This window comes from Thalia democratica, chromosome 1, assembly GCF_965202585.1.
Source record: "Thalia democratica chromosome 1, ktThaDemo2.hap1.1, whole genome shotgun sequence".
Lineage (NCBI taxonomy): Eukaryota > Metazoa > Chordata > Thaliacea > Salpida > Salpidae > Thalia > Thalia democratica.
Genome location: NC_139165.1, coordinates 68,612,511 through 68,740,534, shown reverse-complemented (window position 1 = coordinate 68,740,534; position 128,024 = coordinate 68,612,511). Strand labels below are relative to the sequence as shown.

The 128,024-nt window shown below is 26.8% G+C and overlaps 5 protein-coding genes across 6 annotated transcripts; 2 read left to right on the top strand and 3 right to left on the bottom strand.

Moving 5' to 3' along the window:
• Positions 1–23,737: 23,737 nt before the first annotated feature.
• LOC145849180 (lysosomal-trafficking regulator-like) lies at positions 23,738–57,706 on the bottom strand. 2 transcript variants are annotated; one of them, XM_082954279.1, is made up of 54 exons: positions 57,628–57,706; positions 57,053–57,138; positions 56,855–56,963; positions 54,928–55,003; positions 51,292–51,399; positions 51,036–51,166; positions 50,452–50,734; positions 50,170–50,342; positions 49,281–50,050; positions 49,123–49,212; positions 47,666–49,040; positions 47,185–47,500; positions 46,914–47,045; positions 46,427–46,630; positions 45,608–45,717; positions 44,554–44,725; positions 44,330–44,419; positions 44,141–44,246; positions 43,006–43,141; positions 42,667–42,836; positions 42,276–42,432; positions 41,859–42,074; positions 40,274–40,482; positions 39,945–40,155; positions 39,579–39,695; positions 39,425–39,521; positions 39,001–39,132; positions 38,480–38,632; positions 38,065–38,166; positions 37,839–37,922; positions 37,506–37,678; positions 37,160–37,365; positions 36,412–36,715; positions 36,111–36,236; positions 35,761–35,841; positions 35,471–35,590; positions 35,274–35,332; positions 34,696–34,761; positions 34,498–34,635; positions 34,061–34,237; positions 33,748–33,795; positions 33,438–33,618; positions 31,526–31,855; positions 30,917–31,134; positions 30,512–30,622; positions 28,732–29,227; positions 27,904–28,148; positions 27,293–27,568; positions 26,903–27,092; positions 26,124–26,725; positions 25,843–26,014; positions 25,107–25,344; positions 24,787–25,015; positions 23,738–24,540 (listed from the first exon to the last, which is right to left on the bottom strand). In XM_082954279.1, exons 2-54 carry the CDS (start codon positions 57,133–57,135, stop codon positions 24,402–24,404), a joined length of 11,037 nt encoding a protein of 3,678 aa, XP_082810405.1. In that variant the 5' UTR covers positions 57,136–57,138; positions 57,628–57,706; the 3' UTR covers positions 23,738–24,401. The 2 variants fall into 2 exon arrangements, with proteins under 2 accessions (XP_082810405.1, XP_082810406.1); XM_082954280.1 differs by having other exon boundaries at positions 34,696–34,731.
• A 7,240-nt stretch (positions 57,707–64,946) lies between these two features.
• LOC145838335 (cationic amino acid transporter 2-like) lies at positions 64,947–69,989 on the top strand. The gene is made up of 11 exons (XM_082945912.1): positions 64,947–65,055; positions 65,412–65,531; positions 65,875–66,003; positions 66,590–66,688; positions 67,233–67,409; positions 67,522–67,747; positions 67,907–68,043; positions 68,217–68,348; positions 68,868–69,028; positions 69,382–69,490; positions 69,904–69,989. The coding sequence occupies exons 1-11, from the start codon at positions 64,947–64,949 to the stop codon at positions 69,987–69,989; spliced, it is 1,485 nt and encodes a 494-aa protein (XP_082802038.1).
• A 1,111-nt stretch (positions 69,990–71,100) lies between these two features.
• Positions 71,101–72,536, bottom strand: LOC145838327 (uncharacterized). The gene is made up of 4 exons (XM_082945901.1): positions 72,407–72,536; positions 71,875–72,038; positions 71,526–71,636; positions 71,101–71,163 (listed from the first exon to the last, which is right to left on the bottom strand). The coding sequence occupies exons 1-4, from the start codon at positions 72,534–72,536 to the stop codon at positions 71,101–71,103; spliced, it is 468 nt and encodes a 155-aa protein (XP_082802027.1).
• An 8,471-nt stretch (positions 72,537–81,007) lies between these two features.
• On the top strand, positions 81,008–90,341 carry LOC145845351 (ribosomal RNA small subunit methyltransferase NEP1-like). The gene is made up of 5 exons (XM_082952696.1): positions 81,008–81,180; positions 85,160–85,312; positions 85,946–86,101; positions 89,247–89,405; positions 89,665–90,341. Exons 1-5 carry the CDS (start codon positions 81,034–81,036, stop codon positions 89,776–89,778), a joined length of 729 nt encoding a protein of 242 aa, XP_082808822.1. The 5' UTR covers positions 81,008–81,033; the 3' UTR covers positions 89,779–90,341.
• A 16,487-nt stretch (positions 90,342–106,828) lies between these two features.
• Positions 106,829–111,583, bottom strand: LOC145834698 (deoxyribose-phosphate aldolase-like). Its single transcript, XM_082942232.1, has 6 exons — positions 111,504–111,583; positions 109,601–109,799; positions 108,533–108,761; positions 108,227–108,440; positions 107,610–107,688; positions 106,829–107,258 (listed from the first exon to the last, which is right to left on the bottom strand). The coding sequence occupies exons 1-6, from the start codon at positions 111,555–111,557 to the stop codon at positions 107,074–107,076; spliced, it is 960 nt and encodes a 319-aa protein (XP_082798358.1). The 5' UTR covers positions 111,558–111,583; the 3' UTR covers positions 106,829–107,073.
• Positions 111,584–128,024: the final 16,441 nt, after the last annotated feature.

Below are 128,024 nucleotides of genomic sequence, written 5' to 3'. Positions count from 1 at the left end.
CTAAAACATTAGTCAGGTGAAATAAATTAGTGTATTCTTTATTTAGTTATATCTTTTTCTGTCAATATGTTAATGTATGCTAGTGTATACAATTTTTTAACCGGTTTTAGAAAAATTTTATTCTTAGTTTTACTAAGTAATTGTTTTACCAGAAATAAAGTTTTTACATTATCAAAAAACTGTAAAGACGTGAACGTAAGATGTAAATTGATTCTTCACATTTAAATTCTCACATCTGACTCCGTAAACATATGGCAAAATTTTTTGATTAAAAAATATATACCACATTTAAATTACTGGTAATTAGGTAACTTGATATCTTGAGTCAAGAAAATCTTCAAAATAAACTAGGTGTTTATTAGCAAAATAGTTGGTTAACATGTTTTTTTATATTAAACATATTTTTTTTATTATAGAATATTTGTTATGTCACCATTTAATTTTAAGGTATGTTAATCTTTTGAAAAGTTAGTAAAAATTAGTTTATATATCGAATTTTATATAACAAAGTTCTGGGTTTAGGTGTAATTATTACGGGTAATGATTAAGTTGTACGACTTTAACTGACATTTTACATAGTTAAAAAAAAAAAAAGAGCCAAGGTATATTAGTTTTTAAATTTTGGTCTTGTGTTATTTAAACATTGAATAGCTCTAATTGAAAATAAAATGTTATATTTTACATTGGGTTTAAACTGAAAAAAAAAACAGATACACTTTTTAATGAAGTGTACTTCTCATGGTTGATTAAGACAGTTTTATTGCTATGAGTATATTATATTTTAATAATAAACGAGTTGTTCTATGCTAGTTCATTTGATAGGACTCTAAAGAAGAAGTAACTTTTGAAAATAATTTCAGTAGCAGAAACTAATACTAGATTAAAAACAGATTATAATATTTTTGTCTTATAATTTAATCTATATTTAGTTAGTATCAAGACAACTTTTGAACGGAAAAAATGTTAATCTTCTATTTCAAAGTTTCTTGTACATGTATAATATAACAAAAAACACGTTTTATCTAATAATTATAAGGTTTATTAATAAAGTTAGCTTACCATATATATTTTTCTTAAACAATAGTTTTGTAAAGCGTTTACTTTATTTTTCAGTTGGATCTAATGAATGCAGAAGAATCATGATTTAAAATTTTTTCATCTTAATTCTTTTGCTAAACATCGATCTCTTCAGAAAAAGACATGATGGTGTTATGATTTGTTTACTTTGAAATTTTTTTAGTAATTAAAAAAGTATAAGTAAATAATTGACAAAAATGTATTAAAATAAAATAAATACCTCTACTTTTTATAAATATGAGGTCAACTTTAATAAAAAATAATTCCTGTTCTATAACACTTTTTTAAATTTAAAACAAAAATACTACCTTAATTTTCAATAAAATATATTGCAATTTTTGATTAGTTTATTTCAAAAATTTTGTTCCCAGTTTACTTTAAATAAGTAATTTGTCTATTAAAAAAAGTTTAAAAAAAGAATGATTATATATCGACAATAAACCACTCTAAACTTTAAAAGCATGTTCAAAGATCTTTTTTAAAGAAAGTATTCAAATTTTATCAAAAGAATGTCTGAAAAACAAATGTTAGCTTAGACTGTTTAAAAGTAATCATATTGTTTTTACTGTCTTAACATTTTTATTTTTAGTCAATGTAGTGTTATAGCTTAAAAATAGTTTCTTTAAAAGGAGCAACTAACTATTTTACAGATGTTTTTTATACCAATAAAACAACTTTAACGTCTATAGAACAAAATTAGTAAAAGAGTTTAGTTCAAAAAACTGTAAATTAAAAAACGTTTATATGATACTTGTATTCTTCGCAGAATTATAAAAATCTAAGACGTATCACAAATACAGCATACTCGTTTTGGAAAAATTGCTTTAAAAAAACTCTACAATTTAAAAGATTATAAACTTAAAACTGTATAAGTTTCTAAAAAAAAGCTCTTAATTGTTAATCTTTAATCCAATGTTTTTGCACTGGATATTCTGGTATATATTTAGAAATATATATGCAAAGATTGAAAAATAAGTTCAAAAAGTTAATTATAATTTCATCAAAGTAGACCAAATAATTTAAGTTTCTAAATCTTACGCAATTATTTTTTTAAACACCAAAAAGATATTTTATTAATGAAAGAATTTTAGTAAACAAAAAAAAGGTATTTATTTCTTTTGTTCATTGATTTATGTGAAATTTGTGGCAAATATAAAACATTTTCACTAGAAAATTCATTAGTAACTCATAAAAATAAAGCTTATTTTACTAGGTTTTTGACACTAAAAATAGCTTTATATTACTTGTTCAAAAAAGTAAAAGGTTTGTATGTTGTGTATCTTGTGTTAGTATTATTTATAGTTGAATAACTCAAATGCACAACCTTTATATGGATTCTTATATTTGTTATAAGTTCCGGGAAAATGCGATCTAGCTCACTAAAAAAAAAATACAAAACTTTCTTTAGCGCCAAAACGATTTTGTAGTTCTTATTTTTTTAGTACCTACTTAAAGCTATAATAAAAAAATAAAAAAGTTACAAATTAAAATCGTTTTAACTTAGACCAGGGTTTCCTAAAGTGGGCGATATCGCACCCCTGGGGGCGATTTTAGTAAGTTGGGGGGCGATAATAAGTAATTGGGCGAAAGGGTGGGCGATAACTAGTAAGGGGGCGATTTTAAAATTTTGGGCTGTCATAAAATTTTTACTTTTTTTCTTGCTATAAATATTTGACCCGGAGATAAAACTTAAACAAAAAAATTAATTTTCTTTATGTAAAATATAGAGAAAAAAATCAAGTACTTATGACTCCTACTTTCAACTAAATTACATATTTTCATTTATATGTTTTCTAATTTGACAATACATAGATCATAGACGATCGGAATCCCTCACACCACTTTATAACCTGACATATATGTTATTTTGGATCAAAATGGTTTGTAAAAATCTTTGTTATCTATTATCAACTATCACCTCATGATATTTCGATTTGTTTATTGAAAAGTCACTAAGTTAGACTAAGAAATTAAACTATACAGGGTTGTCAATTTACCTAGAAACCTGGAAAAACCTGGAATTTGACAATTTAGGCAAAATAAAACCTGAAAAATCTGGAATTTTTAACAATTTCAATTTATTTTATAGTAAAATTTTGATTTGACACAAAAAAGCTATCATATAGATAAAAATATGGATCCCTCCGAGGCAGATCTTTTTGAAGTAAACGACTTACAGGAAACCAGGAGACCTTTAACTTAAAGTAAATTTTTCCAAAGAACGATATGAAAGCTTTTGGACTTAACAAAAAATAAGCCAAAAGTGTCCAATCATTTGAGAGGAATTTAGATTGTTGTTTATAGTTTTTCCTTCTAGCTATGTTGTTGAAAAAAACTTCAATTCATTATCAACATCTTGAGCAAAAATCTAATCTAGATATTTGTAAAGGAGGCTTTATTTTACTGATTAAGAATCAGATTAGAAAAACTTGCAAGCAGTCATGAACCTTATCCTTAACATTATATTAGACTTCAGTAGCAGACATTATTTTATGAAAGTTTTTTATTTTATTTGATCTTTTAAAATACTTCTTATTTAACCTGGTTTGTGTTGTGTTTAAGTAGTCTTTTTATAATAAAAAAATTATAAAGTTATTTATTCTACAACAGGTTTGCATAAAGCCTAATAAGTACTAATTACGATAGATTTCCTCTTGAGTTCGCACTTTTTACCCAAAAAAAAAAATGCAAATTTATATTTTCTTCAATTTAACTTATATAAAGTCTATTACTAACTTAGTATTAATAAAACAAAAAATACATAATATTTAATATCTTATATAGATCTATTTTTTTTAATGAATGTTTGTTTTTTGTTTTAGTTGATTTCATGTTTATTCATAACGTTATTGCATATATTATATTTAAATTTATCATTGTGTAAAAATAAATGGTAATAATTTTAGAGTTTGCACTTTTGATTTTGTTCAAAGTGCGATTTCAAGCGGAAGTCTGCTGTATTTATTAAATGCTTTATGTTTTAAATCTGTAAATAGTTTTATTTTGATCTGGTTAATTTTGTAGTTTATATTTGTCGTTTTACATTACATAAAAAGTTTTTATAGCATAGTGATTAAAATATTTGTTTAAAAAATATTTATTTGACAGATTTTTGTTACTTGTTTAATCTGTATAAATAAAAAAATCTTAATAACCATTAAGAATTTTATTTCAAAATTTTTTTTTGGTTTTAAAAGAGTATAGATTTGAATTCTCTATTTGAAATGACTTCAAGTTTTTCATTTAAAAGATTCTTAAACTCAATTTTATTTTCTAACTTGTTTTATTACTGTTAAATAATCTATATATTAAGGATTTTTAAAATATTAATACAACTGTTCTTTTTTATCTTAATTTTTAATATATTAGCAATTAGAATGTGTTGTTTATTTTAGCAGTTCAACACTAGCTTTTGGTTTTTCACTACTTCTAGTAAATTATTATAGACTTATAACTAAAAGCTTAATTAAGTTACTTAGTTTTAAATTCTTAATGTCCGAAATTCATTAAATGAGAGATTAGTAAAATGTCAGGTTTCAGTTAAGATTTCAGATGGATAAAGTACGGTTAAGATCAGGGTTGCCACACACTCAGGGAACTCAGGGAATTTTCAAACTGTAGAAAATCTCAGTGAAACTCAGGGAGTCTCAGGGAAACTCAGGGAATTTTGGCATTTTTCTTTTAACTCAGGGAAACTCAGGGAAGTTTTGATTTTTTCTCTAAATTTCAGGGAAGTTTTTGAAAATCTCAGGGAAATTTTTTTCTAGATCTAGAATGAGGTTTAGTTAATCCAGTTTCAATATTTTGTTCAAAAGTAGTAATTTTTATTATTTAAGTGGTTATTTAGAATTTTTTTAGCCTTGCGGCTAGTTCTTCAATATTCTTAGTATTAACACTGTAGTTTTTTTTTAAGTTTTAAATTTATATTTACTTAAGTAAAATCAAACAGTTTAGAGAAATGAAAGTTGTTGTTAACTATTCATTGAAAAGTTCTAATAAACTTTTTGTTTTTAGTTACATATGTAGTTTAAAAAACACTATGTTGTACTATTAGTTCTTATTTTTTAAATAATAAAGTTATTTGTTATTTGTTTACAACTACTTGTTTTCAGTAAAAAAAATAAAATGAATACAGACTAGTGTTGTATTACTTTTGTTAAAAAAATAGAGGTTAAATTTTTGTTTATAAATAATAATTTCAAAAGTAGTAGCAGTAATGGTAATTAATTTTTTAGTGTGAATGTTTTAAATTAGTGATGTACCGGACTCACTATCCGGGTCCGGGTCCGGCCGGATATTGCCATTTTTGTCTGGTATCCGGATCCGGCCGGACTCTAATTTGAAAAAAAAGTCCGGATCCGGTTCCGGCCGGATTCTAATTTGAAAAAAAAAGTCCGGATCCGGGTCCGGCCGGATCCTAACAAAGATCCGGCCGGACCCGGATCTAGTTAGTAAAAAAGAGCATACTGAAAAGTATTTTTTCAAAAACAAATCCTGTGTAAATTATAAAAAGTCATTTTCGTCAGTTAAAATTAAACACCTACCGTGATTGGCTCATTTTGTACACGTGACTAATTTACATTTGTTTACATTTAAACTATGAAATAAAACTTTCAGAAATGCAACTCTTTACATATGTTGTAAAATTGAAAACTTTGGAATGAATACTTGCCATTATTTATTGTTTAAAGTTGAGCTCAGAGAATATTTAGAGTTAATACGGTTGAATGTACGCGCCAATGAGAATCATATGACAAAATGTTTCAAACTAAATACTGATGCAACAAAACATCAGAACATGACAGGCAGTTTATATGTAAGCAGTTAGTTAGTTTGGTGTGCAGCTTGAAGCAACAAAATATCTTGAACTTTTTTGTGAAATTTTGTGATAAGTGAATATTTCAACTGGTGTTTATTTTTTTTTTATTTAAGCCAGGTTTATAGTTTAATAGTTTATTTAAAATTTTACAGTTTCTTGTTTACTAAAAGTTTTATTTAATTTTTAGTTTATTGTTTAAGTCTTTTGATATAGATTTAAATAGCTTCCAGTTTTTAAAGTGTTACCAAAGTAATTAATAATTTTGTATATGCTAGTATTTCTTGTTGTGTTTTATATAAAAGATTTATCACTCAAAACTGTCGTGTCTGATTATAGAAAGTAGTCTCAGTTTGAATTTAGTATTTGTTAGATATTAATTAAATAAGGTAGGATTTAATTACGATGGGTAGTACTAATAAGTTAAGTGTACCACAATCAGTCCACAACTTTACTACCAAATTGTCAACCTTTGCTAGCTGTTCTACTGATTATTAAATTAAAGTAGTTTTTTCAGTTTTTAAAAACCTCATTCTGACTCGATCTTGTTTATACTCACTCTAGCTAGTTTTATTAACTTAAACAGTGGCAACCCTGCTAGTTTGAAAAATTTTGGGAATGTTAGAAAATCTTGGACTGCCTCAGGCTAGTTTAATTTTTTATAAAAGCTCAGGCTAGTTTTCTTTTAAATTTTGAATGAGTTTGAGCTGATCCAGTTTTCAATATTTAGTAATTTTCTAGTGTATTTGGTTCAAGAATTTGATTTCAGATTTTTAATTGTAAATAAAACCTAAATTTGTAAACCTTGTGGCTAGCTGTTCTACTTATTATTAGATTAAAGTTCCTTTTTTTTTAGTTTTTAAAAACCTCATTCTGACTCAGGCTAGTTTATACTAGTGATGTACCGGACTCACTATACGGGTCCGGCCGGATATTGCCATTTTTGTCTGATATCCGGATCCGGCCGGATTCTAATTTGAAAAAAAAGTCCGGGTCCGGTTCCGGCCGGATTCTAATTTGGAAAAAAAGTCCGGGTCCGGTTCCGGCCGGATTCTAATTTGAAAAAAAAGTCCGGGTCCGGTTCCGGCCGGATTCTAACTTGAAAAAAAAGTCCGGATCCGGGTCCGGCCGGACCCAAAATTGTGTGTCCGGTACATCACTAGTTTTAATATACTTTACAACTTTTTTGCAGATTTAATTTAAAAGCTTTTTTAAGTATTATGAGTAAAGTACAGTTTAAAACCTTGTTTAAAAAAAGTTGGCTTAACCATGAAGACTTCAAAGATTGGTTACTTGAGGATGTAGACAAAGAGAAGTTTAAATGTAAGTGGTGTGGTGATGATACACCAATGGCATTTATTAGAAATTATTATTATAGTATAATTAAATTTTGTCAATTAAAATGTCAAACAAATTAAACTTCATTCTTTTATGTAGAAAGTTAACTAACAAGTTTACACAAAGTTGTGCAAAAATTTAGTTTTTAATTTTTAATTGGTTTAAACCTTTTAAGATTGAGTTTTTGAAAACAGTTTTTTTTCATAAATTTAATGCAGAAGCATACACATACAACCTTCCTTTTATTATAAAAGAAGAAAAATGAGAATGAGGTATTAATAATTTGTGTTAGAAGAGAAATTTTTTTTTTTAAGATTTGAAAAATACTCAGGGAAACTCAGGATAATTTAAGGTTACTCAGGGAAATTTTTGGTCACTCAGGGAAGATTTTTTGGCTCAAAGAGTGGCAACCCTGTAAGATCCATTCAAATTTCGAATCGCTAAATAACTTGAAAACTACTTGTGCAAAATAAACAAAATTTTGTTTTTTGATACTTAATCTTTTATAATACACTTTCAATTTGGTTTTCAGTTCACAATAGTATTTCCTAGATCACAATAATACTGAATTATTTTATTACAACTTTGCTCGAGTTTTTTGATTTTCTTATATGTTATTTTATTAAATTATGCAGCCCGCAATTACATTTTTTTACCGATTTGAAACTAGAAAAGATTTTTAGTAAATATAATTGCTGATAGTTTTAAAACCCTTGTTTTCTTCAAATGCTTATAAATTTATTGATTGTCGAATTTTTTTAAGTTTTGTAATTTATCTACAGAAAAAACCTTTATGGTTCACTTTAAGGGAGCGGGTCAGAATGACACAGCGACAAAATGACACGGTCGTCAAATAGACACGGTGCGTCACTTTGGCACAGCGACAAAATGACACGGTGCGTCACCTTGGCACGGTGCGTCACTTTGGCACAGAGGGTCACTTTGGCACGGCGACAAAACAACACGGTGCGTCTATTTGGCACAGCGACAAAATGACACGGTTAGTCACTCTGGCACGGTGCGTCACTTTGGCACGGCGACAAAATGACACGGTGCGTCACTTTGGCACAGAGGGTCACTTTGGCACAGCGACAAAATCACACGGTGCGTCACTTTGGCACAGAGGGTCACTTTGGCACAGCGACAAAACGACACGGTGCGTCACTTTGGCATAGAGGGTCACTTTGGCACAGCGACAAAACGACACAGTGCGTCACTTTGGCACGGAGGGTCACTTTGGCACAGCGACAAAACGACACAGTGCGTCACTTTGGCACGGAGGGTCACTTTGGCACAGCGACAAAACGACACGGTCCGTCACTTTGGCCCGGAGGGTCACTTTAGCACAGCGACAAAATGACACGGTCCGTCACTTTGGCCCGGAGGGTCACTTTAGCACAGCGACAAAATGACACGATGGTTAATAAGGGAGGGAACGATTTGTTGTGAAACTTCAATCTTCATTGGTTGGGCAACGATCTTATTTTTCTAGGAAACTTTTTGGTTTCCTGTCTTCTAACCGGTTTTGTAGAATCAGCAACAATCACGTTGATTAACTTTAAAAACAAAGACCGCAGGAATTTTAGATTGTGACTTCATAAAATAAAGTGAAACACGTAATGTTTATACCTTCTATGGTCCATCGTCGTACTTATAAACAACATACTCATTTTAAAGCAGTAGCAAGGTGTAAGGTGTGCTTAAAAGCTGTGCTTAAGAAACGACAAATAATTATTTGTAACAAACAACGTTCACAAAGATGCAAAAGCAGCAACTTTTTTAACAAAATACTACTGCCAAAATTAAAGGGAATTTATTTTTGATTTCTTTCGAATGAAAAAACTTAAAAACAGTTTTGTACTAGAACTTGAAACGAGTAAAAAAAATTAGAAAATGACTTGCCATTTTACGAATAGAAAGATAAAAACTCATATAAACATATTTTTTAAACTTCAGAAACATTCTAATTTGAAAAATACAATCTACATTTTAGATCAATCATTCAGCACATCAAAACAATAAAGTAGTAGATGTAAACAAAGAGGAAAACTTGTTTTATAAACTAAACTCAAACGTTATCGAAAAACGTGTCGTTTTGTCGCTTTGCCAAAGAGACCCTCCGTGCCAAAGTGACGCATCGTGCCAAGGTGAAGCACCGTGTCATCTTATCGCTGTGCCAAAGTGACGCACCGTGTCATTTTGTCGCCGTGCCAAAGTGACCCTCTGTGCCAAAGTGACGCACCGTGCCAAAGTGACGCACCGTGTCATTTTGTCGCTGTGCCAAAGTGACGCACCGTGTCATTTTGTCGCCGTGCCAAAGTGACCCTCCGTGTCAAAGTGACGCACCGTGCCAAAGTGACGCACCGTGTCATTTTGTCGCTGTGTCATTCTGACACCCACCAATTTCAGTGTTTTAATGTTTAAAGTTACATCAAACAAATATTTTTTATATAAGTTATGCACCGGAAAAAATTTGGTTTGAAAAATGTTTCGAAAAATTACAATTACACATTATGTATGTGTTTTGAAATAAAACAGTTTAAAAGCTTTTTGATGTAATTCCGAATAGTTAAATTACAGAAGTTAAACACATATTTATAAAACTTTAAAAATCTTTAAATTTCATTCATACATAAACTTTAAAAAAGTATCTATGAAACTATAGATTTAATTAACCTATACAAACTTAGGTGTTTTAGTTTTTATTATTTTTAGCATTTTTTCCTCTATTATGTTTTATGATTTTTAACCGTGAACTTATTTGATATGTTTAAACAATTTCGCGGAATTTATTGTTGGATGTAGAATAAGTAAGTAAGAAAAAGAAGGTATTTTACTTAGTTTACTTAGTAAAACTAAGAATAATTTATTTATTTAACTACTTTGGTTAAATTGTGTCATAATTTCTTATTTACAATGAATTCGATAAAAAAAAACCGGCGCTACTTGGCATGACTTTTTAAGGACTGTTTAAATTGTAGATTGCTATCATAGAATCTACACATAAATAGTTTTTTTGTAATAAGAATTAAAACATCCTTAATCCAAGCACATTGGAACTAAATATTATTTACAAGCTTGAGCATTTTATCTAATAAATGCTTATTAATAAAGTTCCGTTTATTCTACTAAAATGTATTTATAAAAAAGTTATTCAGTAAGGATACTTATTAAAAATATACAACTTTGGTTTAGGTGTGTGGGTTTTTATTAAAACGGATCGTAAAACAACAAAAATTAGTTAATTAGCAAAACCGTAACAAAAAACTTGTCAAAAAATAACACAAACTTTGGTTAACAACAAAGGAACAATTTCTTTTTCTTTAAAGTAAATTCTAGAGTTTAACTCAGGATTTTCTCACCATCATCATGATTAGTTAGAAATGAGCTGTAGTTATTAAGCAAAGCATTTGCAGTTCCCAAAACTTGATCATTTTCAGCACTGGATTAGTTTTTCTTCATTTCATCAGTATTAAGCATATTTGCTGAATCTGCATGTATTTCTTCAAGGATTAATAGTTTGTTTGACTTTACGTAAGTTTTTGGGACTAAATCCATTTCGTCAACTTTCTTTTTATCAGATAAATTCACACCTTTGCCGCTTAAATCAGTCAATTCCTCGTTTAGTCCATTAGGATTGGTAATAGTTTCATTTGTCTTGTCAGTAGCACGTTTTGTCATACGGATATACTTTTGCAAACCTACTTCATCCCCATACTTTTTGATACATAAATTCTTGAGGTAATTATCACTAGGACAGTCACCAACATTACCCATCACCTTTGTCATACTGTTGGTTTTTACCTCGTTTTTATGAAATGTTGTTGAACTGTTTTGATTTTTGAACGAGCTTGGTGCAGCTTTGACTTTTTTCTCGACATCGTAGTTTGAACTTTCATTTTGACCTGGGTATCTTGGAGGTAGCAAATGTTCTGGAGTAACAGTTTGTTTTGCAGTCTGGGCATTTTCACCATCACCTTCTAACCACTCGTTTGTACTTTTGGTATTAAATTTTGAATCAATTTGAGACTCTGTTTCAGAATTCATTCTAGCAGGTTTTTTGTCACAGTTCGAAAATATTGTTTTTCTGGCTGTTTGACGCTTAAAATCGAAATTTGCTTTTGATTTTTCATTTGTTACAAATTTATTTAAAGATTTTAACTTTTTTTCATTCACAATATTGTTATCATTGGTAGTCTCATCACTTAATTTCTTCAAAATGTTTGGCTGCTTTCCGCCATTAAAATAAGATTTTGATTTTTGTTCTGCAGTTTTAAGAACTTGTAACTCTTTTCCATTATCATGTGTATCATCATATTCCTTTTTATTACGGAAATTTCTTACTAGATCATCTTCAGCAGTTCCACTTTCTTTTGAAGTATCTAGTTTAGTCAAAATATCAAATTTTTCCAAACCTTTTACAATTCCATACGTTTTGAAACACAAACTCTTTATATAATTATCAGCAGAAAAATCATCTAAGTTATCAACTTTTTTCGTTTTGTTAGTTTCCAACTTGTTCTTATCAAACTTGGTATCACGATTGAGATATTCGCAGCAACTAGTTACAGTTGTGACTTTTTTCTTAGAATTGGAGTTTGAATTATTATCTATGATAACACAGTTTCTACTTGGTTGCGATTTTTCTTGTGTATTAATATTTTTTTTTGCAGTCTGACAATTTATATAATCACCTTTTGTGCAATCAGTTATACTTTTAACATTGAACTTTGAATAAATATGAGGATCTGTTGTAAATTTCATTCTAACAGGTTTTTTGATCGGGTCACAGTTTTGAGTAGCTGAATTTTTATCTGACTTTGCATTTGGCATAACTGTTCCACGATCAAAAAGCAATTTGTTACTTTTTGACTGTTTTACAGTATTTATGGCTGTTTCGCGTTCAAATTTGTAATCTCGTTTTGACTTTACAGCTACATCAACTTTGTCAGCACTGTTAGTCTCGACATAGGATACCTCAACAATTTCTGGTTGAGTTTCATTACCAACATTAAACTTGGAATTCTTTTCTGCAGTTTTAAAACTTGGTATTTGTTTTCCAACAGAATATGTATCATTGAATTTTTCTTTAAAAACATTTTTAGTTTGGAGATTTTCATTAAAACTTCCGCTTTCTTGTTTGCTTGATTTTGCAAAAAAATTCGGGAATAAAAAATCTTTTTTGATTACTTTCTTTTTCTTTGACAATTGTTTAACTTTTTCGTTAAAATCAGTCAATTTCTCTCTCGATAGTTTAGTATGAAACTTAACAATTTCAGGTATTTCTTCATTTGTATTAGTGAGAGTTTTTCTGTCAGCAACATATTTTTTCATACTGTTTTTATTTAGTTTCATTTTTTCTTCAGCAACAACAGTTTTCCTTGCAGGACTTTTGAAACCTTCTACGCACTCGTTTGTACTTATGATGTTAAATTTTGAATAGATTTCTGGCTCAGCAGCAAAATTCATTTTAACAAACCGTTTTCTAGCTGTTTGACGCTCGAATTTGAAACCTCCTTTTGACTTTTCATTTGCATAAATTTTGTCAGCACTGTAATTATCATCATAAGGCTTCATAACAGTTTTAGTCTGTTTTTCATTACCATTATCATACTTTGTTTTCTTTTCTGCAGTTTTAATAACTTGTATTTCTTTTTCAACATAACTTGTACCAACATATGGCTTTTTACAACTAAGATTCTTGGTTGGTTCATTATCTTTTTTATGTGTTTCGCTTTCTTGTTGGCTTAATTTTGCAAAAATTTTCGGGAGTACTACTTTTTTGTCTACTTTCTTTGAGTAAGAATTTTTTGCAATTTTCTCGCCTAAGCCTTCAAGTTCAGCATAATACGAATTTGTTTCTAGATTTTCTTCAATTGATTTAGTACCACTTACTTTGTAAGCGACACACTTTTTCATACTGTTAAACTTTTGTAAACCTACTTCAACTCCATACTTTTTGATTAACGAGCTTTTGATATAACTGTCATTAGAACACTCATCAACATTAACCATCACTTTCATCAACCTGTTGTTTTCGACATTGTTTTTTTCAATTACCTGGACACGATTTAGTTGTTCGTACCAATCAGGTGCAGTTATTTTTTCGTTTTTAAAACTGTATTTTAATTTTTTATCTCTTACAGAAGGATATCTAGGAGATAGCAACTTTTCTTCTATATCAACAATTTCCCTTACAGGACTTTTACTATCACCTTTTATGCACTCATTTTTACTTATTATATTAAACTTCGAATAAATTTGGGGCTCAGCAGTGAAGTTCATTCTAATAAATCTTTTGTTTAACATCATATCACATTTTTTCTCAATCTGGTTTTGTTCGGCAGGAAGTTTATCTGATTGTGTGTTTGACATATTTTTTTCAAGATTAATTAACGATTTATCATATAGTGACGGTTCAACAGATTTTCTAGCTGTTTGACGTATACAGGAGTCAATTTTTGATTGAGAACTAACATTGTTATCAACACAAGGATTTTCATTAGTTTTAAGTTCATTTTTGTTATCGCAAGCATGTTTAGTATTTTGTTTTAAACTTTTAACAACTTGAAATTCTTTTTCTGCACTATGTGTACCAAGTTGCAATTTATTTCTTGTTTGGTAAGTTTCAGTAGCTCTGCTTTCTTCACCATCATCAAGTTTGGTCAAATCAATATACTTTTGCACAACTTCAGCTCCATTCTTTTTAGTACACAACTTTTGAGCAGTATCATCTACTTCATCCTCTAATAATTTGGTCTTTGCCATGTTCTTAGTTGCTGAACAAATATTTTCATCTGTAGGTAATACTTTCGTTACAAAGTTTGTGATTCCAAAATCTTCATCTTTCTTCAACTGATAGTTACTGACATTGACAATTTTCCTAGCAATTGTTCGGTTTCTTTTCGTTCGTTTTCCAACCAAGTTTTTGGGTGAACAGGCAGGTAGTTCTTTCACATTTCCAAATTTTCCAACATCTTCATAATCAAATTTATCTAAACAGCTTTGTATTTTTTGAACTTGGAAAAAAGGATCTATGGGCAAAGTTGGTAGCAACTTGTTGGCTTTAAGAATAGTGGAATTGTTTGAATCGCAAGAAGGCTTTAGTTCAGTAGAATTATTGAGAAACTTAGAACACAAGTTCCCTTCCTTCAAGGAAGCTGCAATATCTGGTCCACTGAACATTAATTAGCCAACAAACTAAAATAAAGAATTCTTTTTTGAAGGTTTAAAAAACAAAAACTATAACAATCAACTTTATGATTTATATTTCAATTGTGTTTTAACTTAGTTTTGCTTTGTTTATTTAAATTAATACTTAGTTACTTACGGTTATGAATATACAGCTATTCAAAATACTTTAAAAATTGACTCTTTGATCAAAAGTTTTTTTGAGTATTTAACTAACTTGCTTATTTTTTTCATTGCTAACTAATTAAAACCGGACTTAGCCTTTTAAAATCAAGTTATCAATTAAAAAACAAACAGTTACAAAAGTTGAAAACTAATTTTAATCTAACATAGAATTGTGTACTTTAAAGAAATAAATATTGAATCTGACATATTATACAATAAAAATTGTTGTACTCTTAAAAAAGTTTCCTTATAAATTTCTCAAGAAAACCATAATATATGATAACGATCAGTTAAACAACTTAGTCTAACTTGTAGCAAAGTTGAAGTTTCATTTATAAAATGTTTAGCAAGTTGATTGCAAGAGATAGCAAAAGCTCAACACTTCAATTCTAATTTAGAAACTTTCAAAAATGTATATGCATGATTAATAGTTTGTAAACAGTAAACCTTTAGTTAAAAAGACTTTTTACAAGTATGGTTTGTATTCGTTAAAGAAACAATTTACTTTACAGTCGCAATAGAAGCGAAATAAGTTGATCTGCAAAATAAATTTAAACTGTAATAGCAATAAAAAAACTGCTCGTACTATTTTTTTCACGTTATATACATTATTATTATACTTAAATAATAGCAATAGAAATTTGATTTGTTTCTCTTGCATTAAAGTTGAGAACTTCGATTGTTGATTTTAAGTTAAGCTATTAGTATTCAAATAATTTTACAATTTGTTATATGAATATTAATTTTGATTAGTGATCATTAAACGCCAATATGTACAAATTTAAATTAAATACCTAGTTTTTGCTTGTAAACGAATACAATAAATTAATTACTCCACCAACGAAAGACTATATTTTAATAAAAAATAAATACGAGTGAACAAAGTAGTAGCTGTTGCAAAAACGAAACAATTGTACTATACAACAATTCATAAAAAATCTCCTAACATATTTTAGCGTCCTACTTTTCACAGCTTTTGAGAAATTTAAGAATGACCGGTATGGTGAAAATTAGTCATTTGTAAAAAAACTTTAAGTTTATCTAAACAAAATATTACAATTTTTAAAGACTGAAGGAAATAATTTTTTAATAAACTTTAAAAGTTTTATTCCCTTTGTAAACATTTATTGAAGACTAGTAATACAGTGGAGTGGACCAAGGACGTAGCAAGCTCAAAAATTTACAAAGCTGCAAAAAAGCATCAGGGACGACCCGTGATGGCGTCATAAGGGTAAAATTACAATTTAAATTACCTCTAATATTATTTTATTTTTTTTTTAGTATGCAGTTATGTTTATACTTGAAAAAAATATATGAAAGACAACTGTGTACAATTTATGTTGCTTTCCACTCCTATGACTTCTCACGTTTTGACACTTATGTACTGTAAACCAATTGAGATTTTAAATTTAAGTTAGTAAGAAAAACTTATAACTTTATTTTCAAAATAAGTAAGTTTGGTTTAAATAAAACAGTTTAGATAAAACTCTAAACGTTTCTTGAATATTCGGTAAAATTTCTGCTTTTTTCAGACAAAACGATAAATTTTGATTTATTAGAAAATTATAGAAGTATGCAGTACTAAAGTTCAACGTAATTAATAATTTTTTAAAACTTATGACATTTAGATAAAAACTTAAGAGATTTTTAGAAAATAAGGCTTTAAAAAGGTACAATTATTGTATTTTTATCAAGCATTACATAGTAAAAAACACGAAAAGTAGATATTGTCTTGTAAAGTTTTTTTTTCTAGTACTTTTGCTACATGAAAAACTAAACTAACTAAAAAATTATTTTTAAAAAAGAATAGAAACTGGTTTTTCTAAAAGTATTTACACAATTAAAGTTATTTCTATAACACATTAAAAAGGAGAGACAAAAAAATAAAATTGAAAACGTTTAATGAAACGTCTTTAAATTATTTTAAGAAAGAAATTATAAGCTTAAGTAAAGTTTTTTAAATATTTTTTTTGTAAATAAGTTATAAAAATTTTAGACAAATAAAGTTTTCTTTAAATGAATTTTATTTTCAAAACATCTTGTACAGTCAGAAAATAAGTGAAATTTCATAATTGACAATTAATGTGTTGTACCCTAATTTTTCATTTTAAAGTTTCAAGGCATCTAGTAAACGCCAAATTTAATTTTCAAATCGTCTAGCCAATATTTAGATTTGTCAATAGTAAAACAAATTTTCTCATTTTGTAATTTTTTATACTTTTTATTCTCCCATTTAATAAATTCGTTAGATCTTGTAAATTTTTTTAAAGATTTTATTTATTTTCTTAAGCTTATAAGATGCATATATACTTTACATCAATAAATTTTAGATTAGTCTTACTCGTTTACACGTTATACAATAAAAGTGCTTAAGAGTGTGTAAACCTATTTAGAAAAAAATTGCAGTGCTTAGTTAAGTATAAATGCACACTAAAATTAAGAAAACAGAGTTTTTCTTCATTTCTTTGCAGCAATGTACCAAGCTACGTGTCAGCAGTGAACTAACTAAAAGACAATAAGCTTTTTTGAACAAAATTCTACTGTAATGTTTTAGACTTTACTTGAGTATGCTTAAAGTTATAGCTTTTTTTGTTGCAGAACAGGTCGTCCTATACTGTCTCATTGACTAAACTAAAACTTACGATCTAGTAAGTAAGGAAGAACTATTTGCAATATCATTTGAAATTAGCCATCCTCAAAGCAAGTTGACATTTTCAAATGGTAACTTTTCAATATGACGGTAATACTTCATTTATGATAAAAATTGTTGTTAGGAAAAGTTATTTTCTGGCATCCATTGTTTTTTTTGTTTACTACAAAAGCCTGTTTTTTTGCTAATCAACTATCGGACGTCTAAGATTTCGGGAGTCTAACCAACCCTACTGTACACCATAAGTTATTGCAGGTTTGACTACGAAAATCTTTAGTTTAAATAAATTTATAGTTAAGATAAAACTGTTTTAGTTAATTTTTAACTATATTTATAGTTATCAAAATCTATAGTAACTGATACTATAAAATTTATATCCTGGCAAAATTTAGTGAAATAGTAGTATGAAAAAAAGGAAAAAATGGTTTAGTTATTTAGTTTTTATATGAGTTCATAAAATTTTCTTCGTAAGTGCTTTAAACCCAATATTTTTATAAATGTGTTATGCTATACCATGGGTCGGCAGGCAATTGGTTCTCGCGGGCCGTATTTCAAGTTTCAAAATTTTCCGCGGGCCGCAGTTTTAGTTTTAGTTAGTTTTTATTTCAATCGGTTTTAGTTACACTTAGCTACTTATGGGGTCTGGTCTAGCCTATTTTAAATGTATTTATATTTTAGATTCTAAAATTAATATTTTTTATAATACTTATGTGTTCATATTATTTTTATTATTATTTATAAATTTATTTAGATAAAATAACATTTTTGTTCTTTTTATTACCACCTAACTCATTAACAATGGAATAAGCAATCTATCTGACGTTTTGTGTTTGAAAAAAGTTTATACGGTACACAACAATAAAAGATCAACAAACTACAAACACAGTGATGCAATAAACAATTAGTAAAATATGATATCCATTTCCTTTTCTAGTTCGGTTTCATAAAAAGTTGATTTTTTTCTCTTTCTTCCAGTCTTTTGCATTTTGTAGATAGCCATTTCACGTAGTCATTTACAAGCAACTCTCACTGACATCTGTAAAAAAATAAGCTCAAAAAAACAGATGTGGATCACTTTAAACACTTTTTATATAATCAACTTCTATTTATTTAGTTAATATTTTATTTTAAGTTGGTGAAAATAATATTTATACATTCAATACATGGCACAGCACAAATTTAAAGTTTCAGTTATTTTGTTAAGTTAACTAAAATATAAACAAATCTTATACTATCAATTTCATTTTAAACAGCGCAAGTTTTTCTTTTAGAACCCTTAAATACTTAAATAATCGATTTAAAATTTTCTTGGTTGCAACTTTTTGAAACAAAAAAATTACAATCATTTACATCAAACCAGTCAGTGTTTTTATAAGATAAAAAAATGTAAAAAAACCAAGATTGAAAAACTTAGTCATTTTAACAAAATAATATACAAATTAAATAAATTGTTTTAGTTTTAGTAAATAGTTATTAATTTCTTTTAAATGTTTCTTTGCAAATTTCAATATAGTGATTAAATAATTATAAAAGAAATACTTTTATTATCACATGTCAAAGCAAAGACCTAAACTATAAAGAATTGACATGTTAGTAAAACACTGTAATGTTTGTACACATAAAAACCTTTATACCAGGGTTTCCCAAACTCATTTACTAAATCGCCCCCTTTTCAGTAATTTGAAAAAAATCGCCCCCCTCCTGATTTTACAAAGTAGTTTTTCTTTTGAGTACAAACTTTTGAGCTAAAAAAGTTGTGTTCGAAATGAAATTTAGTCTGGTACTTCTTATGCACGCACTTTTGTGTTCAAAGTAGTTTACAGGGCTTGAGAAAATAATTTACAGTTATTTTCTTAGAAGCCCAGTAAAGTGTTTTAAAATACTTAATGATTAAAAAGCCTTGTGTTATCTGTAATCAATCCTGTTTAAATATGAACTGTTTTGAAACTAATGAAACTTTTAGGTCAGTGGTGGACAATTTTTGTAGTCAGCTATTCATATTTACTAAAAAATCTTTTCTAGTTTCAACTCGTTAAAAAAATGTAATTGCGGGCTGCATGATTTAAAAAAAATAAAAAATAAGAAAATTAAAAAACTCGAGCAAAATTGTAATAAACTCATGTACTATTATTGTGATCTAGGAAATATTATTGTGAACTGAAAACGAAATGAAAGCGTATTTCAAAATATAAAGTATCAAAAAACTAAATTTTATTTATTATGCACAAGTAGTTTTCAGTTTACTTAGCGGGTCGAAATTCGACTGGATCTGCGACTGGATATGAGCCTTACGTTACCTATCTGAAACCTTAACTGAAACCTGAAATTATAATAATATCTCGTATAACAAATTTCGGACATTTAGAAGTTAATACTGAGTAACTTATTTAAGCCGCACAAAATACTTAAATTATTCTATAAATAGGCATATTCTAAAATAACTATACCAGAGATTAAAAAAACTAAAAAAATGAACAGTTTATCATACACATAATAAAATAAAAATTAAAAATTAATTCTGATATAGTTTGAGGAAGTTTGACCGACTGGTTTATTTTCTCACATGAAAAGTGGTTTCATCAACAGCTTCAGTTAATGCAGTAAAATTATTAATTTCAATACTAAGATATATTGTAAGCAAGTTAGTTGTAAAAATTAAAAATTTAATTTTAAACTTTTTAAAATATTTGTTTCGTAGTAGAATACCATGAAATAGTACTTGACTTGGAATAATCTTTAGGGAACTAAACCTTAATTCTAACAATTTTTTTTCTTTATTTAAATTCAAAAAAAAATCCAATGTTGTACACTTAATTCTGTGAACAGAAAGTAATCAATTTAAAAAAAACTTTTAACTAGGATAAAATTTTGTTTTGTAACTGTAGCAGTCTTTTTGATGGCTTATTTAATTCTGTTTAAATTTTTTTTTTCTAGCTATTAGCCCATAATAATTTAACAGAGGAAAATAGTGAAAAACTAAAAGCTAGTGTTGAAGTATTAAAATAAACTAAGTATATTCTAATTGCTAATATTATTGAATTAAGAAAAAACCAAAAACAGTTGTATTAATAGTCTAAAACTCCTTATATCATAATCATTTTTCAACAATAATAAATCAAGTTAGAAAATAAAATTGAGTTTAAGAAACTTTTAAATGAAAGAGTAGAAGTCATTTAAAATAGAGACCTCAAATTTATATTCTTTTAAAACCAAAAAATTCATATTAGATTTTAAAACATTAATAGTTATCAAAATTTACAATCAGATAATAGGTATATAGTTAAATAAGTTATATAAAGATTAAACAAGTAATAACAAAAACCTGTCAAATAAAGGTTTTTCAAACAAATATTTTAATTTTATCACTATGCTATAAAAACTTATAGAATGAAATGTAAAACGACGAATATAAACTACAACATTAACCAGGTCAAAATAAAACTGTTAACAAATTTAAAACATAAACCATTTAATAAACATAGTAGACTTCCGCTGAAGTTCGCACTTTGAAAAAAAACTAAAAAGTGCAAACTAAAAGAATTATTACCATATTTTTTTTTACAAAATGACAAATTTCAATATGTTATATGCAATAATGTTATGAATAAACATGAAATCCACTAAAACATAAAACAAACTTTCATTAAAGTAAAACAGATCTATATAAGCTAACAAATACTATATACACTTTGTTTTGTTAATATTTGGTTAGTAATAGACTTTACTTTAGTTATACATAAGAAAATATAAATTTGTTTTTTTTATTTGGGTAAAAAGTGCGAACTCAAGAGGAAGTCCACCGTAATTAATATTTATTAGGCATAATGCAAACCTGTTGTAGAATAAATAGCTTAATAAAGTTGTTATTATAAAAATAACTACTTAAATACAATACAAACCAGGTTAAATAAGACGTTTTCAAAAGATCAAATAAAATTAAAAAACTTTCATAAAATAATGTCTGCTACTGAAGTCTAATATAATGTGAAGGATGAGGTTCGTGACTGCTTGCAAAGTTTTCTAATCTGATTCTTAATCAGTAAAATAGAGCCTTAAGTCACCTCCTTTATAAATATCTAGATTAGATCTTTTGCTCAAGATGTTGATAACTGAACTGAAAGCTTTTTCAACAACATAGCTAGAAGGAAAAACTATAAACAACAATCTAAATTCCTTTTAAATGATTGTATACTTTTGCCTTAGTTTTTGTTGAGTCCAAAAGCTTTCATATCGTTGTTTGGAAGAATTTACTTGAAGTTTAAGGTCAGTTTGTAAGTCTGAGAAGGTTTCCTGTATGTCGTTTATTTCAAAAGTATCTGCCTCGAAGGGATCCATATTTTTATCTATATGATAGCTTTTTTTGTGTCAGATCTAAATTTACTACTTAATATGTTAAAATCGTTAAAAATTCCAGATTTTTTCCAGGTTTTTTTTTGCCGAACTTGTCAAGTTCCAGGTTTTTCAAGGCTTCTAGGTAAACTGGCAACCCTGTATAGTTTTATTTCTTAGTCTAACTTGGTGACTTTTCGAAAAACAACTGGAAATATCATGAGGTGATAGTTAATAAAAGATAACATAGATTTTTACAAACCATTTATGGTCCCAAATAACATATGTCTCAGGTTATAAAATAGTTAGAGGAATTTTAATCATCTATGATATATGTAATTGTTAAACAAGGAAATATATGAATGAAAATATAGTATTTACTTGAAAGTAGGAGTCATAATTACTTGATTTTTTTTCTTTTTTTTTTCATAAATAAAATAAACTTTTTTGTTTAAGTTTTACCTCAGGGTCATACAATTTAGAGCAAGCTAAAATTAGTAAAATAGCAAGAAAAAAAGTAAAAATCTCATGACAGCCAAAAATTTTAAAATCGCCCCCTTTTCGCCCCCTTACTAGTTATCGCCCACCCTTTCGCCCCCTTACTAATTATCGCCCCCCAAATTACTAAAATCGCCCCCAGGGGGGCGATATCGCCCACTTTGGGAAACCCTGCTTTATACTAAATAAAATTACTTATTGCATTGTCAACTTACTGAATCTAAGAAATTTTCCAATCCAAGTACATAAGCTTTTGTATACACTCCAAGATGTTGTTGCTTAAAAGGAAAATCTAAACTTTAAAGCAAAGCTGCTAGAAACTCTATATGTGTCTTTTTTCACATCTTTAAGCTTAAGTAGTGAAAATAATAAATGGTTTTTAAACTATATCTAGGAACTTAAAAAAAACTAATAAAAATACTGTTTTTATTTTTCGAAAAAGTTAATTTAAAATATAGTTTTGCTAGCGGGTCAAGTTAACATGCTCGCGGGCCGCAGATTTACACTTCGAGCATTTGCCGACCTCTGTGCTATACGGTAGGGCCATTGCCTCATAGCTATGCAAAGGGTGACTGTATACTGTACAAATTGGCAGAGAGGATTCCTTTTACGGTAAATACAATTTTTTACAGTCCTCATTTTAAACTACATTTTATTTCATAAAAATATTGTAACGCAAAACTACTTTGGACAATTTTTATGAAAAATAGATTTATTAAAAATTCAAACTGATAGAAACAGCAATTGGTCATGTAAATTGCACGGTATTCATTATCTTAATTTTTTTACCACTTTAGATAAATACTAGAACTTTGAATGAGCTTTAATATTTATAAATTATGCAAATATAAATTAGTAACTTAAGTAAAACAACTAACTGAGAAACTTCGATATAATTTTAACCATTATAAAATAGGTTTAAAGTATATTATTAAGCTTATTGTTATTTTAGAATCAAATTATTTTACAGTTAAAAGTTGTGGTGTGAAATAAAACTAAAATCAATGTGAATTAGAAACTTTAGCTTTTCTTTAAACTTTTGATACTGATTTTTTTATTTATTTTTGTCTAAGGTTTTATAGATTAGCTACTGAACGAAATCTTTGAACGATTTTATAACTTGTTCAAAAAACTTAGACAGTGTATGATGTCAAAAACGTATTTGATAGTAAACTAAACATTTCATTATAACAATTACGTGTAAGCTCGATCTCAGTCTTGTAGAAAAGTTTTAAACGTAAATATATATATATATATATATGTTCTATTTTATTAACATTTCTAGTGCTTTGTACAAGGTTGCCACAGATCAAGCTAAAAAAAAAATTTTTTTTTAATCAAATTTTAAATAAAATCGGTGGAAAAATATATAACCAAAGACTTAAAGGTTTTAAATTATTCCAAAAATTCAATTAGGCCCTGAAAAAAGATAAATTGAAAAATCAAAAAAAAAAAAAACAATAGCAAAATGCACACGATTTAATGATGATAAAATTTCTTATTACGAGCATGATAATATCAAATTTTCTGACTTTTTCAAAACCCCCCACTTTTCCCGACTTTTGTCATTTTTTTCGTTTTTCCTGACTTTTTTGATTTTACTGTCTGTTCTAACTTTGTGGCAACCCTGAATATATGTAAAAATTCAAACTTCGAAGCATAATATAAAAGTTTATTTTTTTCATGTAAAATATTTAAATTTTTTAAATAATCTTCAGGCGTTAAAATCTAAAACAGTTTATAGAATTAGAAAAAAATAAAAAACAAAATAACTAAACTAAGCAATTTTCTAATACTTATGAGTAAAAATGTTATACAGCAATGTGTAATAAAAAAGTTCACCAGAAATTAAAACTAAAAGAATAAAAAACCAGGCTTATAAAGAATAAATAATACATTTAAATTTCTGTTTAATAGGAAGTAAAAAAAGATCATGATTATATTTTAAAAAAGAATAAAATGTAGTGAAAGAGAAAACTACACTAATATAATCAGTTAAAAACCTTAATAAAAGCTTTGTAAAATAATTTAAATCTAAGTGTATTTAACTTTTTAAATCCATAGAATGTGCAAAACAAGGGCTTTTTATTACAATTTGAGAAACTAAGTTAGTTTTTTGTAATGCAGTAAATCAAAAATGTTGTAACATTAAAAACAAAATCACCAAGTCAAGTAAAAAATAATAAAAACTGACAAGTTAAAGAATTGCATCAATGTTTATTGTAATTTTTATAAGGCATCAAAATAAAGCAAAGGCAAGTAGGAGTTTTATTGCACTTGAGAAACAGTCTTTACAAAACTTGACAGCTAGCGAGCCGATTGAGCTTAAATCACAATTCAGGAGTTTTTGTTGGTTTCAAGGAAAGTGATGAGGAGGGGTTGTTTTTCTTTCTCCTTGTCCTGCCGGCACCAACCCAGCAAAAATCCATTCTGCGTGGCTGCATACATGACCATGCCGTTGTTAGTGAATGACAGACTAAAAATAAATTTGTAATTAATTACTATTATTTTAAATTATGTGATTTAAAAAAAATTCTTAAGTTATTATTTTTTTAGAAAGCCGAGTTTTTTAAAGTAACTTAATGCAATAAATTGTTAATTTTTTAATGTATTATAAACTAGAAAAAAACTCTAAAAGTAAAAATATCCATTTATAAACTTATAACTTAATGGTCACATTTGCATTCACTCTACAAAACTTGACTAAAAATTTCAAACTGACCACACAATTGGTTGACGGACACTGTTAGTTGTGATGTCCCTGACCACGGACAAGTCCCACGTGGACCACAACCTGACCGTGCCATTTTCGAGACCGCCCGCCACCACGTTGATGGACGTCCCTTCGTCCATGTTGCTGAAAGTGACGCACCTAATTGCCACCCTGCAGTCCTGAGCCGCAACCAGGCTGCCGTTTATCGTCCACAACCTAATATGGTGCCCAGAAGAACCTAAAAACGTCAGATTTATTTTTCACAAATCACTATTTTTTTATTTATGAATCTTTTTTTTTTTGAAAACATTTGCTACAAAATTACTGACCAGCGTCGCAAACAGTGCAAATGTCCCCGGACGTTTTGCTGACCGCCAACGAGGACACCCCGCTGGCGTGACCCGTCAGCGACCTGACGTACGCAAGGGTGTCAACGTCCCAGATGGCTGCCGTGCCGTCCTGGGAGGCGGACACGAAGAAGCGGAAGGTGTCGCAAACGGCGATGCTGGTCACTTGCGCGGAGTGACAGTACAATGAAGTAGGTGGAAGAATTTCCAAGTCGCATTTCTGATTAAAAATTACATTCATTTAATTACAAGTTATCATAACATTATTTTCAAAACAACAGTAACAAAATATTTGAACTCTTTTGAATAATTTACAAATGAGGTTTTAAATTCAATATTTTTAAATATTACATATCTATTAAATTTTTACGTAACTTTAGGGTCTAATTCTAGTAACTAGCAAGTCGATATAAGCAATATAAATTTTTGTTTGCAACATTTTTTAATATTAGATAAGAAATAGTACATATTTTTACTACATTATATTAATAGTGAACACTAAATTGAAGAATAAAAACTAACATACTGGAATATATTTTTGTTAAAATTTCTGCTAAAAATGTTCTTGTAAAACTTTAAACATAATTTATGAAGTATTTTATGCTTTCATAAACCTGTTTTATCTTTAAAAATGATTAAACTTATCAGTTTAAGCAAAATATTACAACTAAAACAGCTTTTTTAAGAAAGTTATATTACAAATGATGATTCATGCTACCTTGCTGCTCATGACATTGCAGCGATGAACCTGCATTCTGCCGCACTTCGTTCCGAGGATGATCGTTCCGCAGTCGCTCGTCGTCCCGCAACACGTCACGTGATCGTCATCTCCACTCAACCGCATCAAGTTTATCCCGGGAGAATTGTGCTTCAGTTTCAACCGGATGATCCTACGAAGGAACGAAAAGTAAAATGGTGCCGTTAGCATAGAGAAATATTTAAATATCGAATAAAACAGCTTTTAAATAAATTCTAATCTTAAAATAAACAGCCAAAAACCCGTCAGGCTTGTCGAAAGTGAGAAGGGCGGACCAAGTTATGTCCTTGGTCACTTCAACCCGGCCCCCTTTCACTTTGGTGCGGGCGTAAGCCACCAGGAGGTGCATGTCCGGGGCGAGGGCGCAAACGTCGTTGGTGAGCAGCGGGGTGAGCGACCCGACGCTGGACGCGACCGTCTTGTGCAGAAATATCGAGGGTTCGCCCACTTCTGGCGCTACGGAGCCAACGTAGCTGCCCCATTTCAAACCTTTCACGCTCGATATTGGGCGAAGAGTTGCTTTCTTTGCGGTTTTAGCGTCCGGGGCTCCCCTGAGAGTGTTCAACAGTGACGTCAGATCTCCGGAAGGGGCGGGTGACGTGACCGTTCTGGCCGGATGCGGCTGAGTAAACAGCATCTTGGGCGTCTGGCCGTAAGTCTTCACCATGGTTTCCAGAGCCTGCCGCTTGAGGGGGTCCTCGACGGTGGCGGGGTTCATCCCAAAGTAAGTTGCCGGGTGAAAAACGTTGACGGCGTCCAAGGCCGGCTGTCCGGTCTGTTTGTAGCCAAAGACCAGGTCGATCCACTTGTGCAGGTTGGCCGTTACATGGTCGCTTTCAAGAGCCTGTTGGTAGATAAATTGATTTAAAAAAAAATTACCGAATTATTTAACAATAAAAATTAATAAAAAAATAATCAGTAAAGCTTAGGTTAATTTAATCAGTAGTTTCTAAAAACAACTGAGTAACCTGTTAACGTACACTTAATGGTTTATTTCAAGTAAACTTTTAATCAAATAAACCTGTCGGTGTATAAGAACAAACAATCTTGGATCTTCCCTGCACCAGAGCGGCAATGTCACGTGATGAACTCTCACACCGTTCTGACGATGCCCAAAGTCGAACCCTTCCAAATTGCACAGGAACTCCGGCATGAAGAAGAATTCGGGGATGAGCTCCTTCACATCCGTCGTTGATGCGTAAGAAGATAACCTTTAATGTTTATGGCTTTCATCATATTTATAACAACTAAACAAAAATGTTTCCTTCAAAAAATATCAAGATTTCATAGCTTTCAAACACTCAATAAAGGCGAGAACTAATCTAGTCAAACTAAAACTACTAATTTTTTACTTAAGAAATTCATTTGTATATGCATATCTTTCAAATAACATCAATAACACGATTCGTACCGGTAAGTGGTTTCCATCGAGTGAAAGGTCCTGTCGGGAATATCAAACTGCGAGTCCTGGTACTCGAGGAAAGACTGCGTGAAGGGAAGGAGCCTCACTAGGAAATGGAGGACGGTGCCGGAGTTGGAGTAGTGGGATCCGTAGTGGAAGGGAGGAGTGCGGAGTTGCTTCTCGTCAGGGTCGCAATTGTTGTAGTCGTCGGAAAGGAACTTGTATCTGTCCTTGAAGTGCTTCTCTCTGCCCGGGTGCTGAACTGAGATCGGTTTGGCCAAAACTCTATTTTTTTAATAATATTTAAACTTTAATTTCCAACTCAAATGGCAAAAATAAACTTTACTTCGTTTGGAATTTTCATCATTAATATGATTGAAATTTAGTTGTGAGAGCTAAAATTTAGTTCACCCACCAGTTTAATAGGCGTTGATTATAACTGGATTTAGTTTTAGAATTACTTTAAGAACATATACACTTAATGTTTTCAACAATTTAAAAATATTAGATTTCAACTAAACAACATCTTAAATAGAACAGAAAAATTTAACATCAATAAATAAAATATTAATCTTAAAAATGTTTAAAAAAGACTTTAAGTAAAGATAACCGTAAGAAACCTGTAGATGGAAGGGTTTTCAAGATCTATGATTTGACTGGTGTAGTCGGAAAGAATGAAGGGAGCGACGGGATACTGCATGAGATCGTTGAAACTCCTGCCAGCAGCCTTGTTGAGCATGGTGAGGTAGTGGAAGTTGCCGATCTTTCCGCTGCACCACTGCTTCGTGAGCGCTTGTACTTCATCGCCTGCTGCCACGTTGCACAAGTTCAATTTCTTCAGCTCGCTCACCACATCGTCCCGGTCCTGATTTGAAAGTTTAGTTTTTGTAAAACACTATTAGATAATTTGATTTAGTATAAAAGATTTCCGCGCTCTAATTGAAATTGGTTTCATTTCGGTATTAATTTTTTTAATAATAATTAATTCAAAAGACCTAATTATATAACACTTTAATATATTAGAACTAGGATCTAGATGTGTTTATATATCTTCAAATACAATAAATTAATTAATACAATTTCAGGAAAAAAGTTTTTATTCAAGGAAATTACAAAGAAAAAACAAATGATTTCAGTTCTAGTCGTATTAAAAACCCGTTAAACAATAAAACAACGTTAGATTTTATCATCAATTTGGTTGATAAAATATCTTCAATCAAAATAAATTGATCGTTTTTTAGTAAACATATACGTATAAAAATTAAATGAGTTTAAAAAAAAATCGAATATATAATAGAAAATAACACACTTACAAGTATGCGGGAATCTGTTTTGATATAACAAGATAATGAAATATGGAGTACTATTTGGAGAGTTTTCGGAGATTTAGAATTACAGCAATTTAAAACTATTCTACGAGACATAAACTTTATAAAAAAAAAACTAACTTCAGTTGAACTGAAAGCCAGCAAGTAAGTTCTGCCGTTGACAAGAAAAACTTCCAATGCCGTGTCTCGAAGCTGCCACCACCGCAGACACACTTCTGTTACGTCACAATGGCGCCATGACAGCGAGTGCACCTCGCGCTCCCCGAAAATCGTCTGTGTCAGCGACGGGTCCAAGATGGGCTGGTCGCCGACAAAGTGGGAGTGGTCGTCGCCTAGCAACAGCTCGCCCCTCGTCTCACAAGCGGAAGTGACGTTGGTGCACGCGTACACGCTTCTGATGCGCTCGTTGCCATGCAGACGGTTGCGGATGCTCTCGCTAGAGTGCGCTAACGACTCGGAAAATATATAGGCAAGGGGCTGCTTGAAACGGGGCGTGGCTCGCTTGAAACTGACCCCCTTCTTCTTGCCGGGCGATGGGTGGTTTGGGGTGGGCGATGAGACCATCATGAACCTGTCGTCTATGTCCTGGTTGCAACGCTGCAACCTTCTCCGCTCCCTAGTGATATTGTAAATTATGAAACGTTTTAATAATTATGAGACAATTACGTTTGTAAATATAATTGAATAAAAAAGATGAGAAACGTAATTTCACCAAGCATAAAGGAAATTGAGGACAAAATGTCTAATTAAACCAAAATAAGTTTCTTTTTTTTTTAAATAACAATATTGACAATGAATCTAATTCATACAGTAAAACTCTTTTACATACGTTTTATAGACAACTTTACAAAACATTCATATAGTTAAAGCTTTACACTTGATCTATTCTATACAGCTATTAAAACGTTACAAGACTTGGACCTTAAGCATTAAGGGTTTTTTTTTTCAAAACATACTTCTCGAGAAATGGTTTTTAACTATGTTTAGTTCTTATAATATCAAATAAGTACTATGTACAAATAGTATTTTTTTAAGTTCAGAAATAATAGTTTTATTTTTACTTAAAAAGCTTAGAATGTTTAAAAAAAGTAAAAAACATTGCTCAGTGTAAAAATTCTAAAACCGACCCGAACATTGTTATCATAAAATATAGTTGTTGTACTAACACTTTAAACTCCCTTGATTATTAAACTAAGATAAAAAATACGTTAGATGACTGCAAAAAACACTAACGTATAGACTTTATCAAACCTTTTAGTTTTATACCAGAAAACTACCCTAACAGACCTGTTTTGTAACAATATTATAATATTTAAGTTTCTTAAATCGTCTTTTAGGTATGTCAATTCCGCCTTACAATTTTTTTGTTTGTCTTTATCTGAATTACTAAATATTTGAAATTACTATATTTGAAAAAATCAACAAAGCTTTTATTTTCCACTAACTACCTTGTACTTATCACTTGAATAAAAACATTAGAACAAGTTGTTTACAACATAAGTTATAACCAGCTTGCTTACTGACGAAGTATTTGAAAGTACTTCAAGCAATAATATTGGGTGTAAAATGAAAGCTTTGTTGATTTTTTTGAAGTATAATATTTTTTATATAAAGCAAACCTGTTCTGTAAAATGTTTGTCTTAAATTAGTTAGTACAACCCAAATATATTAATTTATAAAAGTCTAACTAAATTCGATCTATAACCAAAAACACGTTTAACAGTTCTTTGATTCACAAAATCACTGTAGTTTTAGCCAAACATTACTACTGGTATGGTGGTAGGTTTACCTGGAAATAGCATGATAAAACCTGATAAAAATATCATAACGTTGGCTTTTTTACTTGCATCTTAAAAATCTGTTTCAGTATTCTTACTTAGCAAACAAAAATCATGGATACCTGCAAGGACCCTCAGTAGAGTCGAGTTGCCAACATTGTGGGTATTGATCTGCATTGTACCAAATCGCTCTCTCATGTGCAAGTTGCTCAAGTAAACAAATCCAACGTTTTCTGTACATTAAAAAATCAATAACTTGCATTGTTAAAGATTGAAAATAAAAATCATATTAAAATTGTTGTTGTTTTCAACGGAAACTCTAAACTTTTATTACTAGTTTTTATTTACATTTAAATACTGTACTATATTTATACGTAACTTAAAGGAAAAGTGCAAACTTAGTTTTTTACTTCAATTAAATTGAGCGCTCTATTATAGAAGGTTGCAAAAGTTCTTAGGTATATGTGTAAATATAAATACAAACTTTTTCGAAAGCAGTTGTAGATAAAAAGTAATAAGAAACCAACCTCACACAGAGATCATTGCTGATGTGTTCCTTCATTCTCAGATGGGCCGACTTTCGTTGCGCGTTTTGTTGCGCCGCAGCGTCTCTAGTGGCGTGCATTGCGCTGTTGCTAACCTGTTCGCCTAGCAACCGAGTCTTGCTCCATATGAGTTGGTATTGTTGACGCATATCTTTCATCCATGCGATGGCATCAGAATTAGTTTCAAGCTCGTATTTGTACTGAAAATAAGGAAAATAACTTGAAACGTAGTAAAACATTTTTTTGAAAGTTTCATGAAGATGATTTGCTTAAAGTAGTCACACTTATTTTTTTTTTTCATTCTAATAAATTTTTCAGAAACAAATCTCGATAAATAAATAAAGTATGTTATTGTTTTAACATATATTCAGTAACAACTGCTCTCTTTTAAGAAAAAAAAAACCTTTAAAACTAACTTTGTAAAAACCAGCACTGAATATAATTTGAATTATAACCTAACATTCCGGTAATTTAAAACCTTTTTACCAATCTCTCAAAAACAAAAATTTTCCACACAAAACAGAAACTTAAAATCTATATTTTCATATAAAACAAAAAAAAAATTTGATCAGAATTAAAATATTAACTCACGTTGAAATCGTAACTGGCATCGAAACCGTCGTCGTTGTTGACCAGCATCATCCGCAAGTGGGCGCTGGTGCGGTGGCCAAGCTTGTTCACCAGTTTGCTCATCCGTTTGAAACCGGCGCGCTGCTCGCTCGACAGCGACGCCTTGTGGCAGTGGAGGAGCTCGTGGAGGTGGGTGGCCATCTTTTCACCGCACGATGTCGCAAGCGAGTGGTGGGAGAGGGCGGAGGCGAGCAGCGAGTCGAAGTTGTCGAGTTTGAGGAGGAGGAAGGGAAAGAGGCGATCGGGGAATTCCCGTGTCGGCGACAGGAAGAAGGTAAGCATTCGCGCCACCTACAGGTTGAATAAGTAATTTTAAATAAACTATACATTTAGTAACCAAGCTTTTTTAGGTTTTTTTTTACTTTATTCGTATCAAAAAACATACGTTCACTATTAATCGCAATTTACTTAATTATTATTATTGATATAAGTGCTGAAACTTTGTGATTGTTGTTAATGTTTACTAAAATAACTTTACATCAAATACAACTTGTTCGCATCATATAAAACTGCAACAAAATAAATAAAAACTTTAGTTTTAACTGCAAGAAACTTCGTATAGTTTTTTTTAAATTGCAAATTTAACAATTTAGTTAAATAAAAGTTAGTGTATCAACTAAAAACATTAGAAAAAAAACAGGAACAAGTAAGTACTGTATCTTTTAAGAAGAAACAGCTGTTCTGCTACTTAATTTTACTTAAAAATTTGGTACACAAAAACTTTAAAATAGTTAAGTTACTTAACTAAGTTTTACAATTATGTTAGCGGTTTAAATGGGAGGATATAATATAGCTAACCTCATTATAATTTTTAAGTTGAATGGATGTTATATTACTTTATAATCTACATTTTTATTAATACAGCGGCGAGAAAAAGATATTTTATCAAATTTGTTAAAAACTTAATGAAAAAATTTATCATGCCGTAATTGAAACCAAGAACAAAGTTGTTTAATTCAAAAAAAAAATTTATTAAAAATTACAAAATTAAACGGTTATTTATCGTGAAGAATAACAAAAATGTATATAATTGTATCAAAATCAAGTAAAAGTTATATTATTCATTTTAAATGAAAAAAAAGTGTGCAAGTAAAGTATTTAGTTTTTGTTTTCGAATAAAAGCGATACGATTATTAAAAGTTTTTAGATGCATTAAAAATATTAAGCAGTTTTAGAACTTTTCATAATGAACTACCTCATATTAAAAACTACTAACACCCAAATATACTATACATGAAAATGTACACAATTAACTTTTTTCAATACTAAGATATGTCATTTAATTAAACCACAAATTTGATCTTTTAGCCAAACTGTATGTTGTATAACAATGCTGTTACAACTGTTTTAATAAACTGTTACGAAACTTTATTAAATATCTTAATTTAAGTTTTTCAGTGATAAATAAGTTTTCATAACCAAACGACAAAAATTTAAAATTATAATATATAATTTTTTTACTGTATATATGCTATGTATATATTTGTTTTTATTTATATTCCAGTGAAGTTACTTTACTAGGATCTTTTGTTAGCAAACAATTAAAACTATATTTTGAACAGTTATTTGTATTTATGTATTTTAATAGTAAAGCTTTAACTATTAAACTATCCTTAATAAGTTCGTTAATATACAGTTTTTTGATAAAAATTTAATATTTACTTTTACAAACAATAAACTTTAAAATCCACTGCTACTTTAGTAGATAATAATAATAGCTTTTGTGTTCTAAGTTTTCTACATATTTATAATAACTTTCTTATTTGTTATACTGTTATATTGTTATGAAACAAACTCAATAGTTAAGTTGATAAAAAATTAATAAATTCACTTTTCTTTATTATACAAAGATTTTGATTTTCAACAGACTAACTTGCTTGGCAATACCACTCTTCGCTATTTTCAAAGTTCTTTCCCACGCATTTGTTTGTGACGTCATGCTGCTCATAGACAGAGACGACGTCATTGCTTTACGTAGTTTCCCGCCAACAACGTGACTGGTGGCAGTGGTCAGCCAATCGATCATCATGTTGAATATCACATGACTAAACTCACTAGAGCATGTAAAAGTTTGACTAAAATAATTGAAATACTTAAAAAACTATTATATCAGAAAGAGAAACATTTTAAAATTGGTTAGAATAAATTACAACATGCATTATGGAACAAACTATGAAACTGACCATTTTTTGTCACCAACTTCTGACTTCTTACTGTTATCACTGTGAGATCTGATGATTTAATGTGTGTTTTAAAAGTAGCATAACAAAATAAAATGGAGTTTATTATTTTACTAAAAGTTTTTGCAAAAAACCTCACCAGTACTTGAATTTAATTTAGTTTGTGCAGCTGTAATTGATAAAAACAAACATAGTGATTTTTTGATATATCTATTTTGAGTCTTTAATGGAATAAGAATTTTGTTATTATATATAAAAAAAAATTATATAAAAAGCAGTAAAATTTGTACTTCAAAATGATATTAATAAAAATAACTTTGCAGTGTTCTGAAATTCAGCGTGCTGATAATACAAAATCCTGTCTACAGCCATTTTTAGTAGGTGTTGAACACGTGATGCACTTTCTGCTTCATTGATTTTGCGTCGCTGGTTACCACGATACGAAGACCTTGAAAACTTGACGGTGCCACCTTGTGAGCGATTTCTAGACAGCCTGGTTTGAAAATTTTGTAAAGAATAAGACGAATTGTTGTACACCATAACATAATCATAAAACTTAGTAATTAATTAGAGCTTAAAATGAAGTAACTTAATAAGCCTTGTTTTTATCTGAATATTGAAAACAAAATTCTAAACAAATAAATAGCTAAATGCTACAAAAAAGTTTAAACTAAACTTAAAAGGTTTCGAAAATCAAAAATTAATCCCATATGTGTTTTGGTCAAACAAATTATTCAAAAAATTTCAACTCACGATGAAAAATCAAAAGAAGGAGTTCTTCTTGACTTCAACAACTTGGAAGTGGAACGCCGCGTCTTTGTATTGTTTTTGAACAAATCCAAAGATCCTAAGCTCGAATTTCTTCTGTGATCCAATTTTTTGGCTTTAAACCTAAAAATTAGCTTGAGACTAATATTGAACACGTAAGTAATTTTTGTATATTAAACTAACTCTGGTAAAGCAGATGTTGTCTCTGAACTTCTTTCGCTGAAAACATTTGGTGATAATTCATTTATGCTGTCATGTTTAAAAATGTTAATATTATACATTAAAATTAAAAAACTTTTCTTGAAATTATACTACGGCTTTAAATAATATATAAATGTTAAGAAATAAAACAGTTTCTTTTTCTTTTTAAATAAAGCTTTACAGCTCTTTATAGTTTATAAGAAAGGAAATATTTTTTTAGTTAGTTAATATGATTTAAACAAGTTATTTGAAGATAAAACTACTAATAGTAATGACTTTAGGGCATGAATTTATTAACAAAAACGAACCTCTTAATTTTTATCTGTACAGACATGAAAACTATGATTTAAACTAGTTTTATGTATAGACTTAAACTCTTTAAATTTTGATGTGTTTATAATAATTAATGTACAAAAGATTTTTAGATTTCAAATACAATCTTACACCATTAATAAAGCATAACTAATACAAGTTGTTGTTATACTTTTAAACTTACTAGAAAATGTGAATTAAATAAAGAATTTTTAGTATGAATTTATATAAAACAATTGATATCTCACTTTGATATTGTTGTAGCTTTCTGAGTAGAACCTCCACTAAAAGCCATGTCGTCGAAAACCTTAGTTTTGAGTTTAACATAATTATAATTTCCGTTACAAGATTCTAACTTTTTTTCATACAAACTTTAACTGTTAATAAACACATAAGTATAAAAAACAAAAATAATTTAACAATTTGCTTATACTTATTGGCTAACATTATAGAACAGATTTTCAGTTATTTTCCTAATAACACTGGAACTTCTAAATTTGCTTTCTTCACCTAGTATGAATTCATGCTCGTAAGAACATAACAGCACGATCAAATCTTCAAACACCTATTTTGTAAAAAAAAACTAACATTTTACATAAAAATCTATAATAAAAAATCACTTAAAGCAAAGCTTATCTTTATAGTTTTTTTCTGAAACTTATCATCTAAAGAGAAAATAAATTACTGATATTAATGAGTAACTTTCCTATAACATATTAAACAAAAATTTCAAACTTGAAAATGCGCTGATCCTGAAATAGAGCAGGATTTTTTTGAAACTGTGGTTAGTATTTGTTCAATCAACAGGAACAGTTCCTGTTATTTTACTTATATTATATAAGATGAATTAAATTGTTTACTGTGTGTTTATATTTACATATAGTAATGTTTTTAATTAAGAACTAAAGCACTATACTAGATTAACTTCAAAGTATTTTTTAAGGACTATCATAAAAAGTTTATATAAAAATGTAGCTTTTAAGTTAAATGTTGACAAATTTTTAATAAGTAAAAAATCGTTTTTACTTAATTATAGACAACTTAAAACTTCTATCATGAACTATGATGCCTTCTCAGTCACGTACCTGTTTAGATTGCTCATCAACATTGCTAATACTACCAACAACATTAATCATCTTGCAAAGAGCAATGGTAAGTCCATTATCAAGCATAACATCTGCAATGGGACCGACGTTTTGAAATACTTCGATCTAAAACAAAAGCTTGAAAAATGATGCATTTGGGATACTTTTACAATACGATACATATTTATTTTGTTCATGACAAAACAAAACTAAAAGCAGAAGTTAACCTAAGAAATATAATAAAAACATAAGGTAATTTACAGATATGTTTTTGTTTTATCCATCTTTATTTAATCATTACCAGTTGGTTGAGTAGATTAGTGCAAAGCTCTAAGTCAAACTCGTTTTTACACGAAACAGTCTTTTCCAGAATAGCCAGCAACAAGACAGCTCCGTTGCTATGCAGCGTATTTTGGTTGGAGTTTTCAATAGAAGAAGTTTCCAGCTCAATACTGAACGGCTTGTCGAAAGAAATGTAGCGCCCAGTTAGCATAAAGAAGCAAGACTCAATGACGCTTCTAGTGGTGAGTCTCTGATGCAACTGGTTCGCCACAAGGTGGAAACCTTTCTTCATCAAAAAGTGATTTTGTTGCTCTTGGGTGCATCTAATTTTTATATTTTATTATTTTAGTCTTTCATACATAACATACTTAAAGAAACTTGTGATAAATTTAAGCAAAAAACATACTTTTAAATTTTTCTATACCAAACTTTATGTTTAAAATTATTCAAAGAACTATATACTAAATAAATTTATTCATTTTAACATACCATTCAATATGGAAAACAAAAAAGGCATGCTTTAAAATTCAAATTTATAAAGTTATAAACTTGATTTGTTTAGAACTAGAAAAACTAAATTTATATCTAAAAAGGTCTCATAGCATGTAGAATTTTGAAGAAACTCATAACACTTTACTATTTTTACAAATTATAAAAGTAGTGTAATAATGTCGAGTATATAACCGTTAAAATCTAAAAACATACAGTTCACAACTTAACCGTACTTTTAAAACAGTACATACTACTTTATTTTGAATTTGATTTACCTAACAAGGTAGATATGCAGCAGTGCGACAGTCGAAGCGCGAACTTGAGGATCGAAATGATGGCAGAGAACGAGCAACAGTTCGTCGTTAAGAGCGCCACCTATCAGCTTGTTGAATGACACGTGGTCGGTTGTTGAATCGAAGGCGAAGCTCAGCAGGTTTATCAACTCGCTAGCCAGCAAACACATGTTGCTCTCCCTCATGTACTGAATAAATAAACTGTATGAACTAAATAGTTTTTTTTTTGAACATATTAAACTCAATAAATGCTTTCATATTATTGAAAAAAATGGTGTTTAAACTTTCTGACAAAAGTAAAAACTTTTTGAAAAAAAGTATATATTACTTGGTAGAGAGGGTGTTCTTTTACAGCTTCAGATTCAGATGGTTGCTCTTCTTCATTTTGTTCTTGAGTAGTTTTTTTCGCACTAGAAACGAGTATATCGGTGAATGTTGGCTGCTGCAAATCTTCCCCACAAACAATCAGACTCTTGTCATCACAATCGACCGGTGACTTATCTGGTTTGCAAATTTAAAGTAAGAATTTCATCTGAGTTATAAAGATTTATTAAAAAAAAATTTTACAAACAGTGTAGAAACTATTTAAACTAATAAATGTTAGTACATACTAACAAAAAAAAAACTTTAGTGATATAACCAGCATTTAAAAAAAAGTCACTTTTATTTTTGTCTATGTTTTCTTCAGAAGAAGATATTGCTGTGACAATTTGTGTTTGATTATCCTCATACATTTCTAGCTGTTCTGTTTTACATTAGAAAAATATTAAGTAAACTCTATTAAACTGGAAAGTTGTTTTTTGCCTAGTATAACTTAAAAAATCAAAGGTATACATTTTTAAAGCTAACCAATATGATAAGTTATACTGTAGTTAAGATAGACTAACTCTTTTGCAATGAAGTTTTGGAAGTGAGTGTCTTCAATTTTTTTACCGAAGCTTTTTTCAAGCTGAAGTAAAAATTTTCTCTGGAATGGCACACAAAAGTATCTGTTTAGTTAGTTTAAGTTTGTTGTTTTAAATATTATTAAAATATTTATAACTAACTTTTTTTTTTGGTTTTATAAAAACTTTATATGATAACTTTAATAACTTAAGTAGTTTAAAAAACAGTTTCAAGCAAAATAAACCATGTGTTTGTATATTTAGTAATAGATACTAGTTTTAAAATTTGAACATTAATTTTTAACATTTTTAATCTTAATAAACTCTTTTTTCATGTATTCGAAATAACAATAATAATAGTTTAAATTAGTACATTTAGACTCTGTTAAAAAAATACATTTAATATATAAAAACTAACCTTCAGGGCAATTTATAGCAATCAAAAAGTCAGAAACTGAACTCAAAATAGTGCAAAAATGAAGAGAGTTTAACAAATTTCTCAGCAGTTGAATAACACACTCCACCAAAGTAATAGTAAAATGCTTTCTTTCTTCAATGATATCTTGAATACCTTTAAATATAACTATTTAAATACAAAAGTAAAAATTAACAATTAACAATTATTTTAGCTTATACATCCACTTGATATAATTAAAATTTCCTAAAAGTATTAAAAAAATAACAAACTGTATATAAATAGTATATACTAACATAATTTTAAAACTTTACAAGTTAAATAGGTTGAAGTTGAAACTTAATTAAACAAAAATTTGAAATCATGATCATAACTTTAATCTACCTAACACGTTAGTTAAGAACGTTGTATTAGTAATTACACTAATTAAAAATTACAAAAGGTATTTTACGTTAATTCTTAGCTATTTACATTACAAATAGTATATTTCGTAAAGCTTATAAAAATCAGTTCAAAGTTTAAACCGTTTAATATTCTTTCAACAGCATTGCAACTGATCAGTGTTTTAATGTTAAATGTCTGATAAGGATGGTAATCATTTGTAAGATTAATAAGACCTTCTAACAGTAGAGCCCACACTGTAAAGTCTTCAACACCTTTTATATTAAAATTTATTAATTAGCTGTAAGAGTTTATAATGTTCTTAGTGTATTTACTTTTGGTCAAATAATATTTTCAAAAAGCTCGTTAACGACAAAAGTCTTAAAAAGGCTTTTATAATTTAAAAGGAAAAATTTAAATTAAACTAAAAACAAATTTAGATTTAATAATTTAAGCCTAACTTTATTGTTGAGTTAAACTAAAAGTAAAAATAAACAGGATTGAAAAAATGTATAATGTTATTTATTTTTTATTAAAACATTTTTAATTATGCATAGAGTAATTAACCTGATAAGTTTTTAGACTTGTGCCAAATTCTCCAATCTAGTATAAAACTTTCGAGCAAAATGACGTCGTGAATAACAGCAGCATTGTTCTTATTAATCTGTAATTTTAGTTACTTTTTAAAATATTTTAAGCTATTAAAAATCATAATAATTACTTCATAGATAACGACATCTTCAAAATAGCTGGATGTTACGACTTCATCAGAACACATGTTGTTCAATAACAGCTGCAAAGTTTGAAACCCAACAATGCAATCAGACCTGGTCATAACCTAATAAAAAGATGATTAAAAGTTTTATAATTTCAAAAACATAAAACATTGTTTTAAATTATACATATTTTTAGTCAAAACAAAGTTGATTTAACTATAACTTTTCATTTAAAAAAAAATTAAGTCTAATTTACTTCTTTTAAATCCAAAAAAAACATAAAAAAGCATAAAATTTTTATATATTTCTATATTCTTTCTACCTATACATTTTCAGCAAAAATTCAACTTGAAATATTCGAAACAACAAACTTTATGCAGCAGTGGAGCAATGTTTTCCTCGTAAAACTCGTTGCGACGCTTGGTGTCACGTGACCTGAGCAACAAGAGAGTCTGAAGCGGTTTCGATTGGACGCTTTCCAAGTGGTCGGACGGTGATTTGTTGGATCTGGACGAAGTTATCTCGACCACTTTCGCATACAGCATAACAAGAACCTGTATTCCGCCCGCCTGATTCAAAGACCTGTCATGAATCGGTTTAAGTGATAATTTTAATCTACATAATAACCATATAACTTTGTTACTCAAAAACAAGTTTGCTTTTAGTACTTTCTGGTAATGCAAACACGTAATAGAATTACCTGTTGAATGTAAAAAATTCTACGGTCTTCGGCTTGGACGTGAACACAGTCTGGTGTTTGGAACCACTCTGCGTGAGGCTGTCGAAATCAGAGGAATGAATGTCGTAGCTTCTACGAAACAACATTCTTCTTTTGCTACTTGAAGCAGGTACTCCGTATAAGTAGTAAAAATCGTTTTCACTAGGACTGTATGTCAAAACTAGCGACTCCTTTAACAAAAATACGTATTCAATCAAAGCGATACTATCTTTTGAACTTATTGACTAGCTAGACCGTTATTTGAAATACTCGATAAATTAAACTTTAAAAAGAGGTCGGGAAACTACGGCCAACGGGGGCAAGTTCTAGTCTGCCAAGCAGAAATTACTAGCCGAATACGTACATTTCAAATTGAAAACAACGTGTCTAAAACAAGTAGTTATCAGAATTTGTGTTTGGATTTAATTAGTGTATTTGATCAAAAAATATAAAAATTAAGTATACAGCATTAAAAAAATTGAAGTTATAAAAAAATAACGTTTATCTAATAGTTCAAATACAAGTCAACTATTAGTCAACTATTAGTCAACTTGATATTTTAAATTGCAAGGTTATTAAAAGAATTTTCAATTTTTGAACTAAAGACAAATAAACAATCCAAACAGTGAAGATTTCTACACTTAAATTTTTTTACAGAAAAATATAAACTTCTTTTTCTCGAAGATTTATGTCAGACCAAATAATACACTTCTGATTGGAGTGCAGAAAAACAATAAAATGAATCTGCAATTTTTATAGTTACTACAGATTTGCTTCTGAAAATTTGAAAACGTTTTACTGAGTGATTTCATGACAAAATTTTCAAGATGATAAATTCAGTAGATTGACGTCAAAAATAAAAAGAAAATAAAGTAATTGTATTAATTCGTAGAAGTTTTTATTTTATTGTAAAGTTTTTGTTCTATTTTCTTATATGTACTCTAATTGTAAACCCTTATCTTAGCTCTTACACTAAACCTTTTTTTTTTGAAAGTTTGTAAATATTTATAGCTTGCCACGTCTCTTTACGAGTATTAATTTTTGTTTTAAATAAAACCTCCTAAGTTAACCATGGCTTGAGTGTAAAGTTAATTTTACACGTTTTGACTGAACTAAATAACAAAAAATTATAACTGTATGTACATACGAGATTTAACTCTATATAAGTATATTTTTAGTTATCGTAATTAGTCTAGCCTGGGTTTTCACAAAATCTAAAAATATATTTTGATATTTTCTTAGTTTTACTACTTTTTTAAATCTAGCATGAACAGTCTTAGTGGTTGTGTATCTAAGAAAGTAAAAACATTAACTGTTAATAATATTTTGTCACTTATTTATTAAAAAACTGAAAAATACATACATTATTACATTCACTTTTAACTCTTTTTTATTTAAAGTCTCTGCAAATAAAATACTTAAAGTATTAGTTCAGCTATAGTTTATTTTTTATAGTTTACAACAACACCGAAAAAAAAAGTAAAAAAACAAAAAAAAAACATTAAACTTCATCAACTAGTAAATGTTAGATAATTGTATAACATTATTAATACTGTTAAGTAGCAACCTGCAAAAGCTTCATGTCCGTTGTAAAATCGGCTCCAACAACTTCGTCGAAAAAAACATCGGGTGAATTTGATTGGTTGAGCAGTTGAAAGAGGAAAGGGGGAGGGGAAAATCCCCCGTTTAAAGGCAATATGCAACTGTCCAATGAGGTTGCTGGAAGGAAAGACGATGACCAATCACGTCGAAACTTGATTCGGTAGTCTTTGTTTGGATTGTTCTACAAAAAATTAGCTTTGGTTTAATTGTTGGATAGAAGTACTACTTAGTAATAAATTTTTCATATACATATATTAAGGTTTTGTCTTATCGTTCTTACCTTCTATTACTATTTTTTTATAAATAAAACTCATACATGACATATACGGCAGTATAATTTTTTTAATAATGTGAAATTCGTACTAAATAACAAAATTTTAACCGTAGTTGAGTCCGCAAGACATTCTAGCATGCAGTTAAGTTTAGGTCCAAGTCGTAGCAGACAATACAAAGATCTCAAGTTCAGATTAGGTTGTGAAAACACAAGCAAGTTTCCCATTAAAGCTTCGTTAATGCTTGGTATATCCACATCTTCTAAACTATTTTCAAAGTTCGTAATATTTTTTACATCAAGATTTATATGCATAACCGGTATAAATTATAAAATTAAAGAAGCTTAATTCTATAATTTTATTAGCACTTTATAAGAAAGCTAATTTTGCAAACTATACTAACAATTTCATACTTTATTTATTAAAATGGTTTTGAATTTTTTTATAAAAAATTACTAAAAATTTACTAATTTTTTTTAAATAAGTATAAAACAAACTTACTCATTTTGGTTGTTTTTGTGAGCAACAAACAGTGTAGTATTAGATTCAAGATTAGAATTATGACGCCATAAACCGCTAGATTTACTGTTCCCAGGAAGCGAGTCGAACTTCAGCACAACATCGTTTTCCAATAAACAATTGATCACTAAATGAACTTTACCGACTAATGACTGAAATTATATTAGGGACACTTTTTTTTTGGTTTAAACAGTAAGATTTTAAATTTATTTAAGTCAAACTACAAACGAAGAGTAATACAAACTCAATTAATACAACACTGTATTACAATTTTAACATGTCAATATTAAATTCAATAGTGTTGAATTTGACTTAACAAACTTTGTCAGGCATTTTAGTTTGGCTGTAAGATACTACGACGTGTTGCCACTCATTGTCACGTAACAAGCTGCCAGTTCTAGCTTGTGCCAGCAACTTGTAACTATGGGCTGACTGCTTTTCATGATCTATACAGATTCTGTTAAAATTTGTTAAAATTATTTCATGTTCGGAATTAATCTTTAATTAATCACGACTTTATCTGATTTAACAAGAAATATTGTATGATTTTCAAGTATTGAGTTGGTTTATTTTTTGGAAAATAAAAAATTAAAAAAAATAGTTGTTTTATATCTAAATGTTTCAAAATGTATTGTTTGAGTTATGCAATATTAAAATTAGTTATAAGGGCATGGGTGTCCAAGATATTTTTTTCCAAAAATTAACATTGGCTTTTATTTCATAACTTAGAGTTCTTACTATGAGGATCTTTTTGTAAAACAACAAAAAGTTTATTAACTTTTGAGATTTAACCAATTTCGTGGAAAAAAATGCTATACAACCGTATTTAATAAAAACTTTCATGGCAGATTTTCGCAGATTTTTGAAAAGTTCACTAAAATGTATTTCCTCCTTCACTTTTAACGCAATTCACATAAAATTTTTAACTATTATCTTTTTAATATTACAAACATCTTGTAGAAGGCGAAAGTAAAATAAATATTTATAACCGAAACTAAAAAAAAAAATTCAATAAAGAAAATATTTAAAATATGTTTTCGATAGGTTGTTGAAATGTTTTCAAAGATTAGACTTAAAAAATTTTATAACAATTTCTCGAAAACTAAAGGAGAATAAATATTTTGAGTGAATAGTCTATTTCTTCTTTTAAGTTTGGTCCTCCCATAAAGAACCTATTGAACACTCTGAACTTGATTACTCATATCTCATAAGTTACTTTAATTTTTTTATAATGGTATAAAACAACTAGTAACTTGGTTTTTAAAGTAAAAAATAAGATTAACTCTAGGAAAAATTGATTTACCCCCCCCCTTCTTAATTTACACAAAACTTAAAACATTTTTAGTGTTCACAATGTAAAAATAGTTTTGTCATCTTACTTAAAACTTAAATACATATCCGAGAAAAATAAAATTTTAAGAATATATCCAAACAAAATTTTAAAAATATAACAAACCTAAAAACAAACGTAGTGTTTTCTAACCACACTTGAAGCGAGCTCTCTTTGTTCCCAATCGAAACTAGATGCAACTTTTTTCTCGGTTCTCCCAAATAGCGAAATTCTGCAAAGTTTTAAAATTAATGTGCTTTAACAGTTAAATTTTTAACTTACTTTAACATTTAGAAAAATGTTCAAGTTACTAACCAAAGCCTTGCGTTCTGGTCGACGAAAGTCTAATCCAGAAAGAAAATGTGACACCATTGGAGTTATTAATTGGCCAACCAATTCGATTTTCTGTTCGAAAGTTAACGTAGAATCAAAAGTATTTATTTGTTTTATAGTTAAAGTTTATCGTTAAAAAATACACATTTTTTTGATTTGGATATCAAAAACTGTTTGTGTAACAACATTAGCAAGGCTTATAGTACCTAAGTTTAAACGAAGTATAGAACTATTCCAAACACTAGAACTGTTTTCAACAGTTTTTACTTCATTCATATTTTCACAATCTTGATCAGGTTTAGTGGAAAAATGAAGGCAACTATTCGGTCCGAACTCATCGCTACTTGCAAGCTCGTCTATGTAGTTTACAAGTTCCAACTGTAGTAGTTTTAGAATATGGTATATGCTATCAGTAATCAAAACTGTAGATAGTAGATAGAAATATATCAAAAATAATGAAACTACTAATATAACTAACTAGCAAAAGTTGAATTAATTGATTTGAAAAATACGTAATAAATTGTACAAATGTTTTAGGCAGAAAACATAAGATAAACAAATAAATTTTATTTCTTAATATTAGAGAGTTTACACTAAATTGATGTTTTTGTATAAAACTTTTAGAGAATTTTACAAAATTTATTTTACTTATTCTAATTGTTCATTATATTTAAGTAATTTTTCAATCATGTTTTATAGTACATAATAAACTTTTAATCCGAAAATCCTTGTTAGATTGTAAAGTCTAAAAATACTTTAAGTAATATAACTTGTAACTATGTAACTTTTGTGCATGCAATCACAGAAAGAATATATTTATGACTTTCACAGTGTTTTACTTTATACATTAACTTCAAGTAAACATTACACTTTTAAATAAATTCGTACTTTACATATTTTTAACAAAAGTTCTTGTTAAAAACTCCTTTATAAATATATACCATTTAAGTCAAATCAAAGTATTTTTGATAATAAATTTATAATTAAAAGTAAAGTATTAAAACATTTTGTAAAAACCATAAATTTTATAAATTATTTTAAAGTAAAAGTAAACAAGCTTATCTTAATAAAAAACTTTGTTCTACCAAATTTTACTAACAATGTTTATTACTATTGAAAAAAAATAAACACAAAAACCATGAACAAGCAAAATAAAGTAACTCCAAGATATCAAAGCTCTTATATTTATAAAAATGACTAAGCTGTACGTTTTACTATTCTATTCGGTAGTAAAGTTAGCAATTTAGATAGCACACTAACAATGTTTGATTCATTTTCATTGAAAAGTGACAAAACTGCTCTTAAGTGTTTTGAAGTCATGAACTTTTTGTTGCATGCCATACATAATGATAACAACATATCACGCGTTCCTACAAAATATAAATTTACAGTATTAACTAAAACAGCTAGAGTTTTTTAAGGGTTTAAATAAAGTATTTTCTTTTAATAATTTTTGATGAAATTTACTATAAGCAACATAAATTATTACGAACCCTGAGAATGTAAAACATTTTGAATTGCACAAATAATAATGAGCTTAGTATCTTTTTAATTTACATTAAAGTAGAGTAACCAATTTTTATCTAATACTTATATTTAAAACAGGTAAACAGCACTTTTTTTGATAATTTTAGTTAATTAAATAACTTGTTGTATATTTAATACTTAAAACATGTTTTTAATTTGCACTGAAACTTATTGAAACATACATCAAAATTTCTTTTATTTGTTTTCTCTAAAATAAAATCAGTTGATTACGATCCGAAATTTTAAATTTTAACTAAAAAAATCTCTTTAACTTTTTTTTCATATATAACTTAATCGAATGTATGGTCACATAAAAACTTTCCTTTGTGTTTAAATGTAAAAATAAGGATGCACAGTAAGAAAAATACACAAAATATTTCTTAAAACAATAAAAAATATGTTTAAAAATCTGTTACGTTTATCTTTTAAACATACAATTCCGAAAGATATATAGAAGTTTTTGTACATGTTTGTAATGTGACAAAATATAGCTAAAATAACTTTACACTTTTATACAAGTCTATGTTAAGACATTAGAAAAATATATATCACCTTTACTTATCCATATGTTTGACTTCATACTTATTATATCCTGCAGCTCTGTAAAACAAGTCAATGAAAAATCAACTTCAGTGCATAACATGTTGATGTTAGCTTCATTTTTGATGAGTTTTGAAATAAAATTAAGCAACTTTACTATAAGTTCAGACCGTAGTTTTGAGTTTTCTTTGAAAGCCTTTTCTTTTTTAGTAAATTCTGTTCGCCGAAATTATATGTAGTTTAATTCAAGGCAATTTTACATTTATTCTATAAAAGCTTACAGATATACAATATCAATTTAATCATTATTAAAGCATTTTAAATAAAGTTTATGACGATATACTAATGTATAAAAAGGAGTTTTTAATTTTAACGTTTTTCCATAATAAAATATCTTTTTTTAAAATTTAATGTGTTAAAATGGAGAAATAAAACATTTTTTTTATTTGTTAACTCTTTTACTTTAAATATATTTATAACGTAAATGACATCAACTAACTATTTTGCGAAACACCGAGTAAGTCAACAACAAGTGTTAACAAACGAGGATACAACAATTCACGTGAATTGCTTCCCTCATCACTTTTTTCAGACGCATCATCACATGCCTTTGAACCAGATGAAAAGTGAGCTTCATAAAGTTTAAGTGCTCAATTTTCAAAAAAAAAAGGTCTATCTAAAAGTTTAGCAACACTTACACTTAAATTTTCTAAGTAACTTTTCATTGAAAAATGTTAATTAAGTTAAACAAATGAAAACATTTTTGTTACCTTCTTCAATGACGTCATCGTCGTCATCAAGTGAATCGGAGTCTCCTTCGTATCCACCAAATGAGTCTTCCCCAACGGATACGCTCGCAACACCTTGTTTTTGACACTGTGACTTTATTACGGCCTGCAGCTCTTCCAAAATTTTGTGCTTGCTTGCGGTGTCCTTCTCAACTTTTTCCGAGTTATCGGATTTGACGCACGATGCGAGAAACGTGTCAAAGAGCTTTTTAATGACGATCTCGTTCGAGTTTATCTTGAGCTTTCCTCGCATGGCTGGCTTCACCACCGATGATATGTCGTCGTATGAGATTATTGCCTATTATTAAAATATGGACAAAAATTTAATAATTCTCCTCCTCCTAAACAGCTTATCACTTCATTTAGTTTTTAACTGCTTTTTAAATATAATTAACAAAAAGTATTTACAACTATTGTATACCTTGTAGCTGCAGCTCTTTAATATACTAAACTAAAACCTTACCTTGTTTAATTTTTTTGAGAGATGTGAAGAAATTTGTAAACATATTGAAAGCAGCTTCAACATTGAATCAAATACTGCTGGCAACTTTTTATCATCTCTGTTAATTGTTGTTATTTTTTTAAGTAAACTTCCGATTAGCTTCAAAATTAAAACAAGGCCTTTATACTCAACGAAGATCTTTGCAACCAGCTCTGAGCTGCATACGGCGGAGCTTATAGCAGTCCAACGATGCACAATTTTAAGCCAGTCTTCTGCATTTTCACTGCGAGGCAAGTTAAAAGATTCGATTCTTTTTTCCTGACGGTTTGTCTCCTGTAACGAAGACGTTCTGAAAAAAAATTTTTCACTTTTGACAAAGACATCCGGTGTGCTCAATCTTGGTCTCTGACTTTTTGCGAGCTCCTCATTCGCTGATTCTTCACTGTCAGTTTTGAAGGTGAAACGAGAAATTTTAGCAGCCCAAGCCCCGCCTTTTATTTTTTCAAATGTAGACGACCTGTTTCCTGCAGCGTCGTCATTCATTTCGTTGAAATTCATCGATAAAGACGCTTGAATAAATTTTTTCGCTTCTTTTTCAAAACAGGCGCACTCGTCAACATACTTTTTCTGCTTGCTGAAAACTGAAAACTGAGAAGTGTTAGCCGAAGATTCTTCACTTTCCTCAGAATTGCAGCTGCTTTCATCTACTTGCTTTTCATTCGACCAAGAAAACGAGAACCCCCGGAAAAAGGAAATTGCTCCCGTTGAAAACTGTGAGTCTACGCTGCTTTGAGCGCTCAAAGGTTTTTTACTTGCGTTCGAAGAAAACGAGCTCACGTTCGATCGGGGACCGAGTGGTGGTGACGAAAAAGGCTTCAAAACGTTAAATGAAACTTTCTTTTCAAACTTTAAATTTCTAGACAGCAAAAGGGACATAAGGTCGAGAGAAAGTAAACACATTTGTAAATCAAAACTATCAAAACTTAGACTGCACTTGTCTGAAAACAAAAAAGTATTCAAGTACCGCATACCAATATTAGAAACGAAGAGACGCTTTAAAGCATCTTTTTGATCAAACTTGAACGATAAGTTTACTAGTTTCAAGCAGCTCACTAAAATATCTTTATTGTATGTAAAATCAGTGGTTTTGTTTTGACCCTCAAAAGACTTTATAATTGGCAAGAGCACGTTAACAAGAATACTTACACTTGCTTGTATATTGCAATGTGGTATCGAGTGACTTAGACACTGCAACACCAGGGCAGTGAGCTTGTTGTTTTCAGACAAGAGCAAAATTCTGCACAACGAGAGAGAAAGATAAGTATCACTTTTGTTGTAAAGTTCAAAAAATTCACTCATTTCGAAAAGAACTTTAGTTGTATTATCTGTAGAAAACCTGCAATTTAAAAGAAAATTTAATTTCAGTTTTAATGAATATTGTTCATTAAAAAAGACAACTTATAACATATATAACAAACTTTGTCTCATTTTTTCCTGCGTTTTTCTTGTAATTAAGCATAACATCAATCCACTGACTTGGGAAATTACTAATTAGTAACGTCTTATTCCTGTTTTCAAAAAATAGGGGTTTAATAAACTTTTAAACTACAAAAAAAAAAATATAAACAATGCTTACTTTGGCCTAGCAGATGAAACTTCACAGAAATGATAAACAATCAATTTTGTAACGAACGAAAGCACTTTTGTCTGATTCGGTTTGCTCCATCTGGGCAGAAAGCACAGCAACGGCACCAGCCAGTCGCATGTGGGCTGGCAATTGCACAAGCAAACTTTGTCCAAAGTCACCACGACCTGGTCGACCACTGTGCTGCTCGGGCTGACCTTAATCAGAAGGCTTATCAAAAAACGAATTGCCACGGCGGTCACGCATGTCTCCCTGTCCTTTTGTGACGTCACGCTTACGTCACTGCCCATTATGTCGCAATGCACGGGGACGAGGGCGGTTACGGCGGGGCCGCACGAGCGGTGGTTGCGCCTCGAACACTTGGTGGCGTGCATGACGACCGCTTTGCAGTTGACTACTGAAGACAGCAAGTTGAAGTAGGACTGGAGCAACTTGGAAAAAACTTCGGAGGTTTCGTACTGACCACTCAGACGCACCATCAGGTCGGTGAAGACGCGGTAGCCGCCGCACCAGTCGAACTCATGCAGCAGCTTGATGGCCGTTTCCATTTCGTAGAAAGTTCGAAAGTTTTTGCTGAAAGTGGAAGTTAGAAAAAGGAGGATGCTTCCCATCGTTTCGCTTGCAAACAGCAAACTAGTCGAAAGATCGCTAGCTTGATCTACGCTTTGCAATGTGTCATGTTCTTTCGTTTCATTTGATTTGACCAGCATTCCAGAAGATAGGCTTATCAATGAAGTGACTACTTCTTTCCATTCTATTTGCTGTTATTATTTTATTAACTTGTTCTTAAATCATAAAATGTTTTTAATTTTATGTAACTATTAATTTTTTGATCATAATACGGTTATCTCTGACTTAAAACCTTCACTAACAAACTGACTTTGAAATTTTTGTTGTTTACAGCTGCTTTGCACAGTTCGATCACTGTTCTGAGTATCAACCTTCTGAGGTGAGTGACTGACTGTCGCGACCATCTGGTTTCCTTGTGGCTGATCCCGCTCATCAGCTCGTCGTTAGTCACTTCTTCATTTATTTCATCTTCAACGCTATTTTCTGTTATGAATATACGTTTTATAAAAAGTACTTGTGTTTATTTTTGTTAATTGCTAAATCATTTCTATTGTTAAAACATTAATTAAACAAACATTTAAACATACAAAACCTGAAGACTGTCGGATAACTGTAATTGCAGTGACCAGCTGAACTGCAAGGGCCATCGGAGAATAACTCAACGAAGCTGTCGACTGCTGCATGACTTCCTCACTGAACGACGTCAGCAACATTTTCAGCAAGACTTGCGCCAGCTCGCAAGGACTTTTGAACTTGGAGAAGTTCGTATTCAGCTTAGTCAGACTCTCATCAATTTTTTGTTTGTAAAACAAGCTTGATTCGGGTGACACGTTGGTTGAAGTTTCTTTACTTGCTTTCAGCATTCGAAATTTGTGCTAAAAAATAATAAATTATATTTTCATGTTAGTAGATTATGGTGTCACTAGTTATGTACTTTTGAATTACACATTATTTTTAAATATTCAATTTATATAGTATTAGTTATATGTTATAAATATTTATTTCAAATACAAAAGTTTAAAATAAACTAAAAACAACTACCTGTAATATTGCAAATAACTAAATGTAAATTCTTTAAACAGTAAGCGACGAAGAAATATTTTTTATTTATAGAGTGAAATAAGACAACGCATTTGTTAATTTATAACCAGTTTAAAGTATTCGAAAATGACTAACTATATGTTGTGGACTATTTTCATCAGTGCAATCTGAAGATGAAGATTTATCATTTTCTATTGATCTTACTTGAAGTATCTTTATTCTTTTTTCCCTATCTTTTTTTCTATTGCTTTTGTTTATTCTGGAATCTATAAGTAGTTTTGTTTAAAAAAACTAAGCCAAAATAAATATACACCACTTGTTAGAAACTTTTATATTTTTTTTTCACATAAAAACTTTTTATTAAAATGAAAAGTAAGTTTTAACTACTAACAATTTTTCAAGTAACAAAATTCACAGTAGTTTTTCAAATAATCTGTCGACATTGCCTTCTCTTTTGACACTTCGTTCAAATAATCATCAGTAGAAAATACACAGTTTTCTGCTCGAAATATATAGTAAAAACAACCTTGTAAAACGACTACTCAAGACTCTAACAAAACACCACGAAAATAAAACAAAAAACAAAGTGCGAATGGTGATGGTGAGGTCACTTCCTCTGCCAACAGTAGTGCATGCGCTTAAACACTATATTTTACAATAAACTGATCGCAAATCGACATCGATGACTCATCATTGATTTTATTTGATTAACTTTTAATAAATGCTTTGAATTTAAGTTAGAGTGGGTAGCTCTATCGGCTTCCGGTAGCTAAACTTGAGTAAACAATAGTAAGTTATAACTAAATTATAAAAATATAATATAAGTTTGATTTTTTTTTAAGTTTTAGGTTCAGAAATCCTGATTTTTAAGCAAACAAAATTAGAAAATGTGTACAAATTTTTTTTAGCTCAAAGTTAGTTTTACTAATTCATACGTATTTTCAATAAAAAGTAATATTTATGTTAAATTGAATGTACTCTGATAAAGCTAATAGTAAATTATAAAGACTTTAAAAGCATTAATTACCTAAAAACAGTTGACATATTTATATACCTCGATTAATTTGACAAGCAAAATATATACTTTCGAATTAAAAAATACAACTGTTTTGAGTTTTACTCATTAAAAAATATAGCAACATTTTTTGATAAATTTTATCTATCAGCGTAAAACAAAAAAGTAATTATTGTTTAAAATCTAGATGATATAACTCTGTCTTTAATTTCACTTTTTTTTTTCTTTTTATTTGTGTTGTATTCACTTATTTACAAACTCAACTTTAATACAATTTACAGCGCAGTATAGCGGATAAAATAAATGATTACAAAATAAAGTTATTTCAAATTATATTAGCTTTGGATACACACAAATTATTGAAAAGAATTTATAGATTGAAAAGAGCTTTATTTGTTGTTAAAAAAGACTTTTCGTTATGTCTTAAGTATTGGCAAGTGTATATATTGTTCAATTCATCTAAAACAGATAACTTTTTGTGAAGTTTTTATAGCAAAAATTCGAACATTTTAGAAATGTAACCGTAGCTAATAAAACTTTTTTTTTAATTTTCTTCCAAAGACTAAATAGTACTTAAGACGTGAAAATTTACTTTCTAAGATAAAATAAGATAAAAAAACAGATATCATACTAAAAATAATCGAAATTAAAATTAACTGATAAAAAAAAAATTTTGTAATAATTTATTTTAATAAGATAAACATTTTATTATTTAAGTTTTGTCAATATAAAATTTAGTCTGTATATTTTTCAATACATTGCTAATGTTTTTTTTTGACAACAAATATTTAGAAAAACAAATGAAATAAAAAATATTCAAAACAATTTAAAAAAAAAGTCTGAAAATAGCTTATTAAATAGTAATTTAAAACTAACTTAATATAAAATAGTACGTAAATACATAGATTTAACTTTAATAAGTTACATAATTGTGTAAATATATTATTTTACTTTATATAGACAATATTAAATGACCGTTAAAAACAGTTTAAACTAAAACTACTTTTTTCTTTGTAAACATTGAAAATGCTAATCAAGCACGAATAAGGGTTGATTATCAAAAGAAAGTTATGCAAAAACATATGTAATTAGAATAAAAACAAATATTAGTATATATGCAAATTAAACATTAGTTATTTATTTAAGCTAGAATTTACATAACTTAACAATTGAGTTCGGTTGTTTAACTACACTTTGACACATATTAATTTTAAATGTACTTTTGATCTTTTTTTTTTAATTTTTAATTAATTTTCTTAAACTTCATAAACATCAGTGGCAATTTTATTCATTAAATCTCAAAAATTATGAAAGAACCGTACAACATAAAAAAATATTTTTTATTTTATTCTACAATTAAAATAACTTTAAGACAGTATTATGAGCAAAAAATCATAAAATGTTTTTGTTTGTTATGTAAAAATAAAATTTTTATATAACAAAATAAAAAAAAATTATATAACTTATTTGCATACAAACTGCGGTCTGCAGGAACATTTTTTGTATATTTTATAGATTAAAACTTTGATAATTTAGATGTTGCTTAAATCCTACAAAAATGATAAAATATTTTTAGAATATAAGAGAACTTTGGTTGTGATTAAATTGAAATTAGTACTGCTTTGTAGAGGTGGGTATCACTTTTGCACAAGGGGACACTTTTGTACGCAGGGTTACTTATGCACCGCAACATTTTTGCACTTCGAAACTTTTGCACGGCTTCACTTATTGCACGACGTTACATTTGCATGGCGACATTTTTGCAAAGCGCCACTTTTGCACCGCGTTATATTTTCACAGAAATATTTATGCACTGCAAAAATTTTAAACAATCTGTCAACTTTGACCGGAGCTTCACTTTTGCACGCTACTAATATTTAATTTCTGAAATAAAAAGTCAAATAAATTAATTACAAAATTTTATTTTAATCGACTTAAATAAAATTCACTTTTAAACGCTAATTATTTTAGAAGAAAATGTGATGATTTTTTAATGGAATTTTAACGTAAAGTTTTTATTAAGAAATTTTACCTCGAACAATATATCAATGTACTGCAAATCGTAAATTACGTAAATTTTAATTTTTTTTTTTTTTTTGTTACAGATTTGGTACTTAGCTAGATATATGCAAAAGTGATGTTCTGTGCAAAAAAGTCTGTGAAAAAATATTGCTGTAATAATGTGACGTTGTGCAAAAGTATTGCCGAATAAAAATGCTGCCGTAGAAAATGTCATTGTGCAAAAATGTTGCCGTGAAAAACTGATGCTGTGCACAAGTTACCCTCTGTGCAAAGGTGACGCTTGTGCAAAAGTGACCCTTTGTGCAAAAGTGACGCTTGTAAAAAAATTACCCGTTCCGTTTTGTAGGTTTACAAATAAATAATAGAAAAAGAATCAAGTTACAAAAAAAATTGGATTTATACAAATACTTGAAGCACTGGCTTGTTCAACAAGAGCTTGCTCTAACAATAAATAATGAGACAAATTAAATATTAATATATAAAAACTTTAAAATCAAGTTTATGACTAGTAAGGACGTTTTAAGACGTGTATTTCTAAAACTGCTTTAGCGTTGTCATTTTGTTACTAAAATTAACTTTTAATTTAAGTAGTATGTATTAAAGTATTAATATTTGTGTTGATTAGTAGCTTCTAAACTAAAGTAGCAATTAATGGTCAATACTACAAATATTAAAACTAAAAATATTAATAATAAAAATTAAATAAACTTTATTAATGTCAATTCATTTGTCTATAACTAAAACAAAACACTTGATAAACATAGAATGTTATATCTTTTGTTCTAACTTCTTATTGTAAAATAATATTGAAGTCATTTACTTTTTCAACATTTACTTTTATTATAAATATTTTCTTTGACCAGACTTAAATTAAACTATTTTTAACTAAACATTTGTTTAATAATAAATAAAATCTAATTTTTGATTAGAAATTTTTAGGCTTATGTTTAACTGTATAGCATATCACTTAATTATAAATATTCTACGTACTTATGCAATTTGTAGGATAGTAAAGCAGTGCTTGTATTCCAAGGAAGCATATGTCTGGTAAGAAGTCTCCTTTATTCTAAAATTATAAAGAATGTAACGACAACTGAAAGATAAACCGACGTATTCATTTATATAATTTATATTTGTTGAAAACTAAATGATGGTTATTTAATGTAGAAATATTTGATATTTTAAAACTTAATAATCTAAAATGTGCTAATTCAAATATTTTATTTATGACTGGTTTGACAAGGTCAGATTTTTTTCTCATCAAAACAAGTCAAAAATAAAATATCACATTTATTATTACTATTATCTTAACAAGCTCTTTACTCAGTAGATTGAGCAATATTTTATAGTCAATACAAATTTTTATATAACTTAATAATAAAAACTGTTAGTTTGCATATCAGATGTATATTTATTAAATTTTATTTACTTAGATTTTTACAAATAGTTTTTTTCTAGTTTAATAACACATTAATATTTTTACGAATACTCTTTAATTGAAATTAATTGCTTTCTTTTGGAAAAACTGACCATATACAAAACAATTTTACATTCAAATTACAAAATCATATTATATTTTAATCTAAAAAACTTTTAATTGATCTAAATCATATTTACTTGTCTTAGAGAAGTTTTTTTATGAGCTTTCTCATTTTACAGCTTGCAGTCTTTGTTTAATTCAAAAAAATCATTATTAACTTTAACTATAAAAAACTATTTAGAAGTCTTTGAAGTGCTGCAAACATGCAAAAATTTACAATAGCTAAAGTTAAGAAATTGTCAATAAATTTTTTGTTGAACTGCTTTTATATATATGAAACTATTTATTAAAAGAAAATAATAATAATCAACTTTACTTTACTTTTATACAAATGTTATATTTTTTTTATATAAACAATTTTGTTTCTGCTTGACATTCCAAAAAATAACTTCAACTTACATCTTTAGTGTACACTGTACCGTGAGAAAAGTAAAGGTAAAAAATCTCATGAATACCAGTACTAAATATGATAAGGCAAAACAAGAATAATAATAATAAATAAAAGCTACTAGATTATTTTTTCAAACTATTTTATTTGTAAATAAATAAAGTTTATTTTAAGGAATGCAAATAAACTCCAATAAAAAAACTTAAAATTTTCAAACATATACATTAAACAAAAAGAATACATTTTTTACTTCAAAAATATAAGTAAACTTAAGTAACAACTTTGTAAATACAATAATAAAATATGTTATACCAATATATACAAATCGAAGTTATCTACTTCGAAAGCAAACCTCAAATCTAGAAAACTAAATTAATGAGGTAGCTACAAAAATCAAATAAATTATGTAAGACATTATAATTTCATATACAAATAACAACTATAAACTAATTCTATACCTGCATTGATAGCTTTGGAGTGAAAGCAATAATTAAAATAATTATATGAAAGTTACAATGAGACTTTTAAAGTAACTTGTTGTTTTAATGAATATTTGTGCTTACTAATTTTATAACATTGTTTTAATTAGGGTTTTTAAATATCTTTATTTTTGCTATACTAACTTATAACATACATATAAAAAAAGCTTGATTTCATTCTGGTCATGAAAACAAAACAAAATTTTAACAGTCAAATTTAAGTAAATTGTATTAAAAACTGTTTTTATTTTAGGTAAAACTAATTTAAAAATTATATGCTTTTTAAATTAATGCTAATAGTAACCTTCATAGTTCTTTTCTTAATCGATATAATAACAGTTCTGTTTGAGATTTAAAACTTGAACATTTTTCCTGGCTTGTAGCAACTAATTTTGTATAAAATTAAATAGTTTTGTTCTTTTTTTTTAAGTTATTTAAACCTTTTTTTTTTAAGTTAAATGTATTTTTATTTTGAACTTGTGAAAATAAATTGTGGAAAATTTAACTAACAGCTTTTAAGACATTTTTTTCTAAAAAGTTAATCATCTTGGAAACATCTTGATTCATGAAGAATTGTGATAGTTCCTTTTTTGCTTCATGTTCATCATGGAAGTTTTTTCTATAGTTTTAAATAAGTTTGTCTTAAACTAACCATTTACAATCAACAAAGAACTACACGAATTTTTTAGAAGTGTTCCAAAACTATACCTTCTAATATCTTTTATTTCATTTATAAGAGTTGAACAAACTTTTTGAACTGTTTGCTTGTCTTCAATGTCACTTATATCCATTATCTTAAAATATAAATAATACTTTTTGAAGCACTCGATAAAAATAATACAGAACAAAAAAACTAGTAACAAAAAAAACACCAATTTAATTAAAATATTTATTAACAATAGTTGGAAACTGATGTAAAATAATTTTAAGCAATGAAAATTTAAATAATTTAAATTTATATTCTAGGCCACTATACAAATTTATATATTTTGACAATAAACAAAAAAGATAACTACTTAACATTTATTACTTTGAACTTAAAAAAGCTAATATATTTTTTACTTAATCAAATTGATGCATTTTAAGTAAATAAAAATTTATGAATGAAATAAAACATTGAAGTTATTTGAAACATTTTCATTAACTAGAATAAAAAGCTTGATAGAAATATCAAAAGCATTAGTAGTTAAAACGAACACAGATTAAAAGTTGTTTAATTGTGGACTCAAACTTTAATTAGCTTTTATATTCATAAAAGAAAATTTATATTAAACTATTAATACCTATTTTTTCTTGGTTTTCCATAAAAAAAAATTGCTTCCATTACTTTAAATTAGAATTAGTACTTTTATTTATAGTGCTAGAAAATATAGTATAAGTTTTATTAAGCTGGTTGATCTAAATAAGTTAGAAATATATGTTGATGTATTAAATAAGTATTATGGCTTATAAAACTTACATCTTTACATTAGTTTATAATCTAGTTTTAATAAAACTTACATATTAAGGCCATAAGAGGGGGGTGTATTTTTTGAACAAAATTTACATTGGCCCTATTATGAAAGCTAAAATTGTATACTATTAATTAATAAATATTAATTCATTACTATAAAGTATTTGTAAGAGAATTTAAAAATAATAATTAACTTTTGAGATTTAGTCAGTTGCAAAAAAAATCCAATACAAAGGTATGGAGGACAACTTTTTCATTGCATATTTTCTCAAAATTATGAATACTCTACAAAAATCTATTTTCTCCTTCATATTTAATTAATTTCAAATTTTTAGGAAATATCTCTTGCAATAATAAAAAAAATAATTTTGTAAGGATTCTTCTAACAATTAATTTCAAGAATTTTATTACAAAAAAATAATTTAATCTTATTTTCTATTTTTGCTAAGAAAAAACATATTTTTACTCAAAAATTATAAAAACTCCTACATTAAAATTGTTTGTTATAAGTGAAAAATTTAACTGATTAAGTTTTAGAATGATTGCTTGAAAATAGTAGAAGAATTTTTAACAAAATTTTCTTTTTTTTGTCTTTTTACCTTTATCCTTCCATAAGGTACCTATTGAGCTCTTCAACTTTGTTCCTTCATATCTCAAAACCTAATTAAAAACTTATAAAACCGTAAAAAGCAACTGATAGCTAAGTTTGAAATCTTAAAAATAAAAAAATGCTTTACTCCCCAATGGCTTTAATATAGTTAAAGTTTAAGAGTATAATATACAATACATAAACATTTTTTCATTAGTTATTTTATAATAAAAACAACACAAACTATTCAGAGCTAGTTCTGAGTTAAAACAACTAAAAGAATCAGCTAAAAATTTGAAATAAATCTTTAAAAAAGTGACTAAAATACTATAAAGAGACAAAGCTACTATGATTGTACAAAAACATACTGTTAATAACTCTTTTGTCCTAAAGTAAATATTCAAAAGGGTCAATAAAAAAAAACTCACAATAAACTTAAAGTAAATCATAGATTAGATAATATCAAAAAAAAAACAAATATTAAATATCAATAGAATTAACAATTTAAATTACTTATGTTTGTTAAAAAACTCTATTTTATTTTTATCTACTACAATAAATAAATAAAAATTAATAAACATATTACGATCTACCAAAAAAACATTACTATCAATAAACCTAGAAACAATCATTTTTGTTTACAAAAACTTAATTCAAAATATGCTTTTGCAAAAAAGAGTAATTCCTACTTTTAAACCAATAAATCTAACTAATACCTTATTTTAATAATTTCTTATAATGAAATATTTTTTAGTCATTATATACTTTCACAGTATGTTTCTGCCAACATTTTTACATGAATTGCTTTAGTAGTAAGTTAAATTCATAAGCACCATTTGCTTTACTAAGTAATGCTTTTTCTCAAAAGCACTAAGTTTACAACTAGTAGAATGATCTTCATCCTAGAGTATGAATCATATAAAAAAAGTTGTGATAAAATTTATATGAGTAAAATGTACTATTTAAACCTATAAATTAAATCAAACTGTTTTACTTTTAATGACAGAAATAGTTTATACAAAATAACAACAATGAAATATATATAACTATAGTAATATGACATAAAATAAACACTTAGTTTTGTAATTAAAAACTTAGGACTAAAGTAAAATATAAATAAATTTCAATATAGACAAAACAACATGAATGAAGTATTATTACATTTACTATAAGTTATTTAATCTTAATATACAACAAAGGGCTTTGTACTTCACAATAACTCAAGTTATAGACAGCAATTGCAGACTTTAATAACTAAAAATATTATTATCTCTGTAAGGAGAGTTTTTTTAGTTTGTATAATGTAAATAGTATGTATAAAAAACATATGGCTTTACAATGCTTTGTATTACTGAGAGCATCTAAAACATTAAAATTTTACTGAATTTTAGAGTTTATGTCTAATCTATCAGCCCTGGCTTTACATTAGTTAACTAATTTTAGAAACAAATTTGAATTTTTAAAATAAAAATTTAAAACTAAATTTAATATTGTTTATTGAACGACAAATAAAAGCACTCAAAATGCTTGGTCCTAAGACTTAGTGCACAAAAAAACCTTTTGGTTATCAAGTTGCACACCACTTGGATACCTTTTAACGTCTATAAATAGAATTAAAATGCAAATATATGTTCAAAACTAATTTAAATGTATTAAAGTAGTTCAGGCAGAACTACATAGTAAGTAATACTATGAAAAAATTAAAATGCTTAGTTATTAAATGTTATATTTACACTTTGTTGACCTATTTTTATGATGACTAATAACATTTTAATGAACTTAAAAACATATATTTGATATCAGTATACCAGTCTGTATAAATAAGGAGTTTGTTGGAGTTACAGCAAGTACATAACAAAGATATCTCACAACTCTTTTTTGCATCCAGACAACTGATTTCAAATCATTTAGTCAGCAGCACCACTCTATCATTAGGCCCAATACATAAATCAAGCAACACTTTACTTAGTTTAAAAAATGTATGCAATTATAATGTTTTGTATGCTATCTGTGATGTTAAGAATTTACAGTTTTTAAACCATAATAGAACTGTGATGTCCACGTTGTTTTTGAATGAGAAACTTAAGGTTATAACTTTTCAAGAACTAAAATAAACTGTTTTTTAACTGATTTCTATGACAATATAAAGTAAATCAAGTGTTTACAATTAATCAAATTATGTTTGTTATCTCTAAACTTTGTTTTCATTATTATACAACTATTTTAAAATTCAATAAAGATATATAGTAATGCTTTTTTTTATTTTTTTTATTTAGAAAGCTAAGACATGTTTTGTTTTCGCCTTTTAGCGGCTTCGGGGGTTTACCTAAACTATAAGTAATGGTTTTAGTCCATGTTTTAAGTAAACTTAATAAAAAATGTTTATAATACATACTACTAAAACTAATTGTATGGTAGAAATATCAGTACCACAGAGCTTAGAATTTTTAAATATTAGCTAAATAGATGTTTACAAAAATAAATATAATTTTAAATCTATAATTGTCTAAAAACTAATAAAATCATAGTTGTTAATATTTACTAAGAATTACTAAGAAATTTATTGATCGGAAGTAAGCTGATGACCTGATTTGATACAATAAAAAATGCTAAATTTAAAATTTAGTCATTTTTTTAGTAATAACTTTTATTTTAAATTAATATACTATATTTATGGTTATAATAAATCATCCAAAACAAAACAAAACTTAGTTTTATAATGTTTTGTCAAGCCAAGCATACTTTGAAGCTAAATAATCTATAGTTTTTTAGGAAATTTTCTTGTTTTCGAAAATAAAAAAACTTAAGTATATCTAAGAAAGGTATAACTTAAATATATTTATAAACAAATTTATTACTAAAAACATAAGAAGAAACACATTTAAATTCAAAACAGACAAACATGCACTTATTTTTTTATAAAAATAGCTAGTGCTGGATATGATATTTCATTTACAGATATCAGAAGAAGAGTACACATAATAAAAGAAATTTTATCGTTCTTTAAATTTAATTTACAACCGTAAGGTTGTGAACATTGTTTTCATTTGTCTTTTTTTTTAACTCATAAATCTTACATTAGTTCAGTTTATTTAATTTAAGCAGTACTACAATTTTTCAATTTCTATATTATTATTATTATTATTATGTTGTTTATTGTGCAATGTTGGACTCAGGCATCAAAACCTGAGCCACTTAAACAGGACACACAAAAAGAGAAAAAGAAAATAAACTTATATTCAAAACTTTAAAATAAATTACATATATATATATATATATATATATAAACATAATTTAAATGAAAACACAAAGTTAAACACAATATGATATACAAATGAACTAAATTGAAAATTCAATTTAAAAAATTCAAACTTATATATTACTTAGTACACACAACAAAGAAGCATATAATAGCTTTTTTTTTTCTTTTTTCAAAAGCTGAATCAGTATAGCGTAATACAATTTCTAAATAAAAGTTTGATTCACTTAAATTGTAAACTGCAAACTTTTATTTATAGAATTCTGTTAAGACGGTTTATTCATCTATTTTATCTGTGTTTTTAAAATACTTGAAAATACTGAAACATAAAATATAAAAAAAGTTTAACCTTCTTTTATTAAAACACTAGACATATAGTTTATTGAGCGACAAAAAAGCGCCCAAAACGTTTGATCTAAGGACTTTGTGTATGAAAAAAGCTTTTGGTTAATTAATCGTACACCATATGCTTTTAAATATATTACGATCTAAAAAATATTTTTTCTAATCTAAACATTTAAACCTTTTGAAACTATTAGTTGTTTGGTTTATTACAAAGTAAGTTTAAGAATATATTGAGTTAAATTAATACATAACTTTATCTTTTTTTACTAAGTTAACTTAAAGTTTAGTAATACTTATTTTGTTAAAGTTTTATAAGATGCAGTTATTTGTTACTTAAGTGTTACGACAAACGAATATTTTTTATTAATCAATATATAAACCATTCAATTAATTTGATTAACTAGGTACAAACTTAATAATTCTTATTCTTGTTTGTATATATTTGATTATCAACTAATTTTAAGTTTTTTAAAATTGAACTATAAGTTAATGTAGTAAGATAGAGTTTACAAATAGCTTAAAAGAGTTATAAATTACAATATTCCAAGATATTTTCTATGTTTCTAAAGAAATGATTAAAACAGTAAAATTGAAAAATGAAATTTTTTTTAGTAATTTTAAAATAACAATTAAATATACAAAGCTGTAAAGATTATAAAAAAAATATTTTTTTACGTATGCATGACATCGAAAAGAAACGACTTAACTACAGTTGCAAAATTGTTAGAATTCTGCAAACTAAGGTATTTACGAAAGGTCAGTCCTATCTTGTATTATACTTTTTTTTTTCTTTTTTTCTTAGTGATTTAGTTAAAACAGTCTTGTTTTTTTGAGAACTTAATTATACTGAAAAGAGCTTTTCTAAGAACTTTAACCAAGTAATTTAGCTGTTAATACGTTTTTTTATTAGAATATTTTTTTTTATCTATAATACTTTAAAAAAAAAATTGATATTGCAAGCTTCTCAAGTTCTTTTTTTATTTTGTTATTGTTTGAATAGAAGACAATATTTTAAGTTATTCATAAAATCAATTATAATAAGACGGTAAAAAGTAAAGTTTTGTTAAAGATTAAGCTACAGTTTTGCTGGTTACCATTTTATTTGCTATAATGCATATCTCTGTGTTTAAAACCTTAACTAAAAAAAAATAAAATGTGTTAAACTTTAAGGCTTAAATATAAAAAAGAAAATTATTGCTTTTAAGATTATTAGTTCTATATAACTTCTAAAGTTTTTTGATGCACTGTGAATGATTAATTTATTATCCAAAATTTTTTTTGTTACTATATTAACAATTAGTTTTAACCTACAAACAAATTTCTGAGTTTATACAACTTACTGATTATGTGAAACAACTGCATTGGTTATACTTTAAATTTTTACTTTGAACATCTAAATAATTAAACTAAAAATAAAAATTATAGTCATTATTTTATTTAGTTTTGTTATACTTAAATAATTTTTACATCCTTTAGTAAAATGAAGTTTATGATCTTATTACAATATATGTGTCGCTGAAAAGAATTATTAAAAAGCTTATACTTTAAAAAACTGTTAAGTTTTAGAATTAAGTCGTATGCTTTTAATTCAAACTATCAAATTATTTAGTATACTATTTTTTTAAAGACGAATATTTTGCATGATACACTATTTAAAAAATTAAATTTCGATAAATAACAACATAAAAAAGCGCTAAATTTTTGTGTTGAGTTTAGAGTTTAGATAAAAATTTTAAATAAATAAAAGGTTGTTTAACTTACTCTCAAACATAAGAACCAAAAAAACAAAAGTCTTAAACTATTTTTTATAAGTTATCAAAAAGATAAACAGAAAACCTTGTACAAAAGTATAATTTAAAAGGTTAATTGTCGAGTTTTTGTAATACTAAATAATTGCTTGGTAGTATTTTTTTCAAATTTAGTTACAGTTTAGTATATTTTTTTACAAGTTAAATTATTTGACAAAAGTATTTTTATATAAAACCACGATAATATGTTTTTTAGACCTAATGACGTAAAAGGACGAATGAGATTAGATTAAGATGTCATTAACAAGAAAAATATAAAATAAATACTATCAACTTCAAAAAAAAAAATATTATTTGTTTAAAGCTTAAATATTATTTAAAACTAAAATTAAATTTAAACTTAAAGCAGTACAATATTAACTTACTTTCTTTATTAAAATTTTCGAACAGTTTAAATACATTTCTTTAGAACATTAGTTTTAAGGTTAATACTTAAGAAAAAATCATAGACTCAGTTAAAATATTATTCAAAGTTACTAGAAATATTATTTTGATTTACAATTCATATTTACTAACTAAATAAACGAATTAAAAAATGGTAAAGCTTTTTAAACTTTTACAGTCTTCAACTTTAAAGCTATATAGTAAAGTTTATCTTTGCTTGTTGTGTTCTTCTATAGTTTCTTCTAAAGCAAGGGTCCGCCGGCAGCCTTTAGTAACTCGCGGGCCAATTTTCATAGAAAAAATTGCTCGCGGGCCGCACTATTTAGAAAAAAGTCTTCGAGGGCCGCACTTATTTTGAAACAATTGTAATAATTACTAAAACTATACTGTTTTAAAGCACAAAAATGATAAAATAAGCAATAATAAAGCACTAGTAAAGAGTATTTATCGAACTAAGAGGCTAATTCTAAGTTTTTATTACAAATCCTTTTATTTTTAATGTTTTAAAGGAGTTTTATTTTCTATAAAGTACCTTGAGGGCCGCATTTGGCCCGCAGGCCGCAGTTTGCCGACTCCTGCCTTAAAGCTTTATAAAAAAATACATTTTGTTTTTATTAATTACAAAATACTCTTGAATATATTAACATTATTAAGTTAAATGAAGAAAAGTGAGAATGTTTAAGAGTAAAAATTATGCACTATTTACACTCTATTCGATAAACAGCATATAGAACTACTTTATAAAATATAAATCAAACGCATTTATGACGTCTACATTTATGAACAATCTGTTTAGATTAAAAGCAATAGATTTCAAGGATGATAAAATAGAAAAAACTGATAAGCTGTCGACACTATCTCTTGTTTCAATGGGCTAGTTTATATAAAACTTGATTTATTAATGTAGTATTAGTTTAGTTCCTTAGTTTTTAAATCAGAAGCTTTTTTTCAATAATTACATGTAATTAAACTTAAAATATCTCTTACTTGTCGTTTTTCTTTTAGCTTTTTAACCTTTATTAGTTGTTTTGATTTTTAACGTTATTTAAGTATCTATATGTCAAAACATTAAATTGTATCCAAGTAGTGTACGACTCGATAGCTGAAATATTTTTTCATACACCAGGTCCTACGACCAATTACTTTCAATGCATTATTTTGTCGTTCAATTAACAATATATAAGTAATTATTTTAATGAAATTTTAAACTTAAAGATACAAAAAAATAGGTGTTGGCGGTACTTTAGGAGCAGGAGCTTATATTTTATCTGGCTCTGTAGCAGCAACTTTGTCTGGACCATCAATTATTCTGTCTTTTTTAATTGCTGCAACTTGTTCACTAATTGCTGGTAAGTTTTTAACTTGTTTTAAACTATAATAAGGTTAGTTATATTCTTCTGACCTTTTGAAGTTTATTATAGAAGGGTAACTTATTTTAAAAGCAACCTTTTAAAAACAAATCTTTATTAACACTAAATATAAAACATAAATGTTAGAAACCCGAAACTAAACATGACTGAGACATTCCATAAAAACAACTTATATTAAAAAAATAGTTTAAGCTTTTCAAGTAATTTTTTTTTGTAAATTTTAAGACTTTTAGTTGATTAAAATGTTTCGTATGAACTAGTCTAACAAACTGTTTACAGAAGTTAAATGTTAATTTAAAATAAACTTCATTTATTAATATAGGTCTGTGCTATGCTGAGTTTGCTAACTTGATTCCAAAAGCAGGAGCTGCTTATGTGTACGCGTATGTAACTTATGGTGAATTGATTGCATTTATACTTGGATGGAACCAAGTTATTGAATATATATCAGGTTAAACAAGTTTTTTTTAAATACGCTTAATTATCCTTTATCTTATTTTTTTTATGAGATACATAACAATTCTTTTTAATTTATATTTTTTAATTTTCTGTTGGAAAGTCTTATAAGTTTTTGTAAGAAAATTGTTACAGTGTATATATATTTTAAAATTTTACATATAATCGTACACTTTACAAATTACATATATAAAATTTGTTTTTTTAACCAGACCAAATAAAGAGAGTAAAGTATAGTACAGTATGCATACGAAGAAAAATTAATCTAAATACTTTGATTAGTTTTTTTTTTGAAGTTACATATAACATATAATCATTTTAATACATCTTTTTCTGTTTAATAAACATGCAAAAGTAGAAATTTCAAAAACAAAAAATGTTAAGTAAGTTTTAGTGTTTAGTACACTTTATATTTAGTTAAATTTATGACAAAATTTATTTATCGAAAAATATAAAAATTATATGTTTTCGATTGTTTGTTTAAAAAAAACATAAAGTGCGTTTTACAAATTTAAACAATTGTTTACGAATCTTAATAAAATTTTAAAAATTATTTTTATTAGAAACAATAAAATTTTAAGGTATGTCAAGTATGGCTAAAGCTCTTACAGCTAATATAGACTCTTTAACTAGAGGCGAGTATATAAGAGCTATGAAGCAGTATTTCAGCTTGTACCAAGGTTCGTATGATCCAAATTATGTTTTTGCACAGTACGCTGATATCTTATCTGGTTCAATCATAGCTACTTCAACAATAGGTTAGGCTGAAATATTTAATTTTAATTTTAGAGAAAAATGATTGGAGTTTAATAAGATATTTTTTTGTAATAAGTTATTTTAAAATGTAATTAAACAGTTTTATGCCTTATGGGATTAAAGAAAAACTCGACAATGATGAAAGTACTTACAATCGTAAACATTATAGTCATCTTGTTTTGTTGTGGTCTCGGAATTTCAAAAGGTAAAATTAAGTATTTTATTTTAATTTTTTCTGTTTCTTACTTTATCTATAATTAATATATTATCAACTTTTATTCAAAATTTCAAAAAACAAATAAGTACGAAAGCTAAGCTTTTTTGTAAATTTAATAATAATATATAAACATTTTTCAATTTTTATTCGTTTTAATATAGTTATAACTTACACTTAATTAAACTTAAATTTGTTGAATAATCAACTACTTATTTAATTTTCATTAAAAAACTATATTTGTATTGTTATAGCTGATATACACAACTGGAATTTAAATGAGACTGAGGTAGAAGAACTTTCTCCATCTATAAACATGCAAAGTAGTAATGGAGATGGTGGATTTATTCCGTTTGGTGTTGCTATGATGATTCAAGGAGCTGCTAAGTGTTTTTTTGCGTTTATTGGCTTCGACATCATTGCTTGTGTAGGTAAGTAAAAGTTGTTGAGTTGTTTTAATTTACACTTTATGTACACTAATTGTTTAACATAATAAGTAAATTAGTTATAATTATAATTCTAACGCAACCATAATTTACCTAGGTCACAGGGCAAAAAATCCAGCCCAAACTGTACCATTTTCCATACTTGCAACTTTAATTTTGTGCTTTATTTTCTATTCAATGGTGTCTGCAATTTTAACGTTAATGCGTCCTTACTTTCTTCTTGATATCGAAGCACCTATCCCTGAAGCACTTTTAAGTGTTGGTTTCGGTGGTTGGGTCTACTATACTGTTACTATTGGATCTTTAGCAGCATTGTTTGCGAGGTTAGAAAATATCAAAAGTATAGTATTTGAAAATTGAATTAATAATTTTTAATAATTTTTTTTTTAAATCTTAAACTAAAATTAATAATTAAAAAATAAATACTTAAAAATTTTTGGTTTAAGTTATTGTTAAAAAACAGTATTCTTTTATTTAAACAGTTTCTTCAGTGCTGCTATTGGAATGCCGTTCATAGTTTTATCACTTGCAGATAATGGCTTAATATTCAGGTATTTTAGCAAACAAAACAAATCAGGCACACCAATTCGAGCTTTCATGCTAACTGCTGTTGTCGGATGTTAGTTATGTAGTCAAATGATTCGGTGTATTTGTTTATTTTACTAATAATTTAAAATTTATAAACTCATATGATTTTAAACATGTTTAACCGACAACAAAGTACTAATAAAATATTTTAGTTAAAAGTAATAGTTTCTAAAGCAAAGACATGCAAAGTTATATTTAAAACAGTGTTTTTTGGGATTCTAATGGACTTGGACAGTTTAATAAGCTTGATGTCAACCGCGTCTCTCATGACTTTTACAATTGTTTCTGCTTCTCTTATCAAATACCGCTATACACCAATTAGTTCTTCATCAGAAGGTATTATTTCAAATACATACTTATCATAAACAAATATCACAAAAATTTATAAAAATTGTATTCACTTGGTAATTAAAAAAAAAAACTGTAACCTTTTTACTGCTCATTGTTAGGTAGTTTATATTTGGTCAAAAATAACCGATTTTTTAACTTACTATATTTGACTGTTTGTAAAATTTAATACTATTAGTCCTTATCTACATAACATAGTTTAAACATAACTTTTTGTGATAAACTTCTGTGATAAAAAAAAAAGTGTAAATATATAGTATGAATATATATTATTTTATAAAAACCTAATTAAAATCTGGAAAATAATTTTAAACTCTATTTTTAAAACTAGGGAATGACAGCAATTTTAAAGAAAATAATCTGATTACAAAGTTAAGAATAAAACTGAATATCAACAGTGTAAACAAATCAACTTGCAACCGTGTAACAAAATGTATCCTGATTACGAGTAAGTTTAACAAAGTTTTAGTTTTTAAAATAAAAAGAAAAATATATTTTGCATTGCAGCCTTTACGATGGTAGTATTGTCTTTGACTTTGAACTTCGCCGTCAGCAAAAATACTTCTGTAGCAATTTACGCTTTAATTGCAGTCTTTACAGCCATTATTATCTCGAATATTTTGTACATTGCAATCCACCCACAAGTTGACTCACCATCGAAGTTTAAGGTTTTTTAGTAACACAAATTAATAAAACAATCTTTTATGTTTTAATTAAGACCTGTTCAAGTAAAATATTTAAAAAAATGATAATCAAAACCGATAACTTGTAAAAATGTGTATACAAATTTATAACACGTTAATACTTTATACTTACTTTTTTCTTTACTACCCTTAAAGCAACAAATTTTTAATTTTTGTTAAATATATTAAAAAGCTAAGTTTTTCAAAGTACTCTTATAGATCAATTTAAAACTTGTAAATCACGTTCTTTCAATAAAAACTATTTTTTAATTTTCTTTCTTAGCTAAAATAATCTAAATATTCTTACTTTATGTTAACAAACTTTGATAAAACTACAGTGTCCTTTGGTGCCAGTTTTGCCGTTTATTAGTGTTTTCATCAACTTGCACATGATGGTGTCATTGTTTGATATAAAAACATTTGTCTATGCTGGCTGGATGGTATTAGGTGAGTTAAATAAAGACTTGATATTCTAACATAAATACTTTTCAAAAGTTATACTTACTTTTTATAAAGTGTAAGAGTAATATTGATTCAAATTATTTAAAGTATTTCAATAATTCGTTAATGTAACTTTCGACTTATTATTTTTTTAGAAATTCAACAAAATAAAAATTGAAGACATTATTAAAATCGCTATCACGTTTTCTAATTATCTTATTTTAGATTAGAATTTCTAGTATAGTATATTTTGTATTAATATAGGTTTTAGGTGTTAACAATTTTTGTTATCTATAATAAAACAGTTTTATATTCTTTACAGTATTAAAAACATTAAAGATAACAAAAACTATTACCACCCAAAACCTTAAGTTAATACCTATATATTTGCTACTCTCTTAAAATTATTTTATTTTCAGGTCTATGTATTTACTTCACGTACGGAATAAGGCATAGCAAAGAGCATGGAGCAAACAATTATGAAAAATTTAAAAACTCAACTTAACTTTGTTGAATACATAGTTTTTAATTACAACCTTTCAAAAATTTATTTACACTTTAGCTACTATTGAAGTTTTTCAGACTAGTCCTAGATAATTTTATTTAAAATAAATACTGGCCAACTAATTACTTCCTAAGATACTGTTGTTTTAAGATGAACGTAGAAAGAAACACAAGCATAGATAAGAGTCTATTATAGACAATAATAAATAATTAGGTTTTAAAGTTTTAAAATCTGTTTTACTTTTATATGTAAACGTTTTCCATGTTTATAATTTTAATATACTTGTTTAGTTCAATTAGAATACAAAAATTATCATACATATTATCAAAAAAAAAAAAAAAATATTGCTTGTTTAATCTTTTTTACAAATGTTAGTTTAAAACATTTGATTAATGTGAATCACTAGTGTTTTATAATATTCGTTCAACTTACTTAATCCATGTAGCTCAGAAAGCTATGTTTGTAATTAATGTGTTTATTTTCTATTTTTTTTGTTCATTTACTTTAGTTTATCGAAATTTTGTTGAATTTTTCTACTTATCTAAATATTTCTTAGCTAGCTATTAGGTTTTGACTCTTTATCACTTTAAGGTACTTTTTAGAAGTATATATTGATAATTGTATATAACATAAAACCAAAGTTGACCTTTAAATAATGTTTTAGTTTTTTTTTTACTTTGATTTGTATAAGTACTACTCATTAAATTGCGTTTTAACAAAGTTCTTGGTAAATATTTTAAACTACGATTAATTGACAGAATTAGTACTTAATAAATGTCTAGAATCTTTTAATTTAATAAAATTTGTTAATAAATTATATTTTTACACTCAGTAATACATTACAGAAATCTAAAAATAATTTATTTTGATATAAACTACATAAACATGGTACACATTAATCATCATTGAAGTAAAATATCAATAACAAGTGTAGAATCTTTTTCGTTATGTACAACAACTAAAAGAAAAGTATAAATTTTTCAAACATAAATTAAGAAATTACGTCTTTTAACCAAAACTCTAGTATAGAAAAATAGTTATCATTTTAAGCTATAATTGTTATTACGCCGTTGAAAACATTCCTGCTTTTGTACTATTTTGAAACATCTTTTTAATTGACCACGTGTAAAAGTAGGCTGTCATTAGCATCAAGCAACACGTTATGAATGAATATCTGTTAATTAAAATAACTAATAAACATTAACGAAATTAATTGAATGTTTTTATCTAACTAAATATAAATATCCAATTTTTTTGATTAAAATATCAATTTTTTTAAAGAATCCACCTAGACTATTCTTAAATTGTAATTAATTGTACAAAAACGTTTTTACTTGAATAAAGATGATTATAATAAAGTGTTTAAGTTTTAAGATCTTTTTTTATCACATGAGTTAAACTATATCAGTTTCTATGTTCTTGTTTCATAACATTATGTAACCTATATCAAAAACTAAAAATCAATCTAGTTAGTATATATTGTAAATACAGTCAAGTTCTTTTTAAAATGTCTTAAAAATTTTTTAACCTGCTAACGCAATGCTGGTAGTACAACAAATCTATGTGGTCAGCATTTTCCAACCTTCTTTTCATGTGCAGTTGTTGAAGCAGTCTAGCCGTTGTAAAGTGCAAATTCGTTACTTGATCCTAAAAATTGAAACTTTGTTATAATGTGGTAAGATTTATTTGCACATTTAAAAAACATACGTTCCATATTTAAAAACAAATAATTGTACTTTATCTATTATATTTCTATATGCAAATGATAAACTTGCTTTGTACTATAACATAATTCTAAAAAGTATTTTAAAAATTATACTTAGATTTAACTAATTTTAAAATCATAATTCAAACTTAGTTAAAATATTTCTTATTTATTTTTAACCGTCATTCCACCATATGCCTCTTGTGTTTTGTTCGATTGCTTTTCTGCTTCCAGCTCACGGTGTTCCTTAAATGGGTCCTCAGGATTCATCACAGCGAGAAATGTTTCAACTTTTATATTTCCAAAATGGTTTGCAGTGTTATCAAAACAAAAAGTGTACCAACCTGTTGGAAAACTTATGATTATACGATACTAAAATAAATAAAAATCATATGATATGTATAAAAAATGTTTTTGTTTCATAAGTTTGTATATCCTTGATAAAACCAATACATTATCAGTTTTTCTTTGAAAAAAAAGAAAAAGTAAACGCATACGACTTCTTGAGTTTTTTGCTGGCTATTTATATGCTTAAACTGCCTAGCCATAATATTTGCTAGTTATTAAACCTATACAAAAGAGACTATTTAAAGTTAATGATATATAATACGTATGAGTGTAAATTTAACAACACACAAGTAAACTCTTCTTATTTTATACACTTTCATTAATTATCTATGAGAAAGTAAAAACTTTTTTGTATATAAAATACCTTCACGTTCAGCAGTAATAGCTGGCATGTTTGACTGTCTCATTTTAGGAAATCTTATAATGAGTGCATTTTTAGGGTCTCTCACCCAAACTGATATCACGTTTGCTCTGAAAGGTGTGGCTGGGTTCATAACCTGATTTTGAAAAGTTGCTTTTGTGGTTGTGTCTATACTTGTAAAAAAAAATATTAAATGTTCAAACGTAATTTTATATTTTTTTAATATACATTTCCTTACTATTATAAGGTCAAAACTTAGTTTTTCGTAATGTCATTAGTAGTGTAAAGCCAAATGTTGTAAAAATTTAAAACTAAACTTTATTTCATAATAGCAAAATCTATAATCTACAAAATTTATTAATTTAAAGCAACCTTTGAACCAATTTAAATATGTTTATGAGCTTTGACTTTGTGGTTTTAACCTGCCTTTAATCAACTTCTTTTAGTAAAACACATATCTAACTACGAAGAAATAATCATAATTTCGTTTTACGAAAATAATAAATGTTGTTAACAATTTTATTAAATTTTAATGTTTTGTTAACAAAATTACCATATGAACAAATGGTAGCAAACTTATACTAAGTTTAATCATTATAGTTACATTTAAAAACATCAAGTTATCAAAATACTTAAGCTTTTAAAACTTTCAAAAGCCTACTTAGGCTTGAATACGAGCTTAACTAACGCGAAAAGTAAATCTGAATTTTCCTCCTTCTTCGATATGCTCATAGAAACAGTCTATTTTCCCAGCCGGCAAGTCAAAAGCAATCTCAAAAGTTGGAATTGACCAATCATATCTTCTATCACCTGCATTTGCAGCAAACACATCAAAAAATAAACTAAAAACTACAGTTAAGTATAAAAGTTTTTTCATCTTACGTTGACATAAGCTAGGCTGAAGAAACTAAATTTGTTACGCTATTCTGTAGTTGACGAGAAAAAAGCAGATGTCACTATATATTTCTCATTAAGTTAAGTAAACATAACTTTGTTTGTTGCTAACTAGTCGCCAAAAAGTTTGTATTTTAAAATTATGTTCTGAGTTATATAAAAACAACCCCTTTATTTTTATTTCTAAAAAAAAATATTTGTATATTTATTATATTTGAGCTTTTTTAAGATTTGAACCTATTTTTTTGTAATAGCTGGTCTAATAATAATTTTAACTGTTAAGTATTTTGCAAAATTGTTTTAAAAAAAGTTTGTTTTACAATTTATATTAGATTTAGATTAAAATATTTTTTTACTACCATGTTTGTTATCTAAATATATTTTACAAATATTTCTAATCATCTCATTTGTTTTATTATTATTATTGTTTATAGAACGATAAAAAAGCGCTCAAAAAAATTGGTCTAAGGACCTGGTGTACAAAGGAACCTTTCAGTTATCGAGTTGTACGCCACGTATTTTAAATACAATATAAACAAATTGTTAAACGTCAAAAAAGTTTTTAAAACTTGTTTCTGTAATATCTTTTTACAACAAATTTAACCTTTATTTACCGTTATCATTTTCAAATTAACAGCTTTTATGATATCAAAATAATTGCTAACTTGTTTTTATTTATCTATTTTATTCATTGTTTTATTAAAACTTTAGTTTAAAGTAGCTTTCACTTAATAGTTGAAAAAATAGACATATAGTCATTGTAGAAGTATACACCTATTTTCTAATTAAACAAAGTTTGTAAGCTTTTTCTTTAAAACGTAAATTTTATAAGCTTTTCTATCGAATATTCTATATATTTTTCATCTACAATAAATTTAATTAAGTTTTATATTTCCTGTATCTGGTTAACAGCAATGTAAGCTAAATAGTTGCCTAAACTTAGAACAACTATTTTTTTTTTCTTTTTAAAATGTCTTCGTGCAAAAGTGTCTCTTGGTGCATATTTGACCTATTCCCTATCTAACCTAATCAGGCTATATTTATTAGACCTGGATTTCTCTAAATTAACAAATAGAAGTTAAGTTAATACTCTATATTATTTTTTCATATATACTATTACTTAAATGATTTTTTTAATTTATCTATTTCACAAAAGATGACAAAAAACCAAAGCAACATTGTCATAATTAGTTGTTTAATTTCAGTAGCACAATATTATTATATAGAAATAAATTTTATTTGTTTCAAAAACATAAACAGCTGAAAGCAACATCTAAACTTTTTTAAATATGTATTTTTAGAACAGGAACTGAAAGCCTTCTGAGAAATGGGTCAGATATACTAAAACAATTGTTTATTTTATAAGCAAAATGTCCTTCTCTGGTCAAATATCCTTTAAATTAAATTGATTGAGTAAAAAAAATTAAATATTAACAAATTTGTATTGAAAAAAAACATAAAGTCAAGAAAAAAAGAATCAAATTTAATTTTTTTTTATTATAAGATAGGTGAAACGTGCATCTACTGCATCAGTAGCTTTTAATTTAAATGTACGTTGCCTTACTAAAAAGTGAATCCAAAATCTTGCTTGGCAGCTCGCATTTGTACTGCGGGCCACAACTTGCCAGTCCTGGTTAAGCAGCTTAACATTTTCAATTAAACCATGCTTGCTTACAAAATAATAATTTTTACAGCATAGCTTATGTAAGCGATTTTCAACTTGTTCAAAAACTGTAAAAAGCAAACTACTATGAAATAAATACTGTGCACAGTAGGCTAAAAAAGTTTTTATATTTTTATTTTTATTTAAAAAAAATACTTTTATATAATTATAGTTTATTAAACGACAAAAAAAGCGCTCAAAATGTTTAGTCCTAGGACCTGGTGCACGAAAAAACCTTTCGCTTATCGAGTCTTACAACATTTTGATACCTTTTAACGTCTTGTCTAGGACTTTTTAACGTCTTGTCCAGGATTATATTCGATTTGAGTGTGTCTTGTTGTATAAATAAAATTTTATGAGCTGTTAACTCATGTAATAAAAGTTTATTTTTATCAAAATTGACAAAACAAACATTAAACATTACAATAAATTCACCGTAAAACATTTTTGTGCACAGTAAAATAAATTGTATGCACAAATGTTATACATAAGTAGATAAAGCTAGATTTCTTAATTTCAAAACAATATTTTTTCTTAAAGTATTTCAGAATTTATGTAAATATTAAAAACATTTTTCTATTTTTCAGTTCAACAACTAATTAAAGTTCTTTGAAATTTTTGTCAAGAGTGAAATATTTTTTAGAAATTTTTTGTGTATTTTATGTATTAAAAAAAAAACGAGTCGTTTAAAAACTCTAAATTTAACTTTACTTTAATTAAAATGTTTAATTTCTTCAAAACATTTCTTTCGAAAACCTATAAAAAACCTTTATCCCTTGGATTCTAATCTCTGAGACTTTATTGTAGCTTGTCTTTTATGTGTACTAAGCTTGAAAAAAAATTGAGGTTTTTCAACATATTTTAGTTTTTTTATTCTCAGTATTACCTAAATTTCCCTAATAACACCCCTGAGTTAAAAAACATATCAATATAAAAATATATTTAATATAATAACAATGATATTTTTTTTATAGGAAACATTCTATAAAATATTAACTGGTAAAACAAAAAAATAAATATATTTTGTTCTGGACAAAACGTTAAAAGGTATCCGTGGTTTGCGACACGATAACCGAAAGGTTTTTTCGTGCACCAGGTCTTAGGACCAAATAATTTGAGCGCTTTTTTTTGTTGTTCAATAAAGTATAATATGTATAAATCAGGGGCGTAGCGTGGGGAGGGACACTGGCGCATGCGTGCCACCCAAAAAAAGAAAAGAAGTAGAAAATAAAGAATGTAATATCTATATCCTTTATTGTTTATTTTTTCTGCTTAATTTGCTTTTTTTTCAACTCTGTTTATCTAGTATTCGAAAAGTTAAACGAAATGTTAAATACCAATTAGTGACAAGTTAAGGAAATTACCCAATATACTGATTCAGTGCGCAAGCGAAAGTGCGCACCGATGTTGATGAAAAACTCCATAAGGAAAAATTTTATAACTTCATTAACTTCATAAGAATTTATATTCAAAAAGCACGCAATTAACGTAGTGCACCGCTGTAGTATAACCTTATGGCAGATTTTTCAACAAAAAGTTAACAAAAATACGTCACGCTTATAGGAAAACTAAACATTTTTACAAGTTTTTTTTTATGCTACAATAAATGTTAAGGCTACTGCTAGTTTTCTGATCTTTATTTTTCTAAACATACAAGAAAAAGCGTGTCGGCCAATGAGAAATAAACTTTGTTTGTGGTTTTTATTTTAAGCACATACAATCAGATGAATAAAATTTGAAAAGTATACTTTTAACTATTTTACAAAGTTGTAATAAATTGTAATAACAGTTATAAAGTTGGTCTATTTTTACTTCTGTGTAACTTTATTTAGATTATGTGCAATGAGGTGTTGTTATCACTGTTGTATTGTAAATTAAAAAGATTGATATTTTTTTCGTAAATAAAACAGATACAATCGTTTTATTGAATATATTAATTTTTAAAGATATAAAGTTTACTGTAAGTAGTAATAACAATTTTTATTAGTAAGTTTACATTTGTGCTTAGTAAGTAACTCTAATGAAATTTATACTTTTTTTAAATTGTTTAATTTTGTAATACATAAGTATTTTTTAAAACAGTTACTTCGAACTTATTTTACTTAATGAATTTAATTCAATTGCATTACTTATAAAAAGATATTTTTATAGCTTATTACAAAAGTTTTAATTCGGGAGATTTTTGAGAAAAAAATTTGCGTACCCCCTGACCAAAATACCACGCTACGCCACTGGTATAAATATATATTTATAGTTTATTGCAAAATGTTGAATTAAATAAAAAACAGTACATACGTTTTATAAACCTAAATGATCTAATCCTAAACTGTTAAAGTTCGAATTAAATTGCACTGTGATTAACATTAATACAAAAGTTACACAAAAAAAAAAAAAAACAAGGTGTCGTAATTATATTTTTTTGTAAAAACAAAATTAAGTGCAAAAAATGAACTTCCTTCTAAACAAACAACTAAAAACTACAAACAAGTGACTATGACATTAAATATTTAAAATGTATTTAAATATATGTTGAAACATATTTATAACATAGAAAATAATATGATTAGATATACTAAATCACCTTTCAAAAAGCCCAATTGAAAGTCTTTTAAATAATTATTGTGAATATTTTAATTTAAAAATTATTTATAATTATAATGCTCCATAGTCCATTATGCAAAAACGTAGCATCGCGGGTTGGGAAGGAAACGTTTCCTAGAAATTGTGGATAAAAACTCTATTCAAGACCATCCATTCCATACAGCAAAGTTTTCAACAGGAGGACACTAAAAGTATCCTACTCCTGTATGTCAAATATAAAACAACTTAAGAGAAAAAGAAGCGTATGTTTGACTGCAGAAATCAAGAATTTCCTGTTAATGGAAAATCTCTAACTGAAAGTTTTATTTGTATAGCGACTGTAAAAATTTAAAATCACACCAAGATTTGTGCGGGTTCTACTGGACTATTGTTCAAATATCGCTACACAAAACAAACGTACAGCTTTAAGTATTGAAAGGAATTGCAATTTGCAACGCTACAACATTATCGCAGTACATATGGAAACTCAAAAAGAATAAAATTAAGCACAAAATTTATTGGGTATTGTTAACAAGAATGAAAAACAAATACAGTTTAAAAATGGATATAAATTGTGGAACGCGGAAAAGCTAGAAAGTCTAAACGTTAAATAATCAGAATCTTTAAACAAAAGGTATGAATTACAAACTGGCTGTTTGTATTAGTGGTTTTTTTTTTCTTGAAAAACTATGTTGATAGTGTTGTTAAGTGTTGTTTAAAATGTACTATGTATTCTATTACTACGTAATATAAAAATTGGACAATTTTGTACTGCACTTATATGTTTGCCTTTTGTTGATAAAAACTTTTGGCTGAAGAGGCGTTTTACGCATATTTATAAGTATTTCAGCTGTTTTTATGCTGTAACCTTTAATGTTGATGTAAAATTCAGAAATATTTTGGGAAATTGGGATTAGAAAATTAATCAAAAATGGCTGCATTTAAATTTAAAAACTTCTTAAGTACCCTAAGCAGAAAAACTAACCACTTTGAAAAAAGAAGTTCTATTAAACATTGTATTGCTTTTAGTTTAACTTTCAACTCACTTAAAAGTTGTTTATCTTTTCAAACCGACTGTATGTTACAAAGTTTTATCTATGTTGTGAACATTGAATTTTTGTAAATTGTGCTCATTAATGCATAAAAACTCATTTTTCTACTATTTTATTTTTGCTCAGCTGCAGTTACAAGTTTTTAGAAATGTTCTCATACATAACATTATATTAATGAAGTAAAGTGATAATACAGCAGATTAAGAACATCTAATCTATATTCTTAACCCACCTTATCCAAATATATAAAGTTATGTTTTTCTACCATAAAAAATAAAATATTAGCTAATCAGAAGCAACCTTAGATATTCAGCCACACAGATTTTTACTTTAGTTTTTGCTAATGCTAACCAGAGTTTGACTAATTAGGACCCACAAACCACTTATATTCAAGTTATCTAACAAAATTTAGGGCATTGGGGGGTAAATCACTTTTTTTCACAATTTGATCTTATTTTATAGAGTTTTAACTAATCTACAAGATGCTTTTTACTGATTTTGAAAACTCAAAATAATTTTGATATATAGCAGGTCAAAGTCAGAGGCAACAATAGGTTCTTTATGAAAGGCGCAGGCAAAAAAAGACAATTTCACTAAAAATCTATCTTCTCCTACAATTTTTGAGATAAATAACTCAAACTTTCAGGAATTGTTCCTTTCAGTATTTAAATAATTAAAAAACTAAAGTTTTATTAAAAAAAAGATTTTATTGTTTATATTTATTATAAAATTTTACTTATTTTCAATTCTGTTCCAGAGAATTTTTTAAATATTGCAAGGAACATTTCCTAAAAGTTTGAAGTAGTTATCTCAAAAAAGGTAGGAGGAAATAGATTTTGGTGAAATTGTTCTTTTTGCTGTTTTAGTTTGCGCCTTTCATAAGAAACCTATTGTAGTCTCCAACTTTCACCTGCAATAAGCCAAAAACTACTTTGAGTTTAAAAATCTGTAAAAAGCAACATTTAGCTTAGTTAAAACTCAATAAAATAAGATCAAATTGTGAAAAAGTGAATTACCCCCTTTTTTTAAATCTTGTGAAAAAATGTAACTCATGCAAAATTGACCCTTTTTGTAAAAGTATCTTTGTGCGATTTTGTTCTTGTACAATTTTGTCTTTGTGCAATTGTGACCCATTCCCAATTTTACCTGCCCTTATATGAGCACTTCATTGTCTTAAAAAATAATTTTATTTAACTAAAAACCCTTGGTGTTTTGCTGTTTAGCAAACATCATCAAAGCTATTATTTTTAATCACTAAGTACTATCAAAGTGAACCCACTTTTAGCTGTTACAAATTGAGTTAAAATATTGAAATACAAAAATCTAAAACTGCTTAATAATTATCTAGAAAACAGACTCTTTTCTAAAACACTGGACTAAACCTTTACTGTTATGAAAAATAACTTAAGCTTAAATGATGAACTCCTAAACATTCTTTGAACATTTTGAAATAGTTTTCTGCAATGGACAAAAAAAATCAGTATGTATTATAGATTTTTTTAATTCACAAAATTTTCATCATACATTTTTATTAACTTTGTCCTGGACATGACATTAAACTATATCCCTGGTGTATGATTAGATAACTAAAAGGTTTTTTTGTAAACCATGTCCTTGGACCAAGTTTTTGTGTGCTTTTTTTATTTAATAACTTGAATATTTTCATCTACTATTTGCATAAATATGAATTTAAATTAAGCATTAAATGTTTTATTAAATTTATATATGTATTCTATCCTAATTTATGAATTAGATTTTTCTTTAAACTTTTATACTTTGAAATTTAAATTACTAACAAATATTTTCTTATGCTAATGTTACCTTATTTTATAACTTGAATAAGGCATGTTGAATGCAGGGTTCCCTTTACACTCAGAATAATTCAGAAAAATTTGAAATTTTTGAAAGTCTCAGGAAACGCAGGCTAGTATGACCTTTTTATAATCTCAAGATGACTCAGGAAGGATTGGTGTTTTTTTTAACTCAAGAAAGTTTTAAAATTTTTTGAAAATCTCAGTCAAGTTTTTTGTATATCTTGAATGAGATTCCGTTCTTTTAGTTTTAGTATTTGGATATTATATTACTAATTTTGTTTAAAAACTAGATTTTTATTTATTTTAAAAAGTAAATTTACTTTTGATAAATTTTTTGGATTTAAATTTAAAAGCTTAAGATGACTCAATACAGTTAAAGGACATCAAGGATAGTTTTTTGACTTTAAGAGTGGTAACACTGCTAATGAAAAAAGCCACATATTCTACAAAATTAAAATCAGGCTGTTTGTAATACTAATTTAAACTATTGTAGTTTCAAAATAAATAAAGTCAACAAAAAGCTAGCTACTAAAAGTAATAAATTTAAATTTACTTTTTTCTTCTTTTATAATTTTTATAACTTAAGTAGTTTTGTAGAGTTATAATTTTGTTTAATTAAATAAAAAAATGACTAAAAGAAAATATGATAGTGACAGTGATGTAGAAGAAGATTATTTTCCTGTTGATGACCATTATATTAAAAGAAGTAAATTAAAAGAAGTTAGCAAAAAACTAATTGTGATACTAGATGGAGCACACTTAGAAACAGTAGCGGTAAGAATTTCTTATAAATTTAATTTAAGAAGAAATTATTAGTTTATCACTAAATCTTTGAATTCTTTTGACATGTTCCAGTAGTACTAAGTTTAATATGAATTGGCTAATATTCTAATTCATGAGGTTTTCTTTAATTTTTTTTTTAGTTTTCAAGTTCCTTTAAACTTTGTTTTATTTTGTTAGATGTAATGGTACTCAAAATTTTAGTTTCTGTACACAATTGATCAAAAAAGAAAAATCTGTTCATTATAAATTTATATTAGTATGTGAACCCTATTAAACACATACATTATAGCTTAGTTTTAGTAAGTCATAGATAATTTGTTTAAATCTATTTAAACCAACAGATAGTTAAACTTAAATTAGTATTTGAAATGTATGCTAATTTAAAATTGTATTAAAATGTCATTACTTCAAAGAAACAGTTAAAAATAATCTACTCTACAATGCACACTTTATTAATTCGTAGCATATGTTTTTTTATTATAAAACTACAGAAACTGTTATTATGATGTGGAATAAACTAAGTATATTTTCAAAAAACTTAATTTGGCTACTATTAGGGTTGCCATACACTCAGGCTAATTTTATATGTAAAAATATTTCAAGATAATTTTACACTTTTTCAGATTATAAAAAAAATATAAGATGACTCAGGCTTCTTTGGATTTTTTCTTATTAAGATAGTTTGGTTTAATTTATAGAAATATCATGCTAGTTTTTATTGCATTATGCTTTTTCTTCAAAATATGTCTTTTTTGTCGTAATTATTTTTAGATTATTATTTTATTTATTGTTTGTTTTTCTCACAAAATCAGGTTGACTAGTCTAGTTTGATAAAACTTAAGTTAGTTTTTGGTCACTTATGCTGACGTTTTTGCCTAAAAAAGTGACAACTCTTTTACAAACAAGTAGGGAACATTAAGCAACTTTGATTGATCTAAATATGTTAAACAAGTAGGGCCTTTTTTTGCCCTAAAGTTTTGACAACTGTTACTGTTTTAGATTTGCCATTCGAACAGGGTAGTTATAAGATTTCATCTAAAAGCAACTCAATGAATAATAATAACCTTGAACTAAGAATGTTTGTTGTATTCAATTCTATTTTATTTTTCCCTAAAAAGTAAACTGTATGATTAGTTTAAATGATTTGTATTTTTATAAAGAAACAAATTATATTAAGTCTTAGCTCAAAATTAAAAGTCATAATTTATACTTTAACAGAGTTGCCACACATTTAGAATGGTTTAAGTTTCAAAATTCAGACTAAATTATAAGTTTTTCTTATATCTCAGGCTAGTTTTTATTAGTTTGTTTTATTTTTCCTTAATTTAATTTTTCCTATTTTAGATAATAATCTCTTGTTATTGTTTTTTATTTACATATTTAAAATTGTTAAATAGGATGTCTTTCAGTTTTTAGCATATACCTTTTTTAATTTTCTTAATACCTCAAGCAAGTTTAATTTAACTTAAGCTAGTCACTAAAGATGGTCTTTTAGCCTCAAAGATTTGTGGGGTATAACACTTTTTTGAATCTTAGTCTTATGTTTTACAAAAAGTCATCTCTAGCAAATCTAGCACTTGTTTGGTTACGCACTCTCTTTAGGTTAGCATTTTAGAACTCTCAAAAATACAAAAAAACTTTAAATTTTTTAAAACATTGTACATTAATTGTATGTTTTTAGTTAACAATACATTTAGTTTTTTATATATTTAAAGCAAGTTGAAAGTATATATTTTGAAAAACATAGAAAGAGATACATTTTAATAAAATTGATATTTTTGCATTTTAAGTTTGTGCTTTCCACAAGTAACCTGTTGAACTCTAAAGCTTTGCTTTTTATATTTTAGTTGTCTTAGCTGCCCCTTTATACCTTTAAATCAAACAAGTTACAATGAACAATTCCTCACAATATTTTTGAAATAAAATTTCATTTCAACTCAATAAATATCTTGTTTTTAGCTAATTTGTTCCTTGGCCACCTTATTTTAAACTTGTCTAATTATGTGAAAAATAAATTTTTATCTCTAATACCATGCAAAAAAATTTCAATCTTAGGTGAGCAATGAACAAAGTAGAAAAAATACTTTCTATAACATATACAATTTTTAATAAAAAAATTTTCACATATATGTACAGTTTTAAAGGCATAGGGGGGGGGGGGGGGGATCCAACATTTTTTTCACTTAAAATAACATATGATCTTATAATACAATTTAGAAGCCAGTTTTTATAGAATTAAAAAATCTTATTTAACTATTGAAATATTGTAATTTTTATAAAAATTTTCCAATACAAACGTATGGACCGCAAATTTTTCTATGTCAATTTTCTTGGAAATTTAAAAAATCACTAAAAATCTACCTCCTCTTTCATTTTTTGAGCTAGAGACCTCAAACTTCCAAGAAACGTTCCTTTTATAGTTTAAAATACTTTGAATTTTGGAATTTTAAAAATATTGAAAAATTAAAATTTTAGACAAAAAAACAAAAAAAATAGGTGGTTTTTTTTTATAGAAATTTTATTTTTCAAAGTTTCAAAAATTCCTGCATTCAATCTTTTTAAAATTTAATAATACACTTTCTGTGAAAAATTAAAGAAGATTGGTTGAAAAATGAAGGAGGAGATAGATTTTTAGTGAAATGGTCTTTTTTGCGTTTTTTGTTTGCGCCTTCCATAAGGAACCTATTGATGTCATCAACTTTGATTGCTCATATCTCGAAATTTTTTTTGAATTTTTTCAAGCTGTTAAAAATGTCTGATAGCTCAGATAAAATTCAATAAAATAAGACCAACTTGTAAAAATCAAGGTGGACCCCCCCTATGCCCTTAATTTAGAAATTTTTTGTTAGCCCAATAAGAAAAAAGTCTCTAAAATGTATTTAATAAACTGTTAATAAGAAAGCAGCTAATAAATAGGTTATTTTCTACCTCTTGTTTAGCTATGTTCTCTTGCTTAGTTACACACTTCTGTTGAAACAATGTGTGCAGATTCGCAAAAAGTGATTGTAATTGATCAAGCTACCAAACACTTTTTACTGCTTGGTGAATATTAGAATAAGTTTTGAGAAATTGATCAAAGTTAGAGGGTTCTATGGATTTTTTATGGGAGGCACAAACTAAATAAACAAAACAATTAAAATAAAATTATCTCCTCTTTCAGTTTTGTAGCATTTTTTTAAAACTTTGTCAGAGTTATCTTTTACAAATTTATATAATTTTAGTATACAACTTTTTTTTAACAAACAAAAAAAAAATTGAAAAAAAAAGTTATTAATTTAATATATATTTTTTTTCGAAAATCTGCTACTTGCAAGTTATTTGTACTATTAAAAAGAACATTTCCTAAATATTTGAAGTTAATTGCTTTGAAAATAAAAGAGGAAATAGACTTATAATGAATTTTTCAAAGTTTTGAGGACATTAGCCTTGATTTTTTACTTTATAAAGTGATAAAAAGTTGAACCCTAAGGGACTATAAATCAAAATTTATTTTGATAGCTTTTATTTACCTTGGCTACTAATAAAATATTAGTTATATCTTAAATTGTACAAAGTTGCTTCATATGTTTTTAGATTAACTAGGTTGTTTAATAGTCACAATAAGAGTGCACAAGATAATTGCAAAAATCTTTTTTTCTTCCTCAGTATAAGCAATTGTGTTTTTACTTTGTATAGTTTTTGTTAGTTTATATACTTTGATTAACTTCATTAATAATTTACTAATGAAAGTATAAATGAATATTTTATATTTCTTTCAAATGCAGCTTTGATAATTATTTTTTTATGCTCATTAAAAAAACCATGACATGTATAGAAATTTAGTTGCAGAGTTCTGCATTTTATATTTACATTTTTTGGCTAATCTAAAAAGTCGGTTTAAGTAAAAGTTTTGCATATACACTTATAAATACTTAAAATAACAGTATACTTTTTTTTGTGTGTGACTTAAAATATTTATTATATAAAACAGGTAAAGAAAGGTCATGAGCTCTTGAATTGCGATCAACATGGACACATAATAGCTAAGCATGGGTTAGATAAGCGCGTAATAAGACCTGACATTGTTTACAAATGTCTTATTACTCTATTTTCCAGTCCTCTTAATTGGGCTAATCTGTTACAGGTAACTTAATGTTTGTTTTATGCTTTTATAAAAATGTTAATTATCTTTTTACTATAAGCAGGGTTCCCACTTCCCTATAAATCCCTTCAATTTCCTAAAATTTGCAATATTCTGAAAAATCCCTGGAAAAAATTAAAAAATATATGAAAATCTCTAGAAATCCCTATAAATTGCGTTTTCTTGCTAGGTGATTAAAATTTGAAAACCGTTATTTTTTGTTGTAAAATTTTGATTTGATACAAAAAATCTCTCACATAATTAAGATTTTTTGTCATCATCAAAAAATTTTTTATTAAAAAACACATTTAAAGTAACTTCACAGTATCTTTTTAATATTTTTATACTAATTAACACAGTTTCTTAAAAAGAAATTAACTTAAAACTAAAAACAGACCCAAAAATATGTACTTTCAAAAACCTGGAAGAAATTTGGAAAACCTGGAAAAAAATTTAAAAAAACGAGTGGCAACCCTGATAACAATCTATATATAATGTATAAAATATTGTGTTGTTGGTGAAAAACTTACAATGTTTTACTTAAAATACTATATATTTTGTAGATTACTTTAAGTCTCATAGTTTATTCTATTTCAATGTATTTAATATTTCCTAAAACTTTTATAATATATAAAGGTGTACATAAGGACACACAAGAACATTTGCATTAAAATCAGTCCTCACACAAACATACCTCGAAAATTTGATGATTTCTGCAAACTGTTTGTCTTTCTTTTACACAAGCTTAAAGTGAGAACTGAAGATAAAAAGTTTGGTGATAAACTTGTGGAGGTTATAATTATTTTAAACTTTAATTTCTATAAAAATTCTATTTAAGTGTGTTTGTTATGAATTTTTTTTCATGTTTTTTTGTATTATATTTTGACACTTGTTTGAACAGCATATTTTGAAAATAAAAATATAACATATTTGAACTTAGCCATTAAAAAAATTAAGTAGTTTTAAACTGAATTTACTCATGTTTTAGTTTAAATATTTTTTAATTTTAAGCCGTTGAGCGCAATTTTAATCATAAATAACCATAGCACGTCAAAAGAAAGTTAAAAGTATTAAAAGGGTTGCTGTGTAACTTAAAAAAAAACAGGGTTTTGCCAGACACACAAAATGTTTTGAAATTCTTAAAAATATCAGGATATTTTGAATTAGTTTTATAAAGGCTGACTCAGGATAGCTTGGTTTTTAAAAATCTCAATATAGTTTTTAAATTTCTGAAAAACTCAGGCCATTTTTGGATGACATTTAGTTGATTTAATTTTAAATATTTTATTATTTTAAAAAAAGTTTTGTTAAAAAGCTTGGTTTTTATTGATTTTGAAAAGTTTTTTTTTTTCAATTTGAAAAAAGCTCAGGATGACTGAGGACAGTTTAAGGCTAAGTTCAGTTTTTCTGCCTTAAAGAGTATTAACCCTGCTATAATTACTAAATATGGTAGGGTTGCGACACACTCAGAATATTCAGGGTAACTAAGTTTGTTAGATGTGATCATTGCCTAAACGCATGAAACACAGTGTTAAGTAATAAACTTTGAATTTTAAATTGTCTGGTTGATGCTTATTCAGAATAACTTAGAATATTTTAGAGTTTTTGAAAATATCAGGCAAACTCAGGATATTTGTACTTTTTTATAAAAAGCTCAGGATAGTTTTTAGATTTCTGAAAAACTCAGGCCTGTTTTTTTCTAGATTTTGAATGATATTTAGTAGACATTGTTTTAATATTACAACCATTTTGTTATTTTATTAAGAATTTTGTTTAATATTTTGATTTTTTTAATGTTTTAAAGTAAAAAATATCCTTTTATTAGGTTTTGAAAAATATCAGGACAGTTTAAGGTCACTCAGGAAAGATTTTTTTGACTAAAATAGTGGCAACTCTAATAGAAAGCTGTTGTAGTATTCAACTTGCCTATAATTTTTATAGATTAGCCATAAAAAAATATTTTAAGATAGAAAAACTTAAGTTTAATATAAAAATTTAATAACTTATATTGTGGTATAGCTAAAGTTGATCAACTAAAGCTCATATCAATTAAAAAAACAATTGTTACTTAGACTAATTTATATTTTTGAATGTTTAAAGTTTCTTTAAGTTTATTTTTTAAACAACGTTATTTAAGTCAATTTTTATAAAGAGATATAACTCAACTCAAATAACAATACTTTTATTAATTTAAATAAAAATCCTTAAAACTATAGTATAATTAGTTAGTTAGTGCATGTTGTATTTGAAGAATGTAAGAAGCACAAAAAATTTTTATGTCTTTAATTTTTATATGATAGTTTATATATGGCTGTAGACTAAGGCAAGGTTCGTGCGCGTCAGGCTAAATCAGTTTTTTTGAAAAAAGTTAAAAAACGTCAGGCTAAATCAGTTTTTTTATTTAAAAATTTGAGAATCTCAGTTTTTCTCAGTTCAAATGCTTGAATATTTTTGGTAAAAGAAAATTGAGAATTCTTTTTAAGATCAAATTGAGATGTGAATTTATTTCTAAATAAAGATTTTATTATTAAAGACAAACTCAGTCAGTATTTGTAAAAATAAATGCTTAAAACCTTTTGTTGAATCTCTAAAAAAAATTTAAGGAACTTCATTATTTGTTTTAAGTAGATTATGTAAGTCATAATTATAAAATTTCATTGAAAAAGAACAGTTTAAACATTACAGTTAAGTTCAACAACTTAGCTGTTTGTTTGAATTTTAATAGTCGTGTAAGCATTTCATTTTAAATTTTAATAAAACACCACAATGCACTTCATTTTAATATAAATCTTTAGGTTATAATATTTTTACTTAGTGCTCAATTAAATTAAACAATTGTGTTTAGTAATATTCATTAAATTTTTACACTAGAAATATATTAGATATAATACTTATTTTAAAACTTATCACAGAATTTGTTATGTTAAGGGCACAGGGGGGTAAATCACCTTTTTCACAATTTAGTCTTATTTTATTGAGTTGTAACTAAGCTATGGGTTGCTTTTTGCAGATTTTTAAAGCTCAAAATATTTTTGAGATAAAGCTGGTTGAAGTCGGAGACTACAATAGTACTAATTAAGACCCCCCAATACCTAAAATGACTTTTAAAGGGGATTTTCTATACTTTGAAAAAATGTCAGGCTAAATTGGTCTCAGTCAGGCTAAATGAAAAAAAATTCGCGCACGAACCCTGCTAAGGTCTCTCAACCCTTTTTTCATAAGGCCTCCTTAGAAGAAATAAAAAAAGCTATGGACCCCTCGAATATTATTTTGAAAAAAACTAGTCCTAAAAACGCTAAAGACCTTTTTTTTTTGCCCTTCATCAACACCTCAGAAATATCTGGTATATCTTTCAAAACTACCTTTAAATATGCTTAAAACTTTTTCTTTTCATCATCTTTTCCATATTATCTAGTGTAAGTATCAAATTATAACCCTTCCACTCTTCAGCCCCCCGTTGCAGCTTGTGGTTTACTTTTGAAAACCCTGCTTTAGAATAATAGATGCTAGTAGTTTTTAATCAAATGAGTATCATGCAAACGAGCAAAAAAACTAAAGTAGTAATTTTTCAGCTTATTTTTATTTACTAAACGTTTACTCTTAAAAGGTCGATTCTAGTAGTTCTTAAATGAAAGTTCGAAATCTTTAAGCAACTAAAATTTATGTTTTGCTACCTTTTCTAACTGTTTTATCTTTTCAAATTTAATAAAAAGTCTTATTAGGTTAGAAAAGTTATTAGATATAAAAATGATTCGTTAAATTGGTGTAAAAAGTAGGCTATTACTAAAAGTTACTGCTATATTTAATTTAAAACTATTTAAAGATGAAACTCAATTACTGCTGTATACTATTTATTAAAATAAAACTTGTTACCAACGCAATAGGTAATTACTGATAGTAAGTTGGTAGTGTTTATATATTTTGATTTTTTTTGTAGATAATAAAGGGTCCAATAACCGACCACTTGCCCCCAGGAACCCAAATAATTGGGGCAGAATACGAGGATAAACCACAAAATTTGGTGCACGCAGAAGATCTTGTGAGAAAAGACAACAACCCCGTTGCTGTCATCATTGGCGCCATAGCTCATGGCGACGTTAGTTCTATTTGAATGCAGTCGAGTTTTTGTTAAGTTCGCTTTTATGATTACTTTTTTTGTATTAAATTCACTTCAAAACTTAAGTTAAAAAGACTTTCTTGTATTACAAACTTTATTTATATTTCAGCAGTATACTTATTATTTTAAACATGTTTAAATAAATGAATTAAATATCTTTCTTTTATACTTATAGTAACAGTGTAAATTTTTTCGAATATGTATCAAGTGCAATATAAAAACAAAATCTAAATTACAGGTTGACACATCATATGCTGAGAAGACAGTTCAACTGAGCAGAAGTCCTCTCTCAGCGGCAGGATGTTGCCAATTGTTATGCGAAGGTTTTGCTGAAGGATGGGGAATTCATTGATTCAGCGTGTAAAAGTTAAACTTTTATTAGCTAAACATATTATTAATATTTTATTGGCTTTTTAGTTGGCTAATTTTACATAAAACAAAGTTGTGCTCAAACATACTAGTTGAGTTTTAGAAGTTCAAGTTAAACATTTTTATATAAAGCTTTGTTAGGAAATATTTTTAAGTAGACAATAACATGCTTGTTCTGTGCAACTTTTCTTTAAAATAAAACCATTAAGGTGAATATTGATAATAATTTTTTTCGAATAAATGTGTTTATGAATTCATACCTGCTCTTTTTTCAACAGTTCATATAATATTTAGTTCTTATATTATAGTTTCTTGGACGACAAAAAATACGCTCAAAATTTTTGGCCGTAAACTCCGGTGCATGAAGAACCTTTCATACTTGAATTTAAAACCTCTAATTTGATTTTTTTAGCTATATCTTAAAATTTGTTTTAACTTTAAGATCGTTTACAGGAATAAAGTTAAATTGCTCTATTATACAGGAGTTTTTAAGAAACTCAGGCTAGATTTTGTTAGAACTTAAATGGAATTGTGTTGGTTTTTAATTAGGATTTTAGATAAAGTTTTTATTTATTTGTAATTATTATTTTTGGTTTCAATTATTAGGTAAAATTTTCAGATTTGCTCCCAGCCTTATATTGTTGTTTATTAGAGTGCTGAAATATAATCTAAATTAAAGTTTACCTTGCAATAAAAAGTGTTTTAATAAAAAGATTTAAGTTTAAGCTAGTGAAAATATCTAAATAAAAAAGAATATTGTTTTTATATATTATAAATCTAAATAATGTTGTATAAATATAAAAAATAGATATGTCCACTCCCATTCATATTTTTACACTTTTTAAGTCTTTAGCAATTTGTATTTTAAATATGTTACGCCTTTATTGAATATGTTTTATAGTTTTGCGTGGATATAGAGTGTAAAAGTGTATACTTATAATAATGATCTTAGTAATTCTTTAAATATATTAAATAGCTAAATGTAAAGACAACATAAAAGTAAATTGCTTTCTCGCAGCAAAGGATAAGTAATTCTTTTAGTAATGTTGCTTAAGTTTTTTTTTGCCTCGGTGAGTGAAAAACCCGATTATGATGATACAAACTTTTATTTTATTTTTTTTTAGTTAACGCTCAATTAGATCAAATTTGTTAAGGCCAATAAAGTTACAACATGTTTGAACTGTTGAGGATAGGTTAAAAATGGTTAATAGAAGTTTTTTAATCAGTTTGTTTGAAACTTATTTTTGTAAGCTCTTTGTCCTTGTAAAGTAAGTCTGGCATAATGAATAATAAAATTTCATAGAATTTTGTTTGTATTATTTTAGTTGATAAATTTAAAAAAACTTGTAGTTAGCTTGTATAAGTATTTATGGCTGCCTCCAGCATACTTATAAAAACTCCTTAGTACTGACTTATAAAATGTAAATCAAAAACTATTCACAACATGCTGTAAAATGTTTCAACACAAACACTTATATTTATTCTACTTATAATAATCGAAGATCTATGTAAGTAATTTATATCTGCCTTATTTTGACCAAAAACGATTCACAATTTAAAGTATTTAAAATCATATCGATGAGTTGTGATAATTTAAATTGGATTTTTCATCTTTTTTTTAGGAATGAATTAACAAAATTTATATTGATTATTGACTCCAATCTTAAAGTAATATATTTTTTAAATAATCTACTTGACTGTACTAAAATTTTGTAAAATTGTTCTTAAATTATTTGCAATGGTTATTTTTAGAATTTAAAGCTGTTATAATCATAACTCTTAAAACGTGTTTTGAACTAGATTCTTAAAGTTTACGGAATAACTTAACTTGATTTTTAGTTGAAAGACAAATAATTAATTATCTTTAGTAAATGTTGTTTTTATAAAATCTAACATTTAATCAATACAGTGATCTACCGGATCCATAAAACTAATATTCGGCCGGATTCAAGTATTATTTTAAAGTCAGGATCCGGCCGATTCTGATTTTATTTTGAAATTAGTACCCTATTAACCTATTTGTGTAATTTCAAGATAACTTTCAAATACACCTAAGACCTTTTTTTTGCTGTTTACTTCTAGCTCCAGAGTATCTAGTGTAGGTTTCAAAACTTTCCCTTAAATATGTGTATTACTTTTTTTCTAATCAGCCTTTAGTGATCTATCGTATCCGTAACATTTGGATCCCGATGTTTTAAAATTAGGATCAGTCGTGTCTGGATAATTTTTTGAGTTGTGGATCCGGCTGAATCAGGATCTAAAAAAGAATTTTCTGGATAGTTGTATCCTGTAGATCACTAAACTAGTACAAACTGAATTAAGTGTGAAAATCTGAATATAAATGCGCTAATATTCATATTTGTAAAGCAGTTATTTTTTTAGTTGTATCTAATAAAAAAGTTTGGTTTAAAACATTTCAATGAATCTTTTTGTCTTTAAAATTAATTATTCACAAAAACGTATCCAATAAAATGAAAAAATTTACAAAGTAAAAGCAAACTGTTATAAACAACAGTATGACTTGCAACTTAAATAAAGTAGCATTTGAAAGTCGGAGGCAACAAACTAAAACGACAAAAAAAGACAATTTCAATAAAAATCTATCTTCTAGGTAGTTATCTAAAAAAACGTAGGAGAAGATAGATTTTTAGTGATTTCTAGTTATTCGCTGTTTTAGTTTGCGTCTCCCATAAGGAACCTATTGTAGTCTTTAACTTCGACCAGCTATAACTCAAAATTTATTTTAAGTTTTAGAGATCTATAAAAAGTAGTGATGTACTGGACCCACAATTTTGGGTCCGGCCGGATCCGGACTTTTTTTTTCAAATTAGGATCCGGCCGGATCCGGACTTTTTTTTCAAATTAGGATTTGGCCGGAACCGGATCTGGACTTTTTTTTTCAAATTAGAATCCGGCCGGAACCGGATAGTAAGTCCGGTACATAACTAGTTTTCACTTAAAAAGTAGAGCTTACATTTGTAGTTTCAAAATTTCATTTCTATAAAAGCTAAAAAAAACTATGAATAACTTTAAATTTAGTATAAGGAAAATTGATAGAAAGATGAAGTACATCACAAAAAAAAAATCTGGTATCTAAAATTAAAATCTATTAAATAAGATCAACTTGTAAAAATCAAGGAGGACCCCCCTATAGTATTACCAATCTAAAATCAAGTTCTTGAACAAAATTAACTAGAAAATTACAAAACATTGAAAACTGGATCAGCTTAAACTCATTCAAAATCTAAAAGAAAACTAGCCTGAATTTTTCAAAAAATCTTAAAACTAGCCTAACGATTTGGTAGTAAAGTTTTTAATTTTACAACATAGGTAAAGAGTTGCTTTTCTGAAATGTTTATTTCATAGTTTAAATGTAAACAAATGTAAATTAGTCACGTGTTCAAAATGAGCCAATCACGGTAGGTGTCTAATTTTAACTGACGAAAATGACTCTTTTTAATTTACAAAGGGTTTGTTTAAAAAAAAATACTTTTCTGTATGCTCTTTTTTACCAACTAGATCCGAATCGGCCGGATCTCAGTTAGGATTCGGCCGGATCCGGACTTTTTTTTTTCAAATTAGAATCCGGCCGGAACCGGATCCAGACTTTTTTTCATATCAAGATCCGGCCGGATATCAGACAAAAACGGCAATATCCGGCCGGACCCGGATAGTGAGTCCGGTACATCACTAATAAAAAGCAAGTTGTAGCTTAGTTAAAACTCAATAAAATAAGACTAAATTGTGAAAAAGGTTATTTACCCCCTCTACCCTTAACTTGTCACCAAAGTACGCCCAGCGCAAAAGTGAGTACCTTGGAACTTTTTTTCTTAGTTACCTATTACAAACATGTTAAAAGCTACTAACGTTTATAAATGAGTACTTAAGCAAAATCCCCCAAAGCAAAAACTTTCACCATAAAGATATATGCTGAAATTATATTAGAAGTCTTGTATCTTTTTATATTCAACCCACGAAGTTTTTTAATCTATCTTGTATTATTTCCTTGTACCTTTAAAATTTGTTTAGTACATACAATTAATTAATAGTTTTAGATTAATAAAGATTTGTAAAATGTTAATCGTTCTTTATTACATTGTGTTTATTCAAAAACACTAGTTTAGACTTATAAAATTTTACTCCTGCTTAGTATACTTTATTTAGCAATTTTTGCATTATAACTGGTTGTCTTGGTAGAAAACACATCAGTAAAGCTTAAAATGATAAAATCAGTTTTTAAAACCATCTAAAGTATTTGAAAAGAGCTACCGACGACAAAACGTGTCTGCTAAACCCAAACGACAACCTATACTAACATGTTTTCAAAATCATCCAGTTTTAAATAAATGTAAACTTAATGGTTTTTTTATCATTAATATCGCTTTTTTATTGGCATTATACATTTGTGTTTCAATCATTGGGTATGTAAATGTTAATTGCACTCTTCATTATTTCCGTTTATCAAAATTTTGTATGACTTTTAAAGTTTTTTTTCTATGTTTAAATCATGGGGTATGCAAATTTAAATTAAACTATTCGTCATTTTCGTTAAACAAATATTTTATTTGTTGGATTTGATATACAATTTGTAACATGATAGCTAATTTTTTAGTTTCTTTAGTTTTAACTTATTTTATATCTAATACTTATGTATTACAACTTTTCAAATTAGCAGTTTGGATTGAACACAGCGTATTTCAGCTATAAGTGCGTAACATACCGGCAGTTCGTATATAGGAAGTGCGTACCTAGGTGGCAGTTTACTATAAAACAAATAAACATAAGTCAGTCATCATTAGTGAGCAGAAAATTCTCTGGAATTTTATTAATTCACAATTACTGTAATAGTATTAGAATAAAGTTAACTCGTATAAGAAAATATTACACAAAGCAAAATTTGTACTCAGTTTTTTGAAGTAAAAAGAGTCTTTATATGTTGTGTTTTTCAAAAGTGATCAAATTTTAGTTAGCTATAAGAATAATCTGTGATTTTAAAAAGATGAAAGAGTCAGAGAACAAATGGTTTACAACTATACAGTGAATGATTTAGAGATTCACAGTGAAAGGTTTGAATTAAAATGGAACTATTCGTAGTAAAAACAGTACAAAGTGACAATAACGACCAGGCTTTTATTTTCAAATTTGCACTCGACAAATCTATCAGTTTGTGTGTCAGAAAGCGACCTACTGACGACTTGCATACCTAAAAATTTGTTATAAATTATATCTATAATTTGTAATAAGATAATCTAAAACTGTAGTTTACAACTTTAAGCATAACTAAAGTAAAAAAAAAAATATTATGATAAAATAAGTAAAATATAATAAAAACTACAGTACTCGTGTATTGATGTTAGTACATTATAATTATTATTTTTAAAACAAATAACATAAAACTACATCAAAACAAAGTTAAATCTCAGCCGAATTAAGTAACAAATTTTAACTCGAGAATAACAATACTAGACGATTACTACTTGTAAAACAAAAACCTTGCCGATTTTTCTGGCCAACTAAAGCCCAAATAACGATTCTGTATCTTTCAGGTACAAGGAAATGAGCTCTGATCTCATCTCTAAGATCCTCAGCAATAATAATGCTCATTCTACGTTGAACCCATGGCCTTTTAGAGTCATATTCTTTATCTAAAATTTTTATTTTAAATTTTGTAACATTTTTCATTTGTGTAAGTTGTTTTTAAGATTTCTTGCTAGTATCTTTATTGATTTTTTTAAAAACAATAGAACTCGGCAACTTGCTATTATTCACCCTTGTTTCATTATATTGAACTAGGCAAACCATGTTTCGACATTTAAAATTATTAGTTGGTATACTCTCAAACGTTATTATTTTTTGAGATCGTACTTAGTTTAAATGTAAACTGAAAGCATAGAATTAAAAAAATATGGGTTAAAATGTGTAAGGTACAATTAAATGACAAAAAATCAACAATTTTAACGATCAGAAGAATACAAATTTTTAATGTTCAAAATAAATTATGCATGTCGTACTTATACCTTATATATATTTTATTGATTTTTCATCACAATTTATATGCTGTCCTCTAAAAAGAACGCAACTTATATAAAAACAAGCACAACAATAAACTTTAATGAAAAAATTGGTTTCAGTTTTACAGCAAATAATAACTATTAAAAAAATTTAAATTCTAAAGTTTAACAGCTTTAGAAATATTTTTAAAGTAAGGACATATTTGATATGTCAAAAAAAAAATTGTGCAGTATTTATATAAAGTAGCAAAATTAAAATATTTATTTATGCTGAATTTAATACTACTTTTAAAATAAAATTATAAGTATTTAGTACAAAATAAGTTGTAAATATGTCATACAATAACAAAGTGTAATAATTAATCAAACTTAATGAACACAGGATAATTTTATATGTAAAAAACTAACTACAGTTTTCAAACGAACAAACTTCAACAACTTTCAAAATTCTTCACATAATGCCAACTAAAATAGTGAATATTTCTTTATATACAATAGAAAATATACAACTACTCCAGATCTACACACAAAATGTCTTTAATAAAAAGTTCATAATAATTAAAATATTTCATCGTGACCAAACAAAGTTTGAACAACAAAGTATTTCTAATATGGTTTTATACTATTTTATTGGCAGTTATAAAAACTTCTTAATTTATTTTAATAAAATATGGTTAAACACTTACTAAGGTTTTATAATAGATTTTAAACTTCATCTAAGTATTGAAATAAATTATACTTTAAACTTGTCTTACAACATACCCTTCAAATTTTTACTATTTAAACTAGCTTTTATTTACATCATTAATCGATTTTCACTTCAATACACAAAAACTAAAAGTTAAAAATATTAACCAATTATGTTGTTTAAGAAAGATCACTAACTTTTAATTAAAAACTTTATTTTAAGCTAAGCATTAAATATGCCAACTTAATAAATACATAAACTGACTGTATAAAGCTTTCCAAATAAGTATGTAAGATTAGTAAAGTGTAAATTTTAATTTGTAAGTTTGCAACAGTTTTAAACAAAAAGTTAAAAATTTGATACAAGGCTAAAACCAGTAATTCTTTAAAAAAATAAAAACATGTGCAAATATAATACATTTTTTTTTTAGATGCACAGATAAAACAAATATTAATAGCTTAAAATATCAGATTTTTGAAAAAAATTATTTTTTATCTGAAATAAAATAATATGATGATCGTAATTATAGATGCTTCTACATTTGTACTCAAGATTAAACTATAACATTTATCTATCTTTACAGCATAGTTACCATAGTATAATATTTTTCAAATCTTAAGATTGTAAATTTGTTTTTTACTCTTAGATCTTTAAGAGTCTAGTCGTCTTGACGAACCAAATGCAAAAAAAGCTAAATTTTACAATCGCTAAATTTAAAGAGCTCATCTTTTTTGAAAAAAATCTACGAAACTGTAGCAATACTAAATATATGTACCGATAGTTTGAGAAAAGAACTTCAACAAAATTGCCTGATAAGTATTATATCACATTTGTTTTCAAAATTTTTGAAAAATTGTTTTGTTGTTTCATAGAATAACCAATGAAGGATAAAAACTAAACCAAAATTTATGGATGAAAGATAATATTTTACCTAATTAAAATACTAGTACTTTAAACGAACACAGTATTTAAGAAATTTAAGCTTCTGTAAATGCAAACAGCTTTTGAAGATATTTTAAAACATTTATAAAAAATTGATATAAAATGTTTAATTAAGTACTACTTTATTTTCCAAAATACTCCTGAAAAAATTTGGCTGTCTAAATTTTTATTTACTTTAATTGTAAAATCTTTTAACAATATTAACTCAATGAGGATACTCAACAAGCTGATATACTTTTATTTTAGAAAAAAAATTTATACAGATCAACTAGACAGGTGTACTTTTTTGTCGATTTTTCAGTAAATCTAGGTTAACAAGAAATACAACCTAAATCATACTAATGAGTGCAGAATAATCAGATGATGTTTAATGTTTCAAGATATATAATTCTTATTCTAGTATTTGATACTCGATAAAAAACTTAAAGTTAAAAGACTTTCAAAACATTGTATAGTCAAAAGATTTTCTGATAAAAAACTTTTTAACTCAGATTTAATTTTTGATTATGTTTTAAATTAGCAGCACACTCTAGCTTAAAATGTATACTATAATTTTGTAAAACATGTATAACAAAACATGTATATAATTTATTTATAAGATTTATTCTAATAAAAATGTTCATGTTTTTAATACTAATTTAAGTTTAAATAGTGTGACAAAATAAAACTATTAAACTTTACAGTTATTAAATTAGTTAGCTTTTACTAAAAACTTTATAGAGTTAAAAAAATTGTACTCTATATCTAATTTCATAAAGGAGTAAAATTAAAACTACCTTGAAAAATTGTATTCAAATAATTGTCAATGATTTTCTTACAAGCACCCATTTTTGGTTCAACTCTAGGTTGCAATCTGAAAGTTGGTTCAACAGTAGGCTCGAATGGTTGTCCTGTGTTTTTAGCAGCTGTTACAGGCTTTCGAGATGATGCCTTCCTTTGCTTATAGTACATCATTTTCCTCACTTCGGCTCTCTGCTTGACTCTGATGCAAAATATTTTAACCCATACAAATGTGGTGAAGCCAATTGTCTTCATGACAGTTCTGCTCTTTCTCACTCTGAGAGTCGACTTGGTCTTAGTTCTCCTGATGAGATTGCTGGCATTCATGGTGTCACCCATTGCTTCCCTTGTGAACGAAATCTTGTTTTGGCTAGGTATAGCATTTGACATTTTTTTTTGCTAATATACTCAGAATTAAAAAAAACCTTGTAGCAATTATAAAAAATAATAAGTGTAAATATGCAGTTTTACCAAAATGATTACACCTGTAATGTACTTCTAAACATATTTTTTTCTGTTTAGACTTTAAATAACAATATTTTAATTTAATCCTTTACAAGTTATTTTAATTTGTGAACAAGTAACTTTTTTACAACTTTCATGCTAGAAACTTAAGATCTATAGGTTACAAGTTCTTCACTATCCTATAGGTAATGACAATAAAGAAAGTTAGTGACAGTATGTGCTTTGTTTCTAACTAGTGGAATAAAAATTTCTGAACAAAATAAATTTACAAATCATAAATCAAAGATAACTTAAAGATAAACTAGCTAACTACAAAAATATGAAACCAAGCAAAAGTTAAAAGGCTAGAGAACAATACTTAAACAATAAAGTTACAAAGTAATTGCAATTCTGTTTAAATATTCAGCTCCTTCATATGAGGTCATACTTTCACCAATGATACAAACTAAAACATTTTTTTGATTCTGAAACATTAACAAATGTTCTTTGTCACTAGAGTTTTTAAGTCTTGCAACTACACAACTACCACTATCAAATGGAAGTGACTTAACATACAAATACTTTTTTACATCTCCTTCTTGTAACATAATTCCATTCTTATGTAGCAAGGTTTCATCCTGGTTCAACAAGTTAATTATATTGGCAACGCAGGAAGGGTCTACAGAAACATTTTTAGTAAAACAGCCCCATGGTGCAAATGGAGCTGCTCCAAATACAGCAAGGTATTTAATGTCGTGGTTCTGACTAGCACATCTTGAACAGTATTCATCCCAACCTGACATAACGTTTTTAAATTTAACTTAAAAATAACTGCTGCAACAATTAAAAAAATAATTTAAATTACCTACTTGATTCAAAGATTTTTAGGCATAAACTAACCAAATTTGTTTCTTATTAGTTATAAAAATAAAAACTATAAGTATTATAGTGTGCATCAAGCATACATTGTATTATCTAGCTGGTATAAACATATTTAATGTATTAAGTTTGTATGCTGTTATTGATCATATTACAACTACCTACAAAAAGTGATAAAAGTTTTTTATTATTTATCAAAAACTTAGTGGCCACCAAAAACAATTTAGTTATACTTTATAACTATTATTTTTAATGGATATCCTTCAGCACACAAATACATTCAAAATTAATAAATTTCTAATGTTTTGAATCGATTTAAATAATATATATCCAAGTACTTTTTAAGGAGCTTTAGTTTTTTTTTATAAATTTTATTATGAGTCTTTGACATCTTTGTAAGTTACATCTCAAAAATTTTGTTTTCGAAATTCTATTTCAAAATACTTAATTACAAGCTTAATTACTACACCTTACAGAATTCCATAAGGTATCAGCTGCATAAGAAGTTTTTAAAGAGATTTAACCAGGTTTTCTACTATTTGAGGTAACAAACTAGGCAGAGTGCCCAAAAAATAGTTTGAGTGAGTACAAAGCTTATTTTGAAATATTGTTTTTATAATTTTACATTTGGCTTAGTTATCTTAAAACCACTGTGCATTTTGAATATTTTAGTAATCACAAATAAATTTTTGGATAAAATACTATGTTTAGTTATATACAAAATCAGTCTTGATCTACTTTTAAATAGCTATTATAAAATTTTATTATTTCATGCAACTATAAAAACAGCTAGACCAAAACTAACTAAAAAAAAAGTTATAATAAAAACAAAACTTTTATCAGTAATTAACTGTCCACAAAACTTTTAAGATGTTAAGTACCACTGTTTTTTGCTTAAATAGATTTATATTTTATTGTAAAAACAACTAAAATGTACGCTGTTACACTTTTTGTTTACAAAAGACTATAAAAAGTATCTTTGTGATATCTAAGTAGCGCTGGTCATAGGGAATTAAACTTCTACTTAACAATTATATTTAAAACTGTAAAATAATTTAATATGAAATAAAAGAACACAAGTTAACAGTATAATATAAAAATAGTTGAAACTGAATCAACTATAAATAGCCTGATTTTAAAAACAATCTTAAGTTTTTTACAAAAAATCTCAAAAAACTTTTAAGTATCCAGAGCTTTCCTAAAATTTTAAACTATTCTGAGTTATCCTGAATTTGTGGCAACCTTGTTTAGTAGGGGTGGGAAATTTTTTTAGTCTAGGCCAGCTTTAATAAAAAAAGTTTTAGTGGGCTTTGAAATTTAGTAATATTTAAAAATTATAAAACTCTAAAATAGCAAAATTTTATTAGAAACATCATTATATAATCACTATTGTGTACTAAAAACTGTGTTAGAAACATATTTCTACCTATATCTTATCAAAAAATTAGTTTTATTTGATTTTCACAAATTATTTTTAACCCAAAAAAAAAAAAAAAAAGGTTAGATATTTCTATTGGTTGGAAGATCCAGGCAGTTAATTGTATATTGCTAATCCTAACTTTTGAGTGTGTTTTTTAAAACTTTTTTTACTATAATTTTAGATAAATTTTACAACACAAATAACTATTTCTTAAACTTTAGTATCTTAATTTATAACAATTGATCTACTAAATATAATGTCAAAAAAAAACATTACCATAAATAGTTTAATTTAGAATTTGTACAAAAAACTTGCAAAGTTAGACTGACAAACTACAATTTAAACTGACATTTTTCCCAACCTTTGATGGTTGGCTCCCGGTTAGGAATATAAGCAGATTAAACAACATAACCTATTAGATTACTTGTAGTTGCATTATCTATAAATAAAAGATTTTCTAATACCACAATTTTTTCAAAGTATGTACTTCTTAGATATGGTCCCCAGAAACTATCATGAAAATTCTAGTTTTTGGAACTTGATCTGTTATTTAAGTGCCACATATATATTTTAACATTTTAATATCAAGTTACTAGCCCAACAATTCATAAATTCAAGAATTAAATAACTCTAAATATAGAATTGATACACATAATACTTTATCATATTGCCCACATAAATCTAATGTATTTAAAAATTTCTTGTAAATTTTCGCTTACAGCTTAAAAGATTTAATTTGAATATTATGAATATTGTAAAATTAAATAACTTTCCACTAAAAACAAATAAAAAAGATAAATTTAGTTTTTATAACAATTATTTCAAATAAATTAAACACAGATCTTTCATTTTTCTTTTCATAATATTAAATATTCTTTTTTACCTACGCCTCTCCCCTAACAGATTCTTAATTTACTTTTATTAACTTTTTACAAACGTGTTATGTCTTGTAAATAATGCTTCTGGAAGGTCATCTACTTGGTTGTACTTTCTTATGGATGTGCATTTACTATTTCTTTTTTATACGTACTAAGTTTTTGCCTTTTATATAAACAAATATGTTTAAATTAGTTCTTTATAAATTTAGCTTTGTTTAATTTTTTGTTTTTATTTATTTTTTATCCTAAATTAATAAATATAAGTTTATTTTATTTTTCTTCTTGTGTGTCCTGTTCAAGTGATTCAGGTTTTGATGCCTAGTATTTCTTGAACTTCATAGCTCCATTAGAGTAAGTTAAATCGTTAACACAAAGAAACATGTGTTAGTGTAATAAAGAAAGAGTACTTTTTAAATTTGTTATATTATATATTTCAGTGAACTTGTTTCGCTAGGGTCTTTAATAACAAACGCTTTTTATTTTTGACTAGATATAAAAACAAAGGTCAAGCACCTCACCATACAGTTAAATATTAAAGTATAAACTACAAAATGATAATTAGCTTGTATAGAAACAAAACATTTTAGTGTTCACTAAGTAAAATTTAACCCGCATTTTCATTTTTTAGCAAAGCATAATTGTTTAAGTAAAGTAAATGTAAAAGCACTGTAAAGTAAATGTAAATTGTACACAACACTATTTAGTAAACACGAAAAAAAATCATCAAAAATAAACATCAAGCGACCTGACGTAAAAAAAGCTTTGAAAGAAAGTTTTTTGGATTAATAGCACTAAACCTATTCAATTTGTCTTATGCAAGACATTAAACTGTATCCATGGTGTGTGACTAGATTGAGCACCTTTTTTTTTTTAATTATATAGATAGTTCGCAAAAAAATAATTGATATACATTTTTAACCAAAAATAAAATTCTTAAAACTTATGAGCTATAAAACTCCAGGTTTAAGCAAATAATTTTATTCTTCTTTCATTCCAGTTATAAAAATGTTGCTTAAGTTAAACGTTAGTTTAACTAAACGAAATTTACGAATACAAACTACATTGGTACCAAAAAAGCAATTTAGGTTAAACCAGTACAATTAACTTTACCTGTATCATTCTGTCTCTAAGGCAGGATTCCTATAGTTTGCCAAAAACATAGTTTTTAAAACTTAGCGGTTGTGATTGCTTTGCTTCCTATTTTTAATTTTTCATAAATCTGTTCTTAAAAAACTTAACGCAAATTTGAACCTCTAGAAATATGCTTCAGAAGGTAAAGTTATGTATAGCGACCTTGTTAAACTAATAAGAAGAGATAGGCTCATCGCCGAAACGGTATTACTTCAATTTTAATGATGGCAATAGTCTTTAACTTTTCTTTTTAGTACAGTTAAATAAATTATTTTATTTTATTGATGTAGTCTTGAATAATGTTTTAATATTTTTTAACTTCTTAAAATTAAGTGTTTTTTTTACTAAAAAACTCAGATTTTGTTAAATTAAAAACTAATTTATAATTACTAGTAAAAAATTTTTAGAAAAACATTTTACTAAATATAAGTTTATATTAATTCATATTTTTTATAACGAACTTCAAATGATATTCCTAAAAAAACACAACATTTTTATTACTTTACAGCGGGGTTGTCAGGAAAATTAAACTCTAAATCCAAAATAAACTTATCTAAATATTTAAAATTTCATGTTTGAGTACTTTTGGGCGATACGGTTATTGCCACATAAAGGCTATATTTTATTTTTTATAAACTCGGAGTAATATAATCTGCAGTAAAATTCTTGTTTATAAGTTGTTTGTTTAAAATGCTATGAAAATGAATTATAAAAACAAATAATTACTGTTCTGACTTTTGACACTTTACTATTTATATAAACTTGGAGTCTTAAAAAATAGGTTTAATGTTGGTTAAGCACGAATACTTAACAGATATTGAACTTCACCACACGATCAAGAACAATAGCATCCGAGATTCCGAGACATCCTACGACCGGTTTCGTCCTTCATTAGGCAGGCATAGTCGCGAGAAACTTCGATTGAGATTTACCAAGCGGGCTTAAGTACAAAGTACTGAAGCGACCGTTAATGGATAAAGTTGAAAAAACTGACACAGCTAAACCATTCACAGCTGAATGTCTCCGACATTGTCAAATTGTTGTGAGATTATGTTCTATGCTCATTTGATCAACACGAATATTTAAGAAACTAAATTTCATTTAAATTAATATTTAAGATGCTTTATACTTTTGTATGACTTGAACTTTGACTACGAAAAAACTAAAACTATAAACTTTACAAATGCCAGATTAAAATAAGCTTAAATTAAATAAAGCTATGCTTTAATAACAAATTTAAATCTAAATCCACTTATCCTGATAAACTTGTAAATGAATTTGTTTTTAGGATAGAATTTTATTAATTTATAAAGATTTTTTATACTTTGTGGTTCTTAAGTCTTGATATTTTTGCACTTTACTTGTTAATATTATTTATGTACATGACTATATAAATGTATAAAACAGTATCATTTACAACATAATAAATTAAATAAAAATATTGCTCGAAGGTATTTGTTTTACAACTCTTAGATAATTATTTTAAAAATAAATGTAATAATAGTTTAGATTTTATACAAAGTTTTTAATAATCATAATAATTGTTTTCAAATAATTATTATTTGTGAGTCTGTGAATAGTAGGCTCATAGTTTTTTAACAGATCTATGTTATTATAAGGTACTTTACTTTTTAGACTAATAACGTTTTAGTTATTTCAACATAACGTTTTTAAATTTACTTTCTGCATATTAATTAAGAAAATTACTTAGTTTTTTTCAAAGTTTGATAAACATATTAATATACATTTTATTTTTACTAAATAAAATACTGACCTTCATATTATAAGTAAGTTAATTGCATTTTCTTGTTTGAATATTTACCAGACTAAAAAAAGTCATGCATATGATTAAAACAGTTTTATGAGTTCTGTTTATTTAGGTAGTACTTTGAATATTTTTATCGACTAGTTTTTAACAATTAATCACACTTTCTATTTTGTTAAATATTTTTCTTGTTTTTAACGAATAAATGTAACATTATATGTTTTATTTATATAATTTAAATATTAAACTGTGGGACAAACAACTAGATTTCTTATAAATATTGAAAAATAATGTTAATAGCTCTCTGCTTGAAATACTTAATAATATTTTCTGTAAGTTTCTTATTTAAATAAAGTTAGTTTTATGTTTTTTCCAACTATTTACTTTCCAATAACTAACGATGTAAAAAATTTTTTTTTTTTAATTATTTTTTACAATTTCAACTTAAAACTATATCTAGTTATCCTTTATACAATTCTATATAATTTCACAGTGCATACGAAATATATAGCCTTTTACAATAACAATTAAAGTGTAATTAACCAATAAAATTAAAACTTTGGAAATAAAACTTCAATATATCTATTAAAACTTTTTTATAGATTCTTTCAGTGGTAAGTTGGGTTAAAACCTATATAATTGAAACAAAATTTAAAATTATTAACTTTAATAAAAACTTTATTATTTTTGCAAAGTTATGATATATCATATTATCCTGTTGATATCGAGGTTGGTTATTTATATAAAATTGACATTTTGAAGTCTCTGTTCGTGAATAAACTTAATATATAAAAAACTACTTTGTTATTTTTATGAAGAATGTATATTTCAAAAATAACTATTTTGTTATCTAGAGTCTGGAATGTTGGAGAACTTCTAGACGAAAATGGTTGTCCACCTAGTGTAAAATTTTAAAAACTTATTGAGATCATGTTATAAAGCTTTAGTTAAATTTAATTAAGATAAAAACTTAAAAAAAAACTGAAGTGGACATGAATAACTTATCGAGTTAAATAAACAGTTTTGAAACAAAGTTTACTTAATAACGCCTGTTTGTTTATTTAGTAGCTAAACAGACTTTATACTGGTAGCTCTGCAAAATGATAATTTAACAAAAGTTTAATCAGACGGTTTTTTTCAATTCGTAATAAAGTTTTTATACTGTATTGAGATAAACTATTGTACAACTTCTTAGAAAACTTACTTACTTGTGTTTAACACATATACACCAATACATTAAAAATAAATTTAACATAGACATACAATACACTTACAGGGTTACCAAGAATTTCTTGTCAGTTTCTCCTAGGTTTTCTTAATATCATCTAGTTTTTAAAAAACAAGTTTCTAGGTCCATTTTTGCATAAAATTAAGCTTAAGTAAAAATTATGTGAAAACATATAGTGTAGTAACATTAAAACGATACTGTAAAGCTACTTTAAATTTGTTTTTTATGAATAATTGATACAAAACAAATTATCTTTGTGATAGAATTTTCAAACCTAATTGCAACTTAATTAATTTAAATGTAAAAATAGTTTATATTTCCAAGTTTTTCTATTTATTTTGGTTCGAAATTCCAGATATTTCAAAATTTCTCAAATATCTGTTTTTTTTTTTTGCTTAAATTGTCACTTTCCAGGTTTTCTTAGGATTCTAGTTTTTTTTGACAATCCTGCACTTCATTAAGATCCATAAACTTTCCATACTTTTCTATTTTAATTAAAAATTTATAGTTAACTAAAACTATTTGGTTACCACCAGCATTCAAATAAACCAAAGTAGTACTTAAGAAAAAAAAAAAAAGGCATTCACGTCAAAAGGATGATAGAATTAAAAACTATCTCATGATTTTAACAATGTACAAAAACAAAAAAAAAAAAACACAAAACGAATAAACGTTGTTTTTAAATCAGTAATAATTAATCTATCTAAGTTGGAAGAACTTGATTGTTCTATTCCCAATTATTTCTAGTAGTTATTAAAATTATATTGCTTCATTATAATATTGAACATGTAAATACCGTATTAGATAAGTGAAAAACATAAAAAAGCTTACACAATAATTTAAAATAAAAAAACAAACACTACAATATATGCTAAAAAAGCATTTATTAAAAAAATGATATAATAAAACTCTAAACATAAGTTAAAACAGAAATGGTGTTATACACTAAAAATAAGTTGTCAAAAGTTGTATTTCTTGAAGTTTAAATTTATTTACTGAAATTTTTTAAAACTAGTATCATAATATAACAGATCAAAAATTATTGAAATGTACAAGTACTTGATTATTGAGTTATTGCATAAAATAATAATAACTTTTTTTTATAAATAATATTAAGCCATAGCTAGCTGGTGACTAGCAGCGTATTTTCCGTACACGTGGTGGTATAACTGCCTTTCAATATCCAATAGCAACGAAGAAGCACCGATGCGGAACCGAGATGAGTTCAACCAATCATCACCAAGCTCTTCTTTTATGAGAGCTAACCATTGACATGCTTGTTTGGCTGACCTGATGCCTAGTAAAAAATTAACTCAAAAAATTTAATACCATAAATTACGTCTTTTTTTGTGCTTTATACTATTTACAGAAACAGTAACTTAGGATAAATTGAAAGGTAAATACTAAACTAAATAATAACTCTAATTGTTCATTTTATGATGATTATTTTGTTATAAAAAATTAGTAGAGTTGACATTTTTTTAAACCATTATTTGATAGGGTGTAAAGTATTGAACATATTTAATTTTTCTGAATGAACGTGTCGTATGTATGAAGTTATTGTTTTAATTTACACATTTGGACAACTAAAACCATTAGAGGAATATTTTTTACAAATTACCAAAACATTAAAAAACAATCAAACTACCTCCAGCAGGTTTGAAACCAACGACGTATGAAGTTCTTTCAAAATATTCCCGAATAGCTCTACACATTACAAGTCCAATCTATAATATTAAAATACTTTAAAAAAAAATAATAATAAAACTTTTCGAAGTTGCTCTATATATAAATGATATTATACAAAAAAACTTTAAGTATTAAAACAACATTATGTATTAATCATTATGATACATAAATAATGCAATATGAAATTTATTGTTAATCTCCCGGAAGGCTAACAATTTTTATTTAGTGTTTATTAATACTTAGAAAATCCTAAAGAGTTATTTAAATAGGCTTTTTTAAAATAAATCTCATATAATATTTTGTGAGTGATCAGATCTATGTGTTATTTTTTGAAGTTTATACGTTTTGATAAGTTTTTGAGTGAATAATATATAGAAAAAAAACTTTAAGATCATTAAAGTTAAAAAATTATATAAATAGTTTGAACTAAATATTTTAGAATGCATTTAATTGATTCAAATGACAGTATAATATAAACAATGTATAAGTAAACAGCCTCCAGTCTTTAATAAAAACCATTTATTGATACATCCAAATAGGCACAGTAAAAACTTAACAAAAATTATATTTTTCAACCTGCAAGGTGGCATTGACGGCTTCTTTGCCAGTCGAAGTTTTAATGAAGTCGCTGCCGGCCATCATAGCGACAAGCGACGCCTTGTAAACGTTCTGAAGCGTTCCGAGTTCTCCAACACCGAGGATGGTCTTCATGTGGGCTGCACCGCACGCCTTCTTCATTGCGCTGATTTCATCATACAATTCCTTCCACTCACCACAAAGAACCAGCCTCCTGGTTATTCATAAAATCATTTTTAGTAAAACTTTGTTTATGCTACACATTTTTTAAACAAAAGATCAGATACTAAAAGAAAAAAATTCAACCTGTTGATGACAATATCAATTTCAGTGGCACCCCTTTCCACCGCCATCTCGATTTCCCTCACTCGGGTTTCGAGAAATGTCAGCCCGGCAGGAAAACCGGTTGCCACTGAAGCGACGGGAATTTCTCCCTGTGAGCCGGCACACTTGAGCCACTTGAGCGCGGTAGGCACCATGGCTGGGTAGACACAAACCGCCCCCACTTTGATGTTCAAATCAGCAACACCCATGGCTGTTAGTAAGTTTTAAATCTCAAAAGTTTATTACTTGTACAGTTACACTTAAATCAGGATAACCACTGATTTTTTAGAAATTTCTTTTATGTTTTTGAAAGTAAACGTTTTTGGGTTAAAACTAAGTTTAAGGTTAAAAAAACTGTGTTTAATAGTATAACAACATCGAAAAGATACTGTAAAGCTACTTTAAATGTGTTTTTTATTAAAAAAAGTTTGATGATGACAAAAACTATATGATAGATTTTTTGTATCAAATCGAAATTTTCTTATTTAACATGTAAAAATTGTTTAAATTCCAGTTTTTTTTTCAAAATTTCTCAAATTATAGCTTTTTACGTTTTTTTTAGCATAAAACATCAAATTCCAGATTTTTCCAGAATTCCAGGTTTAGTGGTCACAATGTAAAAAAGTTTAATTAGGTTTTATAATCATGAGAAAACAAACTAGGTTTTTAACATTGATCATAAAATTTAATATTCAGCACACTAAAAACTTTCCAATGTGAAATTTTTTGTCCTTTTAGTTTTAAGATAAATCAAAACAAAACTAAAACACGTTACTAATAAAACTCTAAAATATTTTGTTCTAAATGTTTTACACAATATGTTAAAGTTTCACCAACAACAATCCAAAAAAAAAAAGCAATCTATTTTTACTAAATATGAGCGCGGTAGTATAAATATAAAAAGTATTCTAAATATTACTATATAAAACTATCAACATCAAATAAAAATACTTTAAGTAAAAATATTTTAGAGTTAGTTTAAATTAAAAAATTTCTATATTGTGAAAATATGTTGCTGTAAACGATCAAGATAATATCAAAAGAACGTACCATCAATTAGGTCTTTTCTTATCGGGTGGTTAGCTTTGAAGCACAATCTCTGTACGTTGGAAGTTGAGTCATCACCAGCAAGAGTAGTGAGGTCGATGCAGGTAACAGCACGAAGCAGCCATGCTGCCTGATGCGCCTTCTTAACTGTTCTGCGGGCATTCAAACTCGATGCTCTTCTATTCACTGCAGCTAGGTTGACCTGAAATTACTATTAAAATAATTTTGTATCACATGACACGAGTATGCTTAATATTAAGCAATATAGGGAAGTTAACTTGTTCATGATGTATACTGATTCTTTAATCAGAAAAGATTATATTGATCAAGTTTTAAAAAAACAAAGCAGCGACAAAAACTCTGAACAACACTACTGTGCAGTTAATTACTTTAGCCCTAACTTTTTCGGCTATCATTAGCCAAACCTGAGATAATTATCATAAACTTACCACTAGACTGCATGACCATCAATATCAGTTGTTGGTGGTTGTGTGATGCATCCTAGTGCTAGATTTATTTTTAATTATAAAATTATAAGGTTTTAGCTTAAATACAATGTTAAGACTTTGGCCCGGTTTTTACTTAGTATCAAGCATAATAAAAGTTTCACATATATGAAATAAAAACAAATTAATTTGGTGAAAATGAATAAATGCTAAAATTTGAAATTAAATAACAAATCTTAACTTGAGATAAGATGCTTAGTAGTTTTACAACTTGTTAACAAAGTAAAAAAAATATTCATAAAATACCTAAAAAAATTGCAGAAATTGTTTTAAACAAAAGAAATGGCATAAACAGCAAAAGTCTTAAGTCTTGTAAAAATTATTGTTAAAATAGACTAAAAATATTAATAATTAAACTAAACTAACAACCTAAATAAAGAAGTCATATTAAAATACCATAATCAAACTTCAATTAAAAAAAAACTTCCATCTCAGATACATATAAAAACTGATCAAAAGAATATGTTATAAAAACTAGTAACTTTTTTTAATAAAAACTATTATTGTCAAAACCAATCAATAAGTGATATGTACATAAAGTGCGATTCGAATTTAAAACATGTTACTCCTAAACAAAATAGTACAAAAAAACAAACTTTTAATAGCAGCAAAACTTAAATTGAGCTGTGAACTAAGTAGTCAACTGCAAGACTTTTTTCTTAAGTTAAAAAACACCCTCTGTGGATATACAAACTATTATTTTATTTTATTTTTTTTTAATTCAATGCTGAAACTCTTAAATATGTACATTAATATCTTGCTAGATACTACTATTTATATAATTCATGGGTAGGCAAACTTTGGCCCATCAAGGGTAAAAGTGCAGTCCTTGAGCATGACTTTATTTTAAATGGGATACTGCTCATAAAAAGTACAACCTGTGGTCCTTGTCATGCAATAGAAAATCATTGAAATTTACTTTAAATATACTAATGTTTTAAGAGCATAAAAAAGGTTTTAGGTCAAATTTCAATAAAATTAAAATTTATACTATACCTTTGGGTATTTTTTGCAATAAAAAATCATTGAAATTTACTTTAAATATACTAAGGTTTTAAGAGCATAAAAAAGGTTTTAGGTCAAATTTACAAAAAATCGAAATTTATATTAAGCTTTTTGGGTATTTTTTGAAGAGTAAAGACTAAAAATACAACTGCAGCCCAAAATTATTTTATTTCTCAAAACCAAATGTCTGCTGACTCCCAATAAAACTGATGATTATGAATGTTACCAAGAGTGAAAAATAGTAATTATTTCTACAAGAAAAGCTACATAACTTTATGTTTAAAAACAAAAAATAGACTATTTTATAAATATATTTATTTAAATAAAAGAATCCTTTAGTTAAATCTATAAACTAGTTATAAATTAATGATTTTTATCTTACAAAAACTTCTTACCTCAACTTTATTTACCCATTCCAAGTCAAGAGAAATTCCAGGGTTGTTTGTCATGTTTTATTTTGCTTTATAAAAAGACTAAGAAAATAATAAAAACTTCAATTACAACATAACTTTTTTTTAATCAACTAATTATTATCAAATTCTATTTCTGAAGTTTGTTTGAAACTTAAAAATTAAGAAAAATTAAGCAATAATAATTTACCAGAAAATGTATATAAAAATGAGAAATAGAATGTAATTTTCTATATATAGCCTTGAAAACTAGTTAAAAAATATAGTTGCTCCTATAAATCATAAAAATTTCTAAACTCAAGAGTTATAAAAAACTAATAATCTAAAGGATTCGGATCTTTTTAGCAAACTTTAATTCCTATTAGATAATCATCTTTAAAAATAAAGGGGATCTAGTAAATCTAATTTATTACCTTTTATGCAGTAGCTATAAATTGAAATTGGTAAAAATTTTTGGTTTAATTATTTTTAGTTCAGTCAACTTTGTTATAAGGATATGCTTAACTTTTGAATGAAGGCACTTTTTCACAAAGGGTCACCTTTTCTTGAAGACATTTTTGAATGACTTGAAGTTATTTTTAATTTAATTTCTTTCCTTTTTTTATATAAACTTATTGTTAAACTTTTATTGCGTTACGCCGTTTCCCTGCAGAGCAGTTCATCAGACGCTAAAAAAAGCTGAAAACAAAAGTATACAGGGCGATGAATTGGAAAATAAAAATACACACATAAATGAAAATAATATTTACATTTGAAATATGAGTTTTAAATAATATGTGGTTTACAAAAGTTAAATTTTAAAGTTAAGTTAAATTAAAATGAAATATAGGTAAGTTTAGTTTAAATAATTTATTAACTATAGGTTTTATATATTTTGAAAATTTATTTACTAAGCATTTAATATATTAGGATTTTGAAAAAATGTAAATACTAAGATTTGTAGGGGATTTTTAGAAAACAGAAATGGTCTTTTTACGGGAATGTTGTAACTTTAAAACAAAATCTTTACACAATACAAACATAAATACAATGTAACAATATAATTAATTAAATAGAATGGAATAAACTAAATGAACTAAGTTAATGCGATAAAAAATAAACTAAAAGTATTCCTTAGGGTAATGAGGGCATTGCGTGACTAGTTCATTTCTTTTATTAAGGATTTTTCTCTGGTTAGCATTTGCTATAAACAGTCTTTCAAGGTTACATATCGAGCACATGAAGTTTGGTTTAAATCTGCTTTTTGTCTGTCGGAGAATTTTCCATTCAATAGTGGGTTTCTCGCCTTTTTCATATAATTTCCACATGTAGTTGGCGAGTTGTGTACAGTTGGCGGGTTTCTTCTTGTTGGGTTTTGGAAATGATACTCTATGTTCGTACAATCTGTTTTTGAATGCTCTTCGGGTGGATCCAATATATGACATTCTCTTATTTTTCTCAGATGAGACGATTGCTTCGTATATTACATTTTCTAATTTACATTTATTCATTACTGGACATTGCTCTCTGTTTCTGCAGTTGCATAGCTTCGGTTCTATTTGTGGTTTTTCTAGCAGTTTCTTATTATGTCCACTTATTAGTGCTTTAATGTTTGGGGAACAACAGTATGATATCTTGGTGGAACTTCTATTGAAGATTTTGTGTAATTCTGTTGATTGTGGGAAGTGCTTGTCAAGCAGTTTTAAAAAGAGGTTTCCGAATTTGGTTTTCACTGATTCACAGAAAGGTGGGTTGTAAAATATACATTTTCTTTTTCTGTTTTTTGCTTTGTTGTTATTAATTGTTGGATTATATTCGAGCTTATGATGGAAGTTGCTTTTGCTTAAAGCGTTTTGGTAGATTTGTTTCGCGTTATCAAATGATTCTTTGCTTTTTGTTAGTTTTGAAATTCTGTTTTCGATCATTTTTGGTATATTTTTCTTAATTGTTCTAGGATGGTTAGAATCTTTGTCAATATAGATGGTCTTTGCGTTTGGCTTTACATATGGGCAATAATCATCAGTTAGGAGGTTTAAATGTATGTCTAAGAAGTTGGTGGAGGTTTCACCTGCACTAATTGTAATGTCGAATCCTATGTCTGCTAGTTTTTTTGTAATTTTGTTTTTTATTTTGCAAATATTACTCTTATTTGTTTGATTGATAACGGCAAGTCCATCATCTCTGTAGAGTCCAATTGACTCAATGTTTATAATCGTAGACAAATGGTGTTCTAGGATGGTTTCCTTTTTTTTACTATCACTGTTACCCCTAACCCTTAGTCGTTTTTTTATTTTTGTTAACAATTTACTTTAGTTTTTTATTTATTTTTTCTTTTATTATGTTTATTATCACTGTTACCCCTAACCCTTATCCTTAATCAGTAATTTTATCTTTATTAATATTTATTATAATTTTTTTCTTTTTTTTCTTTTATTTATATCTTTTTTTTTACTATCACTGTTACCCCTAACCCTCTTACCCTTGGTGGATTTTTTTTTTCAAAATTGTCATTCATGCAAAAGTTGTCTATAGGTGATGTATTTTTTTCAAAGTAAAAAATTTTGAACACTATTGTTACCAATTGACTAGAATTCAAGATCTGGCTAGTCCAGTAGATCAAACCAAAAATTTAAATCCTAATTTTAATATATTTTTTTATTTCTTATTCAGCAGTTTTTTATCCATTTTCAAATTTACACTATGAATATTTTGTATTTTCTACACTCTGTGTTAACTTCTTTAGATGATACTGACATGACCTTACAAGCTTTTTCACTTAAAAAATATTAGAAAAGTTTTCATACAAAATTTTTTATTTAAAAATTTTTAATTTCTATGTTATATAGTGTGTTAGTAGGAGTTACAAGTTTTAAGTTGTAAGTCCAAAAGTGCTTGCAAATACATTCAAAAATAGTATAAGTTTATATTAACAACTTAACTGTTACCATTATAAATGTTTATAAGGATATTGTAATACTGAAATTTTCAAAAATTTGGTAATTTAAAATGCTAAGATTTAACTCTTGTAAATATTTTCAAAATAATGTGTCAATTATTTACTTTACTTTTTAAATATGGGTTTATTAATTTTTCAACCTACTATTGTTGTAGAAAAAGTGTGTACTAGTGATTTTTAACTTATAACTATAAAAGTTGTTTTAAGCCATTAGAAGTAAAAATAAATAAATTAATTAACTTTTTTTCACCTTTAAATACATTGTAATCACCAAAAAAATAGTTTGTAAGTTATTTGACCAAGTAGACATTGATAATTTAAGAATGAGATTGTTATACTTTTTCGAACGAAGATTACAAAACAACATTTTATGAAAAAAAAAATAAAATAAACTTATGACTGTAAAAAATTTGTTATAAGTATATGTATATTTTATGAGTCTGTATTAAAATCTAAAAATAGTGTATAGTTTAATTTAATTGTAAAGTTTTTCATAAGTATAATTAAAAATTATCTTTTTTTTATTTAAATAAAAGTTGGTATACAAAATTCTTACAAAGTAACTAATGCAATTATTACATAAAAATTGCTGCTTTACAAAGCTAGTAATAAATATTCTTTTATGGTGGTTTCCCTTACTAGCAAATTACTTTTAGTATAATGTGTAGGCATGTCTGATGAAATAAAGTTAGAGTTTTTATTTTCGTTAGTTTATTGTTTATTGAACAACAAAAAAAGCAAACAAAATATTTAGCTCTAGGACCGTGATGCACGAAAAAACCTTGCGGTTATCGAGTTTCACACCACAGATACCTTTTAACATCTTGTCCAGGACGTGCTGAAGTCATATTAGTTGTTAAAAAGATAAAAAACAATTTTTACAACAGTAGAAAAATTATTATTTTAGTGTAAATTTTAAACTACTAGTGCATGGAATAGTAGTTTTTCAGGCTAGTACAATCAAACGCGGTTTAGTCCTGGACAATACATTAAATTGTATCTTGATGCTGGTATTGGTATATTACTTGATAATCGAAAGGTTTTTTTGTACACCAAATCCTTGGACAAATTTTTGAAATACCCATTTTTAAGTTTCAATAAATTTAGTTTCAGCCAGTTCTTTACTGTTTTATACGTGTTTTGTATAATTAAAAGTAACATGATTTCGACATTTTTTAATTAGATTGTGTTTTGTAAGCATGATTTGAAAATTAAAATACTATCAACAGTAAACATAACTCAAACTAAACTAATTATTTCCTTAACATTTTTATGCTTCCTTATAGTTATATTTACATATTATGTGTAACGTATTTTTCAATCAAATATTTAATTTTAATAGTTATAGTTTAATAAAATATAACCTGTAAACCAGTAGTTCAATTTACAAAAGCGAAACCGTGGGTGGCAAGAATGATATAAGTAATTAATTCAATTACTAAATTTACTCAAATAATAAAGTTAATCTTTTACATTGATCAAAAAAAAAATTCTTTAATTTGATAGTTTTAATAAGTTGCATTTCAATATACAAAGTAGGCATCAAATTCTCGAACTAGACCATAATAAAAATTGTTAGTTTTTGAATTTGAAACTTGTTATGTTTATATTAGAATGAGCTCATCTAGATAAGAAATTACCTAACATTTTAGAAACTTTGCATTGCATAACACAAAAAGTATCTGAGAACAGACTTTTAGACTTTTTTTAAAATTGAACAGGAATTACTAATATCATGGCTTAGCTGTCTCTTTAAATAAATAATTGCTAAAACTTATTAAAAAGTATCAGATAGTTATAATTTAAACAGTCTTGAGGAAGATAACTAATCTGTTAAAAGTTCTATTTTAATAAAATTTTTCTGCTATGGTAGAATCAATAACATGTTTTGGTTAAATAATTTTTTTACACCATTTTTGAAACACTTATATTGATAATTGAAAATTATCCAAAATATATTTATGTCAGGCTTGTCCCACACTTAGCCTACTTAGGTTAGTTTTATATATATTTTTAATATCTGGCTAACTCAGACTAGTTAAGTGTTTTTTTTATGAAAAACTCCAGCTAATTTTGAGATATTTTGAAAAATTTAGGCTAGTTTTAAATGAACTGTGGTTTATTCAGTTATATTTTAATACTTTATATTTACAAGGTTACCATAAAACCTTGAGTTTAAAAATAATTTAAATTTGATAATTTCAGCAAAAAAAAAACCTAATTTTTAACTTAAATCATTAAAATTTTTGAATTTTCAACTAGCTAAACATTTAAAATAAAGAAGTTATTGTTATATACAAAAAAATATGTTTTGGATTATTTACAGGGTCGCCAGACACTCAGGATGTTTTGAATTTTTTTTACTCAGTATAGTTTTAAGATTTTTAAAAAATCTCTATGCAGTTTTTTGTTGATTTTAAATGAGATTTGGTTGCAGTAATTTGTTATTTTATTACAATTTTTATTATAAAACTAGACTTTTATTAATTTTAAAAAGTAAAAAAAAGAGTTTGAAAAAACTCGGAATGACTCAGGACAGTTTTTGGTCACTCAAGACAGTTTTTTTGACTCATAGACAGGCAACCCAGTATTTGGAGTTTTATAGTAGTAGTATGTTCAATACTTTATTAATGTTTAAATGGTTTTTTTACCTAAGTTTTGATTTAATACTTGAACATTCAAAAGCAATTTTAAAAATCATAAAGCTTATGGCAACCCTGTAGTTAACTTATGTTCTTATTTTTTTAAGTTTTACAGTGTTGATTATTTAATGAAACTTTTCTGTGTCCAGCTCTGCATTATACCACAAAGTTGTTTTGGAATTCTTTTTGTGAACACTATTTATGAAAGCATATATGTAAAGTCCTACTGCAGTGGTTTAAAAATAATGATAAATGTGTATAATTATTCAGGCTGATAAATTTATATATGTATATATATTAATAAAACACTAAGATTTCAAATACATTTGTTTCACTGTTCTGTAAAACAGAACGGGTCTTCAAATTGTTTATTGTAATAATATCTTAAAACATAAGTCAAAGTGTAAATGAAATTAAGCAAAAACTTAAACGATTGTTACGTCACTAAATAAATCATTAAACAAGACACACTAAGTTTGCACAAATGCTTAAAATTATTAAAGCTTAAAAAATTTTTACAATTACTAAAAAGTTCATTTGTTTATTTAAAACTAGATTTGATTCTAATTTTGAGATCTTGTGTTTTTCCATAGTGCAGCCATGTTTTAAATTGAGTTTGTTTTTTGTTCATGCTAAAATTTCCCAGATAATGCTAAAATCTTTATTTCTATCCTTCAAATCCCAGGTATATTTTGAAAGTGTAGTTTTTAGTCTGCATTTACTGTTGTTAAAAAAAATTATGCCTGTGTACCTACATTTAAAGATAAACCTGATGAGCCAACATAACACTTACTTATATCTGATGTCATCACTATCGCTCTATAGATAACATTCCTTAATAAAAAATTGCCATCCACCATGCATTTATCTCTGCAGTTGCATTGCTTTTGTTCCTCTGCCTTATCTCTAACATTTTGGGATTATGAGACTTTACAGTAACCTCTTTTTGTTACGCATTTTAGAATTCTAAAATATTCAAAAAAAAATTTTAGTATTTTTTATTATTGCACAAATTAGGTTTATTTTATATTTTTAATGTAAAATATGTTTTTAAATCCAAACTCACTTCACTATATCTTTAGACTTTGTAAACTTATGTTCCTTGACTAATTGATAAACATTTAGTCATACCTCAGTATATAATAAATTTTGTTAACAGTAAGAGATCAAATAAAAGTTCTAAAAGAAGTATGACTGTGTTAAATAATGAAAGTAATAAGAAATAATGAGAGTTTAAAACACAAAGAAATGATACAGCACTCTTGCCCTATAAATGAATAAACATCTAAAAAAGAAATCTAATGAAACTTCCTAGCAAAAAGTAACAGTGATACTTAAAAAATATAGAGTTTACACTTAACACAAATGCTTAATTATAAATTGAACTTACTAAGTAGATTAGTCTATAAATGTTAAGTATCAAATAAATCACATAAAATTAAAGATAAAATCTACTTTTTTTTAAATTAGTAAAATTTTTCTAAAAGTATTATTATTTTATATAAATTTAAATCCTTATTTTCAATATATGTATAGTTTTATCTTTTGTTTTCATATTTATAAACAAATTAAACAAATATTTAAAAATTGAGATAGTCCTAAGTCTGCTTTCAACTAGAAGCAATATCAAAAAACAGCCATTATAGTAAGTATATTTTGTACCTCTTGTATCTTTACGATCTCCTTGTATCTTTACGCAATTTTTCTGTGGACACAATGTGGTAAATAAGCGAGAGGTTACTGTATCTGGCTCTTCATGTTTGGCATGCAGAGTACAATATTTTCAACAGTTTTCCATTGAAAACTTTATGGTACATTGAACCAAAGTTTTGGCTAACAATTTTCAGGAACCGTTTACCGATTTCTGTCTCTACCTACAAACAAAATGGTGGCATGAAATACAGGACATTTTCCTTTTGGTCTTTTTATTGGTTATATTTCAAATTGTGATTGTGGCCTCCTTTAACTAACGCTTCCTGCAGGGGGGTTTGTGCGCGTCAGGCTAAATCAGTTTTTTTGAAAAAAGTTGGAAAATGTCAGGCTAAATCAGTTTTTTTATTTGAAAACTTAAGAATCTCAGTTTTTCTCAGTTCAAATGCTTGAAAATTTTTGATTAAAAAAAATTGAGAATTCTTTTTAAGATCAAATTGAGATGTGAATTTATTTTTAAATAAAGAGTTAGTTATTAAATTCAAAATCAGTCAGTATTTGTAAAAATAAATGCTTAAAACCTTTTGTTGAATCTCTGAAAATTTATTAAGAACATTCAATACTTTGTTTTGAGTAGATTATATACGTCATAATTATGAAAATTCATAAAAAAAATACAGTTTAAACATTACAGTTTAGTTTAACAACTTAGCTGTTTGTTTGAATTTGTTTACATCGGCTATGTTTTTCAGAGCTTAGTTGGTTGAACTGTTTTAATTTCTAATTTAAAGGATTTATACCAAATATATTTAAGATTAAAACTCTTAGCAGTTTATTCATATATTTTACTATTTGTTTAAAGTTATTGGAGATATTCACAACACTAAAACTTAGCTTTAAGATATAAGTACAAATTTTGTTGAAGTACAAATTTTAGGTACAATTCATTTTTCTATACAAGAACAAAACATTTAAGGTTTTTTTTTAATTAAAGTGTAAGCTTTTTAAATCTGATATGACATCAACAATCACTATATTTATTTAGAGTTTAGGATTTATAATTATGTATCAATTTTAAGTACTAGCCAAAATACTATAATAAATAATTTTTTACTTATTTTAATATTCTTGTAATCATTTCATTTTAAATTTTAATAAAACACGACAATGCACGTTGTTTTATTATAAACCTTCTGTTTATAATGTTTTTACTTAGTGCTTAATTAAATTGAAAAATTGTGTTAAGTAATATATATAAAATTTTTACACTAGTAATAGATAAGATATAACACGTATGTTAAAACTTATCACTGAATTTGTTATGTTAAGAGCATAGGGGAGGGGGGTCAGTCACCTTTTTCACAATTTAGTCTTATTTTATTGAGTTGTAACTGAGCTATGAGTTGCTTTTTGCAGATTTTTAGAGCTCAAAATAGTTTTGAGATAAAGCTGGTTGAAGTCGGAGACTACAATAGTACTAATCAAGACCCCACAATACCTAAAATGACTTCTAAAAGGGATTTTCCTTACTTTGAAAAAATGTCAGGCTAAGTTGGTCTCAGTCAGGCTAAATTAAAAAAATTTCGCGCACGAACCCTGTTCCTGGTAGTGCTGTTTTGCTCTGTTAAAGGAGCTCTCATTCTTAGATATAGTTGTCAACCTTTTGTTGATGGATTCAGGTACTTGGTTGACAACATATCAAGGGTGGTTTGATTTGACATTGACACATGATGCTTGGAAATTTGGTTTTCTGTGTGGTGTATAAGTGTTATTGCAAAGGTTTAGCTCTACATCCAAAAATCAGTTATTACTAGATTGGAATCTATAGTTATTTATAAGTCGAATCTGTGGAACACCTCTCTATATAAATATATATTTATCAGCCTGAATTAATATAAATTTTGTTTAACTTTTTTGTTTATGTTTAACTTTTTATTTGTCTTAATTTAGTAGTTGAGTATAAGTTTATTTTATTTTTATGTGTCCTGTTCAAGTGGCCCAGGTTTTGATGCCTCTATCCAACATTGCACAATATACATAACAATAGTAGTAAAGGTATATTTAAAGAAGCAAAACTCAAAGGACTCGAGTTTTGTGACTATTCACTCATCAGCTTCAAAACAAGTTTAAAATAAAGCACAAAACAAAATCACTAATGAAAGTTTAACATTTTTTGAATAAATAGATTATGACATAATTTTGAAACTATCAAAAATCATGCAAAACGGCTTGTGCAAAAATTAATTTACCAATCAACAATAAAGTAGCAAAAATTCATATAACTTCAGTGAGTAACTATATATTAGGATAGATAATTGAAAGAGATAAAGATAAAATTAAGATTCAAATTAAAATTTAGGTTATTTTAAGATGAAATTAAAACTTGTTAAACTTTAACTTAAGCGACTTTTTTAAAACTTAGAAGCTAAAAATTTAACAAAAACACTTAAAATACACGACAGAATAAAAAAACTACCATTAAAAAGTGCATATAAAACAGTTAAAGACCACAAAGAGAATTTTTTAAAACACCCTAAATGTAGATTGATTAACCCCACTAAATCTGATGTAGGATGTATATGTAAGGTCAAAATCAACCGCATCAACAAAGCTGTGAGTCTGAAATCAAAACTTATGCAGTGGACCAACACAGACCAAGTCTTAAGTTGGTTTATTGAATTGGAGGAACAGAAGTACAGCTTTTTCAAGTTCGATGTGGTCGATTATTATCCTTCTATTAGTGAAGAGTTGGTGAATAAATCACAGAACTTTGCTTATAATTACATTAGCGTACCTGCCAGGACTTCAGTCTGATAAGAAATGCCTGCAAATCGGTACTCTGCAAACAAGGAGCTCTGTGGCGTAAAAAGGGAGTAAATACCACCAACTCACTTTTTGACGTAGCACAGGGATCTTACATGGGCGCAGAACTATGCGAACTTGTTGGACTTTTCTTGATAGACGGGTTAAAAGGTATCTTTGGTTTAAATAGAGTTGGGTTATACAGAGACGATGGTCTAGCTGTATTGCCCAACTCTTCTGGCTTTAAAGTTGAGAAGCTAAAAAACAAACTCATGCCTTCTTTAAATCTATGTGGTTAAGAGTCACTGTGTTTTGAATCTCCACTAATGATAACTGACTTTCTAGATGTGAAGCTCAACTTGAATGATATCTCTTTTATGCCTTACAGGAAACAAAATGCTAAAATTATGTACGTCAACAAACAATCAAGCCACCCTAAAAACATTATTAAACAAATTCCTAACATAATAAATCAACGCCTAAATAAACGATCAAGCAAAGAAAAAAAATTTCTAAAGACTAAAGATGAATATGAAAAAATAATGAAAAAATGCGGATACGACAACAAACTTAAATTTGAAAAACCTGAGCAACAACCTAATAAGCAAAAACACAAAAGAAAAAGAAATGTAATCTGGTACAACCCTCCTTTTAGTAATTCTGTAAAACTAATATTGGAAAAAAAATTATAAATCTAGTCAAAAAATACTTCAATAAACAAAATCCGCTAACAAAAATTTTCAACAAACATAATATGCAAATAAGTTGAATAAATTATTCGTGTACGGCAAATTTAGAGAATATCATTAAGGCACACAACCAAAAAATTTTAAATCAAAACTCAGAAATTCAAAGTCAATGTGGCTGTGCTGGTAGCTGTAAATATAATTAGAAAGGTGGTAATTGCCGTTCAGAGAACATTGTCTACAAGGCCACAGTTAACTCTGGCGTTGAGACGAGGTTCTATGTCGGCTTGTGCTCGACTCAGTTTAGATTCATTTAGAATAAAGCACACTGAACTTTCGAAGTATGTTTGTGGCTTAAAGCGCAGCGGCATTGACTTCGAAATATCCTGGGAAGTTATAAAAAGAGCACAGCCTATAGCCGACAGCAATAGCCCAATATGTAGGCTGTGTCTCAAAGAAGCATCAGCCGTTGTGTATGCACTGAAAGACAAGAGATGCCTAAACAAAAGAAGCGAGTTTGTATCGTCTTGTAGACATATAAAAAAGTAGCTTTTAAAGTTTAACAAGTTTTAATTTCATCTTAAAATAACCTAAATTTCAATTTGCATCTTAATTTTATCTTTATCTCTTTCAATTACCTGTCCTAATATATAGTTAATCACTGAAGTTATATGAATTTTTGCTAGTTTATTGTCGATTGGTAAATTAATTTTTGCACAAGCCGTTTTGCATGATTTTTGATAGTTTCAAAATTATGTCATAATCTATTTATGCAAAAAAATTTAAACTTTCATTAGTGATTTTGTTTTGTGCTTTATTTTAAACTTGTTTTGAAGCTGATGAGTGAATAGTCACAAAACTCGAGTCCTTTGAGTTTTGCATCTTTAAATAAACCTTTTTAATAATAAAGCCCTCAAGGTGGGCTCAGTGTGAAAAATTTAAATTATTAAGTTAAATAACTTAATTTTAACAATAGTAGTATATATAAAACAAAATATACTTAAATTAACTGAGTCAAGTTTCTCTGAGTCCACCAAAAGGGCTGTAATTTATTGCAAAATGTAAACTTTAAAATTAACATTACATATGTTTTATAAAGCTAAATGCTTTAATCCTCAAATGTTTAAGTCAATGAGGAAAATTTTGTACATAGTAAACAATTTAATTTCAATTTTATTTTGAATAAAGAAAACTTTTTTATGGTTTTTTTGTCTTTATATTTAATAACATATTAAAACTGGTAAACATTTTTTAAATGGTTGAAAAATAAAAACAGACTGATTAGTCATCTATTTAAAATATTTTTTTACTATAAAATATTGCACACTAAAATATATTTTGTGCACACTGAAGTCCTCGTTGTTCAATTTTTTAGTCTTTTTACAGGGTTGCTATACATTCAGACTACCAAGCTTAACTCTGCTAGTTTGAATTTTTAATATAAACTAAGACTGATTAGGCTTGTTTGAACTTTTTCACAAAACTCAGATTAGTTTTGACAATTTTCATAAATCTTAGGCTTTTTTTTTACTTGAAATCTTTTTTTTAAGTATTGATTTATTGTATTAGTTAAGTCTTGTTATTTAGGTATTTTGTATATTCAAGCTTAATCAACAGTATTAACTTTAGTTTTTTTCTCATATTGTTAATATTTTTTATTTTAATAAACTCAACGTAGATTGATGTAACTCATGCTGGTTTTTTATCACCTAGGCTAGGTTTGTTGCCTCAAGAAGTTTTTACCCTGTTATATGCCTTATTAAATTTACAATGTAATCAAAATCGTCAAATTTAATAGTTGACTTATAAAAATTGTTTAGTTTTTTTTTCTATGGCTGTCTCTTTTAAAGTAATGATACTTCATAACATAAAAATAATTCACAGCAAAGTGTATATAAAATCAAAACTTGTTTTTTTATAAAGTTAAGCTTTTTTTTTTAATTCAGTGTTTTAATGATGCTCAAATAGACTCTACTAAAACTGGTTCTTTTTTTTTTTCTCAACCTTTGCTTAACTTTAATTGTTTTAATAACAACAGTACTTTTTAAAACTAATTATTATAAAACAAGTATGTGAAATAACATATATTTTTGTCTCAATTTTCAAAGATTTGATAAGTAATGTGTATATTTAATTACAAACCATAAAAATTTCCTAAACAATTTTTGTAGATTCTATGTGAGCAGCAAAATAATTTATTTTTGTTATAATGATAGTGATTGTTAAAAACCTTACTTTTATATACTTGTTTAACTAATTCAAGATTTTTCAATTAAACATAACTACTACTTAATTGTGTAATGATTCTCTGACTGTCATAATTTTTTTTTTATAATTCATTAACAACAATTAAGTTGTAAAAATACCGTTTATATTAAAAGTAACCAAGTAAAGTTTTTCATTTTTCATAGTTTTTAAACTTTTTGTGTAGTTTTTTATCATAAATATTTTAAATCCTTTTATAATTTAATAAGTTATTTTTTGTTATAATATGCCTACATATTCTAAAACTAAATTGTAAAGTAGTCAAAAGCTTCAACTTTCTTATTACTTTATATTCAAAGCAGTAGTTATAAGCTACTAGTAAATTCATATAACTTTCACTTAACTTTAAGTCCCAAGTTTCAGTTTTTTTAAGTCTCAAGTTTTATTTTAAAAGTTTGAAATATTTTCAAGCCATAAGTAGGTTTAATAGAACTATAATAAGAATTGATAAAAAACATTATTAATTTATAACACTGGATTGCCATTCGCACAAGCTCGCTTGAACATTTTGAAAAAATCTGAAAAGTTTGGATGTTACGACTAAATTTAAGACTTATTATTTTACTTAAATCTTTTTTTTAATTGTGTGTTTATTTGTGTTTTGTTATTACATGGTGTAGTTAGATATTTTAGCTTGGTTAGCTTTTTTTTAAAGTTTTTGATGATATTAATCATCCACATTCAATTTTATCATAAGCTCAGGCTGACTCAGGATAACTTGATGTAATTAAGGGCTAGCTTTTTTCTCCACTGGCAGCCTTAAAATAAAATATTTAATATTTTATGCATTTAAATTTTTTAGATAATTTATTTTTAGTAAATTATACAAGTTTTAGATTTATGGAAAGTTCGTATATTTCATTATAATTAGATATATTTACTCAATAAAATTACTAGATAAAATAGTAAAACATTTTAAATATAAATCTTTTGTCCATAATGAAAAGTAAATACTTGAGTACAAATATATATGAAAGTTTATGTTTTATTTTTAACTTAAGTACTTTTAAAGATTCTCGTTTTAATAACTTTTGATAGTTCATTTAGTTTTGTAAATTTAGAATAAATTTGAATTAAATTAAATACTAGTCTACATTTACCAAAATAAGAAAATTATTATTTTTAATGATATGCAAGCAAAAAGTTTGTTTCAAAGCTTTTTTTCGATAAAGCCTTAGTTTTAAAGACAACCTTTAAATTTAAACATTTTTTGTTTTTCATTATGACTTGAAAAGTTTATTTTTATAGCTATTACCAGAGTTTTTGTTTTTTTATTATTTTATTAGTTTGATTTTTTTAGAATTAAAGTTATAAATACAATTAAATAGTTATTCTGATATGTAAAAATAAATAATTTAAATACTATTATAAGAAGGTTTTTGAACGTATTTATATACCATTTGCAACTTAATATCAATAGATTATTCATTTTGTTTTATATTTTATTACACAAACTAAAGATATTTTTATTAATAGAATGTTAATAATTTTGTTATTCCATTTAATGGTATTTGCGTATTTAAATAAGGTCGCTCTTCCTCAATCAATATTGATTCCAGGCTGTAGAGTTTGCTTTGCTTACATCGTTTCAAAACTTTAAAATTTTGAACTATGTCAGAGTTTTGACAGAGTGTGCAAATAAAAAGATGTTCAAATATTGCGCTGTTTTTATCTGTTCCGCAGTGGTCTGTAATTCGTTGGAATATTTGCCGTGATGTTTCTCCAATGTAAGAGATGCTCTGATCTGCAGAGCAAGTGTATTTATAAATAACATTTGCGTCAAATACTTCCGAGCATTTACTTTTGTTGCTAAAGGAGTCAGAAACTTTTTTGCTGGTGTAGGCCGGTTTAATATTAGTGTTGTGCTTTTGAAATATGGATGCTATTTGTATTTGAAATCTTATTGAACAAGTACCTACATAAACTTTTGTGAAATAAGAGTAGTTTATTGATTGAGGAAGAGCTACCTTATTTAAATACGCAAATACCATTAAATGGAAAAACAAAATTATTTACAATCTATTTTTAAACATATCTTTATTTTTACTTGCTAAATCTCTAAATTTTGAATTTAATCATACGTCATAATTTAAAGTTATTTTTTAAAGCTAATCACTTACCAAAAAATTTTTCAAATTTCGTTTAAAATTTATCACTTGACAATGAAACTCGTTTAGTTTTGAAAAGCTTTGTGTAATAAAATATAAAACAAAATGAATAATCTTTTGATATTAAGTTGCAAATGGTATATAAATAATTTGAAGTTTTTAAAATGCAAAAAAAAATGTTCAAAATATAATTATAAACTTAATTATATTTGTATAACTGTAAAATATTTTTTTGTTTGTTTTATACTGTTGGATTAAAACTGTCAGTTTTCATACATCTTAATAATTTTAAATCCACATAGCTAATACAATCTACTTTTAATGTAAGTACAAATTTAAAATTAAAGCTTGTTTTTATTTTTCACATTGTTTTAAGAAAATTTTAACTAAAGTTATAACTTGAGAGTTTTTCTTTGTTTACTTATACTTTCAAGAAATTGATAACTTTCATTTTTTTAGTCTTATTAGTTATTAAAGAACATAAAGGATGTCAAAAGACAACAATGTCTTAAATACAAAAAACCTGTCAGGTGGCGTAAAAAGAAAGCTTTCAACTTTGTATCAAAACTTGGTAGACAATAAGAAAATCACGAAAAGTGACATGTTTTTAAATTTGAGCAAAGTAAATGCATCAAAATTAATGGACAAAAATTATTCAACTGATAACAATCGTTTTCAAAAACAAAGTTAGTTTCTGTTTTTTTTATCTTTTATAGGTTGATATATTTTTTATATTAAGTAACTTAATGTATTCAAAAACACCAAGAATTATTTTTATCATATAACATCGGTAAATTAAAAAAATAAACAAATGTTTTAACCTTGGTGCAATAAAGACTTAATTATATCTAGCAGTGTTTATAAAAATAATTAAAACTCTGTACAACAGCAAGGATTAAAAATAATTCTTTACTTAATAAGTTCTTATTAATGTATTAATTTTATTTTAACTACAGTTTTTCTTGTTTAATTAATGGTATATAGTAATTTAAATTGTTTTAAAACTTAACAAAAATTATTAAGAATTAAAGATTAAAATCATTAATATCAATTTCGACCCAAATAGTTTTTATTTAAGAGATCTTCAATGATTAAAATAGCTTATATACATATTACTGTGCTGTGCACATTGATAAACGTTAATGCCCACCAAAAATAATGTTATGCTGTGACTTTTGAAAGTTATTTGATTTAAACAGACTTATTTTTGAAATCTATATTTTTTATGTAAAGTTATTAGAAATTCTATTTTACTATTTCAATACTTTAGTTTTTTCATTCTGTTTTGCTTATTATTTTTTAAATATATCTTCAATTTATTTGTTCTATAACTTTTTTCTGAATATTTAAGCAACTGATAATAACTTATATATAATAATATAAGTGTGAAACATTGTTTTGTTTATAATAAACTTGAA

Bases quoted from the DNA above. Each gene is read 5' to 3' on its own strand.
- LOC145849180 (XM_082954279.1), bottom strand. From the start codon at position 57,135: ATGGATATAAGTGACATTGAAGACAAGCAAACAGTTCAAAAAGTTTGT. The intron at 37,923-38,064 runs GTTAGTCTATCT...AATGTAAAACAG, and splicing joins CAAAACTTCATTGCAAAAGA to AACAGCTAGAAATGTATGAG. The intron at 37,366-37,505 runs GTAATATATACT...TTATTTATTCAG, and splicing joins AAGAACACCCTCTCTACCAA to TACATGAGGGAGAGCAACAT.
- LOC145838335 (XM_082945912.1), top strand. From the start codon at position 64,947: ATGACGTCTACATTTATGAACAATCTGTTTAGATTAAAAGCAATAGAT. The intron at 65,056-65,411 runs GCTAGTTTATAT...ACAAAAAAATAG, and splicing joins ACTATCTCTTGTTTCAATGG to GTGTTGGCGGTACTTTAGGA. The intron at 68,044-68,216 runs GTTAGTTATGTA...TATTTAAAACAG, and splicing joins GCTAACTGCTGTTGTCGGAT to TGTTTTTTGGGATTCTAATG.
- LOC145838327 (XM_082945901.1), bottom strand. From the start codon at position 72,536: ATGAACCCAGCCACACCTTTCAGAGCAAACGTGATATCAGTTTGGGTG. The intron at 72,039-72,406 runs GTATTTTATATA...GTTTTCCAACAG, and splicing joins TATTACTGCTGAACGTGAAG to GTTGGTACACTTTTTGTTTT. The intron at 71,164-71,525 runs GTTAGCAGGTTA...TTTAATTAACAG, and splicing joins TGTTGTACTACCAGCATTGC to ATATTCATTCATAACGTGTT.
- LOC145845351 (XM_082952696.1), top strand. From the start codon at position 81,034: ATGACTAAAAGAAAATATGATAGTGACAGTGATGTAGAAGAAGATTAT. The intron at 85,313-85,945 runs GTAACTTAATGT...TAATATATAAAG, and splicing joins ATTGGGCTAATCTGTTACAG to GTGTACATAAGGACACACAA. The intron at 86,102-89,246 runs GTTATAATTATT...TTTTTTTTGTAG, and splicing joins TTGGTGATAAACTTGTGGAG to ATAATAAAGGGTCCAATAAC.
- LOC145834698 (XM_082942232.1), bottom strand. From the start codon at position 111,557: ATGACAAACAACCCTGGAATTTCTCTTGACTTGGAATGGGTAAATAAA. The intron at 109,800-111,503 runs GTAAGAAGTTTT...TAGTAATTTCAG, and splicing joins AATGGGTAAATAAAGTTGAG to GTCAACCTAGCTGCAGTGAA. The intron at 108,441-108,532 runs GTTGAATTTTTT...ATGAATAACCAG, and splicing joins ATTGATATTGTCATCAACAG to GAGGCTGGTTCTTTGTGGTG.